This window comes from Oncorhynchus masou, chromosome 17 (assembly GCF_036934945.1).
Source record: "Oncorhynchus masou masou isolate Uvic2021 chromosome 17, UVic_Omas_1.1, whole genome shotgun sequence".
Lineage (NCBI taxonomy): Eukaryota > Metazoa > Chordata > Actinopteri > Salmoniformes > Salmonidae > Oncorhynchus > Oncorhynchus masou.
In genome coordinates this window covers 15981393-16103288 of record NC_088228.1, presented here as the reverse complement: position 1 = coordinate 16103288, position 121896 = coordinate 15981393, and the positions used below count along the sequence as shown (strand labels likewise).

At 42.0% G+C, this 121896-nt stretch overlaps 5 protein-coding genes and 1 long non-coding RNA gene across 13 annotated transcripts in view; 1 reads left to right on the top strand and 5 right to left on the bottom strand.

Moving 5' to 3' along the window:
* Positions 1-2198: 2198 nt before the first annotated feature.
* Positions 2199-31181, bottom strand: LOC135558603 (aspartyl/asparaginyl beta-hydroxylase-like). Of its 6 annotated transcripts, XM_064992531.1 has the most exons (12): positions 22668-22752; positions 21387-21542; positions 20997-21041; positions 20208-20276; positions 12409-12486; positions 11251-11313; positions 10824-10994; positions 10281-10781; positions 9795-9899; positions 6026-6067; positions 5795-5839; positions 2199-4698 (listed from the first exon to the last, which is right to left on the bottom strand). In XM_064992531.1, the coding sequence occupies exons 1-12, from the start codon at positions 22732-22734 to the stop codon at positions 4691-4693; spliced, it is 1350 nt and encodes a 449-aa protein (XP_064848603.1). In that variant the 5' UTR covers positions 22735-22752; the 3' UTR covers positions 2199-4690. The 6 variants fall into 6 exon arrangements, with proteins under 6 accessions (XP_064848603.1, XP_064848601.1, XP_064848602.1 ...); XM_064992529.1 differs by lacking the exon at positions 22668-22752 and adding an exon at positions 30983-31181 and having other exon boundaries at positions 10281-10994; XM_064992530.1 differs by lacking the exon at positions 22668-22752 and adding an exon at positions 25102-25260 and having other exon boundaries at positions 10281-10994.
* LOC135558605 (uncharacterized) lies at positions 12965-14705 on the bottom strand. Its single transcript, XM_064992534.1, has one exon. The coding sequence runs from the start codon at positions 13885-13887 to the stop codon at positions 13444-13446; it is 444 nt and encodes a 147-aa protein (XP_064848606.1). The 5' UTR covers positions 13888-14705; the 3' UTR covers positions 12965-13443.
* Positions 19539-22674, top strand: LOC135558606 (uncharacterized). The gene is made up of 3 exons (XR_010458375.1): positions 19539-19646; positions 21376-21472; positions 22439-22674. It is a non-coding gene; the product is annotated as an uncharacterized LOC135558606 (long non-coding RNA).
* An 11400-nt stretch (positions 31182-42581) lies between the features above and the next one.
* On the bottom strand, positions 42582-48217 carry LOC135558602 (alpha-tocopherol transfer protein-like). 3 transcript variants are annotated; one of them, XM_064992524.1, is made up of 5 exons: positions 47763-48189; positions 46254-46407; positions 45543-45736; positions 44932-45042; positions 42582-44728 (listed from the first exon to the last, which is right to left on the bottom strand). In XM_064992524.1, the coding sequence occupies exons 1-5, from the start codon at positions 47976-47978 to the stop codon at positions 44498-44500; spliced, it is 906 nt and encodes a 301-aa protein (XP_064848596.1). In that variant the 5' UTR covers positions 47979-48189; the 3' UTR covers positions 42582-44497. The 3 variants fall into 3 exon arrangements, with proteins under 3 accessions (XP_064848596.1, XP_064848597.1, XP_064848598.1); XM_064992525.1 differs by having other exon boundaries at positions 47775-48151; XM_064992526.1 differs by lacking the exon at positions 44932-45042 and having other exon boundaries at positions 47763-48217.
* Positions 48218-49157: 940 nt separating this feature from the next.
* Positions 49158-92879, bottom strand: LOC135558601 (xenotropic and polytropic retrovirus receptor 1 homolog). The gene is made up of 14 exons (XM_064992523.1): positions 92402-92879; positions 82275-82326; positions 66073-66174; positions 65455-65675; positions 59720-59869; positions 59436-59601; positions 58965-59152; positions 58410-58589; positions 57485-57647; positions 56610-56810; positions 56030-56196; positions 54413-54552; positions 53465-53686; positions 49158-52864 (listed from the first exon to the last, which is right to left on the bottom strand). Exons 1-14 carry the CDS (start codon positions 92468-92470, stop codon positions 52810-52812), a joined length of 2076 nt encoding a protein of 691 aa, XP_064848595.1. The 5' UTR covers positions 92471-92879; the 3' UTR covers positions 49158-52809.
* A 28331-nt stretch (positions 92880-121210) lies between these two features.
* LOC135558600 (cytochrome P450 7A1-like) overlaps positions 121211-121896 on the bottom strand; it is a 4085-nt gene continuing 3399 nt past the window's right edge. The window contains exon 6 of the mRNA XM_064992522.1: positions 121211-121896. This exon is cut by the window's right edge and continues 293 nt beyond it. Within this exon, the coding sequence (XP_064848594.1) occupies positions 121890-121896 (7 nt within the window). The 3' untranslated portion in view covers positions 121211-121889.

The window sequence follows — 121896 nt, the reverse complement described above, 5'->3', positions numbered from 1 at the left end:
GTATTCAGACCCTTTGCTATGAGACTCGAAATTGAGCTCAAGTGCATCCTGTTTCCATTGATCATCAGGGAGATGTTTCAACAACTTGATTTGAGTCCACTTGTGTTAAATTCAATTGATTGGACATGATTTGAAAAGGCACACACCTGACTATACAAGATCCCACAGTTGACAGTGCATGTAAGAGCAAAAACCAAGCCATGTGGTCGAAGGAATGTCCTTAGAGCTACAAGACAGGATTGTTTCAAGACACAGATCTGGGGAAGGGTACCAAAACATTTCTGCAGCATTGAAGGTCCCCAAGAAAAAAGTGGCCTCCATCATTCTTAAATGGAAGAAGTTTGGAACCACCAAGACTCTTCTTAGAACTGCGCAATCGGGGAAGAAGGGCCTTGGTCATTGAGGTGACCAAGAACCCAATGGTCACTCTGAAAGAGCTCCAGAGTTCCTCGGGAGAACCTTCCAGAAGGACAACCATCTCTGCAGCACTCTACCATAAAGCCTGATTGGTGGAGTGGCCAGATGGAAGCCACTCCTCAGTAAAAGGCACATGACAGCCCGCTTGGAGTTTGCCAAAAGGCAGCCAATTGCTCTCAGACCATGAGAAACAAGATTCTCTGGTCTGATGAAACCAAGATTGAACTCTTTTGGCTGAATGCCAAGTGTTACATCTGGAAGAAACATGGTACCATCTCTACAGTGAAGCCTGGTGGTGGCAACATCATGCTGTGGAGATGTTTTTTAATGGCAGGGACTGGGAGACTAGTCAGGATCGAGGGAAGATTAACGGAACAAAGTACAGAGAGATACTTGATGAAAATCTGCTCCAGAACGCTAAGGACCTCAGACTGGGGCAAAGGTTAACCTTTCAACAAGACAACAACCCTAAGACAACATAGGAGTGGCTTCGGGATAAGTCTCTGAATGTCCTTGAGTGGCCCAGCCAGAGCCCAGACTTGAACACGATCGAATATCTCTGGAGAGACCTGAAAATAGCTGTGCAGTAACGCTCGCCATCCAACCTGACAGAGCTTTAGAGGATCTGCAGATAAGAATGGGAGAAACTCCAAATATAGGTGTGCCAAGCTTGTAGCGTCATACCCAAGAACACTTGAAGCTGTAATCGTTTCCAAAGGTGCTTCAACAAAGTACTGAGTAAAGGATCTGAATCCTTATGTAAATATGTTTCCGTTCTTTAAAAATAATAATTGTGCAAACATTTCAAAAACCTGTGTTTGCTTTGTCATTATGGGCTATTGTGTAGATTGGACATTTCTTTAAAAATACATTTTAGAATAAGGCTGTAACATAACAAATTGTGGAAAAAGTCAAGGGGTCTGAATATTTTCCGAATGCACTGTAAGTCCTGTAGGTCAATAAGCATAAGCCTGCCCGAAAAAATAAGATTATGCAACAATTCAATTATTCAAAATGAACTTGCCCAAAGTGAAGCAATAAGGCGCAATAAAAATCACACAATACCCTTTAATACTTACCTATGATCCATGTTAGGCTACTATATAATAAAACGGTAGGCCTGCCTGAACTTTTGGATTGAGGATCTCCACGTGCACCTGTGAACGGATGGACTACAGATGGCAAAAATGGATCAGGTTGAGGATTTCAGAGGTTTTCTGGGCCACATTACGTTGCCAAAGGTTGTCAAACGTTGCAGACAGAAATGTCACGAATAGCGACGACGAGATTCCTTATTGAACATGTCAGGGGCATGTTTGTTCGACATAGCATATTTCTTTCGGGAACTTTACAAAACGTGTAATCTGGTGGTGGAACGAGGAACAAGACATAGAAGTACAGTATATGATCTTTTACCAAGGATGTAGTTTATACTGCACACTAGGTTACACCAAAGTGGGTCAGTGGACTTTCTATTATTCTTGCTGCTTTACCTCTGCATCAAAGCTGCCTTGTATTGTGGTAATATTCTCAGATGATTGTGTAGTGCACTGGGTAACACTTTACTATAAGGTACCCTTTAAGGGGGGTGTAAAGTCGAAGTCATTTCTAGACAGACATTAACAAACAACTTTGGTGCTTGCGAATGACTGGGTTTACATACGGCTGACCCTTTTCAACACTTAAAAAAGGGTACCTTGGTATAAAAAGTGTTACCATGCATGGTTTGGTGGACTACTGTGCCCAGAGAGGGGTAAGCACGAGAATAAATTACACCATGGTGTTGTCCCAAACCTTTATTGCAGCCCCTCAACAGAACATTTACAGAAACTGTGACAGTCATCCGACCCTGCATACAGGATGCATTTTCACAATCATTTAAAAAACCTTTTAGCCTGTATAGCAGGATACTACGTAAACCTGACATGTTTTTCTGTCTGTGTGAACTTCTGTTCATATGTGAACTGCAATTTGAGATTGTAGTGATGTTTTCTGTTATTGCTCGTTGTGCAATGGCTTCCCCCTGGAGTTAATCATGTCTGTTCTGAGCAGCAGGGCCCACCTTTCACGTATGGCTTTCAAAAGAGTTGAACACTTTCTTTAAAATTCAAAAAAAAAAATTGATCCTAGAAAGTGTATTTTTTATTTAAAAATCTAGAACAGATCTCGTAAAGTTTTGTATAATGTAAAATTAACACCACGTTAAAAATTCACATCAACTTCAAAAGTGTTAGGGAATAGAAAAATACCCATTAGTGTTATAGAAAAAAGACAAAATATGTACTAAAACCTATATTGCAACCACTTGACTTGTTTTATATGTCAAAACAAACCGTTTCCCCCCCCAGAAAACATTTGCATTGCAGCATTTTCTACAGTCCATCACATTAAATCAGCATCATATCATCTGGCCCCTTAATACCACAATGCACAGAAAACTGCTACAATGGAAAGATTTAAAAAATAAAACACACCAATTTGAATTCACAGAAACATTACGGAGGAGCTTGAACAGACTAAACACGTAACTCCTTCAAAATAATAAACATGATCTTAAACCCGCCTCAAGTCCAGATCACAAGCTCGCATTGTCCTTGTAGTAAAAACAACAATGACAACCTTAATGACAATAACGTCAATAGTAAATGCTAGCCAAATTCGAGTTGGGTGTGGTTAGGATATTAGTTAACAGGTTACACAGTCCCGTTCCATTCTAGACATACTACAGCATTTCTCTTTGAACAGTTGGTTACAGCTGGTTTTAGGGGCTGCATTGAAATACATGCAGAGGGACAACAACAAGATGTGTTCCTTGTGTCTGCTAAAATCTTCCACAATCCCAGACATTCATAAATCTTTGTTCCAAATGAAGCCCTAACCTGGGCTAGAGCCAGTTAATATACAAGTGAAAGTGGACCTGTACATTTAGAGAGAAATGGAACAAAAGTTTATGAACATTGTTGACGCAGACTTTTTTGTTTAAGTGTATTGAATTATGAATTCTGATTAATCAGATTCCTTTTGGACCAGGTGTGTGTGTGTGTGGCAGACCTATTGGGAGGACCTGGGACACACACTGCACAGCAATCAGGAGTGCCTGTTTCACCAGGAGACTGGGTGGGGTTGTGTCAGACCGTTAGCCCAGAGCAGCTACATCCACACTGAGCTAAACCTACGAGTTACGACCATATACTCTGACACCCTGCCCTTCCCTCATCTCCCTGTGTTGTTTTTGTATCTGTTTTTCCCAGAACAAAATAACATACGCCAACATATCTTCCATTTGGAGAATTTACTTCCAACCGAAATACTGTCCAAAAGTGACAAAAAAAAGTTTCAATAAAATAAAACTCGCATTGCTGGAAAATAAATGTGTTCCCATAGATCCTAAGAAATACAAAAAGATGTTCACTGTTGTGGCTCGAGGTCTGAGTGAGTCAAAAACACTTTCAGTACTTAAGAAATATCAGAGTGAGAGGTACTAGGAGTTGGAACAAACAAAAACTAAATGAGGAAGAGTCTCAAACACATCTTAATGAGAACTACGGCTAATAGGGATTGTTTTTCAAAGCGATATGTCTACAGACACACAGTCGCACACACACACAAAACATCTACACACATTCTCAGTCATACACACTAAAGCTCACACACACTCGCCCAACACGTCACCTGACTTGTCCGAGTTTACCTTCCACGTGTAGTAGACTCACTACATACTGGTAATACAAAACTTAGAGTGAAATTGCCACGAAAGATCAGTGCAGCTTTGCATAATACCTTCACTTTAACAAAAAAAAAAAACATTACAAATGTTGAAGTTCTGACCCACGATTCAATAGGGTGAAAGCACACTGCTGAACTCGGGTCAGACATGTGAAGATCTTTCACTAGCAAAGCAACACGTGCCTCTGCTTGTTATACACAGGAAAGGAAAAACAACCTACAACTCACAAGATCTACCTACATCCAGAAGAGAAATTCATTGATACTTTCCATTACAGGAAATGGGAATTCTTTAAACTAAAAAACGTGGAAACAAAGTAGAACAGAAAAGAAAACAAAAAGGCAAGAGAGAAAAACAACATACTAATCAAACAAGTAATGGAACACGAATGGAAGAAAAACGTCATTCTGAGTGTGTGAGTGACAAAACGGAGACAGTGGCGAAAGTCGTGGCAACGCTACTCTTTCTCTGGAGGTGGGGAAGCACGGCTGCACGTGCTCAGTGGGCTGGTCCTCGCTCCGTCGTACTGCGCTGACACCGCAGGCTCTACGTTTCTATGGGAAGAAGATAGTGAGGTCAGTAAGTAACAGTGACATAAGGACAACAGCAGAATTCAAATCAAAGTTATCATTCAATTTAGTTCATATTTCAATTACAATCTTGTAGAGAAAATATTGAGACAACATAATGTACTAATACAATGTATATGATTACTACATCATTACTACAAAATGACAGCACAATCAATTTAATAAAAACAGAATTGATGCCCTCCATTTCAGTTCTACTCACATCATAAGTAATCTTGCAATAAATTATTTAACAGGATCAAAAAATCCTCTTAAACAATATGAAAATATGCAAATGAGTGGAATTACCCGAGCCATTTTATAAACTGTTTCAATAACCAGCCTCAAGGGGGAGCTACAGCCTACACTACAAATAGCTGCACTGGCATCCATTACACACCACAGGGAAGAGTTAAGGGAAAGCCTAAACGGGATCCTTGGGACATCCCAACTGATGTAAGTAACCCCATTGAAGTTGAAATTTACGAGTTAAGTTTAAGTAAGGGTCAGGGTAAGGATCACGGCTAGCACTAGCTGAGAGTTAAGTCCTTTGAACAAAACCTATCTTGATAGGATTAATCCACTGACCAATAATTGCAGTCAACATTGCTTACACAAAGTCCATATTAAGCTTCAACACAACACAATAAAACCATAACGCCAACTAGTGTGACCAATGGGTCTTCTCTTTGGCAGAACGTGCCATAAGGCCAACACATTATAGACAACACTACCTATTGATCAAGCGTTTCCTACCTGGCATGGGCTTCGAAGTCAGGAAAATCTTATCGTACAATATACACAGACAGGCTATTTTCTGGAAAAGCTATTTTGTGGAAAATACAAAATATTTTCTATTTTGTGGAAACAAGCCCAAAGGTCAAACTCACTGGAAAAGCTGGGTTTCTAGGGACACGTTTTCTTAGATAGCATGATACAATACTGTAAGATACTGTAATGCTGATTAATATCCAAAGGGAAAACTATCTATTAAACAATGATTATGTACTCAGTATAGTAGGGCTACATCCAGCTGGAAAATGTAGATTCTGTGAAATTTTGATTCTTAGTTCAAGTTTACCTGTTGGTGCATCTTCAATCTGTTCTTCTACCTCGGTATGCTCTTCTGTAGGAACAAAACAAACCACAGCTGGAACTAAAAGACAGCTTCAACAGTCTTGAGTACACTACAGAGCAGTACTACTGGCCATGCTTTCAGAGAACAGGATCAATGGCCACTATGAAAGAACACAACACAGAGAGAAGAGCTGTTCCTAATTAGGACACTGGACTGAGTTATCTTAGCACCAACCTGTGAACTCCTCAAATGGCTCATCAAATTCATCTACCTCCTCTGCAACAGAAAAGCAACAGTTGCAGTTAGTTGAAGGAGAGACAGAGACAGAAAGAGAGAGACATACAGACACACAGAGAGAGAGACGCAGAGAGAAAGAGACACGGAGAGAAAGAGACACGGAGAGAAAGAGACACAGAGAGAAAGAGACACAGAGAGAAAGAGACACAGAGAGAGAGAGACACAGAAAGAGAGAGACACAGAGAGAGACACAGAGAGAAAGAGACACAGAGAGAAAGAGACACAGAGAGAGACACAGAGAGAGACACAGAGAGAAAGAGACACAGAGAGAGAGACACAGAGAGAGAGACACAGAGAGAGAGACACAGAGAGAAAGAGACACAGAGAGAAAGAGACACAGAGAGAAAGAGACACAGAGAAAGACGCAGACACAGAGAGAAAGAGACAAGAGAGAGAGACGCAGACACAGAAAGAGACACAGAGAGAAAGAGACACAGAGAGAGACACGGAGAGAAAGAGACACAGAGAGAGAGACAGAGAGAAAGAGACACAGAGAGAAAGAGACACAGAGAGAAAGACGCAGAGACACAGAGAAAAAGAGACAAGAGAGAGAGAGAGAGACACAGACACAGAGAAAGAGACACAGAGAGAAAGAGACACAGAGAAAAGGAGACACAGAGAGATGCAGAGAGAAAGAGACGCAGAAAGAGACACAGAGAGAAAGAGACACAGAGAGAGAGACGCAGAGAGAGAGAGACGCAGAGACACAGAGAAAGAGACACACAGCGAAAGAGAGACACAGAGAGAGGCACAGAGAGAAAGAGACACAGAGAGAAAGAGAGCACTGAAGAAAGAATGAAAGTAAATTACATTCACGGTTGCAACATCTGGAGGTACAGCTGAAGTTGGAAGTTTACATACACTTAGGTTGGAGTCATTAAAACTCGTTTTTCAACCACCTCACAAACTTCTTGTTAACAAACTATAGTTTTGGCAAGTCGGTTAGGACATTACTTTGTGCATGACACAAGTCATTTTTCAAACAATTGTTTACATACAGATTATTTCACTTATAATTCACTGTATCACAATTCCAATGGGTCAGAAGTTTATATATACTAAGTTGACTGTGCCTTTAAACAGCTTGGAAAATTCCAGAAAATTATGTCATGGCTTTAGAAGCTTCTGATGAAGGAGGAAAAAGGGGGATGCTTGCAAGCCGAAGAACACCATCCCAACCGTAAAGCACAGGGGTGGCAGCATCATGTTGTGGGTGTGATTTTCTGCAGGAGGGTCTGGTGCACTTCACAAAATAGATGGCATCATGAAGATGGAAAATTATGTGGGTATATTGAAGCAACATCTCAAGATATTAGTCAGGAAGTTAAAGCTTGGTCGCAAATGGGTCTTCCAAATGGACAATGACCCCAAGCATATTTGCAAAGTTGTTTCGAAATGGCTTAAGGGCGACAAAGTCAAGGTATTGGAGTGGCCATCACAAAGCCCTGGCCTCAATCCTGTAGAAAATTTGTGGGCAGAACTGAAAAAGCGTGTGCAAGCAAGGAGGCCTACAAACCTGTCTCAGTTACACCAGCTCTGTCAGGAGGAATGGGCCAAAATTCACCCAACTTATTGTGGGAAGTTTGTGGAAGGCTACCTGAAATGTTTGACCCAAGTTAAACAATTTAAATGCAATGCTACCAAATACTAATTGAGTGTATGTAAACATCTGACCCACTGGGAATGTGATGTCAGAAATAAAAGCTGAAATAAATCATTCTCTCTACTATTATTCTGACATTTCACATTCTTAAAATAAAATGGTGATCCTAACTGATCTAAGACGGGGAATTTTTTCTAGGATTAAATGTCAGGAATTGTGAAAAACGGAGTTTAAATATATTTGCTTAACCTCTTGAAACTCTGGGGGCGCTATTTCATTTTTGGATGAAAAACGTTCCCGTTTTAAACAAGATATTTTGTCACAAAAAGATGATCGACTATGCATATAATTGGTAGCTTTGGAAAGAAAACACTCTGACGTGTCCAGAACTGCAAAGATATTCTCTGTGCGTGCCCTAGAACGTGAGCTACAGGCAAAACCAAGATGAAATGGCATCCAGGAAATTAGCAGGATTTTTGAGGCTCCGTTTTCCATTGTCTCCTTATATGGCTGTGAATGCGAGAGGAGTGAGTCTGCCCTTTCTGTCGTTTCCCCAAGGTGTCTGCAGCATTGTGACGTATTTGTAGGCATATCATTGGAAGATTGACCATAAGAGACCACATTTACCAGCTAGCTTAGCATACTCTTACACAAATTAGTGAATTGCTATGGTTCAAAAGCATATTTTGAAAATCTGAGATGACAGTGTTGTTAAGAAAAGGCTAAGCTTGAGAGTAGGCGCATTATTTTCATTTTATTATTATTATTCAGAAATCGTTAACCTGTTGAAACTCCCCATCCCGGATCCGGGATCGTGACTAAAGCCTCAGGCTCATTAGCATAACGCAACGTTAACGATTTCTGAAAATCGCAAATAAAATGAAAATAATGTGTCTGCTCTCAAGCTTAGCCTTTTCTTAACAACACTGTCATCTCAGATTTTCAAAATATGCTTTTGAACCATAGAAATGGACTAATTTGTGTAAGAGTATGCAAAGCTAGCATAGCATTTTGAGTAGCATTTAGCACGCAACATTTTCACAAAAACCAGATAACCAAATAAATAAAATCATTTACCTTTGAAGAGCTTCTGATGTTTTCAATGAGGAGACTCTCAGTTACATACCAAATGCGCAGTTTTTCCTGAAAGCGTCTGTGTGTAGGAGAAATCGTTCCGTTTTCTACATCGCATCTGGCTACCGAAACGAACTGAAAATTCAGTCACCTACAACGTCAAACTTTTTCCGAATTAACTACATAATATCGACCGAAACATGGCAAACGTTGTTTGGAATCAATCCTCAAGGTGTTTTTTCACATATCTCTTCATTGATATATCGTTCGTGGAAGCTTGCTTTCCTCTCTGAATCCCATGGAAAAATACTGGCAGCTGACTTTTGCGCACCAATTTCGGCGCAGGACACCGGGCGGACACCTGGTAAATGTGGTCTCTTATGGTCAATCTTCCAATGATCTGCCTACAAATACGTCACAATGCTGCAGACACCTTGGGGAAACGACAGAAAGGGCAGACTTACTCCTCTCGCATTCACAGCCATATAAGGAGACAATGGAAAACAGAGCCTCAAAAATCCTGCTCATTTCCTGGATGCCGTCTCATCTTGGTTTTGCCTGAAGCTCACGTTCTAGGGCACGCACAGAAAATATCTTGGTAGTTCTGGACACGTCAGAGTGTTTTCTTTCGAAAGCTACCAATTATATGCATAGTCGACCATCTTTTTGTGACAAAATATCTTGTTTAAAACGGGAACGTTTTTCACCCAAAAATGAAATAGCGCCCCCAGAGCATCAAGAGGTTAACGTTGCGTTATGCTAATGAGCCTGAGGCTTTATTCACGATGCCGGATCCGGGATGGGGAGTTTCAAGAGTTAAGGTGTATGTAAACTTCTGACTTCAACTGTATATGCTTGCATGTGCTCATACGTAGTCACACCCACCCACACACACACACACACACACACACACACACACACACACACACACACACACACACACACACACACACACACACACACACACACACACACACACACACACACACACACACACACACACACACACACACACACACACACACCTACCTGGAAGCTCTTCCTGAAGAGGTTCCTCCTCTTGAGTTTCTTCTGATTCAGCTTCTACTTCCTGTTCAGACTCTTCTTCTTCTGCTGCTTCTTCTTCTACCTCTTCTTTGGGGCAAAGCAACAATGGATATAAGAAAACACCATTATTTTCCAAAACACTGATTGAATCTATTATTTTCCAAAAGGTGATATAAGCAATGAAAAATGGACAGGAGACGTTGAGTGCCCTTTTCACTACCCCAAGATGAGATGTGAGAAGGGCCTGTGCATGATCTCTCTACATACATGTAGCTATTCTCAGCAGTGCAGTGTCATACACTTCAGCAATGCAGCACCTGGCGTTCAACAGTGCTCGTTCTGAGAGCAGTGTGAAGAAAAATGACTCGTCATCACTCAAAATTATTTTTGGTTCAATAATTTTTAGACCCAGATTAAGCATACCTGGAATAAAAGCCTATTGTTCTGTTCTGGATTATCTTTCCTTACCCTCTTCTGCTAGTGCTGCCTCCTCATCCAATGTCTCCTCTGCTGCTGGCTCCTTCTCCACAGCTTCCTCATCAACTGGTGCAGCCTCTTCTTCTGCGGGGTTGGCCTCTTCCTCAACAGCCTGTTCCACGGCAGCGACTTCCCAATCAACTGGGACGGCTTCCTCTTCAAAGGGTGCATCCTCTTCCTCCTCAGGTGTGGCCTCTTCATCAACCACCTCCTCAACAGGTTCATCCTCTTCATCCTCAGGTGCGGCTTCCTCCTTGACTGGGGCGGCTTCCTCTACAACCTCTTCCTCAATGGGGGCAGCCTCTTCCTCGAAGGTCTCTTCTACAGTGGCAACTACCTCCTCCACAGGGATAGCCTCTTCTTCAACTGGTACGGCCTCCTCAATAACCTCCACCTCCTCCTCCTCCTCTGGCTCATCCTCCAGTACTTCGGGCTCTTCCTCGATTTGAGGCTCATCCTCCTCGATTTGAGGCTCATCCTCCTCGATTTGAGGCTCATCCTCCTCGATTTGAGGCTCATCCTCCTCGATTTGAGGCTCATCCTCCTCGAATTGAGCAGAATCCTCCTCGAAGGGAGAAGAATGCTCCTCGAAGGGAGAAGAATGCTCCTCAAAGGGAGAAGAATCATCCTCCAGAACTTCGGGCTCTTCCTCAAAGATTTCAGGCACATCCACCTCAGGCTCTTCCTCCTCAACAACCTCAGGCTCTGGAGGGAAAAGACAGTGTTAAGCAATTTAGCTGATAACGTGGATTTCCTGACAGAGCCAACTAAAGCAAGTTTGAACATGACACTAAGTTATACGAGTCTATGATATTGGTTGACATTTTTTTCATTTTAAACTTGGCAATTTCAAGCCACAATCCATTCAAACATCTTAGAAAATGTTGTCAGGCTCACACACACATTCAAGCCACAATCCATTCAAACATCTTAGAAGATGTTGTCAGGCTCACACACACACCTGGTGGGAAAGCAGCAGCTTCCTCTGCTTTGGCGGCCTCGATCACTTCTTCAACAACGTGTTCTGGTGTGGATGAATGAGGCAGCGGGGAGAGATAAGGGGGCAGAGGGGAACCGTTAAGACCATCCACCTGGTCCTTAACTTGAACTAAGGCATTACCTGGCATACTTCATAGTCTTCCTCTAGTACAGAACATTTCAAATGTCTTCCTTGAGACACATTTAAGAAACAGCTAAGTTTGTGTGTCAATAAAGAATAAGAAAGGCAAAAAAGTGTATGCTCCTTTATTAAAAGCTCAAATAAATCATGAACCTCTAGACCTACAGTACAGAAACTGCTGACTAAAACCATGGTAGGTATAGCTCTGGTACATTAGCTTATATTATGTCACAACAGGTATAGGTGTCTAATAGTCTAGTAGGTGAAAGCATGTCGTGTACACAGCAGTGCCAGGTATTTGGGAAAAACAGATTATCAGAGCCAATGGATAAATGGTAGACGAGGCCTATGTCCCCTCAACCAATGACAGCCCCTCTGGGGAAACATGTGTAGACTGGACAGGTGGCAGACATATGGAATAAATAGAGTCTACATGTTTGTACAATGATTTTACTGATTAACTCTTGACATAGATAGCTACAGCAACACCATGTGGGTGTTTGGTGGTGAACACAGTCCTACTGAGGCTAAAGGGTTCATAAAGACCCTTAAGAGCGAGTCAGCCTTAAGAGCGCTCGTGAGATTCTAGTTCTAATTTTGTCTAGTCCAGCCCACAGTTCAAATTCAATAAACATAGTGAGGAATAACTTGCATGTTTAAGCAATTAGGATACTGCATAAACGTCTGACAAGGGAAAGTAATATCATTGTAATATGAGGAAATGAGGTAGTAGGCTATGTTTGGGTATGGCCACATTCTTAATGTACAGAAGGTATACAACAGTGTGGTAGAGTGTCTGCTAAATGATTCAAATGTGAATGTGTTTGTGGCATCTGTATGGTGTTCAAGGGATTTGCCCACCACCGATGCTACTGGAGTATTCTCCTTTGGGTGGGATTCATTGGGAGAGCATAAGCATAAGCTACCTCTTATGAGCTTTACCATCTACTACAATTAAATGCTGCTGTGTGTGTTTGTGTAGACCCACAGGGGATGTACCTTCTTCCACAGGTGCTGCAGGAGCCTCCTCTGGTGCTCCCTCTCTGCTAACGTCGACAGTAGCCTTCTCTTTCAGTCCTGGGGGTTTTACATGTGATGCAGGGGGATGAGGATGACATGGCAACATGTTCAGAAGTGCCTTTGCGAAGGCCACAACTCCATATCATGTATACTGTATTTGGTTACGTGGCTTAGTAATATTCATGGCTAGTAATAATATAGTGACATTAGGATTGAGATTTAGGAGGTCTTACGTATCAACTTTTAGAAAACAAACATCATTCAAAAAGACAAAAAAAAAGGATAACATTTAAAGGCTGATTTGGGTTGACTTTTGCGCTTCAACACTGAATTTGTATTGTGTTCCAATATGCTGTGAAAAAGCGAGGCCTATAGTGCTAAGAGAGAGAGATCAGGAGAACAAAAGAAGAGTGTTCCGGTTGAACAGGAGAAAGTTCCTTTTCGGCACCTTGTATATACATGTGATGCCCATTTGTGTAACACCAAAGCATCTTATTGAACCGTGTGAGACAAGTGCACTTGAAGACAGGAAACCTTCAAGTATCCAGCAACTTTATTAACACGGAACACACACAGCTGATCCTTTCAAATCTATCATTTCTCTCTGGATAAAAGCACGAGTTTCATCTCCACTAAATGCAAAATAAATGACTGCGTCCTTGTCCAATTCTACTACTGTATTCTAGAGTGCCTCTAAAGAAAGTCACCTTTCTGATGTAAGATTATAGCACCTTGTGGTCCTCTGGGCACCGTTCATTTAACAGTTCATACTTCTATAGAGGACAGCATTGTGATTCTCACAAGCAGGGAGTAGCTAAAACAATATGCACTATACATTGTGGAAATGGCACCCTGCACACTAGGGGGTTTCCTACTCCCATTCGCAGAGGTTTGTAACTGGAGTGAGACCTCTCACAGGAGGGGTTTCTCATTGATCTTGTAACATCCTGTGTCACTGTCATCGGGGGCGGTTGAATGATCACCGACATCAGTGCAGGTGTGAAGAGTCTCGCATCATTTCCTCACCCCCCTATCAGACACCTTGAGTTTTTTAGCAGAAGCTTTGGGGGCCTCTTTACTTTTGGCCTCTGCCTTCTGCCCCAATGCCTCTGCCCCTTTCCCTGAATTCTTCTCTGCCTTCTGCCCCAATGCCTCTGCCCCTTTCCCTGAATTCTTCTCTGCCTTCTGCCCCACTGCCTCTGCCCCTTTCCCTGAATTCTTCTCTGGCTTCTTCTCCTTCTTATCTTTCTTGCCCTTCTCTTCCTCCTGCTCTTTGTCTCTCCTAATCTTCTCCAAGGCCTTCTCAAACTCCTCCTTCTCTATCTTCTCCTCCTCCTCCTCCTTCATCCTAGCTGCCACCGCCACCTTGGCCTTCTTTGCCGACTCATCCCTCGTCAGCCCCAGGACCTTCTCTTCCTCCTCCCTGGCCAGGATGTTCCTCACCTCGGCCAGCGCCATCTTGGCAATCTTTTTAGCCTCCACTCGCTCATGGATGATGACTAGCTGCTGTTTCAGGGCCTCCCTCAGCTTCCAGCCCACATCTTTGGTCAGAGGGTGTTCTGGGATACGAGAATACCATTTAGCTGTTTTGAAAAAAGATTCGCCGCCAGGCTGCTAGGATCACACTGCAAGCATTTGTCGGACCGCACTCCAAGCGTTTAGTAGGTTGCAAAGCACCCTGGGTATTTGTATTTGCTGACTGGGAGTGTTAGGATAACAGCAAGTGGCATCTTTTTGCACTTTAGAAAGGTGTCACTAGAATTGACCCTGTCAAAATATAAGGTATATAGGGGCTTGGTCTGACACCTCTTACTACACGGATGGGAATCAGTTAGTCCAACAGTTATATGATGCTGTCCAATATAACACCTAGCACAACACTGACAAGGTGAATTTCAATGATTTCATACCAAATACCCTATTACTACAAAAGCGGTAGTCAAATAGAGCATGCGACGAGAAACCAATTCACGTGTTTATGCCAAGAAGCATAATCGTCATTTTCATCAATTCAATATCAATTCAAACTTCATTCTACTAGTAAATAGACATTCTAAAGACCACAATGTGGTTATTAGAACGAAAGCAAGATCTTTTTAGCTACTGTACACTGGAACACACACGGTTCCTCATGCAAGACCTTTTTAGCTACTGTACACTGGAACACACACGGTTCTTCATGCAAGACCTTTTTAGCTACTGTACACTGGAACACACACGGTTCCTCATGCAAGACCTTTTTAGCTACTGTACACGGGAACACACACGGTTCCTCATTCAATACCTTTTTGGGCTTCTCTCTTGGCAGCATGTCTTGGCTTTTCATCTGAGGTTTAGGAAAACAACAAGTTAAATACGGTTATAGTCTCAGACGGGTGTATCTGCTTGGTACTCAACCACCAATAGGAACAGCCGAATCGAAAAGCCTACCAATAGTAGGGGAGAGCAACTATTACAACAGAACAAAACCAAGCTCAACCAATAACAGATGGAAGTATTGTACCCCGCTCAGCTTTCACTGACACCACTGGCAAGCTTTACACACAGGCAAACATTTAGCATCCAGCGGGGCTAAGCTTTTCTTTCACAATCTAATAGTAAAGCCTTTGACATACAGCTTTTGGCGTATTAAGAGTCATTTGTACCATAGCAGCTGGGGTATAGTCACAATTTAGGGGCAAATTCAGTATGAATTCAAAAACAAAATGAGCCAGACCTCAATCATAGAGTCTGAGTTATAGGCAAAACACGGAAAAGCTGCCAACATTCTACAACTAGGCAACATACAAAGCAATCTGGACGTTGATCCACAGAAAAGCTGACAACATTCTACAACTAGGCAACCTACAAAGCAATCTGGACGTTGATCCACGGTAAAGCTGAAAACATCCTACAACTAGGCAACCTACAAAGCAATCTGGACGTTGATCCACGGTAAAGCTGACAACATTCTACAACTAGGCAACCTACAAAGCAATCTGGACGTTGATCCACAGAAAAGCTGACAACATTCTACAACTAGGCAACCTACAAAGCAATCTGGACGTTGATCCACGGTAAAGCTGACAACATCCTACAACTAGGCAACCTACAAAGCAATCTGGACGTTGATCCACGGTAAAGCTGAAAACATCCTACAACTAGGCAACCTACAAAGCAATCTGGACGTTGATCCACGGTAAAGCTGACAACATTCTACAACTAGGCAACCTACAAAGCAATCTGGACGTTGATCCACAGAAAAGCTGACAACATTCTACAACTAGGCAACCTACAAAGCAATCTGGACGTTGATCCACGGTAAAGCTGACAACATCCTACAACTAGGCAACCTACAAAGCAATCTGGACGTTGATCCACGGTAAAGCTGACAACATTCTACAACTAGGCAACCTACAAAGCAATCTGGACGTTGATCCATGGTAAAGCTGACAACATTCTACAACTAGGCAACCTACAAAGCAATCTGGACGTTGATCCACGGTAAAGTACCTTCTGTCACCTTATTTTTCTTGAACTTAGTTTTTGGAGATTCTGTTTCAACTAAGTCAGTAGGGAAAAGAAAAAACAATGACTACTGAAAGAAATCATCACTAACTTAGTCATGTTAAGTTTTCAACATTTTAGCAGGATATACAGGTTCTCTAACTAGCAGAGCAGCTTTCCATGAATGTGATGCCATCCATTCACACATCGAAAAAGTAGACATTTGGCTGAGTCGGCTACTCAGAGCTTCTTGACGTTTTACTCTCAGCAGAGATAATTGGGGTGGGGTACCTCTGTGTCTCGCTCTTTTCCGATCGCGTCGAGGTTCATCTGATATTTTTCAAAAGGAACATGGCATTAGTAGCTAACAATCAGATGACCATTAAACAAATGATCTGAATATTTGACAACTCAAAACATGCCCATGCTACACCTCATAGACAACACATGCTAACACACTCACGACTGCATAGCGCTTACCCATATGTCCTATTCTGATGGTTTCATTACATTACTTGTAGGAGTGTGTACAACTCGGACATGACAACTATGTGAGTGTAACATGACTGCATAAGGAATTTTACACCCAACCAATACATTTGGATTCATATTCATTCAATTTGAGGATCATTGACCCTTCTGTCAATGGTGCCAAAGACCAAATAAAACAATAGACGGTAGTCCCCCATTAACCTCACCAGTTGAACCTGTCATGAAGCTATACTGTCGTTGTTTAGTCATTGGACTTGAGCACCAAGTCAATTCTAAATTATTGAAGCCAATATGAAATCTGAATGGGCTCCACCCAGAAGCTTGTTCAGCAGGTTTCTTGCATCTTCAACGGTGCTATTCCTTGTACCGTTTGTGTTTGCTAATAATGTTTTTTACAAAAAAAACTTTCAATGTTGTCATAGATTACACATTTATTTTACCATGCAATTACAAATGACTGGAACTTCCCTCTCCAGCTGCTGAGTTCCACCTATAGGCTACAATGTTTAGCATTTAAAGACTAAGCTAGCTGGGCGAGTCTCTTTAGGGTGTGAGTGTGAGTCAGCACTGATCTGTTTCAGAGATCTGGGGTTGAGGTTCTGACGTTGGGGTTGATATGAGGATAATGCCATATCTTCTGTGTCTCAAATCAGGTAAAATGTTCATGAGGTGTGGAATTTGGTAAAAGTCCTTGAACTCATTTTAGCCATTGAGTCAGGCTCCAAATGCATGGAATCCTCAACAGGGAGCACGCTTTCCCAAAACGACCTCATATTTCATAACCCTGTTTTAGGATTTCTAGACAATTGGTTTAAGGAACAGCCAAAAGCCAGTTTTTCGGGGGGTTTGCTTTAACAAAAGAAATGATTAACACCTGTGTAATGGGTCCTTCATCCAGCCGGTCTCTGAATATCTAACAGTACACGACCATATGTGCAGTCTCTTGGCCAATACATCAAAATGCACTACTTATCCAGACACAAATGCACACTATTTGTATTGTGTTTAACAAATTGATGATGAAGACAAAAATGGAAAGACGGGGACAAACAGCTCCCGAAGACATTTAAAAACCAACAAACATGGAAAATGAATAGTAATCCTAGAGACAAAGAAATACCATAATGAGGAAATACACTTCCAACAAGCTTCAATAAACTAACACAGACAAGAGACAAAGAAATACCATAATGAGGAAATACACTTCCAACAAGCTTCAATAAACTAACACAGACAAGAGACAAAGAAATACCATAATGAGGAAATACACTTCCAACAAGCTTCAATAAACTAACACAGACAAGAGACAAAGAAATACCATAATGAGGAAATACACTTCCAACAAACTTCAATAAACTAACACAGACAAGAGACAAAGAAATACCATAATGAGGAAATACACTTCCAACAAGCTTCAATAAACTAACACAGACAAGAGACAAAGAAATACCATAATGAGGAAATACATTCCAACAAGCTTCAATAAACTAACACAGACAAGAGACAAAGAAATACCATAATGAGGAAATACACTTCCAACAAGCTTCAATAAACTAACACAGACAAGAGACAAAGAAATACCATAATGAGGAAATACACTTCCAACAAGCTTCAATAAACTAACACAGACAAGAGACAAAGAAATACCATAATGAGGAAATACACTTCCAACAAGCTTCAATAAACTAACACAGACAAGAGACAAAGAAATACCATAATGAGGAAATACACTTCCAACAAGCTTCAATAAACTAACACAGACAAGAGACAAAGAAATACCATAATGAGGAAATACACTTCCAACAAGCTTCAATAAACTAACACAGACAAGAGACAAAGAAATATCATGAGGAAATACACTTCCAACAAGCTTCAATAAACTAACACAGACAAGAGACAAAGAAATACCATAATGAGGAAATACACTTCAACAAGCTTCAATAAACTAACACAGACAAGAGACAAAGAAATACCATAATGAGGAAATACACTTCAACAAGCTTCAATAAACTAACACAGACAAGAGACAAAGAAATACCATAATGAGGAAATACACTTCCAACAAGCTTCAATAAACTAACACAGACAAGAGACAAAGAAATACCATAATGAGGAAATACACTTCCAACAAGCTTCAATAAACTAACACGGAATGATGAACAACTCATGTAAATAGAAATAGAATTCCTGTAAAGTGGATAATATGTGCTGTGGTTAGGACCCTAGGGCATGCAGTACTGTGGTTGGGAAAAGGAGACAACCATCTGTTGTCAAAGTGCAACTGTTCATTGCATAAGTTCGTAGTTTGCTGGGTATTGCAAGCAGTCTTCTCAGTGGAAATGCACATATCATAGAAAAGCATTATTCAGTCTGGAAAGTGCTCCAAAAATCTTGAAGGCATAGTCTTCGCCCCTCTATAGGAAATCTTCAAAAAGAGGCTTGAGGGGTTGACTGTGCCATGATAAAACCCTTTAAAAAGTACTCTACTAGGGATTGGTGATTTTAAGGAGTGGTATTCCACAAACGCTTGCTCCTCAAGCAATGGAAAAAAGTCTAAAGGAGCAACAAGTTGGGACCTCATACCAAGAGGGATATGGCTACTGGTTACTGGTTGTGGAGACCTAAGATCACACAACCCTTTCGCAGAACCTCGTCAGTCTGAGAAGTGCCAGCACTTTCTTCCTCCTCCTCCGCTGTTCCCTCCTCATCCTCAAATGGTTCAAACGGGTTTATGAGGCCATAGAGGAAGGTGAAGAAGCCTTGAAACCAATCAGAGCCCTCCTCCGCTAACATATCCAGGACCTCCTCGAGGGAGTCCGAGCTTTCCTGACTGCCGTCTTTGGTCAGGCCTACGCAAAGAGGGGAAAACAAGGAAAGAGAGGAAGGAAGGGAGAAACGGGAATAGAGGAGAAAGATGTGGTAGAGCAGGGAAAAAGGAGGAAAGGAGAGGGTGGAAAGTTTTAAGCGAGGTTAGGCAGCAAGGGAAACTATATGTAGGTCTATGGTCGCATGAAGCAGAATTAGAAACTAAAGAGAGGAGAGGATAGCAATAGAAGAGCCGAGAGAGGGGCATGCAGAGGGACTCTACAGAATCTATCACTAGCAGCAGGGGGACAACAGCTGTGCCAGACAGGCAGTGGTCTGGGCGACAAAGCAGAGCAGGAGTCTTTATGGCAGAGAGCGGCAGAGGAGACAATATCAGAACACGGGACCACCTCTTTGGAGAAAACACTCCTGAAGTAAGTTCTCTCCCTGTTGTTTATAAAGAAAATAGCAACTTTAAGATATGACAAGCGACTTTGAGATGAGAGAACACCACATCTTCGTCCTTCTTAAGTTATTCTTAAAGCATGCAGCAGTTTGGCCCTGTGCTATTTGCTGCGCATGTCTATTGATAAATGGATGTCATGTCAGTGGTGTGGGCCTGAAACACAATGGTCAGCATGGAATCCATTTCCAGACACCATTTCACACCATGCACATGCAGACCTCGTGGATTCATTGTTCAGTTCATTTGGTACAATTGACTAAAATAGTCTCGTGGTAGAGATCTGATAAACCAAAGTCAGTCATGCAAAACAAAACCCAAATCAGTTGGTGGGTGGAGCTGCTCATTGGAATGGGCTCATTGTAATGACTGGAATGGAATCAAACACAAACGATATGGAAATCACATTTGACTCCGTTCCATTTCTGCTATTACAATAAGCCAATCCTCCTATAGCACAGCCCACCAACCTCCCCTGATTATCACACAAACACGTGAATAAATAACATTCCAGTAAAATCGATGAACTTGCCTAGTAATACTTTAGCATCCTCCACATCGAAGTCACCATCTCCATCGGCGTCATAGGACGAAAGTTTCCCTAGCAAAGGGACAGGAGCCTTTAGCCACGGGGCAGTGGGGGTTGGGTATGAATGGTGAAATGAGGTGGGATAATACATTATGCAATTCAAACGAAAGCGGGATTTGGAAACAATAGCATTTAAGTTCTAATAATATGTTCATGGCCACTATTCTTACATGATTATTAGTATAATCATTAACATTCATGTCTGCATTTCCAGAAGTTACATCGTTAAATTGCTATTAATTATCATTAGCAATGTTATCATGAGCAATTATTTAAATGATCAAGTAGTGTTTCTGGTAAAATCACATTAGCATTATAGTGTCATGTTAGCGTTTCAATATTTATTTACTTTTAATTATGAGGTATAATCACAACATAGCAGGGCTAAGTATTATTTTTATAAATTGTCTAGCTCAGCATTAAAAAGCAAGGAAAATATTATTTTGCCAGTTTTGCATTACATTTGTTCATTTACATTGCATTGTATCTATGGCAGTGGGAACGTATTTAATTGATATTAATAATTAGAAATACAGTGTGAAGGTAGTCTTTCCTATGATGTTAATTTAAGACTAATGTAAAACTTAACATGAGTTATCTTTTCTTCGATAAGAATTGAGTCAAAAGCAAGTGATTAGATGACATGTATGGGAAACAAATGGATTATTTCAATTAGGACAGGAAGTGAGTGAAATGGTTGAGGGGGCATGATCATAGGCACAAATATCATACCTTGCAGTGTCTCAGAGAGGGTACTGTGCATGTCCTTTGCCTTGGCTGCATGCAAGATTAAGTCCAGACGAAAACATTCACATTGGAGAAAGGACATTATTTAAACACGAATCCAAACATGATTAGTGTACAGGCATATTGCGAGCCACACACTGAGCATGTGCACACATGCACCAAAGGTAAAACAACGTCAAGGTTGAAAAGTTTAAAGTTCAATGTTAAAATGCATCAAAGCACTCAGTATCACTTTGGGTTATTACTCAATGACGTTGTGACTGGCGAAGGCTGAAAGTTCTGTCAACAGACTGTGACAGGCTGCTTGCTGTAGCTAGTAGGAAATGTAGCCTTCCTACAGTTAACAGTTGTTTTTCGTGTCAAGGTGTCACTTACCGATGGTGCCTTGGTAGTCGACCAGGTCGAAGTAGACGACGGCCACGGAGGTCCAGACCCCCAGGAGGGCCAACACCATGAACCAGGTGAAGAAGGAGCTTCCACCCGCTCCCTCAGGCTTCTTGCCATTCTTACTGGCTAGCTGTGCTTTGCCCTCTGTAACGGTGGGCGAGAGAGAAAAGAGTCAGACCTGAAGCCAATACTGTACAGGATAATGGCTACACACAAATTCACACAAACACAATTTGTTCCATTTGAGTTGTGAGATGGTCAAAATACAGGCCTAAATGTCATCCCAATCAGAAAGCCTTTGTAGTTAAAAGAAGCTGACAGCTGAGAGAGATACTGCATCATAATACTTCGGATTATATGTTGTTTTGTTATTGCATTCATATACAAAAAAAAGAAGTAAATGGGTAAGAATAGAGAAAACCCATGCCGCTGACTACTTTTTTGCCACTTACAAGAGCAAATGGTATATAAATTATTGCCTAAAAAGAGCGCGAAAACTAAATGAATGTCACAAACCCCACGAGGATTAAACATAGGCCGAGAGTTTTCAACTAACTGAATTATAATTCAGTGTGTGAATGTTCAAGCAAAAGCCCAATAAATCTATGATTGTCCTTAGTGAGGCAACAAGACAAAATCAGTAGAGTAGCTAGTTATTCTGGGTGCATTTGACACTGTCCACAGAGCACTATGGGTAAAAATATCAATGTATTCGAAGAGATGGCAATGGAAGAATGAACAGGTGCCGAGTCCCCTACCCTCAAGCTAGGTCAAACCATTCACACATAGGCAGATGCACCATATTCAGATACACAGCACCTGCTCATGTCAATGTCGTGACAGTTATAAAAATATGTCTCGGTAAGTCCCAACAAAATATCCCACTGCCCTCTGTCATAATTAATGCACCTATTAGTCAACTTCACTTTTTTGCACATCCATCCACACACTACAGTTTCTGATGTTTCATTCTAAAAGTTAAATAAAGTTGTTCCACATCTGCACCAAAACCAACCCAAACACTCAATCCTTTTCCACAGAGCGGTGTCCTTTGTTCTACTCGTCCCTAAGCTGAGCAGAACAAAAGCCAAAGTATATTACCCCAAGGTCTGGACCCCTCAGAAAAAAAACGGTTTCTCAAGGTCTGGACCCCTCGGTTTCTCTACCATCACCAAAACAGATGCCACGGGTCGAATCAACATATATGTATACATCTATATATTCCTTATTCCGGATGAAGTTGTTATGTGACAGAGTCGCTCCATCTACCTTCGGTCTGTTCGACAACCACCGCGGGTTCAAGCACCCGGGTGGGTTCGAATATCGGCTCTTCCATGTGTGCAGACTGCCCTGACAAGTCCGATTGGGAAAAGGCTCCGTGCGTCTCTTATCACCCTTATACTTCCTTCCCCCAAACCTCTGTGCCCTCCTCCTCTTTTTGTTCCTGGCAAACTCAGCCGGAACCTGATATGGGACCTGAACCAGCAAATAGGACTATTTTTAGAGCTGTCCTCTTGTCCAGCCAGAAGACATTCAGGCACTCATATGGAGAGGCTCTGTTAACGCCATGCCAATGGGACATTACCCAGCATCCCTCTTGGCTGTCATTATAGTGCTGCCTCTCGGGCTGGGAATTGCCAGGGACCTCACGATATGATATCTCGATACTTAGGTGCCAATATGATTTTTACATTGCGATTCTCACAATTCAATACGTATTGGGGCGGCAGGGTAGCCTAGTAGAGCGTTGGACTAGTAACCGGAAGGTTGCAAGTTCAAATCCCCGAGCTGACAAGGTACAAATCTGTCGTTCTGCCCTTGAACAGGCAGTTAACCCACTGTTCCTAGGCCATCATTGAAAATAAGAATTTGTTCTTATCTGACTTACCTAGTTAAATAAAGGTAAAATAAAAAAATTAAAATGGTGTATTGTGATTTGATAATGTGACGTTATTGCGATTTGATAATGTGATGTTATTACGATTTGATAATGTGATGTTATTGCGATTTGATAATGTGATGTTATTGCGATTTGATAATGTGATGTTATTGCGATTTGATAATGTGATGTTACTGCGATTTGATAATGTGATGTTATTGCGATTTGATAATGTGATGTTATTGCGATTTGATAATGTGATGTTACTGCGATTTGATAATGTGATGTTACTGCGATTTGATAATGTGATGTTATTGCGATTTGATAATGTGATGTTATTGCGATTTGATAATGTGATGTTATTGCGATTTGATGTTCCAAACGTATTGCTCACTATATGCCTCTGCTGTAGAGAGAAGAGACAGCATGAAAAAAAGTAGTTTTTGATCAGTCAAGGAAATAAAAGTGCTGAAAAAAAGTTTGGCTCACTATTTAAAAATGGATGATCAAACTAGCCTTCGCTAATGCTACTTTGCAAAATAATTCTGAATAAAATTGATACTTTATAGATTCGCCCCCCTTCCCCCATCACCAGCTGCCCCCTGCTCCGGTAACAATAGAACAGCATCAGGTTGAGAGGGGGAGATCTTTACTAGGAGAACTGGCTGACACCTAATCACACACACATACTGCCGTGTGATTGAGCGGACTGAGGGAGAGGGATTTAAAGGCTACAGGCCACAGGCCATGCAAATCCTGGCTTTCAGTGACTTTGCCAGGTTGTCAGGGGGATACTCGTTAGCCCTACATGGGCGGTTTAAGCAGGCTCAGAGAGTGGAGGCATTTCAAAACTGCCGACTACTCTGCCTACTCAGGAAATGAGGGACAACGCCTTTCACAAATGTACCTTACCTGTGACAAATGCACCTTACCTGTGACATAGGACAATCTGCTGAAAAACAGTGTGCAAGTTGGGGGAAGGGGTTGGGTTATTTTTTGTGTTAAATGTTGCTCATCCAGAACATCCCTAGCATGACCACAAGTCATAGCAAGGAACAGCAAGCAAACACATGAATGCACAATGAGCCACACATTGCCAAGCACACATGAAAATCACATTCAAATACTTGGGAGGCCGTACAAACTGTAGAAACAATCAACCACTAGGCAGGCTAATCTGTCCAAACCCTGGTCACTGTCCAAACCTTGGTCAGAAAGTTGTTGGTCATGTTAAAACCAGAATCTTTCGCACTATTTTCATCTGTTTGGTTTAAAGTATTTGCTACTGGATGTAGGCATACAGTTCTGAACACTAAGCCTACACAATATTACAACAGAATGAAAAAAGCCTAAGTAGGCAGACAAACTTTCTAAACAGTTTGCAATCCTCATGAGAACATTGGTACTGACAATCCTGAAAAGGGTGCTGCCCTAATCTAGCAGACCTGGTTCTAATGTCCCCTGAGCCATTTGTGCAGGCGTTTACTGCACACAATTCCCTACCAACTCTCTGGAGAGCCTCATAACCAACTCCCCCCGACATTTACATTGTAGTCAGTTAGCAGATGCTCCTATCTAGAGCATTCACCTTAATATAGCTGGGTGGGATGACCACATGTATCAGTCATAGTAAGTTCATTTTTCCTCAAAGTAGCTATCAGCAAAGTCAGTGCTCGTAGGAGGGAAAAGTAAAGATTACCAACTGAATGCGGCTGCCATTGTGTACTAACTATCACAGACACGTATCAACACACACACATCCTCTGATGCAAAAATAACACTTACAGTGTGAATGTATTCAACACACAAGCACAACACACGCACCGTGTCTTTTGGCTGAATGCTCCATGACCACAACACCCCAGTAGTTCCACTCTAACCTCTTTTCAAATGTTTAGTAAGTTAGTTGGAGGAAACGGACTCCTTCTCCCTGTTCTCGGTCGCTGCTTGTCGTTTGTGAGTACATATTGTTCAGTCTGAGCTTACATAAGGATCCTGTGGAATGTCTGCTTTGACACACTCCCCCTCTTTTCTCTCTTTCAAACATACAAACACACCCTCAAAACACACACCATGACATTTTGGGACAGAAATTGGTGGCTATTGTCAAGGTGACAAGTTAATGTTACTCCCGTCCTCGAACCCCCCCCACCCCCAGACTCTCCCAAGGCCAGTTTGATCTAATCATGATGTGTTCAGTTTTCCAGAGAATGCCCTCAGGTTATAACCATAAAACCTGCTTGGTATCCATCCCACACATGATGCCCCACCCTCATACACCTATACACTGTAATAGTTTGGTTAAAAGGGTCAGTCCCAAGTCACCAAGTCCACAGATAGTAGAGTTAAAAGATCCTCCAGACCAGATACAGGGTTACCATATTGCTGAAAACTCCTTCTAAACACATGGAGCCAACACACTAGTTTGCATGTATAACCAAAGTGACCTTTAGTGATACTACTCACATTACCAGTAACGTAACAGCATTGTGATAGCATTATATAGGCTATGTGGGAACATCAGGAAATTAGCCTAACAATGGTGCTTAGTTGAAATCTAAAATGAATAGTGTTGCACGGTATACCCGAAACGTCTGTACTTTTTCGACACTAGAACACAAAAAAACAGTTAAGTACTACAAATATTTAAAACTTTCAGTACGTCTGTCAAATTTGTCTCGTTATATACGGAATACAGATTACTAGACAGATTCCATCCTCTCAATTTGTCTGAATCTTCTCAAGTGGGAAGCAGTAAGCTAGCTAGGCTACTTGTCTTCTCATGGAGGCAGTAGTAAGCTAGCCAGGCTACTTGTCTTCTCATGGGGGCAGTAGTAAGCTAGCCAGGCTACTTGTCTTCTCATGGGGGTAGTAGTAAGCTAGCCAGGCTACTTGTCTTCTCAAGGGGGCAGTAGTAAGCTAGCCAGGCTACTTGTCTTCTCAAGGGGGCAGTAGTAAGCTAGCCAGGCTACGTGTCTTCTCATGGGGGCAGTAGTAAGCTAGCCAGGTTACTTGTCTTCTCATGGGGGTAGTAGTAAGCTAGCCAGGCTACTTGTCTTCTCAAGGGGGCAGTAGTAAGCTAGCCAGGCTACTTGTCTTCTCAAGGGGGCAGTAGTAAGCTAGCCAGGCTACTTGTCTTCTCAAGGGGGCAGTAGTAAGCTAGCCAGGCTACTTGTCTTCTCATGGGGGCAGTAGTAAGCTAGCCAGGCTACTTGTCTTCTCAAGGGGGCAGTAGTAAGCTAGCCAGGCTACTTGTCTTCTCATGGGGGCAGTAGTAAGCTAGCCAGGCTACTTGTCTTCTCATGGGGGCAGTAGTAAGCTAGCCAGGCTACTTGTCTTCTCAAGGGGGCAGTAATAAGATAGCCAGGCTACTTGTCTTCTCAAGGGGGCAGTAATAAGATAGCCAGGCTACTTGTCTTCTCAAGGGGGCAGCAGTAAGATAGCCAGGCTACTTGTCTTCTCATGGGGGCAGTAGTAAGCTATCCAGGCTTCTTGCGCATGATGCTGAAACCACTTTTGAGAAGCAAGCCAAACTTCTGGCTTCAGAAGCTAATTATATAAATACGTTGCTTAGCGAGCAGATGAGGGCCAGCCCACCAAAACAACTAAGCAAAATATGTTACAAAGCAGTGCAGTGCAAGGGAGGTTGAGTTCCAAAACAACATAAAACAAAACGATTTCACACATGACATTTGCATTGTAACGTTATTCTACTAGCAACTGAATTCAAATGATTTTTGAGTGACATTGTCATGAAAATATCTTTAGTATGAAATTCATGTGAGCATTTTAAATATGATTACAACCCAAAAGTCATGTGAAACACTTCACATTTGTCTGGGCTTGCTAACGCCTAGGTATAATAAGAACTAGAGACTGTGTCCAAGATGTCAGATCTTGTTTTAAACGTAATCTACTCACGTTCACATACGCCGATTCATGGACCATCTATATCCGGGTTGCATTTTAGGTAACTTTTACAAATAACCCAAAAAATATATATAGTTATTTTATTAATTTAATTAACAAAGTTATGCAACACCCAGTTCCCCCGTGTGAAAAAGTAATTGCACCCTTACACTCAATAACTGGTTGTTGTGCCACCTTTAGCTGCAATGACTGCAACCAAATGCTTCCTGTAGTTGTTGATCAGTCTCTCAAATCACTGTGGAGGAATGCAGAACTGCTTTAACTCAAAGACATTTGTGGGATTTCAAGCATGAACTGCTCGTTTCAAGTCCCGTCACAACATTTCAATTGGGATTAGGTCTGGACTTTGAATCGGTCATTCTAAAACTGAATGTTTGTTGCTTTTTAACCATTTTCATGTAGACTTGATTGTGTGTTTTGGATCATTGTCTTACTGCATGACCCAGCTGCGCTTCAGCTCACAGACGGATGGCGTGACATTCTCCTGTAGAATTCTCTGATACAGAGCAGAATTCATGGTTCCTCCTGTTAATGGAAGTCCTCCAGGTCCTGAGGCAGCAAAGCATCCCCAAACCATCACACTACCATCACCATGCTGGACCCCAAACCATCACACTACCATCACCTTGCTTGACCGTTGGTATGAGGTTCTTACTGTGAAAGGCAGTGTTTGGTTTTTGTCAGACTGGGGCGAAGGTTCACCTTCCAACAGAACAACGACCCTAAGCACACAGCCAAGACAACACAGGAATGGCTTTACGACAAGTCTCAATGTCCTTGAGTGGCCCAGTCAGAGCCCAGATTTGAACCCGATCGAACATCCCTGTAGAGACCTGAAAATAGCTGTGCAGCGGCACTCCCCATCCAACTTGAGAGGATCTGCAGAGAAGAATAGGAGAAACTCCCCAAATACAGGTTTGCCAAGCTTGTAGAGTCATACCCAAGAACACTCGAGGCTGTAATCGCTGCCAAAGGTGCTTCAACAAAGTACTGAGTAAAGGGTCGGAATACTTATGCAAATGTGATATTTCTGTTTTATTTTAAATAAATGCACAAAAAAACAAACTGTTTTTTCTTTGTCATTATTGGGTATTGTGTGTAGAACTGTGGTGTGTAAAAACTATGCATTCCAAAAGTCAAGGGGTCGGAATACGTTCCGAATGCATTGTGTGTGTATCTATCTATCTCACGGTGGTAAGGGATATTAACTAACAGGTTATAAACAACGCTATTACCACATCACATAGGTTGTAATATGGCTTTTCTTCCTGAACTGGCATCCTCCGTGACTTCATCCACGCACCTCTACTGTCGAAATACTATCAAGGTATCAAGGTCAAAATTCTAGTATCGTGACAACACTAAAAATGAATATTTTAAAAGGCAAATAGCTAAAATCATCTCAAAACCATATTACTGACTCTCCATAAAGACTAACTTGTCTCTTCTTCAATAGTTGTAGAACCCCGAAATGCATAACCATAGTTCAAACTGAACCAACCGTGTCCAGGCTCTGAGATGCAGCAGGCCTACATACTGTACGCAGGACTCTAGCAATAAATTGGGCAGATTAACTCGAATCCAAATATTGATACTTCTGTGTTATCAATTCAATAGCAGTAAAATTAACATCAGTGAGGGCAAAACAAACAACTTCAGCATTGCTGAAGAGCATGTGCAAAGTTTATACAACATTTTCCAATCCTGCCACTCTTGTACAAGCAAGCTAAAACAAAACATCCCATACAAACAAGCTCACACCACACATGCAAGATTATTCCTCAAGAATAGCATTTAGTTTGGGGTAAAGACACTGCAAAGAAATAACATGTTCACACAGGTCAGGGCAAGCAGTTGTTGCCTTTACCATTTCATTGGCCTTCGTCCAATTAAACCAAGCATCTGAGAGATGAAGAAGCCTGGGATGGGGCAATTTCATTTTTTAGAAATATCAATTTGATAATACATAATAAAATGTCCATAGAAAACCATTGTAGAATATCATTGACAATCAAACCTCTAAACAAACAATATGGTGAAAGAACGCACATTCAAAAGAAAACATTTGAAAATATTTGGTTACATACATTTTTAGATTGGTCATAAAGAACAGCATTTGACTTGGCATATACTTTTACCTGCTTATTACATAATCATAAATGCAGAATCGAAAACAGCTTTCACTTTCATGTATCAATAAGTCACATCCCTATAGCTACAGGCAGGCAGTTCATTGTGAGACTTGGGCAGTGAGTATGAGGCCTGTTCAGGGCGGTGCAACGTAACCAATGTTAACTCATAAATGTATGACAGACGCGTCTCGGTCGTGTAGAATAGAAAATTATGTCACCTCGACATATTACACTACATTTCTTTCTGCAACTTCCTGATCAACGGTCAACATACATGAAGGAGGAGGCGGCTGTCTTGTGAAATGCTCTGATAACTGTACATAATGTTCCAAAGTTTAAAAAACAACATCATTCTACCTTTATCACTGGACATACGACGTGTGTTGACCCATCTTCAACTCATTTGCAACCACTAAATTGATATAACGTTTGTAATTAATTTTGTGATTAGTTTTCTAAACGTTTTACTATTGCAGCTCAGTCAAAAGTCTGGCCCGTAACATTCACACTGATATGATCGATATGAATAGTGGCCTGATGATTATCATATGTATTTAAAGAGTACAAAACAGTGGACATCAGGCGTTCTGTATCGGATGAATGAAGTCATTGGATTTAGAAATACATTTCTAGAAGTAGCCTAGCCTATTGTAGGAAGGGCACTGAAACTGATGTTATGAGATTATGCCAATATTTTACTATGTGCAACACATTATACGACTACGTCATATGCCAACACACATTTCGGGTACACTTTTCTAAGGCCACGTGTCACAATGCAACTGGAGTTTTGCAAAGGGGACATACATTTAGCATGACTCGAAGGCTACATGTAAAGCCCGCGCCCCCTTGCAGTCAGGCTGCCCTTAAACCACTAGTTAACGTTTAAAGTATGGGGCTCAGACCACGTCATTGTAACTTATTATCTTGATAACTTGGGGAACGGCGCCATATTATTAAAACGTCTCCATAGGGGTCCTGGTTTGAAACCCCGACGACGATAGAAGCCACGTGTAACCCCTCCCACGTTCTTCCATTATTGACACGTGAACACTTGGAGAAATGACCGAAAACGAAAAAAGGGGACGATACCCTCGTCTACTGATGTAGTTTCAGTTGTAGTCTACGAGGGAGATATTTAATTGGCCTTCCTGCGTACAATGGCACGTACAATGGCACAATTGGAAATGATAGGACTCAAAGTCGTCATTAGTGCACGGGCCACTCAATTTTAATCAAAAATGGACCTGGTACCCTCTCAAGCTATGCTTCTCTGTAACTTGACGAATTGCAACAATGCTTCAAATCGAACGAATGCCTCGTCCGTTATACAATGTAGCAGAGAGGCAAAGCGCCTATCATCTGGATACAAAGACACTTGTGATGTTTACTATAACTCGACAAATGTATAGTTGGTGGTGACTCCATAAAAAGGGACACAATTGTTTGGGAACTTTTTGGGTATATTGTGGACGTTGTGCTACATCTTGTCCGGTTATGAGTCTATAGTATTGTAGGCTAACTTGCATTTGCCTAAATGAAAAGATAAATCTTGCCGGCCGATTAACTTTCTAAGGCCTTCTGTAGCCAAGTGAAGGTTGGTTGCATGCACCACTGCCATTACTGAAATTGAAATTACGAACCTTTCAGTTTCTGTCCTCGTGGGTTTTTCTTCGTGACCATGGCTATTCGAAGTTGCTTGAATTCAAGTGGAAATTCAAAATTAGCGAGCGTCACTGTCAATTTCTTGCAATAAAGGTGGCCCAGTGGAAATCAAATCTCTCTGCCCTCATAAACCGAAGCCCATAGCAACCCCGTCGACTTTTGAGTGACTTCACCCTCAGCCAGTGAGGGTTTTACGAAGACAAGATGGGCGGAGAAAGGGAAAATGTCGTCCAATTCGCTTTCAGAGGATGTTGTCTTATTCAATCGTGTGGATACCCGCAGGTTAGAACCACCTCGTCCATGGTCATGTCTAGATGGGATACAGTTTTTCTCGAATTTGACCTCAAAAGGAGGTTTTCGCTAACCCTAACCTTAACTATTTTCCTAACCTTGACCTAATTCTCCTGACCTGATACGTTAATTATCCTAATCTGCTGCGTAAATTCTCGTAAACCTGATACATAAAGTCAATTTTGACAAAAGTTGTATCCCTTCTAGAGAAAGCCTTCGTTCATGCCCGTTTTTTTCTGTACTGGAACGTGGCAAGATAGAAGATAAATCCATCGCGAGACCAGACGGTGTTCTTCACAGTACTGTAATAGCTCTTTATTACGTAACCTATGTAATCACGGAGTCATAGTGCAGTTGTAAACCGTTTTTAACAAATATGTCGCTTAAAGCCACGTTGCCTTGTGATGGAATTTTATTAATGGCGCATGTTAGATGTGCATTTGATAGAAAGGCCTACTAAAAGTGAGTTATCATCACAAACAAGATGAGAGACCGTGTGTAGAGAATGGCCGTGTTCGAGAGGATCAAAACCGTAATGTGTCATGGGTAAATTGTGACTGACTGATCTACAAATGATAATGAGTAGTTATTATTGATGCAAGGTTTTTTGTAGATCAGTCATTGCCTGCACGGTCGCTGCAATTTCGAACAAGCCCAATTAATTGCATAGCCTAGTAGCTTCCATGAGCTCATTCGTGTTTGCACACTTAAATCCAGTGTCAGCACAATGCTGATTCTGCTCTAATTCTTCAGAAACGGATATCTATAATTATCAAAGTAAAGTACTCCCTTCATGCACTGCAAGTATGCGGCAGTATACAAATAATGACTTTCCAGTTGAATATTAAATTATGTGACGTACACTTGTGCTAAACTTGCGCTCACGTGCCCAGTCATGCAGGAGTCCACATCATCCTTAAATGGGTTCGTGGCAGGCAGAGAATTCTAGACATGCTTTGCCGGAATACAACTGCACAACTGGACAATTGTTGATTGAAGTAGGGAAATGTGTGTGTGTATATATATATTTACAGTACCAGTCAAAGGTTTGGACACACCTACTCATTCCAGAGTTTGTCTTTATTTTTATTTTTTTTCCCCACATTGTAGAATAATAGTGAAGACATCGAAACCATGAAATAACACATATGGAATCATGTAGTAACCAAGAAAGTGTTGAACAAATCAAAATATATGTTATATTTCAGATTCTTCAAAGTAACCACCTTTTGCTTCGATGACAGCTTTGCACACTCTTAGCATCCTCTCAACCAGCTTCATGAGGTAGTCACCTGGAATGCATTTCAACTAAATGGTGTGCCTTGTTAAAAGTTATTTAGTGGAATTTATTTTCTTCTTAATGTGTTTGAGCCAATCAGTTGTGTTATGACAAGGTAGAGGTGGTATACAGAAGATAGCCCTATTTGGCAAAAGACAAAGCCCATATTATGGCAAAAACAGCTCAAATAAGCAAAAAGAAACAACACTCCATCATTACTTTAAGACATGAAGGTCGGTCAATCCGGAATATTTCAAGAAATTTGACAATTTCTTCAAGTGCAGTCGCAAAAACCATCAAGCACTATGATGAAACTGCCTCTAATGAGGACCTCCACAGGAAAGGAAGACCCAGAGTTACCTCTGTTGTAGAGGATAAGTTCATTAGAGTTAACTGCACCTCTGATTGCAGCCCAAATAAATTCTTCACAGAGTTCAAGTAACAGACACATCTCAACATCAAAACTGTTCAGAGGAGACTGCGTGAATCAGGACTTCGTGGCCACATTTTTGCAAAGAAACCACTACTACAGGACACCAATAATACGAAGAGACTTGCTTGGGCCAAGAAATCTGTCCTTTGGTCTGATGAGTCCAAATTTGAGATTTTTGGTTCCAACTGCCGTGTCTTTGTGAGACACAGAGTAGGTGAACGTATGATCTCCGCATGTGTGGTTCCCACAGTGAAGCATTGAGGAGGTCTGATGGTGTGTGGGTGCTTTGCTGGTGACACTGTCGGTGATTTATTTAGAATTCACGCACACTTAACCCGCATGGCTACCACAGCATTCTGCAGCGATTCGCCATCCCATCTGGTTTGCACTTAGTGGGACTGTCATTTGTTTTTCAACAGGACAACGACCCAACAAACCTTCAGGCTGTGTAAGGGCTATTTGACCAAGAAGGAGAGTGATGGAGTGCTGAATCAGATGAACTGGCCTCCATCCAATTGAGATGGTTTGGGATGAGTTGGACAGCAGAGTGAGAGAGAATGCCAACAGTGTGCAGAGCTGTCATCAAGGCAAAGAGTGGTTACTTTGAAAAATCAAAATATATTTAGATTTGTTTAACACTTGTTTGGTTACTACATGATTCCATATGTGTTATTTCATAGTTTTGATGTCTTCACTATTATTCTAAAATATAGAAAATAATACAAATGAAGAAAAACCCTTGAATGAGTAGGTGTGTCCAAACTTTTGACTGTGTAATATATGTAGTAATATCTTATGTATGTGTAATTACTTGCTACATTATATTCAGTTGTGTAAAGTACTTGAAAAAGTGCAGTGAAAAGGTATTTGCCCCTTTTACATTTTTGCATATTTTCTATATTGAATGTTATCAGATGTTGTACCAAAACCTAATATTAGATAAAGGGAACCTATAAACATATAGAGTTGAAGTTGGAAGTTTACATACACTTAGTTTGGGCTCCTTAAAATCTCGTTTTTCAACCATTCCACAAATTTCTTGTTAACAAACTATAGTTTTGGCAAGTCGGTTAGGACATCTACTTGATGCATGACACAAGTAATTTTTCCAACAATTGTTTACAGACAGATTATTTCACTTATAATTCACTGTATCACAATTCCAGTGGGTCAGAAGTTTACATACACTAAGATAACTGTGCCTTAAAACAGCTTGGAAAATTCCAGAAAATAATGTCATGGCTTTAGAAGCTTCTGATAGGCTAATTGACATAATTTGAGTCAATTGAAGGTGTCGTCTCCTAGAGATGAACATACTTTGTTGCGAAAAGTAAAAATCAATCCCAGAACAACAGCAAAGGACCTTGTGAAGATGCTGGAGGAAACAGGTTCAAAATTATCTATATCCACAGTAAAACGAGTCGTATATCGACATCACCTGAAAGGCCGCTCAGCAAGGAAGCAACTGCTCCAAAACCTCCATAAAAAAAGCCAGACTACGGTTTACAACTGCACAACAAAAATAGAACTGTTTGGCCATAATGTCCATCGTTATGTTTGGAGGAAAAAGGGGGATGTTTGCAAGCTGAAGAACACCATCCCACCCGTGAAGCACGGGGGTGGCAGCATCATGTTGTGGGGGTGCTTTGCTGTAGGAGGGACTGGTGCACTTCACAAAATAGATGGCATCATGAGGATGGACAATTATGTGGATATATTGAAGCAACATCTCAAGATATCAGTCAGGAAGTTAAAGCTTGGTCGCAAATGGGTCTTCCAAATGGACAATGACCCCAAGCATACTTCAAAAGTTGTTTCGAAATGGCTTAAGGACAACAAAGTCAAGGTATTGGAGTGGCCATCACAAAGCTCTGACCTCAATCCTATAGAAAATGTGTGGGTAGAACTGAAAAAGCGTGTGCGAGCAAGGAGGCCTACAAACCTGACTCAGTTACACCAGCTCTGTCATGAGGAATGGGCCAAAATTCACCCAACTTATTGTGGGCAGCTTGTTGAAGGCTTCCCAAAATGTTTGACCCAAATTAAACAATTTAAAGTCAATGCTACTAAATACCACTGGGAATGTGATGAAAGAATAAAAGCTGAAATAAATAATTCTCTCTACTATTATACTGACATTTCACATTCTTAAAACAAAGTGGTGATTTTAACAGACCTAAGACAGGTAATTTTTACTTGGATTAAATCTCAGGAATTGTGAAAAACTGAGTTTAAATGTATTTGGCTAAAGTGTATGTAAACTTCCGACTTCAACTGTATATACTTATTTTATTTATTTAATTAACAAAGTTATGCAACAACCAATTCCCCCGTGTGAAAAAGTAATTGCACCATGACACTCAATAACTGGTTGTTGTGGCACCTTCAGCTGCAATGACTGCAACCAAATGCTTCCTGTAGTTGTTGATCAGTCTCTCAAATCACTGTGGAGGAATGCAGAACTGCTTTAACTCAGGGACATTTGTGGGTTTTCAAGCATGAACTGCTCGTTTCAAGTCCTGTCACAACATTTCAATTGGGATTAGGTCTGGACTTTGAATTGACCATTCTAAAACTTAATATTTGTTGCTTTTTTAACCATTTTCATGTAGACTTGATTGTGTGTTTTGGATCATTGTCTTACTGCATGACCCAGCTGCGCTTCAGCTCACGGACGGATGATCTGACATTCTCCTGTAGAATTCTCTGATACAGAGCAGAATTCATGGTTCCTTCTATTAAGGCAAGTCCTCCGGGTCCTGAGGCAGCAAAGCATCCCCAAACCATCACACTACCACCACCATGCTTGACCGTTGGTATGAAGTTCTTACTGTGAAAGCAGTGTTTGGTTTTTGTCAGACATAATGGGACCCATCTCATCCAAAAAGTTGATTCAAGTTTGCCAGAAAATAACCTGGAAGCACCTGAATGATCATCAAGACTCCTGGAAGAATGTTCTATGGACGGATGAGTCAAAAGTGTAACTGTTTAGACGACGTGGGTCCCATTATGCCTGGCGAAAACCAAATACTGCATTTCACAGTAAGAACCTTATACCAACAGTCAAGCATGGTGGTGGTGGTGTGATGGTTTGGGGATGCTTTGCCCCCCATCTATCTTCAGAGCTCGTGCTGTTAGGTGACCTAAACTGGGACATGCTTAACACCCTGGCCATCCTACAATCTAAGCTTGATGCCCTCAATCCCACACAAATTATCATGGAATTTACCAGGTACAACCCCAAATCCGTAAACATGGGCACCCTCATAGATATCATCCTAACCAACCTGCCCTCCAAATACACCTCTGCTGTGTTCAACCAGGATCTCAGCGATCACTGCATCATTGCCTGCACCTGAAATGGGTCTGCGGTCAAACAACCACCCATCATCTCTGTCAAACGCTCCCTAAAAGACTTCAGCGAGCCTGCCCAGGTATCCTGGAAGGATATTGACCTCATTCCATCAGTAAATGATGCCTTGGTTATTCATTAAATGTGCTTTCCTCACCATCTTTAATAAACATGCCCCATTCAAAAATGTTTTAACCAGGAACAGATATCGCCCTTGGTTCACTCCAGACCTGACAGCCCTTGACCAGCACAAAACATCCTGTGGCGTACTGCATTAGCATCGAATAGCCCTGCAATATGCAACTTTTCAGGGAAGTTAGGAACCAATCTACACAGGCAGTTAGGAAAGGAAAGGCTATCTTTATTAAACAGAAATTTGCATCCTGTAGCACAAACTCCAAAACGTTCTGTGACACTGTAAAGTCCATGGAGAATAAGAGCACCCCCTCCCAGCTGCCCACTGCACTGAGGTTAGAAACACTGTCACCCCCGATAAATCTGCGATAATTGAGAATTTCAATAAGCATTTTCTACGGCTGGCCATGCTTTCCACCTGGCTACCTCTACCCCGGTCAACAGCCCTGTACACCCCACAGCAACTTGCCCAAGCCTCCCCCATTTCTCCTTCACTCAAATCCAGATAGCTGATGTTCTGAAAGAGCTGCAAAATCTGGACACCTACAAATCAGCCGGGCTAGACAATCTGGACCCTCTCTTTCTAAAATTATTTGTTGAAATTGTTGCAAACCCTATTTCTATCCTGTTCAACCTCTCTTTTTGAAATCCCCAAAGATTGGACAGCTGCCGCGATCATCCTCTTTTCAAAGGGGGAGACACTCTAGACCCAAACTGCTACAGACCTATATCTATCCTAATAAGGTCTTCGAAAGCCAAGTTAACAAACAGATCACCGACCATTTCGAATCCCACCGTATTTTCTCCGCTATGCAATCTGGTTTCCGAGCTGGCCATCAGTGCACCTCAGCCACACTCAAGGTCCTAAACGATATCATAACCGCCATCGATAAGAGACAATACTGTGCAGCTGTATTCATCGACCTGGCCAAGGCTTTCGACTCTGTCAATCACCACAATCTTTTTTAAATAAAAAAAATACCCCCCTTTTTCTCCCCAATTTCATGGTATCCAATTTTTAGTATCTCGTCTCATCGCTACAACTCCCATACAGGCTCGGGAGAGACGAAGGTCGAGAGCCATGCGTCCTCCGAGACACAACCCAACCGCACTGCTTCTTAACACAGCGCGCATCCAACCTGGAAGCCAGCCACACCAATGTGTCGGAGGAAACACCATACCCCTAGCGACCTGGCCAGCGTGCACTGAGCCCGGCCCGCCACAGGAGTCGCTGGTGCGCGATGAGACAAGGATATCCCTACCGGCCAAGCTCTCCCTAACCCGGACGACGCTAGGCCAATTGTGCGTCGCCCCAATGACCTCCCGGTCGCGGCCAGCTGCGACAGAGCTTGGGCTCGAACCCAGAGTCTCTGATGGCACACCCAGGAGGCTCCCAATCACCACATTCTTATCGGCAGACTCAACAGCCTTGGTTTCTCAAATGACTGCCTCGCCTGGTTCACCAACTACTTCTCAGACAGAGTTCAGTGTGTCAAATTGGAGGGCCTGCTGTCCGGACCTCTGGGAGTCTCTATGGGGATGCCACAGGGTTCAATCTTCGGGCCGACTCTCTTCTCTGTATACATCAATGATGTCGCTCTTGCTGCGGGTGATTCTCTGATCCACCTCGACACAGAAGACACCATTCTGTATACTTCTGGGCCTTCTTTGGATACTGTGTTAACTAACCTCCAGACGAGTTTCAATGCCATACAACTCTCCTTCCGTGGCCTCCAACTGCAAGTAAAACAAAATGCATGCTCTTCAACCGATCACTGCCCACACCTGCCCATCTGACTTAGAATATGTGGACAACTACAAATACCTAGGTGTCTGGTTAGACTGTAAACTCTCCTTCCAGACTCACATTAAGCATCTCCAATCCAAAATGAAATCTAGAATCGGCTTCCTGTTTTCGCAACAAAGCATCCTTCACTCATGGTGCCAAACATACACTTGTAAAACTGACTATCCTACCGATCCTTGACTTCGGTGATGTCATTTACCCAACAGCCTCAAACACTCTACTCATAAAATTGGATGCAGTCTATCACAGTACCATTCGTTTTGTCACCAAATCCCCATATACTATCCACCACTGCAACCTGTATGCTCTCATTGGCTGGCCCACGCTTCATATTCATCGTCAAACTCACTGGCTGCAGGTCATCTATAAGTCTTTGCTAGGTAAAGCCCCGCCTTATCTCAGCTCACTGGTCACCATAGCAGCACCCACCCGTGGCACGCTCTCCAGCAGGTATATTTCACTGGTCATCCCTAAGCCAATTCCTCTTTCGGCCGCCTTTCCTTCCAGTTCTCTGCTGCCAATGACTGGAACAAATTGCAAAAATCACTGAAGCTGGAGACTCATATCTCCCTCACTAACTTCAAGCACCAGGTATCAGAGCAGCTCACAGATCATTGCACCTGTACATAGCCCATCCAACTACCTCATCCCCGTACTGTTATTTATTATATTTATTTCGCTCCTTTGCACCCCAATATCTCTACTTGCACACTCATCTTCTGCACATCTATCATTCCAGTGTTAATGCTAAATTGTAATTTAGTGTTTATTTGCTATATTGTTATTATTTTGTCACTCTGGCCTATTTATTGCCTTACCTCCCTTATCCTACCTCATTTGCACACCCTGTATATAGACTTTTTCTATTGTATTATTGATAGTATGTTTGTTTATTCCATGTGTAACTCTGTGTTGTTGTTTTTGCTTTATCTTGGCCAGAACTTGTTCTCAACTAGCCTACCTGGTTAAATAAAATTGAATATATATATATATATATATAATTGCTGCCAAAGGTGCTTCAGGAAAGTACTGAGTAATGGGTCTGAATACTTCTGTAAATATGGTATTGCAGTTAAATATGTTTTTTTAGCAAAACTATATATGTTTTCATTGTCATAGGGTATTTTGTGTAGATTGATGAGGGGAAAACCCGATTTAATCAGTTAATCAATATGGCTGTAAGAAAACAAAATGTGAAGAAAGTCAATGGGTCTGTGAAACATAGTATTTCCATTGACAGGATCCTACTGAAGAGGACTCACCATCCCTCAGAGCCTGGTTCCTCTCCAGGTTTATTCCTTGGTTCCTTCCTTTCCATGGAGTTTTTCCTAGCCACCGTGCTTCTACATTGCTTGCTGTTTGGGGTTTTAGGCTGAGTTTCTGTATAGCACATTCTGACATCTGCTGATAATACATTTGATTGACTGATCCTGACTACTAGGTGTTGTCCAGAACCAGTCAGATGTTTGGACACATCTACTCGTTCAATTTTTTAATTTTACTTTTTTTTAAACTATTTTCTACATTTTAGAAAAGTAGTGAAGACGTCAAAACTATTAAATAACACATATGGAATCATGTAAGTAACCAAAAAAAGTGTTAAACAAATCAAAATATATTTTAAATTCTTCAATGTAGCCACCCTTTGCCTTGATGACAGCTTTGCACACTTGGCATTCTCTCAACGAGCTTCAAATTCCCACATATGCTGAGACCTTGTTGGCTGCTTTTCCTTCACTCTACGGCCCAATTCATCCCAAACCATCTCAATTTGGTTGGAGTCGGGTGATTGTGATTGTGGAGGCCAGGTCATCTGATGCAGCACCATCCCTCTCCTTCTTGGTCTAATAGCCCTTACACAGCCTAGATGTGTGTTTTGGGTCATTGTCCTGTTGAAAAACAAATAACAGTCCCACTAAGCGCAAACCAGATGGGATGGTGTATGGCTGCAGAATGCTGTGATAGCCATGCTGGTTAAGTGTGCCTTGAATTCTAAATAAATCACTGACAGTGTCACCAGCAAAGCACCCACACATCATCACACCTCCTCCATGCTTCACGATGGGAACTACACATGCGGAGATCATCCGCTCACCTACTCTGTGTCTCACAAAGACACGGCAGTTGGAATAAAAAATCTCAAATTTGGACTCAGACCAAAGGACAGATTTCCACCGATCTAATGTCCATTGCTCATGTTTCTTGGCCCAAGCAAGTCTCTTCTTCTTATTGGTGTCCTTTAGTAGTGGTTTCTTTGCAGAAATTTGACCATGAAGGCCTGATTCACACAGTCTCCTCTGAACAGTTGATGTTGAGATGTGTCTGTTACTTGAACTCTGTGAAGAATTTATTTGGGCTGCAATTTCTGAGGCTGGTAACTCTAATGAACTTATCCACTGCAGCAGAGGTAACTCTGGGTCTTCCTTTCCTGTGGCGGTCCTCATGAGAGCCAGTTTCATCATAGTGCTTGATGGTTTTTGCGACTGCACTTGAAGAAACGTTCAAAGTTCTTGAAATGTTTCAGATTGACCTTCCTTCATGTCTTAAAGTAATGATCGACTGTCATTTATCTTTGCTTATTTGAGCGGTTCTTGCCATAATATGGACTTTGTCTTTTTTCAAATAGGGCTACCTTCTGTATACCACCCCTACCTTGTCACAGCACAACGAATTGGCTCAAACGCATTAGAAGGAAATAAATTCCACTGAATAACTTTTAACAAGGCCTGTTAATTGAAATGCATTCCAGGCGACTACCTCATGAAGCTGGTTGAGAGAATGCTAAGAGTGTGCAAAGCTGTTTTCAAGACATAGGGTGGCTACTTTGAAAATATATATAAAATATATTTTGATTTGTTCAACACTTTCTTGGTTACAACATGATTCCATGTGTTATTTCATAGTTTTGATGTCTTCAGTATTATTCTACAATGTAGAATTGTTTTTAAAAAGAAAAAACCTGGAATGAGTAGATGTATCCAAACTTTTGACTGGTACTGTATGTGAACTTAATAGTATGTGAATCTGTCACATTCGTCTCTTCTAGTCCGTCTGGCTGTCTGGGCCTCAATGCCAAGAACAAGACAGATTTCTCTTTATCCTCCAGAGGATTCAATTGGTAATTTTAATAATCATTTTGTTCTGTAAAATAGTCAATTTAATAAAGATTATATTATCTTGACAGTGGGTTTATGGAGTTGTGTACAGCTCATGGCATCAGGTCTAATAGTAGGCATGCTTACGAGTAATTTGACAATGAGAATTGATAGTCATAAATATTTTACGGCATAGTAAAGAGAATTCAGGATGTGGAGATACTAACTCAAAAGCGTTTGGACTTTGGACTCATATTTTCCCCACTAGATGGCAACACTAGACCAGTTAAATATCCAGTAATTACTGTTCTGTGACTGATTATTTTTCTATGCTTTTGAGCCTAGTCATTTTATGAAATGTCATGGAAAACATTGTCTGTGGACACTCAAATTCTTCCCACTGAAAGTTCTTCGTCCTCCATACTCATTCACCAGGGAAGTAAGGGAATTCCATAGGAGGAAAAACGGTTGCACTCCCCTCTACAGGGCAATTTTCATAAAGGAACTAGATAAATACATGGTAATAGACTGATGTGTTGCTTTCCCTCCCTCCCACTTCTATGCATTTCTTTCGATTAGAGCAGAGGGCATAGACTGAAATTCAGAAAACCTGGAAGTTAAAATGTAATTGGTAAGAATAAGCTGTGGTGGAAAAAGTACTCAATTGTCATACTTGAGTAAAGATACTTTAACAGAAAATAATTCAAGTAAAAGTCACCCAGTAAAATAGTACTTGAGTAAAAGTTTAAAAGTATTTGGTTTTAAATATACTTAAGTATCAAAAGTAAAAATAATTTCAACTTCTTTATATTAAGCAAACTACACAGCACCCTTTTCTTGTTTTTTTTTAATTTACAGATAGCCAGAGATACACTCCAACACCCAGACATAATTTACAAACTAAAAATGTGTTTTTAGTGAGTCCACCATATCACAGGCAGTAGGGATGACCGGAGATGTTCTCCTGGTAAGAGTGTGAATTAGACAATTTCCCTGTCCTGCTAAGCATTCAAAATGTAACAAGTGCTTTTGGGTTTTAGGGGAAATGTGTGGAGTAAAAAGTAGATTATTTTCTTTAGGAATGTAGTGAAGTAAAAGTTGTAAAGTACAGATACTCCCAAAAACTACTTAAGTAGTACTTTAAGGTATTTTAAACATATTTACAAAATGTCAGGACAATGAGGGTAATATTAATTTGATATTTTAATAAAATATTCACCTTCTATAGCAGTTTAATAAACTTTCAATAGTGCAAGTTGTTTAATTACAGTACTATTCCAATAGCTAATAATAGTAGGAAAAGTAAACCTTTGCCATGAGGAAGCAAGATGACGGTCTATCAGGAACCACTGAATGACGCAAAGCTTACAAAAGTTATTTTAAATTACTGGTATGTTCACATTTCCTCAATGCAATGATATTGGTCATAAAGATGTAGCAAGCAATGTGTTCCAACAAGCCTCAAGTAGAATATCAATAGAGAAACACAGAGGCACTTCATCAAAAATCATTTTGCTCGTCTTGCTCCTAAACTCCAAACAAACGGACACAAATAAAGCATAACTGAACATTATTAAATCAAGCCATCCAAATGTGATGAAATCTCCTCATACATGGACAGAGGGCTTGTTTACTGAGTTTACTGAGGGCCTAAGGTCAGGAGGGGAGAGAGCCCAGCCAAACTCAACACAGTAGACTGAGAAAGATCCCAGCCAGGCTCAACACAATGTTGTGAGAGAACCTAACTAAGCTCAACACACTGCCCCTTTGGACGGCTTTTAGACCTTTGGACTGTTTCACATGAAGACGGGGAATGGACTAGAGCAGTGAATGCTGCTGAAGGGAGGGCAGCTCATAACAATGGCTGGAATGGAGTCAATGGAATGGTATCAACCACATGCAAACCACGCGTTTGATGTGTTTGGAACCATTCCATTGACTCCATTCCAGCCACCATGCACCGTCCTCCCCTCAGCAGCCTTCACTGGACTAGAGCTTCTGTAATAATAAACAGAGACGTATTTAGCACTTCTCTCATCTGAGTGAGAGAGATGTTGAAAACATTGTCTTTCTTTAAAAAAAAATGTGAACAAAATGTGAGGACATTTCTTTCATAATTGTCTGTGAGAAAAAGACAAAACAGCAAAGAACTGAATCAATTTCCTCTGAGTTTGCTACTACAGACTGGGCAAAGGATATTCAGGGATTTTTGCTATCTTGTATTATCAATCTGGATTAACGGATCTTTCCAAGAACAGGCTGGCTCAGCTTATACTAATTTGAGTAAAGAACTAAGCACTTAATCTTCGTAATTAATTAAAACACCAATCATTGTATAAAAATACACTTCACCACTACACTAGACATTCACAGAACTGTACAAATAGCTAAAATATGTATTTAACCTTGTCTTTTGTTTTAACACATTATGGAAGCACATTTCTTTCTTTTGGTTGAGTAAAGGGGGATACCTAGTCAGTCTTACAACTGAACGCATTCAACTGAAATGTGTCTTCTGCATTTAACCCAACCCCTCTGAATCAGAGAGCCACGGAGGGCTGCCTTAATCAACACTTTTGCACCCAGGGAACAGTGTGTTAACTGCCTTGCTCAGGGGCAGAATGAAATGTTTTACCTTGTCAGCTCTGGGATTCGATCTAGCAACCTTTCGGTTACTGGCTCATCGCTCCCACCCGCTAGGCTACCTGCCGTCCCAATAATATAAATGTTTGCAAACCCCATAAAACAGATGAGATGGAGAAAAGTTGTCTAGGCCCAATTCCAATGTGTTATTACTGAAACACAATGTGTTATGATACTATTTTGAGCACTAGCTCCTACCGAGCATCCCTCGTCATCATCCTATCGTTTCATCAACTACTGATAAAAACTTGAAATAAATAAACAGGATGCTCATATAAACTCAAAACTAGCAGACAATCTTGGACCGAGAGCTCAAGTTGTGCACCCCAACCATATCGATTGGACTTCCCTTAAAAAAGAAGGTGAAGGAAGGAATAAGAAATTGGACTTCAGAAGGATGCTACGAGTTGTGTGGTTGGTCAGTGAGATACACTCTGGGATGTGTAGTCTATGGGGAGTCAGGAGCTGTAGGCAGACTGGCTGTCAGGTTCTGGGTCAGAGGTGACCTCATCTACTGCAGGGTAGATGGAAAGCTGGGTGAGGAGTTCCTCAGACTGCAGGATGTGGGAGGTCCACTCCTGACACACCTCTTCCAGGGAGGGTCCGCTGCCCCCGTACTCCTGGGGGAGGATGTCTTCGGAGAAAAAATCCCTCAGAGTCTCTTTGAAGGTGCTGCCATGCATATGGATCTAGGAGTAAGACAGGAGAGCATTGACATTAATTAGTATCACTGCCGTCATGATCAACATTGTTGTCACCATCATCACGGGTTAGAAGAACCTGCTCTAAACAACATCATCTCCATCACTCCCGTTAAACGTATGAAAGAGATGTATCCAGGTGAAAACAAGAGTCAGTGCAAGAACGTGAATGATGAAGCCTGGCGACTGACCCGCTGTTTGATCTTATCGGGCAGAAATGGGCGGAGCATGGCGAAGACGGGTCTGAAGAATATGGGCTCGTTGATCAGATGGATCCCTCGCACCTTCAGAGGGAACGAGTCCTGAGGGGATCACATTCAAATAGAGGCTTAAAGCTAGACTCAGCTAGATGATGTTGCAACGAGCAGCACCGCAGATATTGAGATGAGCGGGGTGCAACACTTTGCTCTCACACAGTCACACAAAGTATCTGTGCATGTGCACCGTTGTGCTTCCCATTACAACAGAGGAGAAGTTCAGCCTCACACTACAACGCTCTTAGTTGTTGCGGATATTGGCTAATTACTGTTGTTTGCTTTGTGCATCTACATCATCTTGCTCATTCTACCTTTAGTACAGTAGTATTACAGACTTACAGTATATTCTGTAAGAGTAACATATGAGATTTCGGCAACTCTGGATCCAGAACTAACCATATCCTTAGACCTTTACAATTACTGATCATGTTATTCTAACACATATCATACAAAGATTATTTCTCAAACCAGCGGACGGGCCCATTAAAACAGTAGTTGAAAATGAGTGTCCTAATGAACATGACCCAGTTCAACAGATAACCTACCGTGAGCACAGAGGAGATCCTTTTGGCCAGGGAGGGGTTGATCTGGAGGGCATGAGCGAAGCACCATCCCTGCATGTCAAAAATGGCTTTTAGTCCATTCCTCTGAGTCTCCGTCTCCTGGACGATCAGCTCAGATGTGATCAGACTGACACGGAACACCTCGTACACTGTGAAGTCTTTGGGGTTCCACTGGCCTGAGGAGAAAAGCCAACACATCTCAAATGACACCCTATAGATAGCCCTCAAATTCAAACCTTGACCTCGAAGCCAGTTCCACTGCTTTAAAAAAAAATGTATCTGGGACACCAGGTGGGTACAATTCATTATCAGGTAGAACAGAAAACCAGCAGTTCTCCAGACCTTGTATGTGAAGAGTTCAATACCCCTACTATAGAGTAACCTATATTGAAGAGTATTCCATCTCCTTACACAGCCATGGGCAGATTATTCCTTTTGATTTATGCCTTGCCTGACACCCAGACCACACCCTATGTATTTTAACCTTTATTTAACTAGGCAAGTCAGTTAAGAACAAATTCTTATTTTCTTATTGACGGCCTAGGTGGGTTAACTGCCTGTTCAGGGGAAGAACGACAGATTTGTACCTTGTCAGTTCGGGGGTTTGAACTTGCAACCTTCCGGTTACTAGTCCAACGCTCTAACCACTAGGCTACCCTGCCACCCCAAGAGACCATAGAGGTGAGAACTAACCGATCCTATAGATGAGCACTCTGCTGCCGCTGAGGTCCCGGTCCCTCAGCACTCCATGGTAGTTATTCTGGAGGAGTCCCAGGACAGAGGACGGCTGCAGGTTGGCACTGATCTCTGGGCACTCTCTCCTCCAACGCTGGTAATTAAAGAGTAGCTATAGATAGAAAGAGAAAGAAAATACATATTTTGGGGATTGCAACAGAGGACCCACAGCCAGCTGTCATCCTGTCAAATCATGTCAGGCTGTGTGGACACTGTTAAGCGCCAAGCTGGGAAATGTTTTACAAACCTATGTGCACTGACTGACATTTGTAGGCTATGAACAGGATACAGGGCTACAGACATGAACTATGCCACACATTTTGTTGAATGCAGTTAAGACACATATAAACATGAACTTACAAGTGTTTAAACCATGAATGATACAATAGAATTCACACTCCTATGCCAGCATTGCCTATCCTACAGTGAATGTTTAGTTTTGGAGAGGTCCAAAACGTCCAACTATTGCAAAGCAAAATGTCTTTTTTGACATTATCCATGCATGTGATGCAATCTGGTCGTTTAAAACTTCCTCACATAGCAACAACCTGTAGCCCAAATAGTTTATTTTCCCCGTTAGTCCAGTTGGCATGGACCCAACATTCTTTCAGTGACAAACAGTCTTTGAGTCCAAGTTCTAAACAAGTGCGATAGGCATCGAAACCCAGCTAGCACATAAACGTTCTGAGAACCATGTTTCTTTGAGCTTAGTCTTATGGTTATTTTGCATACAACCTTCCCACAATTTTCTGGAAATGGTGCAGGATAACCAGCTCGCACATAATGTTCTGAGAACTATGTTTCTTAGGTGGGAATTTTAGTACTTCAGCATGTTTCCTCCAGGTTTCTACCTTATGGTTTTATTTAAAGTAATTCTCAAATTGTTTTCTGAGAACATTATAAAACAGCATTCTTCTTTGAGAATTTCAGTACTTCAGCTTAACATTTCCTACAGACTATCATGGTTCTATTTAAAGTCATTTAAAGTCATGTTTTTTAAACACACATGCCACAAAAAAAATGGTTGTAGGATTAATTCCTTGGGAATTAATTACCATGTGTCCTATCTGTGCTTGGAGTTCAAAATAGTTAAACTAGGCTATCAGTTTTATTGAGTTATTGAAAAGGTTATCAGAACGTTAATCATCTTCAAATAACCTATAATTTCCATTCTCAGAAAGTTCATAAAACCTCATAGGAAAATGTTCAGGGAACCATAGTAAAACATTCTCAGAACCTCGCTGCAATTTAAAAAAATATATAAACAGGCGAAATTTTAACTTTTGTTCTCAGAACATTTAAAACGTTTTCAGTTTTACCAGTCAAAACAGTTACGGCTTCGTAAGTGTTTTGACCAATGGGATACCAAACACGTACGTTCCCACAACTTCGAAGGAACCAATGTGCTAGCTGGGCAACATGCGGCATAGCCTAAACAGTTTCAATTTCTCAATACCTTTAACCCACCGAGATACCAACCTTCAGTGACAGATCAACATTAAAGTCTCTCGCTCGCAGAAACTTTATTAGAAAACTGTCTGACCAATTCAAGCTTTGCTGCGGGTCGATGATGTCTTTCTGTGCCCTCTGTCTCAGTTCTAATAAATAAGGTTTGACAAAGTTGGAGTCGTCGGGCAAACTATTTAGGTCTCCCTCGTAATCCGTCTCCTCTCCGGACTTCATGTCGGTACTGTATCACATTTCACGCCCATCACATACAAAAGTAAGTTACTCTTATTTACACAACAGAGAATGAAGAAACTTCCTTCGGCGCAATCAGAATAGGCTACTGAAATAGTCTCGCTCGTCAACGCGCACGCGGCTTACTTACTCACCTCTGTACAACAAGGCACATACTTTATGCGACGAAATCAAGGCTGTACAGCATTTTACTGGTCAGGGGTAAAACTATGTTTTCAAGTACTTGTCGACCTACAGTCCACTGCCATGATACGTGGCAGTAGGGCAAGACAGTGGAAAAACTAGTCCAGCGACTTGAGCAATGTTTGAGCTATTAGACTAAATACATTTTCCATTATGCTACAATTCAAACACTCAAATAAGGCAGGCTAGTGTTGTCTATTTTATACATTTTATTTAACTAGGCAAGTCAGTTACTAGGAACAAATTATTTACATTTACGGCCTATACCGGACGAAACTGGGCAAATTGTGCGCCGCACTATGGGACTCCCAATCACGGCCGGTTGTGATACAGCCTGGAATCGAACCTGGGTATCAGTAGTGACGCCTCAAGCACTGAGATGCAGTGCCTTAGAACGCATGCATCGATCCCTAAACGAAATTAAATACTTCCAGTGAAGAATGATCAGGAATAGATTGTAACGCTACAAACTGTCTGTAAAATGTATTTTTTTCTAGACTAAGTGTATCCGTTGTTATAAAGTGTTTCAACCTTCTTCCACGAAAGGGCGGTGTCGTATTGACCACATTTAATAGCTGGCGTCTAGGCTTGGGCATATTTTTTGGTGCCAAATCAAATTTGTGGCTTGCCCTTGCCTAAACCTGGTGAACAGTATTCAAGTATTACAATATTTAATCGAATTTCTCTTACACCTAATAAAAAGGTTTCAGCCTGCCAAGCATGGGCAAGAAACGTTGTCTATTACTTTGTTTAAGCTACAATAATACATTTCTTTGACACCTCCCTATGCAAAAGAAACCAAAATATAGAGCAAAATGTTCTCACCATTAGGCCAGCCACATTCAAACATTATGGAATAGAATGCCCTCTAAAAGTTATAAAACAGCGCCACCCGCAGGACAAAGAAATAGTGGAAGAGAATGTATAAAGTGGAAATAAATGGGTACAGAAGGATGGAAATAAACAGCTACAAGTACAGAAATTTTTAGACCTTTTTTTAAACTCAAAAACCATGTAACAGTGACAGAGAGTCAATCCAGGCACCTCAGTTAGCAGAGAATGCCAAATGCATGAGGAGTACTCGAAAGGTAGTAGTTACAGTGACCAGGGTATGATGACAGTACATAGGGCGAGCATATTAAAAAAACTGGAACATAAAAACACAACACTGGCGGGACATATTGGACATGGGAAACAGTCCGTTTCATATAGTTCATACAGGGCCCTTCCTTCACTTGGGGTTTTTCCGTCTTTATAGCGTTCTAGGTAGAAGGGAAACAAGGTAACTTTCTAAAGAGCTTTGTTTTGGTCCAGGCTTTTGGTACAGTAGGTTCCACTCTTCTTCCATAGGAGGATCTATTTGAGTGACAGCTTAGTGATCCAATGAGAAGCTACAGGGAGACAGGTCCAGTGCAACTCCACCCTTAGCATTCATAGCTGGAACATACTCCAAGCAAGGTGTTTGAGTGTGTGTACAGGGTATAATTGTAAGCAGGGTGTGTGTAAGCACTTCAGCGAGAGTGTGTATTAATATTTACAAGGCTTTGTATGTGTGTGTGGGCCCTCCAGCTCACTCTCTCAAGGGTGAGATGTTACTTTAGGAATGTAACAAAAATATAGAGATATTCTCTATTTCCCCACTAGGTTCATTGGTTGACCTAGGTGGTACAGTCTCCAGACCGGTAGAGACCACAATATTTGAAAAAGTAACAACAGGTGACCATCACAATCTTTTCAAGGGGCGGGGGACCCAAGGTGCACAGGGTGTTGAATTGTTACTAGTTGTCATTGGGCCCCAGCTTCTGCGTTTCTGTTTATTCTGTGTCTACTATGGTTCTTTTTAGCAGCTAAAGTGCATTTCTGGCAAATCATTCAGATGAGGTGACTCTAGTTAAATAGGAACTATTTGATCTACAACACACTGAGGCCCAATGAAAACCAACAGTTTGCCCTGAGGCACTGGGATCCCTCCTCCCTCTGCTGCAAACATCACTTTATACTTATGACTTATTACAGGGATAATGCATGGCTGTTATTGCTAACCAGCTCCATTCAAGTCTAAGAGCCTCCAAAGTCGGCTCCCTTTGAGCTGGTCATGACATGGTCGACAAGAAAGCTCAAGCATCACAGGGACATATCTGAAATGGCACCCTATTGCCTATATAGTACCCTAAGTTAAAAATAAGTTCCCTATATTGAGCATAGGATGTCATTTCGGATGGAGCCACAAATCGAACACCGTGTTGTCTTTATGTGGTTATCTTCTTCATCACATTATTTAAGTTTCCCCAGACATTTAAGCTCCATCAGGCTTTCCACAATCACTATTGTGGTTGACCTCTACACTACAAATGCAGCTTGAACTTCAAGAAGTATGGGCCAAATCCTAACCTGAGATACACCTGGGTTAACTCAAACCTTTGAATATTGTGCATTAATGTCAATGGGAGACGAGTTATCCGGGCATATCAGGTTGGGATTCTGGCCTAAATGATTGCTTATATCTTTACAGGGTTAGTACATCTACCAGGGCACACAATGGGGGTTAAAACCCTCAGGTGGCTTATGGGAGAGGCAGGAATTCTAGGAAATTGTGTTGACTCAGTAAGAGTAGAACATTTAATGCTTTTGCCTTCATTAGAACTGAGAATATGCATTGAATGCATTCTAATATTAAAGACTCCTTAAGTGAGTCAACACAGACACTTCTCTTCGGGACTAAATGTGAGAACGCACACACATCGTGTTTGTTGGCTGGAATTACTAACAGAATGATACATTCAACAAATGACCCAAAGTGAGAAGCGTTCAAGCTAGGAACAAATAAAAACTATTGAATGGATGGAATGACTTAGATTTCTACTACAGAGGAATATAATGATGTTTTATAATTTAATTCAACTGAAAATATTCATTTCAGTTATCTAGTAAAAAAAATAAAAAAGACGCTAGACACACCCAGGAAGTGGACATCAGAATGAACAGGATGGATGGATCAGAATGGAGATGATTGGTTGGTGAAGAGGCCAATCCCTGCACACCCCCAGACACATGCGACACCGGACTCCTAACTGGCATTGGGTGTGCTGCCCTGAGATCTAATGGAATGGACCGGGAACAACACAGGGCCAATAAAGATGGCTAAACTGAAGTTGACAACAGAGATCTGCGTTATGCTGTATGGGTTCACAAGGCTGCGAAGCAACGCAGATAGAACTCAGATGTCTAGAACAGAAGGTATATATTAAAAAGTGAGTAGGGCTCTGATTTTCTCCTGACCATGTGACCTGACAACTCATGTCACATGACCAAGAAAAAGTGAGGGCTGTTAATAGTGAAATATCTTCTATAGATTCTATTTATATCTGCTGTGCTATGTGACTTACGGAGGCATTGTGCCGTGGAAGCACAGTCCAGCTCTCAATGGAATGTTGCAGATATTTGGCTAGCTCTGAGAAGAGCAAGCGATATAACGATAGTAGAAAATCCTGCCATTCTCACACAGCTTACTGAGAGATTGCATTAGCTCACACTGGTATCTAAAAAGACAAAAGACTAGATTTGGCATGAAAGTAAACAATGTTATAGTTAACCCAGATTGGAAGGTTCTGAAGACAGGGAAGGGGGTGGCTTGTTTTGAGAGAATTGTCTACATCGGAGCCTCCTGAGGGTTTTTGAACATACAAAGTCCTTTTATAGGATGAGATGCCCAAAAAACATTGGTCTCTGATCAGACTTATATTCAGGCCGACCCACTTAACCATTAGAATGAATCCCATTCTCCAACAGGTCCTGGAACAGTTCTTATGGGCAACGACAGGCAGAGACTTTAGAAGCCATTTCAAATCAGAAACACCCATTTTGTTTTTAATTTAAAATAATTCACTCCCAAAATGTTTTAGGCATCTCTCCCCTCGCATAAATAACAATTAAATGTACATTCAACAAAATAAAATAAGAACCAAGGTATTCGTGGAAGAACTTATAGTACATGGAAAGAACAGCCACATTAATATAGTCATCTTCATCGTCATGTTCATCAAAACATGGCATGAGGAAGTCAAAGAACCAGACTGGTCAGACACTCCTCTGCAATCACTGGTCAGAGTCCAACGCTCTCGGTCTTTTTTAAAATATTCAATCATTTCTGATTAGCCATCTTGAAATCAACAGTTAGTCCACCCGTTTGTTCTTCCTGATATCTACATCAACATGTACAGTCTTGTTGTTTCGTCTCTTTCCCATGAATCTGAAGAATAATGGGTGACGTCAACTCAGTCCTAAATGGTCCATGAATGTAACAAAAAGAAAGTGTCTTAAAAGTAGCTGTTCCAAGGTGTGTGTAATATTTTGTTCCTCTACCTACTCCTATATTCATGTCTTTGTACTCCCTCTCTCTCTCTGTGTGTGTGTGTGTGTGTGTGTATTTATGTCAATACATGTAAGGTGCAGATAGGCAGCTCTGTGATGGACTGATTGGAGAAGCTGACGAGGGGGCAGGTCAATCAAATGATCGATCGACTGATTGATGGGGGGAGGAAGGGGGTCAGGGGGCGTGCCTCTAGGAGGGGCGTGGTCCTTTAAAGAGGTTCTGAACCCATGCTATGGATGCAATGGGTCTGGCCTGATGTCAGGTGTCCTCGTCAGTGTCCTCGATGAGAACTTTGGTGTCTCGGGTCTTGGTCCTGAGAGGGAGAGAGAGAAAGTTTAGTAGAGGGCAACACAGCCATACGTTTTATATAAGGTGTGTATGTTATTACCGTACTGGGAAGCAAGGCGAGGCCGTCTTAGGGACACGCTGTAGCTTTGTGTGGGTGTGTATGCATGCCAATGTGTGTGTGTAGCTCTTCTATAACCGTTCTGGGAAGCGAGGCGAGGCCGTCTCAGAGACATGCTGTAGCTTTGTGTGGGTGTGTAAGCATGCCAATGTGTGTGTAGCTCTTCTATAACCGTACTGGGAGCATGCCAATGTGTGTGTAGCTCTTCTATAACCGTACTGGGAAGCGAGGCGAGGCCGTCTTAGGGACACGCTGTAGCTTTGTGTGGGTGTGTATGCATGCCAATGTGTGTGTGTAGCTCTTCTATAACCGTACTGGGAAGCGAGGAGAGGCCGTCTCAGAGACATGCTGTAGCTTTGTGTGGGTGTGTATGCATGCCAATGTGTGTGTGTAGCTCTTCTATAACCGTACTGGGAAGCGAGGAGAGGCCGTCTCAGAGACATGCTGTAGCTTTGTGTGGGTGTGTATGCATGCCAATGTGTGTGTGTAGCTCTTCTATAACCGTACTGGGAAGCGAGGCGAGGCCGTCTCAGAGACATGCTGTAGGAGCGTTTCCAGTTCTTCTTGCCCAGGCGGTTCCGGACTCCGTCCTCCTGGTCCATCATCTGCTCCAGCAGCGTCTGGTCGTCAGCGTTCAGTGGAGCCACTGAGATGTCCCTCACGGCTCGGAACTCGCCACAGTTATTCAGGTGCTCGTTCTCCAGACGGAAGAAGTTCCAGACAAAACGCCTGCAGTGGAGAGGGGGAGGAAGAGAATAGCAAGTGAAATATTGTTGAGGTGTTTCAATGTTCGTATGGGAAGAGAGAATTATGTATGAAATGTCCTTGAGGTATTTAGTGGCTAAATGTTTGCCTTTTAAAATCTTCAGGAACGAGCTCTACCTAGAGGTCAACACAATAGTTGTTAGCCCTGAAATGTCCATTTACAGGAAATAAGATATTGGCATAGAAAAATGATGTTTGAGAGACAGAGGGTAGGGAGAAATAAAGTGAAAGGAAGAGAGAATGCAAAGAAAATATAGAACACAAGAGACAGAGAGAGAACGACAGAGAGAGGAATGCTATTTGGCCCTAAACAGAGAGTGCACAGTAGCAGAACACCTGACCACTGTGACTGACCCAAGATTAAGGAAAGCTTTGACAATGTACAGACTCAGTGAGCATGGCCTTGCTATTGAGAGGCCGCCGTAGGCAGACCTGGCGCTCAAGAGAGGACAGGGTATGTGCACACTGCCCACAAAATGAGAATGTGGAAACAGATGCACTTCCTAACCAAATGTTTGACCATATTAGAGACACATATTTCCCTCAGATTACACAGACCCACAAATAATTCCAAGGTAGAGAGATGTAGAGCGAGGTAGAGCGAGGTAGAGAGATGTAGAGCGAGGTGGAGAGATGTAGAGAGATGTAGAGAGATATAGAGCGAGGTAGAGAGATGTACTCTGTTCTCACCTGAAGACCTCCAGAGGGGCTAGGATGGTGGCCAGGATGTCTGCAGCGGAGGGTATCCCACTGACTGTGCTCAGGAAGAGGGGTATCGTCCAGGCAAAACGTAGCAACACATCCTCCAGTATGGCACAGTAGTAGTAGGCCTGAACACACACATCAAATAATCACATACAAACCTTCTGAAATAATAGACCTGAGCACGCACGCACGCACGCACACACACACACACACACACACACATCAAATAATCACATACAAACCTTCTGAAATAATAGGCCTGAAAATATTTTTATGGTGATTTACTACATTATCAGACACTTCTCTGTTCCTCTTTGAGGCATAATCTTTCCCCAACAATACACACACACACATTCAAAAGTTTGGGGTCACGTAGAAAAGTCCTTGTTTTTTTAAATACATTTTTTGTCCATTAAAATAACATAAAATTGATCAGAAATAATGTAGACATTGTTAATGTTGTAAATTACTATTGTAGCTGGAAACGGTTGACTTTTTAGGGAATATCTACAGAGGCCATTATCAGCAACCATCACTCCTGTGTTCTACACTATATTTCTTATCAATTTGATGTTATTAAAATGGGGGGAAAAAATAGCTTTTCTTTCAAAAACAAGGACATTTCTAAGTGACCCCAAACTTTTGAACGGTAGTGTATATATATTGAACAAGATATAAACGCAACATGTAAAGCGTTGGTCCCATGTTTCATGAGCTGAAACAAAAGATCCCAGACATTTTCCATTTGCACAAAAAACATATTTCTATCAATTTATTTGAAAAATAATTTGGCAGAATGTCCAACCATCCTCACAACCACAGACCACGTGTATGGCGTCTTGTGGGCCATACAGCAGTGTGCTGATGTCAACATTGTGAACAGCATAGCCCATGGTGCGGTGGGGTTATGATATGGGCAGGAAAAAGCTACGGACAACGAACACAATTGCATTTTATTGGTGTCAATTTGAATGCAGAGATATTGTGACGAGATCCTGGAGGCCCATCGTCGTGCCATTCATCTGCTGCCATCACCTCATGTTTCAGAATGATAACCCACGGCCCCATGTCCCACGGATCTGTACACAATTCCTGGAAGCTGAACATTTTCCAGTTCTTCCATGACCTGCATACTCACCACATGTCACCCATTGAGCATGTTTGAGATGCTCTGGATTGACGTGTGTGATAGCGTGTTCCAGTTCACGACAATATCCAGCATCTTCGCACAGCCATTGAAGAAGAGTGGAACAATATTCCCCAGACCACAATCAACAGCCTGATCAACTCTATGCAAAGGAGAGGTGTCACGCTGTATGAGGCAAATGGTGGTCAAACCAGATACTGACTTGGTTTTCTGATCCACACCCCTACTTTGTTTTTTTTTATGTATCTGTGACCAACAGATGCATATCTGTATTCCCAGTCATGTGAAATCCATAGATTAGGGCCTAATTCAATTATTTCCTTATATATGAACTGTAACCCAGTAAAATATTTGAAATTGTTGCATGTTGCATTTATATTTTTGTTCATAGATGATTAAATCAATATTCAACATTTTGGTTGGTATAGCTTTTTTCCCCAAAGGTGCATACTAACTTTCTGGGGGTAGACGATCTCCTCTCTGAGTAAGGTGTTATCGCCTGCGTTTCGGTCAAACAGGCCCCAGTCCATCTTCAGGTCCCACACCAGGGTGTAACAGGAACTGACTATGGAACAGCCAATCAGCAGGTAGAAGAAGATCTTAGCTTCGTTGTGACTCGCAGCTAGGAGAGAGGCAGTTTGACACCAAAATATTAAAAACACAAACACATTGACAAGGTCAAATGAATAAGTGTGTAAACATAGTTTCATCCTCATTAAACACCAATGTTATTCACTATTTGATGGCTTATATTTAGGATAATGTTTTTCAGCTTTGTCATTACATTTTTCTAAAAAGTTTATAATCTTATTCAATTATTTGACATGTGATAAGGTCACACAGAGGGCCAAAGATTATTAAATAAACCAGTGATAATCTGAGGTACCCAAAAGAGCCACTTGATATATTGTGCTAGGTTATATCAAGTCCTTGAAAGAAACCAAAATTCTGGTAAGTTTCCAGTAATATACCCTCCCTTTGTAACTACTAATGTTTGAGGAGTACACTAGTACAATACAGTATCACGACACTCACAATTCTCTTTGTGAGTGCTGTACAGGGCAGCGAAGGTGACCACGAAGAAAGTGGTAGAGTATTTCCCGGCGTTGACCAGGTGAGGGAAAGCCCGTTTGGAGTCACGGTAACGGCGCAGGCACTGCACGAAGCGGAACCACGCCGGTAGACACTGGATCACGGCCCGCACACCGTACGAGTAGGAGTGACACACGCCTCCACCTATCAGAATACACATGGATTAGAAATTAACAGATCAAATCACGAGCACGTTATATGAGTAGGAGTGACACATGCCTCCACCTATCAGAATGATTATCAATCAAACAATAAAATCCACCAAATATGTTCCATTGAAATTCCCCCCTGTTGGATGGATTAGACATTTTCTTTATAGGAATGCAATTCAATATACACAAATGATTTGAGTTTAAAATGGAGTTGACTCCAACACTTCTCACCTGCAATCAATAACATAAAGGTGATAAAACATGTGTTGGAACAGGGTTAGGTGGTGTGTATGTTTGTTTGGACTGGATAATGTTTGTTGTGTTTGCATTGTGTGTGTGGACTAGGCTATGTTTGTTTGGACGAATGTCTTGAGGGTATGTTTAGTGTGGGCTAGATCAGGCTGTAGGCTTGTTTTGGCTGAGCTTTGTGTGTTTGGATAAGGCTGCGTTGAGTTGTGTTGTGTTTAGTTGTGTGTGAGAAAGATATATATACAGAGAGAGAGGAGAGAGGGACAAAGGAGAGGAGAGAAAAATAAAAGTAGCCATCTTAAATAAGAAAAGTCCAAATTGAAGGTCTGAAACTATCAAGCTTATTTTCAATGGAGCTTGGAGTGTGTATTTGTGTCTCAGTGCTTGTATGTTGGCATGTGTATATCCATTGCTTACTGTCCTGCAGTAGCCCGTCCTGTTGCTTCCAGTCGAGCTCGAAGCTGTAGAAACAGATGAGGTACTCCAGGTCCATCAGAACCACCCCTAGAGAGTTGAGCTGGTCAGCCAGCCAGAAGTCTGCAAACTCTACCCTGTGGAACGGGGCTGTCACCACACGGAACTGGAGGAGAGGGAGGGGGAGGGGCAGAGAGAGAGAGAGAAGAAGGAGAGAGAAACCGAGAGAGAGAGAGAGAGAGAGAAACCGAGAGAGAGAGAGAGAGAGAGAAACCGAGAGAGAGAGAGAGAGAGAGAGAGAGAGAGAGAGAGAGAGAGAGAGAAACCGAGAGAGAGAGAGAGAGAAACCGAGAGAGAGAAACCGAGAGAGAAAAAGAGAGAGAGAGAGAGAGAAACCGAGAGAGAGAGAAACCGAGAGAAACCGAGAGAGAGAGAGAGAAACCGAGAGAGAGAGAGAGAAACCGAGAGAGATAGAGAGAGAGAAACCGAGAGAGATAGAGAGAGAGAAACCGAGAGAGAGAGAGAAACCGAGAGAGAGAGAGAGAAACCGAGAGAGAGAGAGAGAAACCGAGAGAGAAAAAGAGAGAGAGAAACCGAGAGAGAAAAAGAGAGAGAGAAACCGAGAGAGAAAAAAAGAGAGAGAGAGAGAGAGAAACCGAGAGAGAGAGAGAGAGAGAGAAACCGAGAGAGAGAGAGAGAGAGAGAGAGAGAGAGAGAGAGAGAGAGAGAGAGAGAGAGAGAGAGAGAGAGAGAAACCGAGAGAGAGAGAAAGGTAGAGAGAGAGAGGCAGAGAGAAAGACAGGGGAAAAGAGATAACTATATATTACTGCTCAGGATACACCACTTGTCAACATCAAATGTCAATATTTTTCCCCATCATGATGCCAAGCACATTGAGACATGTTCAGCAGCTTTCTGAGTGTCTCACCAGCAGTTTGAGGAGCCAGAAGCGTGACTTGTAGTAGAGGGTCTTGAAGGGGTTGATGAGGAAGAGTAAGAAGAAGCCGTAGAGGACCAGCGGGTTGGCCTGCATGGGCACCAGGATGGATTTGGAGAACAGACAGGAAAGGATGCTCACACACCACAGCACCCCCAGGAAACCAGCAATCTATGTGGAGGCGAGAGGATAGCTGGTGTTGGAATTTGATTGCATTTTCAATCTATTACTGTGTCATTCCATTCTACTGCTTATTGCTTTGGCAACAATTGATGGCTAATTTCACATCAATAAAGTTAGTTCAAATTTGAGACAAAGAAAGTGAGAGAGATAGGGGTAGAGAGATGCGGGAGAGAGAGAGCGAGAGATAAGGGGAGAGAGAAAGATAATTCAAGCAAATTACTTGATACTAACGTGAAAAGATAGATTCAGTAACATGACAGTAAATGTGAACACAAACAACCACATAGGTACAACTAATATCCAGAGCTGTATGATTAAAACACAATCAGTATCCAACCACTGTATAGAGCCCCAAACTCCTACCTCAAAGAGGTGCTGGTGGGAGAGGTTGTTGCGTGGGTTGAGCTCGAAGATAAGCACGTGGTTAACCCCTGCCTGGCGCCAGCCGTACGTGTTGATGCCCAACAGGAAGAGGAACTCGATCAGCAGGAAGCCGCCGCGGTAGATCCTCACCAGTGGCCACACGTTGGCATTCTCTATCACAACCGCAGCTAGCGGGCAGGACGGTTAATAACACATTCACAACATATTAATAACACAATAATGGTAACTGTCGATAACTGAGCTATCAAACCCTGAACTAGAGGACTAGGGCCTGTATGAAATAATGAGAATTGGGAAATGTGAAAAATCGACATAGAAAATCTCACTATCAAGCCAATCTTTTCACATGGTATAGCGCTTCACACCACCATGGTTTAAAACCTGTGTTAGAGCTTCAGTAAGACAGAGGGTAGGAGGAGAATAGGGGAAAGGCAGGGAAGACAGGTATACCTGTGATGACGACGGTGACCATGAGGACTAGGAAGACTCCACAGTACAACCCAACCCTAAAGGTGGTCCACGCCGGAGCAGGCTGTGCAGCACCCAGTGGTGGCACTCGTAGCCTCTTCATGGCTCGCTGTCGGTCTCCTCCTTCCAACTCTTGTGTTACCAGGGCCTGCGAGGAGAGAGATTGTGTCACAGCTAAAAGACAAAAACTGAAATGATTATAGTACATTGCTACGAGCTAATACTTCTCATTGATAAGAGGGGAAAACAAAATGGCTGTCCAGTACCTCAGTCTCAGAGATGAGCTGGGTGATCTTCTTGCAGGTGTAGAAGGGGGCAACCTCCACATGGGCCACGCGCCAGTCGGCCCCCCGCGACGTCTCCAGGATCTTATCATGCTTCTTCAGGATTTTACGGAAACCTGTGAAGTTCAGATTCTGGGGAGACGAGAGGAGAAACAGTTGAATGGTTATAAGTAGGAGTCTCTCAGATTATTTTTTTCGGATCCCTCAGATATATTTTTTGCTCGTACAGATATGACAAAACCTGTTGCAATTGATCAGGTGACACAAAACAACAAGGTTAGGCTTAGCGGTAGGGTGTCTAGGGTTGGTGTTTAGGAGCTTGTAACTAACGCTGGTAGTTCTGCAGCAGGATGAGGTAGTAACCAGGAACAGTGTATAGGGGGTAATAACTAAGGGAAGTATCCAGGTTTGGAAATGAACACCCGCCAAATGCAGGTAGATCGTCATTGGCGGGTAAGAATGTCTATTTCACCAGCCAGATTGGAGGGTGGTCACAACATTTAGGATTATAATTTTTTTTTTATCCGAAGCCCATATGTGGAAGTTGGCTAAATTGACAAGGCAGGCTACTAAAACGTGACTTTGTCGTGACTTTTTCTTTGGCAAGTTACATTGTTTTGGTCACATGCTAGGTTGCTTTTCAACGTTAGAGTTTGCTGCAACTTTCTGCTGCTAGGAAGACATCACAGTCTGATATTTTTTTCATCACAGACAAGCAAGTGTGAAAGTTACCATGGTTACGGCCCTTAAAGGAGGCAGCTGAACATTTGTCTCACCTAATGATTGTGCTCGATTAATAATGAATCACTCCCAAAAAACGTTTATCCATTAACTTTGTCATTAATCTCATAGATTTACTTGTGTGCTTCTACACTGAACAAAAATATAAACTCAACATGTAAAGTGTTGGTCCCATGTTTCATTGAGCTGAAATAAAAAATCCCAGATATGTTTCATAAGCACAAAAAGCTGATTTCTCTCAAATTTTGTGCACAAAGTTATCTTGGCAAAGGAGAAATGCCAAGATAATCCATCGACCTGACAAGTGTGGCACATCAAGAAGCTGGTTAAACAGCACGGTCATTACTACGGTTGCACATTTTGGGGAATATTCAGAGGTGGAAACTTTCCGTGTGAAATAACGGGAATATATGGGAATTAATGGAAATATGCTAATTAATATTAACACCATTTAAATGTAGATGTTTTTTGCATTGGATATATTTACCATTTCATATGGAGACAAACATACATACCTTATCATAAGTAGACATATTTGCAAATAATTAAATCCTCCCAATAGAAATTTTAAAAACAATTTAGTTACGAATTGAACTTTAATTAAATGAGTTGACTCTTCACATGGGATAATTTCACTGAACAACAAAAGAAAGGGGATATTGAATGATCCCCAATGATCCATCGCATCTCCCAAAAATGTTTTCAACATACATCTGTAAAATGATAGTCTAGAAACTAAAGCTTAGGTTGTTTTCCTCTCAGGCTTCCATGTCTTCTCCCTGGACCTCCTCAATGTCCACCTTTTATTTTTTTTATTACACCTTTAGTTAACCAGGTAGGCCAGTTGAGAACAAGTTCTCATTTATAACTGCAATCTGGCCAAGATCAAGCTAAGCAGTGCGCCACAAACACAGAGTTAACATAGGATAAACAAACGAACAGTCAATAACACAATAGAAAAAAATCTGTATACAGTATGTGCAAATTAAGTAAGGAGGTAAGGCAATAAATAGGCCAATAGTGGCAAAGTAATTACAATTTAGCAATTTATACTAGAGTGATCGATGTGCAGATGAGGGTGTGCAAGTAGAAATAGTGGTGTGCAAAAGAGCAGAAAAATAAATATGGGGATGAGGTAGGTAGTTGGTTGGATGGGCTATTTACAGATGGGCTGTGTACAGCTGCAGCAATCGGTAAGCTGCTCTGACAGCTGACGCTTAAAGTTATTGAGGGAGGTACAAGTCTCCAACTTCAGCAATTTTTGCATTTCATTACAGTCATTGGCAGCGGAGAACTGGAAGGAAAGGTGGCCAAAGAAGTGTTGACTTTGGGGATGAACAGTGAAATATACCTGCTGGAGCGTGTGCTACGGGTGTGGCTATGGTGACCAGTGAGCTGAGATAAGGCAGGGCTTTACCTAGCAAAGACTTACAGATGACCTGGAGCCAGTGGATTTGGCGACGAATATGTATCGAGGACCAGCCAACGAGAGCATACAGGTCGCAGTTGTGCGTAGAATATGGGACTTTGTGACAAAACGGATGGCACTGTGATAGACTGCATCCAATTTGCTGAGTAAAGTGTTGGAGGCTGTTTTGTAAATGACATCACTGAAGTCAAGGATCGGTAGGATAGTCAGTTTTACGAGGGTATGTTTGGCAACATGAGTGAAGGAGGCTTTGTTGCGAAATAAGAAGCAGATTCTAGATTTAACTTTGGATTGGAGATGCTTAATTTGAGTCTGGAAGGAGAGTTTACAGTCTAGCCAGACACCTAGGTATTTTTAGTTGTCCACATATTCTAAGTCAGAACCGTCCACAGTAGTGATGCTGGATGGGCGGGCAGGTGCGGGCAGCGGTCGGTTGAAGAGCATGCATTTAGATTTACTAGCATTTAAGAGCAGTTGGAGGCCACGGAAGGAGTGTTGTATGGCGTTGCTGCTCGTTTGGAGGTTTGTTAACACAGTGTCCAAAGAGGGGCCAGATGTATACAGAATGGTGTCTTGAACATCAGACTCTGAAGCCTCATCTTCACTCTCACTTTCCAACCTTGTTGAGAATGGCTCGTTGTCAGGCTCAAAAAGCCTCAAATTTGCCCGGATGGCCACTCATTTTTGAACCCTTGTATTGGTCAGCCTGTTGCGTGCTTTGGTGTGTGTGTTCCCAAACAAGGACCAGTTGTGCTCTGAGGCAGCTGATGTTGGTGGGATCTGGAGGATAATGAAGGCAACAGGGGAAAGAGCCTCAGATCCACAAAGTCCCTTCCACCAGGTGGCTGATGAGATATGTTGGCACGACGGTCATATTGCATCTCCATCCCAAAGCCCTTGCTTGGAAGTGTATTTCGCCAGACTGCCAAGAACCTTGCCCTCATCCAGGCCAAGGTGGCGAGACACAGTAGTGATGACACCATAGACCTTGTTGATCTCTGCATCAGACAGGATGCTCTTGCCAGCATACTTGGGGTCCAACTTGTACACTGCGGTGTGTATGGGCTTCAGGCAGAAGTCTTCATGCTTTTTGATGTATTTCAGAACTGCAGTTTCCTCTGCTTGGAGCAACAGTGAAGAGGGCAGGGTAGTATGGATTTCTTGTCTTTTATCTGCAAGCAGAGTCTGAACATCAGACAGGATGGCATTGTCTCCCTCAATCCGTGCAATGGCTACTGCTATATGTTTCAGGAGTTTCAGGCTGCTTACCACTCTTTCCCAAAATACATCATCCTGGAGGATCCTCTTGATGGGGCTGTCCATATCGGCAGACTGTGATATGGCCGTTTATTGGAGAGACTATATCCCCTCCAGGAGACTGTCAAACATGATGATAACACCACCCCAAGGGGTGTTGCTGGGCACATTCAATGTGGTGCTCTTATTCTTCTCACTTTGCTTGGTGAGGTAGATTGCTGCTATAACTTGATGACCCGTCACATACCGAACCATTTCTTTAGCTCTCTTGTAGAGTGTAACCATTGTTTTCAGTGCCATGATGTCCTTGAGGAGCAGATTCAATGCATGAGCAGCACAGCCAATGGGTGGGATGTGAGGGTAGGACTCCTCCACTTTAGACCAAGCAGCCTTCATGTTCGCAGCATGGTCTGTCACCAGTGCAAATTCCTTATGTGGTCCAAGGTCATTGATGACTGCCTTCAGCTCATCTGCAATGTAGAGACCCGTGTGTCTGTTGTCCCTTGTGTCTGTGCTCTTGTAGAATACTGGTTGAGATGTAGTTAATTATTCCTTGCCCAGGAACATTCGACCACTCATTAGAGATGATTGCAATACAGTCTGCTTCCTCTAGGATTTGCTTGACCTTCACTTGAAGGTGAGTATGCTGGTCAAAGAACATTCAGTAATCTCTTCCAATACACATTGCCTGTGAGCATCAGAGGTGAACCAGTTGCATACACACCTTAAGCAAGACATTCATCAGCATTTCTCTGACTACGTTCCTCCATTGAGTCAAAAAACCTTCTGATTCCAGGAGGACCATGAGCTGTTGCTATCGATAAGGTGTCCGATACATCATTTTCACCTCGAATACAAGTAGAGGGACTTTTGTGAGCGATGAGGGAACTTGATGCACTTAGCCAGATGTTTCTGCATCATTGTTGCATTCTTCACATATGATTTGGCACAAATGTACACAGCTTTTCCTTTTCATTAGCTGCAGTGAAATGTTTCCACACACCAGACAGTGCCCATGGCATTTTCCTGTGAAGATTAGGGGGAAAAATTGGGGGATAAAAACCCAAATACAATTCCATGTACAGATAAATAGTTAAGCAGTTAGATCAAACAACTCCTTTGTAAGATACATGTTTTAAAATGAAACATGTATTGAAACCGGTGAATGAACACTCCTCAGTTAGCAGGTTCAAGCAAGCTAAAGCCCACATGGTAGCAAAACCGAACTAGCAGAAATTGTTAACAAGTTAGAAATTATTTAAAAACACCATGCTGTAGGCTACTATTTACTAGTAAACAAAAATTAATGTATGTCATATAAAATAGCCACCCCACCCAGTACTGTAATCAAAACAGTACTACACTTGTCTCATACAGTGTAGTAGTGTGGGCTCAATAGCATCTCATTAGTGTGCAAGATCTTGAGAATCAGCTGTACATGCCAAAGAAGAGTGCACTGCACAGGTGATGGAAGAATGCACTGTGCAAGCAGAGGGTTGCAATTCCATTGAATTGGGGATATTTTAATAATAACTTGGTAATTCTGCAGCAGGATGAGGCTGAGGTAGTATCTAGTGATAGTGTCTAGGGCACAGGAGGTTGGTGGCAACTTATTTGGGGAGGACAGGCTCATAGTAAAGGCTGGAATCGAATAAATGGAATCGAACTAATAATTTGATACCATTCCAGTCACTTCATTCCAGTCACTATTATGAGCCTTCCTCCCCTCAGCAGCCTCCTGTGGTCTAGGGGTAGTGTGTCGGGTTTAGGGTACTAACCTGGTAGTTCTGCAGCAGGATGAGGTAGTACCTAGGGGTAGTGTGTCGGGTTTAGGGTACTAACCTGGTAGTTCTGCAGCAGGATGAGGTAGTACCTAGGGGTAGTGTGTCGGGTTTAGGGTACTAACCTGGTAGTTCTGCAGCAGGATGAGGTAGTACCTAGGGGTAGTGTGTAGGGTTTAGGGTACTAACCTGGTAGTTCTGCAGCAGGATGAGGTAGTACCTAGGGGTAGTGTGTCGGGTTTAGGGTACTAACCTGGTAGTTCTGCAGCAGGATGAGGTAGTACCTAGGGGTAGTGTGTAGGGTTTAGGGTACTAACCTGGTAGTTCTGCAGCAGGATGAGGTAGTACCTAGGGGTAGTGTGTCGGGTTTAGGGTACTAACCTGGTAGTTCTGCAGCAGGATGAGGTAGTACCTAGGGGTAGTGTGTCGGGTTTAGGGTACTAACCTGGTAGTTCTGCAGTAGGATAAGGTAGTACCTAGGGGTAGTGTGTCGGGTTTAGGGTACTAACCTGGTAGTTCTGCAGCAGAATGAGGCTGAGGTAGAACTCGGAGAAGGCCAGCTGCAGGTCCTTGATGTTGCGGTGTTTGCAGCGCTCCTGCTGGGACAGGTGGAACACGGCCTTGCGGCGGCGACGCAGGCCCTGCATGCTGCTCTCCCTCTGGGCGTCCAGCGACGACTGCAGCTCATTTTGGAGAGTGGCGAAACGACGCTGGGCCTCGGCTAGCTTTTCTGGAGAGGGGGAGAAAATAGGGGGGGAGAAGAGCAAGAGAAAGGAGGAAGGGTCATGGGAAGGAGAAAGATGGAGATTGAGTAAGAGAGAGGCAGTCTGATTCGGTCTCTGTTGCCTAACTGTTGGTTTCTGGCAGGGAGATTCACTCCCTAAGGGTTTAAATGTTTGTTTTCTGAACAGATGGGCCTTTAGTGGCCTAGGCCAGTAGTGGACAGTAGAGGAGCGTGTAACTTTTTGCTAATCACGCAATGTGAATGTGCTGTAGTTTTTTTGTACAATCATAGAAACGGCTAGCTAACTAGAGAGACACACGGTGGTTTGGTTATATGAGGTGCAGGATGACATAAATGAACAACATAAATGACAACACATTGTTATACACAATTGTACAGTTACCGGAGTAGAATGTGTTGATTTTGGCCAGCTCCTTCTCGCACGCCTGAAAGAACTTCTCCTCAAACTTGGCATAGTATCTCTTGACTGTGTCCTCGTCTGTGACTGGAAAGAACGAGGTGTTATTAATCTTATCTCTCACTGACAAATTTTCAAGGGGTTTGCAAATGTCTTTGAGAGCTTGCTATTTTTGCCACTTGTGATATCCCATTCATTTCACATTTGATGTATTTCAACACAAGCACCCCTGGTTCAACCATCTAGTCAACTAAATCAGCAAGCCCTTGTTTAGTGGGAATCCATCAAACATGTTTAAAACGACTGGATCCCTAAGACTGTGTTGAGAGAGGCCGTCTGAAAAAGATGTGGTTAGTTATTTTGGAGACTCAGCTTTGAGCAAGGCTTCTGTACATACATGACACAGTTATTATTTAACCTCTCTTGGCTTATTCAGCACATTCAGGTGGCACAACATTGTGAAGAAAATCTATAATGAACAATGTGTCCAGCCCAGCACCAAAACACTGGATTCAACTAATCAGTCTTGTGGATTAGTTGAATTGGGTGTTTAAAAAGAGTGACGCATGTGAGACCAAACCCTGCACACATTGCAGTTCTCTAGGAACGCCTAAAATAATTGAGAAAGTGCATTATGTGCCTTGATACACTGCTACCTCACTCCTGTAATACCCCAAAGGGCCACCAGGAGGAGCCACGTCAGAGGGCAGGAGCCCGCAGGTTGGTTCCCGGTAATTCCCAATGTAACAGAAGTAGGTTAACTTACTGTAGGGCTATGGGTAGTCCAGACAGGCACCTCTGACTCAGTGTCTGACGACTATCCGTGAGTCAGAACAGCCAGACTCTGTAGTCAGAAAAAAACTGGGTGGGTGTCTGGGATAATTCAAGGAGTCACTTTCATTACCCCTTACAAGCTCATGTTTTATCTGGAGCATTTGAGTAAGGATAAAACAAAAGGACTGGAGTTGTGGAGAATGCTGACCCATGTATGGTACATTCGGAAAGTATTCAGACCCCTTGACCTTTTCCACATTTTGTTGCTTTATTCTAAAACTGATTAAATAGTTTTTTTTTACCGAATCAATCTACACACAATACCCCATAATGACAAAGTAAAAACCGACTTTTAGACAATTTGCCAATGTGTTAAAACATTTTTGTTGTTGTTGAAATATCACATTTACATAAGTATACACCTTTGCCAGTGATTACAGCCTCGAGTCTTCTTGGGTATGACACTACAAGCTTGCCACACCTGTATTTGGGGAGTTTCTCCCATTCTTCTCTGCAGATCCTCTCAAGCTCTGTCAGGTTGGATGGAGAGTGTCGCTGCACAGCTATTTTCAGATCTCTCCAGAGATGTTTGATCAGGTTCAAGTCCAGGCTCTGGCTGGGCCACTCAAGGACATTCAGAGAATAGTACAGAAGCCACTCCTGCGTTGTCATTGCTGTGTGCTTAGGGTCATTGTCATGTTGGAAGTTGAACGTTTTCCCCAATCTGAGGTACTGAGAGCTCTGTCGCAAGTTTTTATCAAGGATAGATTTGTACTTTGCTCCATTCATCTTTGCCTCGATCCTGACCAGTCTCCCAGTCCCTGCCATTAAAAAACATCTCCACAGCATGATGTTGCCACCACCGTGCTTCACTGTAGAGATGGTGCCAGGTTTCTTCCAGATGTGATGCTTGGCATTCAGACCAAAGAGTTCAATCTTGGTTTCATCAGACCAGAGAATCTTGTTTCTCATGGTCAGAGTCCTTTAGGTGTCCTTTGGCAAACTCCAAGCGGGCTGGTCATGTGCCTTTTACTGGGGAGTGGCTTCCGCCTGTCCACTCTACCATAAAGGCCTGATTGGTGGAGTGCTGCAGAGATGGGAAAACTTTCCAGAAGGACAACCATCTCCACAGAGGAACTCTGTCAGACTGACTATCGGGTTCTTGGTCACCTCCCTGACCAAGGCCCTTCTCCCCTGATTGCTCAGTTTTGCCGAGCGCCCAGCTCTAGGAAGAGTCTTGGTTCCAAACTTCTTCCATTTAAGAATGATGGAGGCTGTGTTCTTGGGGACCTTCAATGCTGCAGAAATGTTTTAGTATCCTTCCCTAGATCTGTGATTCGACACAATCCTGTCTCTGAGCTCTACGGACAATTCCTTTGACCTTATTGTTTGGTTTTTATATAGACAGGTGTGTGCCTTTCCAAATCATGTCCAATCAATTGAAGTTACCACAGGTGGACTCCAATCAAGTTATAGAAGCATTTCAAAGATGATCATTGGAAACAAGATGCACCTGAGCTCAATTTCAAGTCCCATAGCAAAGGGTCTGAATACTTATGTAAATAAGGTCTGTTTTGAATTTTTTATACATTTGCTAAAAAAGAGCCTGGACTTGAACCCGATCGAACATCTCTGGAGAGACCTGAAAATAGCTGTGCAGCGATGCATGTGTGCCAAGCTTGTAGCGTCATACCCAAGAAGACTTGAGGCTGTAATCACTGCCAAAGTGCTTCAACAAAATACTGAGTGAAAGGTCTGAATACTTATGTAAATGTGATTTTTCAGTTGTATATTTTATTTTATAAATTTGCCTAAATTTCCACAAACCTGTTTTTGCTTTGTCATTATGGGGTATTGTGTAGATTGGTAAAGAAAACAATGAATTTAATCCATTTTGGAATAAGGCTGTAACTTAACAAAATGTGGAAAAAGTCAAGGGGTCTGAATACTTCGGAATACTCCGAATGCACTGTATTAAAGTAAGATTTATGTCGTTAGTCCACTGTTGATACGGTCACACATTTTTGTTGCATGTCAGCAAATCAAATTTTCAAGATATAGGACTTTCAACAAGCAAATTGTAACTTGCCATATCATGAAAGTGTTCTTCTGATAACTCCAGATGTATTCCGGTATCAGTTTCTAAACTACTGCACGTAATCCCATGTAGGACCAAAGATGCTGAACTGAACTTGAAATGGGAGAGGCTGGCCTCTTTATACGGGTCTATGACTGGGACCAAATCCACAGAATCTCATAATAGGCAAGAGGACAAGGATTCATCATCCTAATAGCCTTGCATCAGATGAGAAACTCTAGATTCTTAACAAAAACTGCCCATCCTGCTTTCTGCAGAATGAGCCAATCATGAATACATTACACATGCGAGCACTCATGTGTTCAGACATTTGCAGCAAAAGTTCATCACTGGTCTGCAAAGTTTTGGGACCAGAAATGCTATCCGGAGTTACGCGGTGAGCGAGTGAGAAAGAGAGGCCATCGTTAGAGCCTGAAACCAATGGAGGAGGAAGAGAGAATGGGTAGAATGATGGATGGGTCCAGATGAATATTAATAGCCAAAAAATACCACTCAGAACGCTCCTTCTGGAACGGTACGCCTGAACAGGATGTTAAGTCTGTGTTAGTGCCGTTGGTAAGTCTCCAAATATCCCTTTACTGGCCTTTCAGACTGTTTTGCACAGTGTCTTTCCCTCAGTGAAAAGGTCAGAGAAATGGAAAAGGTCTGAATGTAAACATTTTCACAGACTCCATAAAGGATTTTGACAAAGTGTTTTTCCCTGACTGTTCTCCAAGCTTTGGTGAAGTCTTTAGTCCATTGGGCTTGATTGAAATCCGAAGAGAGACAAAACAAGTTCAAAATAGGGAGAAATGATACCTCACATTGATGGATAATGCCATGATTTTATCATTTTTATTCACATAAATGTATATGTTATGACTCCGTTTTCAATATACAGTGACATGCTGACCAAATGTGAGAGGGGACTCTCCAAACGAGTTGTTGTGTGTCTGCAGATTAAATACAGCTCATTTTATTAAAATAGATGCTATTTTATAGCAGACAGAGTGATCCTGACACAGGCTGAATCATGGACAAAATTATTACGGTTTTCCTCAAAATGTTCCTTTAGCAACTGGACAAGGGGGCAGATGATATTGTCACAATACCAACAATCTTAATAGGCTATAGGCCGTCCCTGCTATACCCACTCAATAAAACACTTATCCGGTGTGATGTTGTTTATCAAGTTGAACTCCGGATTTGATCAAGGTTGTCAACTGCCCCAGGGAATGGCAACAGCACTAGTAATGCATCCCAGCTGTTAGTGTAGTACTGGATTGACTGAGTCAATCCCTATATAAAACTACAACTGGTTTAGGTAACTCTATATAGCTGTATAGAACTGGGTCACTGGGGCCGACTGGGCCCTGAGGAGAGCTGACTAGATTAGAGAGATACCCTGTAACCAATCTATGCACAGCTGGATGACACACTGACAAATCACAGAGGGGAAACATTGGTCTATTTTTTGATGTTTCCAGCGAAAGATTAGCCTCATGACAATTTCTGTATTTCAACATTTGCCTATCAGGCTAGAGTTGAAGAAAGCAATTCTGCACCATTTCTATGCACACAGAAAGGTTTATAAAAACATTAAAACAGTTTCGACAGAGTGGGCAGACTATGATGATGGTGCCAGTGAAGTCAGACTTGTGAGAATGCTGGTAAGGTAAGTGACATCATGGCGTCCGTGTGAAAATGAACGGGTGAAACCGACCTCACAGGTCCGCAAACATCAGCCGTTTCGGAGGACCATCATTAACTTTTCAATTACATTCAATTTGGCCTAAAATGGCCCTGTGATTATCATCAGTCTGCCATGGCAAATAACAGGTATGGACCAACCATTGAGGAAGTCGACTAAACCATTATAACGTTTCTGCAACTACCTCCCCCGAAAAAGCAACGTTTGAAATATTTTCTATCCTTTTGTGGCTTTGAGTCAGTGACTCTTATCGCGCATGCACACACGCAGAGCTACGTTATGGCACAAAAGAGATAATCAACACATACATATTTATAAACCACAGCCATTCAATTCAGTAATTAACCACACATGGGTAGGCCACATCCTCGCTCCCGTTCTCGCTGACTCTGAGAGACACACATACACACAGAGACCACACCAATCAATAGAAAAAGTGCATGACTTCAGATATGAAGTTATTGTTTAAGCCACAGAGATCCTATTAAATTACTAGAGGGGCTATGTCATAAACCCTCAAAAATCACAGAATGGGGTGAAAATGGCAGACTTATTGGTATTGAATTAGAAGTTGACCAATTAAATCGGAATGGCCGATTAATTAGGGCCGATTTCAAGTTTTTGGACACCAATGGCCAATTACATTGACTACCTGTTATGCGAGTGCAGCAAGGAGCCAAGGTAAGGTGCTAGCTAGCATTAAACGTATCTTATAAAAAACAATCAAACATAATCACTAGTTAAACTAGTAATATCATCAACCATGTGTAGTTATCTAGCTTGTCCTGCGTTGCATGTAATCGATGCGGTGCCTGTGAAATGTATTATTGAATCATAGCCTACTTTGCCAAACGGGTGATTTAACAAGCGCATTCGCGAAAAAAAGCACCGTCGTTACACCAATGTACCTAACCATAAAGACAGCCAACTTCGCCAAACGGGGGATGATTTAACAAAAGCGCATTTGTGACAAAAGCACAATCGTTGCACGAATGTACCTAACCATAAACATCAATGACTTTCTTAAAATCAATACACAGAAGTATATATTTTTAAACCTGCATATTTAGATAAAAGAAATCCAGGTTAGCAGGCAATATTAAACTAGGGAAATTGTGTCACTTCTCTTGCGTTCATTGCACGCAGTCAGGGTACATGCAACAGTTTGGGCCGCCTGGCTCGCTTCAAACTAATTTGCCAGAATTTCAATATTATGACATAACATTGAAGGTTGTGCAATGTAACAGGAATATTTAGACTTATGGATGCCACCCGTTAGATTAAATACGGATCGGTTCCGTATTTCACTTAAAGAATAAACATTTTGTTTTCGAAATGATAGTTTCCGGATTTGACCATATTAACATGAATCTCCAATATTCCCAGGTAAGAAGTTTTAGGTGGTAGTTATTATAGGACTATTTCTCTCTATACCATTTGTATTTCATATTCCTTTGACTAGTGGATGTTCTTATAGGCACTATAGTATTGCCAGTGTAACAGTACAGCTTCCGTCCCTCTCCTCACCCCAACCTGGGCTCAAACCAGGGACACGTCGACAACAGCCACCCACGAAGCATCATTACCCATCTCTCCACAAAAGCCGACGGCCCTTGCAGAGCATGGGGAACAACTACATCAAGGTCTCCGAGCGAGTGACGTCACCGATTGAAACGCGCGCACCCTGCTAACTAGCTAGCCATTTCACATCGGTTACACCAGCCTAATCTCGGGAATTGATAGGCTTGAAGTCATAAACAGCTCAATGCTTGAAGCACAGCGAAGAGCTGTTGGCAAACGCACAAAAGTGCTGTTTGAATGAATGCTTACGAGCCTGCTGCTGCCTACCACCGCTTAGTCAGACTGCTCTATCAAATCATGGACTTAATTATAACATAATAACACAAAGAAATACGAGCCTTTTGTTAAAAGGAACCATATGTTATGTTAAAAGGAACCAACAGCTTTCATATGTTCTCATGTTCTGAGCAAGGAACTTAAATGTTAGCTTTTTTACATGGCACATATTGCACTTTTACTTCTCCAAAACTTTGTTTTTGCATTATTTAAACCAAATTGAACATGTTTCATTATTTATTTGAGGCTAAATTGATTTTATTGATGTATTATATTAAGTTAAAATAAAAGTGTTCATTCAGTATTGTTGTAATTGTCATTTATTACAAATAGATAAATACATTTAAAAATCGGCCGATTAATCGGTATCGGCATATGCTGGTCCTCCAATAATCGGTATCGGCGTTGAAAAAAAATTATAATCAGTCGACCGCTATATTAAATCATCAACATGTATTGATCACATTTGTATTAATGCTGCAGATATTTGCTTTAAAGCAGTATCCAAAGTTCCAAAGGCTGGGACTAATACACTGCAGAAATGTATTAGTAGAATAATAGTAGGGAGAATTATTTATTTCAGCTTTTATTCTTTCATCACATTCCCAGTGGATCAGAAGTTTACATACACTCAATTAGTATTTGGTAGCATTGCCTTTATATTGTTTAACTTGGGTCAAACGTTTTGGGTAGCCTTCCACAAGCTTCCCACAATAAATTGGGTGAATTTTGACCCATTCCTCCTGACAGAGCTGGTGTAACTGAGTCAGGTTTGTAGGCCTCATTGCTCGCACACGCTTTTTCAGTTCTGCCCACACATTTTCTATGGGATTGAGGTCAGGGCTTGTGATGGCTACTCCAATACCTTGACTTTGTTGTCCTTAAGCCATTTTGCCACAACCTTGGAAGTATGCTTGGGGTCATTGTCCATTTGGAAGACCCATTTGAGACCAAGCTTTAACGTCCTGACTGATGTCTTGAGATGTTGCTTCAATATATCTACATAATTTTCCACCCTCATGATGCCATCTATTTTGTGAAGTGCACCAGTCTCTCCTGCAGCAAAGCACCCCCACAACATGATGCTGCCACCCCCGTGCTTTACGGTTGGAATGGTGTTCAGGACATTTCTCCAAAAAGTACAAATCTTTGTCTCCATGTGCAGTTGCAAACCATATGCTGGCTTTTTTATGGCGGTTTTGGAGCAGTGGCTTCTTCTTTGCTGAGCAGCCTTTCAGGTTTGTCGATATAGGACTCGTTTTACTGTGGACATAGATACTTTTGTACCTGTTTCCTCCAGCATCTTCACAAAGTCCTTTGCTGTTCTGGGATTGCGTTGCACTTTTCACACCAATGTACGTTCATTCACACGTCTCCTTACTGAGCGGTATGACGGCTGTGTGGTCCCATGGCGTTTATACTTGCGTACTATTGTTTGTACAGATGAACGTGGTACCTTCAGCTCCCAAGGATGAACCAGACTTTGAGGTCTACAATTATTTTTCTGAGGTCTTGGCTGATTTCTTTTGATTTTCCCATGACGTCAAACAAAGAGGCACTGAGTTTGAAGGTAGGCCTTGAAATACATCCACAGGTACACCTCCAATTGACTCAAATGATGTCAATAGCCTATCAGAAGCGTCTAAAGCCATGACATCATTTTCTGGAATTTTCCAAGCTGTTTAAAAAGGCACAGTTAACTTATCTGTAAACAATTGTTGGAAAAATGACTTGTCATGCACAAAGTAGATGTCCTAACCGACTTGCCAAAATCATAGTTTGTTAACAAGAAATTTGTGGAGAGGTTAAAAAACGAGTTTTAAATGACTCCAACCTAAGTGTATGTAAACTTCTGACTTCAACTGTATTTGCTGGTCTGTGGTGTGTAATGAGGAGCAACCAGACACTGCACTTGAAACATTTAGGAAACTACTTATTCCAGTTACTAATAAGCACACACTCATTAAGAAAATGACTGTAAAAACTGTTAAATCCAATTGGATTGATGATGAATTGAAAAATTGTATGGTTGAGAGGGATGATGTAAAAGGTATGGCAATTAAGTCTGGCAGCCCAACTGACTGGCAAATATACTGCAAATTAAGAAATCATGTGACTAAACTAAATAAAAAGAAACGACACTGAATGAAAGATAAATTATATAAAGAATGATAGTAAAAAGCTTTGGGGAACCTTAAATTAATTTTGGGGGAAAAAAGACAAATCTGCATTTATTGAATTAGATGGCTCATTCATCACAAAGCCCACTGATATTGCAAACTACTTTGACTTTTTCATTGGTAAGATAAGCAAACTTAGGGATGACATGCCAGCAACAAAACACTGACACTACACACTGCACATATCGGACCAAATTATGAAAAACAAGAATTTTACTTTTGAATTCCGTAAAGTCAGTGTGGAAGAGGTGAAACGATGTTGACATGCAAAATAGCATTGTATCTGGTCAAACGCATTTTTTGGTAACAGGCTGATTGGTCGGCTATTTGAGCCAGTAAAGGGGGCTTTACTATTCTTGGGTAGTGGAATGACTTTAGCTTCCCTCCAGGCCTGAGGGAACACCCTCTATAGTGTGCTTAAATTGAAGATATTGCCACTTCTATTTGCCACATTGTTTGCACATTGTTTCACCTGGCGACCATGTCAGTGTGCACTGCACCCGGCCCGCCACAGGAGTTGCTAGTGCGCAATGGGACAAGGATATCCCTGCCGGCCAAACCCTCCTCTAAACCGGACGACGTTGAGCCAATTGTGCGCCGCCCCATGGATCTCCCAGTCGTGGCCGACTGCGACAGAGCCTGGACTCGAACCCAGAATCTCTAGTGGCACAGCTAGCACTGCGATGCGGTGCCTTAGACCACTGCGCCACTCGGGAGGTAATGCCTACACTACGTTGTAGGCACATGTCGCGAATAAATCTGAGCTGAAACATCAGGCTATTCCGTTAAAACAACTCTAATATTAATTGGCACATTTCAAACTGTCCTTTTGTGAGGGGCAGCAGGGAACTAGTACTGTACGATGGCATGTGGTAGGGTCGATAAACCGGAATTGGAGGATCCTCCATTTAAATCTCCAGTTTGGTAACATTTTGACAATGGGCAGAGAGTTGTGGAGAAAACAACAGTATGTCGCCACTCAACGAGAATAGCATACGCAGCTGCCAACACCTAAAATATGTGGACACATTTACGCCGACATCACTCCAGTATACAGGAGCAAGATGGAAACACAAATAAACAAACACACCATTGTTTACCTTTTACATTCAAGCAGCCCTTGGCAGCTGATTCTGACTGGCCAAAGAAATTACAAGAGCGATAGGTAGGCTATTTTGTTTACCTTTTTTAAGAGTCTTTGGTTTATAGCCGTGGATATGCGCCCTTTCTCGGTAGTTGAGAATAGGGAGTTTCAGACCCCCCTGAAAGTGCTTGAGCCATGTTACGAACTTCCCAATTGCACCCATTTTAGCAAACATGTAGTATACACTTTATATAAGCAAACCAAAGCTAAAGTTTTCAAAGAATTGGCCAAAATTATTGCTTGAGAAATTACACTTTGTTAAGAAGCTTTTTTTGTTTCTGTTTGACCATTTTAATTGAAAACAGTCACAGTAAGTTACATAATTGTTACCCAGAAAGTATTTGAAATTGAGATAAAAAAAGAGCTGCATCGGACCTTTAACAGTGAAAGCCCATCACATTACCCCTGAGTGGGAGATGTAGAGCTACAGACATGCCTGCGTTATGAGAGTCACAAGTACGCATCTGGCACTGAAGGAGGCAGCGGCACGGTGCGTTCCTAACCAAATAGGAAGTGGGAATTTACCAGGACTCTGAAAAATCCACTTGAACAGCCCTCAAACTGGTAATTACTAGTGGGAAACTCGTGGATGCTCAGGATGATAGACTTCTCCCACATGGTGTCCTCTGACGTCACCTACTTAGGAAATAGCCTCTATAACAACATTTTTGGCAGTTAAATGCAACAACAAAACATTACTTATAAAAATAAACCTATTAACACTATAAATTTGTTTACAAGCATGATAGCTGTATTTTAATGTTATGGTTGACAGCTTTTTGGCCATTACCCAATCGGCATTTTTTAACTGGTATTTATGACTTCACAACTGGTAAATTCCCACCTCATCAGAGCGGAAACTTGAGAGGCACAACATAACAATCTGGTCAAAACAGTCAAGTAAGGAACATTGTGAATGGCATTTTAAATTTTGGCTCTGTACCAAAACCGAACCGTGACCCAAAAACCACAATAGGCACCGAACAGTGGGTTTGGTGAACCATTAAAACCCTACATTCTTTTTTAAATGAAATGTATCTATGGTGTATTAAAGCAACTTAAACAAGGATAATTGCAGGTAGGCCTACTGAACAAAGAGCTAAGGCTATTAACAAAAAACAAACACTTGGTTGGGAGTTCGTGTTTCACGGTGTGCTGACTGCGGCGTTCTCTTGGTTATATAACACTGGTTGGTTACAACGTTGTTATATTAAAACCCACTGGGAGCACAACAGTGTCCGGAGATCGTTTTACTGATACACTGATGAGTTGACTTCTAACATTGGCAACACTCCAGGCCGAGTGTCCAATGTCCAGCAATAGCAACAGCACACACAGACCCAAAGGTAGGCTAGATATGTTTATTGCCAATCCTATCAATGATAGTGCTGGTTGAACTATGACCTCAGATGACCACAGGAATCTGTGTTTGTTGTTGCTCAGAAGAAATGGCCTCCGAGGCATGGAATTTTCTACAAGTATACTAAAACTAAATGTACTAGTGACCCTCATTGAGTTTAAAACTCGGGTACAAAACTCTGTTCAGGAGTAGAGTAAATGTTTCCTGAATGCTGGATTGTATTGTTGTGCTGATTGAATTAATAAAATGTTGTATTGATTGCTGCTGCCATCTTAGCCAGGTCTCCCTTGCAAAAAACGACTGTCTCAATGTGATTTTTATGATTAAATAAAAAATAAACCCAGAGGGATATTATTAGAGCCCGACCGATAAATCGATAGACCGATATTAAAATCGTCATTATTAAAAAAAGGTAATGATTGCCTGAAGAGAGCGCTCTACGAGCTGCTCATTTAACATCATTCAGCTTGTAAATCACCACGTGAGAGTCAGAGTGAGCATGGTGGTTTGACATTGAGTAGCTTGCCAGGGACAGCGTATTTGGATAAGTAAATCAAAAGTACACTTCATCAAGCAAGTAGTCTTGTCCTCATCACATGCTCATTTGGTTAACGTTCACTGGCTAACCAGCAATGTATTTAGCCTAGCTAGCTAGCAAGCAATCTGTGCTATTTATGCATGAACACAGGACTGACGACATAGTCAACACTGACTCATTCTTCACACAAAAATAACACTGTTACTGTCTGGGCTTATTGTGTTAGTGGGATTTTTTTAGTTAGTTGGAGCAGATCTAGAATTCAGTCTGTCTGCTTAATTCACAATGAGAGAAGATTGTTAGCTAGCCAGCTAGTTCAATTAGTCATGTGTGACTAAAACCAGCGCGGCAAGCATCTTCCTGCATTAATGTTTCAGTCATCAGCACAAGCCAGTTGCAGTTGAAATATATAGCAGACACGTTTTGTACTGAATAACAGTGTAAGAAAACATTTTCGGAATGAATGTGTGGACCCCAGGAAGAGTAGATGCTGCTTTTGCAGCAGCTAATTGGGATCCTAATAAAATGAAATACAAAAAAATTAAATAACAGCTAGAATGTGCTTGTCATAATACACAATACATTACGCAACAACAAGCTAAAGACAGAAAAGAAGAGCTAGGAATCCCATTGGGCAATGAATGGAGGAACATATAACGCCTCACACAGCAGACAGTCGGCCAATTGCATTCAGGTTGTCATGGTGCCTCACGCGGTTGCTCATCATCATGCAACCCCTTCTCAAAGTCAGGGTATGCGTCGAGAAACCTGCCTATTTTCCTCTAAAGTATGTAATGTTACAATTTCAAAGCTAAACGATATCACAGATAAGTTAAATGTTTGTAATGTTGTACTTCTTGTTGGTGAAATTCATGCTAATGTTGAGTTTTTGAGCTAGTGCCCAATTGACCCCTGCACTCCTTGAAGGAGAGCCCTTCTTGTCCCGGGAATCGCCCAGAATGCACAGCACAGTCCATTGACGATGCATGGAAAACATACACAACCTGCCGTTGATACTTTTAAGGAGATGGGGAAACTCCATTGGAATTGTATCTCTGAACAAGCTCTCATTGCAGGTTGCCAAAGTGTTTCTTTACATGACCTTTGACTGTTGTAAAGCACCGTAGTGAATCTACTCAATGCTAAAGTGGTGACATTATGAACTGCATGTTACATGATTTCACTGCATAGTTTGTGATCTTGTGAACAGTGCAGATTCAGATTTAATATCAGATTAACGTTGAGACAAAGCTTAATTCATTCAGCCCTTCTTGTTTATTAGTGTACTTGTGGTGCTTCCGCACAAACACTTCTGCCTTCTTATCCACATCCATAGACAGACACACCTTTAAGTTGTAACTAAGAAGGTAAACTGAACAAGTGTTAAACTGACTTTGTATTTATAGAGGATATACAGTGCCTTCGGAAAGTATTCAGCCCCTTGACTTTTTCAACTTTGTTACGTTGCAGCCTTGTTCTAAAATGGCTTTTTTATTTTATCTACACACAATATCCCATAATAACAAAGCAAAAACAGTTCGATTTTTTTGCAAATGTATTAAAAATAAAAACAGAAATACCTTATTTTCACAAGTATTCTTGCCTCACATCATTTGGAAACGGTATATTGATGATATTTTTGTTCTATGGAGGGGTGATTCAAAACAGCTCCAGGCGTTCCATGTTTTTCTTCACTCTTGTTCTGAGCATCTGAGATACACTATGCATTCTTGATCTTCTGATCTTGTGTGAAGATAATGTTCTATACACTGATCTTTACAGGAAGCCTACTGATCGTAACAGTTTGTTGAGGGCTGATAGTTGTCACCCACTTCCCTTGAAAAATAGGTTGCCCTACAGCCAATTCTGTCGAATCAAAAGAATTTGCAAAAAACAATTGACAAAAATATGGCTGAGACGCAAAGAAAGTTCAAGGAGAGGGGCTACAAGAATGATCAGATTAATATTGCCATTGAGAAAATTCAAAACAAAACATGACCTTTTTCAAGGTCAGTCTCGCAAAAAGACGCATTCTTGCGTTCTAACTACCCGCTATTCAAAGTCCTCTGAACAAATTAAGGGAATTGTTCACAAACATTGGCACATCCTAAAATCCGATGATAAACACATTATCGAGTCTTCGGACCTTCCCTTGGTCGTATTCTCGCGGGGCAGAAATCTCAGAGACCAATTGGTAAACTCTGATTTACCACCCCAAGATATTCCTGAGCAACGTCTATTTGCGCCCCTACTGGATGGAAATTACAAATGTAATGGCTGTGCTCAATGCAATGGCACTTATAAATGTAGATCCTTCAAACACCCACAAACAGGGAAATCGATCCCAATAAAAGGTGTTATTACGTGCTCCACTAAGGCAGTTATTTATCTTATAACTTGTCCTTGTGGTAAAGATTATGTAGGTAAAACAAAGCTCGAATTAAAAGTACGTATCTCAGAGCATCGTAGCACCATTAGGTGTAAAAACTTTACTTATCCACTTGCGGCCCACTTCTTGGAGGCAGGCCACTCGATTTTGTCTCTGCGTTATATTGGCATCGAACATGTCACCCTCCCTAGGAGAGGGGGTGACCTTGATCATTTATTGTTAAAACGAGAGGCTGCCTGGATCTTTAATTTAAAGATCCTTGCGCCCTTCGGTCTCAACGTAGACTTTGATCTGAAGCCATTCTTGTGATTGTGACTTTGCCATTGTAATTGTTTGTAAACTTGTGTAGTCAAATTAATCTATGATCGTATGCTATCCATTTGTTGTTTGTATGCTGTTCTTTGTATGACAATTTAATATTTGATTATTAACCAATGATATTAGGCCACTCTTGGCCATGATTACAGACACCTGTGTCTTTTGACACTATGTAAACGAGTCATTCCGCAGTGTTTGTGATTATACCCTGATGAAGACAGCTTGGCTGTCGAAACGTTGGTAATTACATTTTTTGCATCTGAGCTCCGAGAGTGTGCGGCTCTCTTATTTTCAAGTAACTAAGAAGGTAAACTGAACAAGTGTTATACTGACTTTGTATTTATAGAGGATATACAGTGCCTTCGGAAAGTATTCAGCCCCTTGACTTTTTCAACTTTGTTACGTTGCAGCCTTATTCTAAAATGGCTTTTTAAAGTATTATCTACTCACCATATCCCATAATAACACAGCAAAAAAAGTTTGATTTTTTTGCAAATGTATTAAAAATAAAAACAGAAATACCTTATTTTCATAAGTATTCAGACCCTTTGCTATGAGACTCGAAATTGAGCTCAGGTGCATCCTGTTTCCATCAATCATCCTTGAGATGTTTCTACAACTTGATTGGAGTCCACCTGTGGTAAAGTCAATTGATTTGACATGATTTGGAAAGGCACACCTGTCAAAGGTCCCACAGTTGACAGTGCATGTCAGAGCAAAAACCAAGGCTTTTTGGTGGTTATCATGTAAACCAATTTAAGAACAAATGTTCTTAAATAATGTACATTTTTAGATTTAGTTACGAAATCATAATTTATAGTATCTGTTAATCCTTCGGAGAACAATTTGTGAAAAAAAAGGTCTGCTTTTCGTTCCACCTGTTAAAAACCATGTATCGGCAGATATATCGTTAGCTCCCTAAAATCAGTATCCGACTCAAAAATCCCATATCAGTCAGGCTCATATCTATCTATCTATCTATCTATCTATCTATCGCACACACACACACACACACACAATATTTGAACCGTTTCAAATACTTTGAGCGTTTGCTTTCGCCTGCCTGGAGTGCCAGGTAGGTGACTAACATATTTGAAATGTTTTAAAATTGTATTTGAACCCAGGTCTGATACAGAAACATACACAGGTTTAGTAAACCCATTCTCTTTTGAGAGAAGCTACCCTGTACAATCCTCCACCTACATGTCTGCTTGAGATCCTTCCAACTTTGCCTAGCCTAACGCCTATGTCTAACTTCAGGCTCATCTGAGGGTTGCTACCCTAATGAGCATTGCTACACTATACAATCCTCCACCTATATATGTCTATACTGCAGTTCCCACCAGTGGTTCAGAGTAGCCTCTGTTGCTAGTCAAACGTAACAAGTTGGATTAAGTCTCCAAGCACACAATGCCAGGCAGAAACACCACAGGGAACTCTTAAAAAGGGACACGAGGTGTTTCACTGAGAATCTCGCTGTAGAAACAGATCAGCCTTCCAATGAAACTGAAAGCGGCTATGACGTAGCCAGCGACACTAGAAAAAGGCATGAGCAATGCATTGTCATTCTCCTCGCTGTTAGACCAAAGACTGATGGCCAGAAGCTTCATTTAGAGGGAGGGGTATTTGATGAGATGTGATTATTGTTCACGTCGCTTTCTCTCCCAGGCTCAACACTCTTTTCCTCCTCTTTCTCAGTTTTTTTCACTTGCTCATCTCTCCTAGAGGATTGACTTTGTTCTTGCATTGATTTCTGCAGAATTAGTTTGATACTGAAAGGCTAAGGGTTAGCTAATAGTAGTGTGCAGAATGCACGTACGTACACACATCTTATTTTACCTTCAATAGAGGGAGCCTGGTCCTGGGCAGAATACAGCATATCCTTGAAAGCCTGCAGAGCAGAGAGAGAAAAACAAGAGAAAGGGGTAAAAAATAAAGTCACTGACCTAACTAATGGGATGACACATTTAGAAAATGAACTGCAGACATTGTGTTGTGTTTGACGCAACATCACTTGTGTTTCGACACTTGGACTCTTTCAATAATGCAGCACTACACCAAGGATTCACACACATGTAAGCCAACAGCTCAAAGTGGTAGAGCAGCACATGATGTAGTGTAGTGTATGAGTCAGCAGCTGCCACTGCTTAAAAGGGATATACTTCCAGTATTAGCTCTAATCTAGCACTAATGTTAGCTAGGCCTGGGTTTAAGGTTAGGGGTTGGGTAACATGCTAGCTAAGTAGTAAGTAGTTGCAAAGTTACTAATTAGCTAAAATGCTAAAGTTCTCCATGATGTGATTCGAACACTCAACATTTGGGTTGCTGGACCTTTATATGCTAGGGATGGGAATTGCCAGAGACCTCAGGATATGATATTATCATGATACTTAGGTGCTGATACGACATGTATTGCAATTCTCACGATTCTATATGTATTGAGAAGCGATACTGCGATTTCATAGCGATTCGATGTTCCAAACATATATTCGTCACCATGGATGCTGCTGAGAGACTAGAGGGAAAAAAGTTGTTTTGATCAGTCATGGAAATAAAAGTGGTAAAAACATGTTGGCTCACCACATAAAAGCAGATGGAGAACAAGTTATAGAAGGACAATTACTGGAGTTTTGGCACAGGTACAGACAGCTAGCACAAACATGATATTCCAATATTGTCAAAAATAATATTAATATACAGTATATTGTCAAAAATAGTATCCTGACATGTAACTATTGATTTCACCCATTAGTACTATACATGGCTTCTTGCATTTCTTAATAGACAAGCTAAAAAGCCAGGCCAAATCAGTGAGTTCAGCCCTTCTAACATGGGCACCCAGATTATTGTACCACTGACTAGCTAAAACAGCCAGGGAATTTCTGCCCAGGAGCAAGCAGGCGGCCAGGCAGACGTTTCATAGTAAACCCTTTCCAACCTATAATGGAAGCTACACTGTACAATACTCTTTCAGCATGTTGGTATACAGACAGACAGAAGGCCAGAGGAAGCAGCAGAAAGTTGAGGGATAAAACAGGTCATGATATTCGGGGGTGTGTGTAAATATAACAATAGATATAACAATAGAGAAGAAGGGTGAAAAGGGGTAAGTGTTCCATCCTGGCTGTCCCTGAGAGAATGCCAAGAGTGTGCAAAGCTGCCATCATGGCAAAGGGTGGCTACTTTAAAGAATACAAAATATATTTTGATTTGTTTAACACCTTTTTGGTTACTACATGATGACAAATTACCATGAATTCTGCTCAAATGTATTAGTTTAGGAAATCTGTTGTCAAGCATTCCCACAATGTGATCATCTCAATGGAAGCAAGGAATGAAATTATTTTTATTTTCAAATACAACTCATTGGGATTAGTTGTGGTTAATTTGCACTGCACAAATAATAATTTTCCAGCCCCCCGACCATCCAGCCTATGCTGAATTTAGTTGCCTACCCCTGCTATACAGTCGCTCTCTGTGCCCTAGAGTAGAGAACAAGAAGTCACTTATTATTGTGTAAAAGCAAGCGAGTCTGAGGACAATGAAAGTCCTCAGTGCCAATAGAGCTGCATGGTCAAGGTCACTCATGCTCTGATGAATGAGTGGATTCAGTAGATCTACAAACATGAGCAACGAATGAAGAGAAATTAACAAATGATTGGGAAAGAAGTCTAGTGTCCTGGAAGATAACACATTGGTAATAGGGATGCATGATATATCGGTGAGAATATCAGAATCTGACAATATTAGCCAAAAATTACGACATTGACAACGGCCCGATGTCGAGTTTAACGCCGATGTCAAAAACCGATGTCAAAGCTGAAGTGTATACCTATATAATGTAGGTAGGTGACGTAATGACGCCACGAAAAATACAGAGCTACATGTACAACACAGCATTCCTAACCTGGCCCACAATGTCTGCTGTGTGGATCTATTTTGACGTTTCAAAGGAAGATAACAGAAAGGCCATATGCAACGTTTGTGCTGCTATTATTTCCCGAGGACGGGAGAAAGTGAAATCTTTCAATACCACAAACCGAATTACTCATTTGAAAGTGCATCACCCCCAGACGTTCAGCAACTACTTGGAACTACTTGGATGATGTTGGCTTTCGCCGACTGGTCAAGCACCTCGAGCCCCAGTACACACTACCAAGTAGGTGCTATTTTTCAGATTTTGTGCTACCGGAGTTACATAGTATTGTTGAAATGCACATCCACGAGTTACTTGCTATGGGCGTCACTGCTATTAGCTTCACGACTGACATTTGGACCAGCGACGTGAGCCCCATGAACATGCGGAGTCTGACAGCACAGTGGGTCGACAAGGATTTCGTATTGAGGAAAGCAATATTGCATGCTCAAGAATGTGCTGGTTCTCATACCGCTTCTGCCATTTCAATGGCATTTGAGAAAATGTTTGAAACTTGGAAAATCCCAAAGAACAAAGTGCACGCTGTGCTACGTGATAATGCACGTAACATGACAAAGGCTTTGGAAGAATGCGGAGTCGCTAGTTTGCCATGCATGGCACACACGCTTGAACTGGCTGTGAACAAAGATGTTTTGGCCCAACGCAGCATATCTGAGACAGTGGCAACAGGTAAGAAGATAGTGGGTTATGTTAAACACTCACAGCTAGCATACAGCCACCTGCAAGCAATACAAGCAGCTTGGAGTGAAAACAGAAAGGCTTAACCAAGACGTTTCCACCAGATGAAACAGTACTTTTTACATGATGGAGAGCCTGCTGGAACAAAAATGAGTGCTTGGCGTGTATGCAGCTGACTATGAGTTACCTGCAACAATCAGTACAAACCAGTGGACTCATGAACATGAACACACTCCTAGCTCCATTTGAACAACTGACTCGAGAAATAAGCTCATCAACTGAGTCTGCAGCAGACGTGATACTCTCTGCTCAACAAAACGTCCGACACAGACCATGGGGTCAAAACTTGCAAAAGTACTCTACTAGACGCTGTGAACAAGTGATTCGGTGGCATTCTCTCTGAGCCTCTTTACTGTGTCGCCACCATGCTTGATGCTAGGAACAAGACCTGCTACTTCGATGCAGACAAGAAACAGGGTTTATGTGAAATGTTACAGACACAGCTGGACAAGATGGAAATGGACAGAGTGACAGTGCACACCAAAGAGGACCCACGACAGAAGAGGCCACAGACAGGCAGGGCTGAAACTTCACTGCTTGACATGTATGAAACGACTGACCAAATTAACAAAACAGCATAGCAAGTAAGTGAAAATAGGTTTTGATTATGTTTTACTGGTAATGGGGATATATGCAAATGCCAACAAAATAACTTTTTGGTCAGTGTGTGTGAGAGTGACACTTACTTACATTTTCTGTTACTACGTCGGCCAACATTTGCCAATGTTGATCTATGACTAATGAACGTTTGGAATGCAAGAATAATAGAGGACCCCCCCTTCCCATTATTTGCAGACACTACTATTCCCCTCCACTTGGATACTGGAGAAGTAACAAGCACCGTTTCCCCATCCTAGCTAGAGCTGTGCACAAGTATCTTGGTGCTCCCTGTACTAGTGTGGCCAGTGAGCACCTTTTCAGTGCAGCTTCACACATTGTAGACAAAAAAAGACAGACTCTCGTGACAAAGCCGAGCTGGTCCTCTTTGTGAAGAAAAACCTCCACCAAATGTTAAAGTTGTAAATGGGCAGTCATATTTTAACCCAGCCATCTACAGTCACTGGAAAAATGTTTACTAAGCCCAATGGCTTTTCTGTTGTTCATTCATGGCTTGTATAGGTCAAGATTTTTTATTTAATTTAAAACATAGTAGTTTGTTTTTTTATTTCCTAAATGAAAGATGTGCTGTAAATTTGCTCTCATTTTACTAGTCAAGTCAGTTGAGCACATTTTAAAAGTTGGTTGGCATGCTTGTGTGTGTATTATCTTACAGCGGGAATCCCAAATCAATCATTACCGATCAATCGGTAATGATTGCTGGCCGTTTATCAGGGTTCCATACTTACTGTATCCTTATCCAACGTGTGTGTCCAACACCATAAACCCCCACTGTTCCCAACAAAGATGTAGGTAGATCCATTCTCATATGCTTGTTTCCTTCTCTCATCACGTGACACCTTGGAACAACAGCTTCAACATCAGGCTACAATAACAAGCGTCCTCAGTTCTCCAGCCCAAAACATGCCCCTAGAGTGTCCAAATAAATGTTACTCCTAGGCAAAGGCCTAGGGTCAGCTTTCACTGCCTTAATCCAAGCCTTTGGGGGCTATTAGAAATACTGTTCCTAGAGTCTAGACAAGAGATTGGGGGTAAAGTCTAGCCAACCTATCTATCTATGAGGGGAAAATTACCTACACTAGAAATGTATGCCCAAAAGGCCCCTAGCATCTATCCCCTTGGAACTTGTCTATATAGAATCTCATAAATAGTGCGAGAGTAAGAACCAACAGACAAGGGGCCAGTCTATGGTCCTCCATTTTACAGTCTGCTACATTAGATCTATCGGAGCACGGCATTGCCATCAGTCATTTAGGGAATGATTCCTTTGAAATCAATGAAAGCTGCTATGTTGCCCGCATTGTGTCACATCCAATGGCAGCTTCAAAGTGCAAGAATTGCTGAGGTTCAATTCTCTATGCCTGACGCGCACATTCATTCTATCTTGTGAATGGAAATAAATGAGAAAATAGTTGATTTTGGTTGGTTTCTGGTGTAGCAGGTAGAACTTCACATTGACACAATACTGATGGCAATGTGTGTAGTGCGGGCCCTCAGTGTCCGGTCTGGAATGTCAAGTCACGAGCTCTGCTGTGTAGAAACCTAGCGGTGCCAAAATCCCATTGTCTTCCCTCGAAAGCCTATGTAAAAATAGACATTTTTTTCTGTATGGCGTTTTGAGCTCTAAAATCAGATGAGGCTTGCGCCCTCATGCACGCTCTTTGTGCATAACTCAGGCTGGATGAAAATGACTACATCAACCATGATCCTTTGCTAGTTACGGCCACTTTCAATATGATCCTTAGCAATTGTTTTGTGCCATTCAGCCTCAAATCATCTTCCAATTCAAATCTTCCAGCTTCATGTGCCATTGGGACATTTCCATAGGAATATGTGGATGACGTCAGCGCTACTATCTTCTGGTTTTAATGTCTATGGTGTAGCGTAGCTGGCTTGTTAGCTAAGGTCTTCTGTGAGGCGCTGGTTGCGTTCCAGCCCATCTTTACACAGTTGGACTGTGCATATCATAAGACTGCTATATCATTAATGTGGTTCTTGAGATGTTAAAACACTACTCCAGGCATTGTGAGAATTTGCACAGTGCGACGGACTGGAACGCGACCAGTATCTTACTCTTCCCTGGAACTGAGCCAGTCAAGCAGCCAGCCAGGAGGAGAAGACACTGATATGATCGTGGGACTGTCACTGTGAGAGCTAGCTAATATAAATGGGACAATCCTGTTTAAATGCTCCAGTAGTTTAATTAGAAGCGTTTTTTGTTTTTAACCACTGAGAAGGCCTGACGAAGACTCTTTGCGGTCAAATCTTTGCTAGTAAGTAAAACCACGGGAGAATTTAGCCCTTAGGTTAAACCGTGAGCAGGTGTTTTATTGTTTTTAATTTAAAAATCAACCCTTTTTTGCACTACTTTCAAACTAGCAGCAGTGTTTCCCTAGCCTAGCTCTGTTTTAAAATGGTGAATGTGAGGAACAGATAGTGTTTTTACGGAGCAGAAAACCGTTTGTGGCAGAGATCGTAGGAATGATAACAGCAACAGAGACAGGAATGGCATGGTGTGGTGTGCTTACAAAGATCACCAACTGTCACGCAATACTCAGCACAGAGCCTACACAGCAGGGCGCAGTGCTACTAGTGTAGCCAAAGCCTTGTTTCCCCACACTACCAACTGTGTATGTTTGTGTGTGTGTATGGTGTTTGTACTTGACAGAAAGGGCAACTTCCCATGCTTGAGCCTGTGTGAGTGTACACTAAGTTCATCAGCAGGTTCTAAAGCGTAAGTTTCCTAAACAAAGCAGACCACTACAGGCAAGCAATTATCCCTTCAGCCCCCCTCCCTCCTCTATCGTTGTACTCCTGTTCGCCCTTTACAGGTCTGTGGTATCTTGCTAGGGGTGTTACACATTTAGGGCCGTAATACAGGCCAAACTACAACACAAGGCCAGACAAAATCAAGGCAGTGTGGACTGTGGAGATATGGTGTCTGTTAGCCTACGAGACAGAGTCGGGTTAGAATGAACGTTGAGTGACTTCTCTGACCACAACTGGCTACACATTCTCTGCCTCCAATCTCACTGCAGTCAACTGCCAAATAGGCTAATAAGCTAAAAGAAAACTGCCATATACACACACATATATAAGTATTTGAGTGTCATGTCACGCGTATAATAGGATTAAATATATGACGCACAAGCCTAGATGAAGGAGTAGGTGGTTATTAGGCTATTAACTACTGGTGAGTTAGCCACTGCACGTCTCCAATCTGAGCTCAGAAAACAGTAAGCCATAATCAGGCACCGAACTGAAAAAAACTTACTGAAACAGGAAGGGACTACCAGAATGTATCCAATAAGAAACACTTTACAGAAGCAAACTGTTTTGCCATAATGAATATGACCCAGAAAAATCGGCTCCACAAGAGTAAAAGATACAAAAACAACAGGAGGTCACTTAGACAGGCAGTGGTAATTATTCTCAACAAGAACCGTAACCACAGACACGCAGACATGAACATGGTACACAAACACACATGTACGTGCACTGCATGAATTCAGACACGAATAAACAGTACAATGACAGACATGAAATGTCTGCTGCCTGCAAATGAATACAATAAGCCTCAGCCTGTTTCCCTGATGAATCTAATTTAGGCAGTACAGTGCTCTGCTCATACAGAATGTTGAGTGCAGAATCCAGCTATCCTCTTGACCTGAGAGAGAGAGAGCAGTGACCAAATACAACACCTTTACAAGGAATTAGAATATATTCTCAGAGCGGCATGTGCATGCATTCACACACATGCATATATGTGTATGGGCGGACACATTCAAACACATACAGATAAACGCACACACACCTAGGCAGAATCTCACAAACAAGTTGTCATGAACAGGCTTAGGTCGATGTTCTCACAAACATTTTGAAAACCACTACATGAAGAGACTACACTTCCGAAAACCAATACACGAGTGATACTTCGTCCCAATGTGTTGTGCAACTCTAGCCAACTGGCAGGAGTCTGGAAAGACAAATTGTGTAATCATTGTGTGGAGAACTGACCCCGCAAGAGCCACCATTCACTCTCTGTTCTAGCCCTGACCATCTCTAATCAGTAGGCTAATCCAACGGAAAAAACCTCAGCAGCACTGATGTGAAATGATTCAATTATGTGTACTGCAGTCAGAGGGAGTACTGATGTGGGGGGGGGGGGTACTGTTGGGGAGAGTAGGGGGGCGGTGCCATTTTAGAGTGCTGAGTAGGAAAGGGGCGGTGATTTTAGAGTGCTGATGTGGGGGAGTAGGAAAGGGCGGTGCCATTTTAGAGTGCTGATGTGGGGGAGTAGGAAAGGGGCGGTGCCGTTTTAGAGTGCTGATGTGGGGGGAGTAGGAAAGGGGCGGTGCCGTTTTAGAGTGCTGATGTGGGGGAGTAGGAAAGGGGCGGTGCCGTTTTAGAGTGCTGATGTGGGGGGGGGGAAAGGGGCGCTGCCGTTTTAGAGTGCTGATGTGGGGGAGTAGGAAAGGGGCGCTGCCGTTTTAGAGTGCTGATGTGGGGGGAGTAGGAAAGGGGCGCTGCCGTTTTAGAGTGCTGAGTGCTGACGTGGGGGGGGAGTAGCTGATGTGGGGGGAGTAGGAAAGGCGCTGCCGTTTTAGAGTGCTGATGTAGGAAAGGGGCGTTTTAGAGTGCTGCCGTTTTAGAGTGCTGATGTGGGGGAGTAGAAAAGGGCGCTGCCGTTTTAGAGTGCTGATGTGGGGGAGTAGGAAAGGGGCGCTAGAGTGCGTTTTAGAGTGCTGATGTGGGGGGAGTAGAAAAGGGCGCTGCCGTTTTAGAGTGCTGATGTGGGGGGAGTAGAAAAGGGGCGCTGCCGTTTTAGAGTGCTGATGTGGGGGGTAGAAAAGGGCGCTGCCGTTTTAGAGTGCTGATGTGGGGGAGTAGGAAAGGGGCGCTGCCGTTTTAGAGTGCTGATGTGGGGGAGTAGAAAAGGGCGCTGCCGTTTTAGAGTGCTGATGTGGGGGGAGTAGAAAAGGGCGCTGCCGTTTTAGAGTGCTGATGTGGGGGGAGTAGAAAAGGGGCGCTGCCGTTTTAGAGTGCTGATGTGGGGGGAGTAGAAAAGGGGCGCTGCCGTTTTAGAGTGCTGATGTGGGGGGTAGAAAAGGGCGCTGCCGTTTTAGAGTGCTGATGTGTGGGGGGGTAGAAAAGGGCGCTGCCGTTTTAGAGTGCTGATGTGGGGGGGTAGAAAAGGGCGCTGCCGTTTTAGAGTGCTGATGTGGGGGGTAGAAAAGGGGCGCTGCCGTTTTAGAGTGCTGATGTGGGGGGTAGAAAAGGGCGCTGCCGTTTTAGAGTGCTGATGTGGGGGGTAGAAAAGGGGCGCTGCCGTTTTAGAGTGCTGATGTGGGGGGGGGGTAGAAAAGGGGCGCTGCCGTTTTAGAGTGCTGATGTGGGGGAGTAGGAAAGGGGTGGTGCCGTTTTAGAGTGCTGATGTGTGGGGGGAGTAGGAAAGGGGTGGTGCCGTTTTAGAGTGCTGATGTGGGGGGAGTAGGAAAGGGGTGGTGCCGTTTTAGAGTGCTGATGTGGGGGGAGTAGGAAAGGCGCACTGCTGTTTTAGAGTGCTGATATGGTGGACAAAACTAGACAATATTTCACACACTTGCATGATCATAATTCAAAAAGACAATGTTTATCATTGAGGAATGCAAGTTCAACAACAATTATTTTGGATCTATATGCCATAAATGTATTTGGCATGCTTACTTCATAACAAAGAAATGCTCTAGTGACCACTGGTCTGGACCCATTTTGCGCACATATTTTCCAGCAGACTGGAAGAGAGCAAGCTGACCCTTTCCAGAGCTTTTTAATTAAAAGACAGTGTCCTTGAATTTGACTTTGTTGGTGTTGATACATGAGAGGATGGTTGCCAGCAAATATTTTCAAGGTAGCCATTTGTCCTGCGGTCTGAATTGGACCCAGCCCAGGGACTGTGTCAGTAAACATGACAGTGCTGGTGTAAGCAGCAGCAATGCGTAGAACTGAGGACTGCAGCAGTGATCACCTCCAAATGCAGGTGTTCATTGCAGAGCTATGTTGCTGCAATCCACACCAGTTCCATAGATTGCAGGTATATTCAATCATCTCCATCAAACAGGGGCATTGGGTTTTGTAGTTGATCCGTGCTGAAGAATGTTAGGGGATCAGTGTAAGTGTGCACTGTATTACAGGTACTGTAACGTTATAACGCTACTAAACAAGCTAGCTATTTGGTTGGAATTGTAGCATTTAATTGCAAGAGAGTTTTCTATCTAGGTAATGTTGGCAAAATAAGGTAGAGAATAAGAATTATGAACCATACATCTAATGTAACGTCTAGTATGGCTCGCTGAGTTACATTAGGTCAAGCAATACTTGTAAAATACGCTAAATAGCTCAAACGCTTGACATTCAATGTCTCAAAAAAAAACTGTTCATTCACTGTCACACACTGCAAACCCCATTAGATGCAACCCCCCCCCCAGCAATATTAGCAGACTGTCGGCTAACCGCTAACATTAGGAGTTCATGCTACGTTATTTGTTATACTCGCTAGCTGCTTTATCTGGCTAGCCAGATAAACTGACATGACTTAGTAATGATTACTAGCTGTGTGTGTTATAAAAACGGAGCTCTATCAAGAGTATCCCTCTCTTGGCAGTTTGCTAGCTAACGCGAGCTAGCCGTTTACCTCATACTGGATGTATTGTTTTCTCCATTCAGGGGTGATGTGCGCCGAAAGGTGCTCCGTGAATTTCATCCTTCCTCAGTGGTTCCCCTCTGGGGTTTCGACGTTGAAATACTTGCTGTCAGATGACTTTCTTTGCGATGGAGGATATCATACAGCTAGCCAGCCAGCTAAAATAAAACCAGCGAGTCCGGTTTGATAGAGAATCACCACTTAGCAATGTTTGTCATCCAGATTATGACTGTGCTGCTCGGTCGAAGATCCCCTTTTCTCCGTCTCGCATTATGGTCGGAGAACGTGAGTGACAGCCACGAAACATTACTTCAAGAAAATGCTCCTCTCCGCCTTTATCTTACCTAGCTACGTTGTCACTATAATAACATGTTTTTTCGCCTTTGATTATTACTTGGACTACATTGTTTCTGAGGTAACAGCCCCTAGCCTCTTGTGCTGTGAGGTCGTTGAGTCGCCATCGTTGGGCAGAAAGTGACGTGGTTGTGGCGTCACTCTTCATAGAAAACACAACAGCAAGTGTATTTTAAATTCTCACCGCCCCCTTCATTTGGAAAACGGCAAGAGCATGTGCCTTCCCCACAATTTCTACTCTAAACCACTAGTTTCACAAACTAAAGTCCAAACCCTTGCCAGACAGTTAGACCTATCATACATTTGCGTTGTGGACATCAGTGTCTCCTAGAGTGCATATTTATCAACAGACTATGAGTCAGAGCTTGATTGGCCCGAAGAAGGTCTGGCACCAAGGTGAACAGAGCTTAGCCTATTCATTGGTTTTGCAACTAACATAAAAAGGCACAAATCGTTATGTGATGTAGTCACTAGATGGCCATGTTAAAATAAGGACCAATTATGTGATTGAGGGGAAAGAGTCAGAGTAGGACTTGAACCAAAAATCCTGCACAGGGCAAATGCACTACCACCTGTGCTAATAAGGTACAGAGAAGGCTATGCTTAGTACTTGATTTGGGCAGGAGCTCACAAGAGGCGAGGAGGCCTACAGGCACCTCAGATGTTCTATTATTTGAGCTACTGAACAAAAAAATGATTTAATGTGTCGCTCAGTTAAGTATAGAGTCAAGTCATCATGGAATTTTGTTAAATATATATATTTTTAAATGTAACTTTTATTTAACTAGGCAAGTCAGTTAAAAACAACATCTGCCAAAAGAGGTTGCTCAGGCAGGTTTAACTTCAAATAAATAGATGTGCCTCCTCCTCTTTCTAAAAATAAATGTAATTTAACTGTATACAAGAATATTCATATGTATGAATAGTGTGTAAATTGTATTTTTGTTGTCTTTTGATGTCTTTCCAATATATAACTCTTATTTATTTATTTTATTATAATTTGTTTAATGTTTAATTTATATATACTTTTTTTTCTATACAGTGCCAGTCAAAAGTTTGGACACACCTACTCATTCAAAGAGTTTTCTTTATTTTTTACAATTTCTACTTTGTACAATAATAGTGAAGACATCACAACTATGAAATAACACATATGGAATCATGTAGTAACCAAAAAAGTGTTAAACAAATCTAAATATATTCTATATTTGAGATTCTTCAAAGTAGTCACCCATTGCCTTGATGACAGCTTTGCTCACTCTTAGCATTCTCTCAACCAGCTTCATGAGGTAGTCACCTGGAATGTATTTCAATTAACAGGTGTGCCTTGTTATTAAAAGTTCATTTGTGGAATTTCTTTCCTTCTTAATGCGTTTGAGCCAATCAGTTGTGTTGTGACAAGGTAGGGGTGGTATACAAAAGATGGTCTTTTACCAAATAGGGCTAAGTCCATATTATGACAAGAACAGCTAAAATAAGCATAGAGAAACGACAGGCCATCATTACTTTAAGATTTGAAGCTCAGTCAATCCAAAACATTTCAAGATTCTCCAAGTGCAATCACAAAAACCATCAAGCACTATGATGACACTAGCTCTCATGAGGACCGCCACAGGGAAGAAAAACCCAGAGTTACCTCTGCTGCAGAGGATAAGTTCATTCGAGTTACCAGCCTTAGAAATTGCAGCCCAAATAAATGCTTCACAGAGTTCAAGTCACAGACACATCTCAACATCAACTGTTCAGGGGAGACTGTGTGAATCAGGCCTTCATGGTCAAAATGCTGCAAAGGAACCACTACTAAAGAACACCAATATTAAGAAGAGACTATTAGAAATCTGTCCTTTGGTCTGATGAGTCCAAATTTGAGATTTTTAGTTCCAACCACCATGTCTTTGTGAGATGCAGAGTAGGTGAATGGATGATCTCCGCATGTATAGATCCCACCGTGAAGAATGGAGCAGGTGTGATTGTGTGGTGGTGCTTTGCTGTTGACACTGTCTGTGATTTATTTAGAATTCAAGGCACGCTTAACCAGCCTGGCTACCACAGCACTCTGCAGCAATACACTATCCCATCTGGTTTGTGCTTAGTGGGACTATCATTTGCTTTTCAACAGGACAACGACCCAACAAACCTTCAAGCTATGTAAGGGCTATTTGACCAAGAAGGAGAGTGATGGCGTGCTGAATCAGATGACCTGGCCTCCACCCAATTGAGATGGTTTGTGATGAGTTGGACCGCAGAGTGAAAGAAAAGCAGCCAACAAGTGCTCAGCATATGTGGGAACTGTTTCAACACTGTTGGAAAAACATTCCAGGTGAAGCTGGTTGAGAGAATGCCAAGAGTGTGCAAAGCTGTCAACAAGGCAAAGGGTGGCTATTTTGAAGAATCTCAAATAAAATATATATTTAGATTTGTTTCACACTTTTTTGGTTACTACATGATTCCATATGTGTTATTTCATAGTTGTGATGTCTTCACTATTATTCTACAATGTAGAAAATAGTAAAAATAAAGAAAACCCTTTAATGAGTAGGTGTGTCCAAACCTTTGACTGGTACTGTACACATAAAAAATAAAATAATAATGTCCTTGTCTATAACTGTTCTGTACTTTGTCATATGTTTGTACGTTTTATGTGGACCCCAGGAAGAGTAGCTGCTGTATGTGCAGGTGCTAATGTAGATCCTAATTAACTAAACTCCTCTTCTTCTTTCAGAAAATTAACCAAAGAATTTGTGGAGCTCCTGCACCTAAATATAAACAGTACTGGGCTGGCACCCACAATGAGTACCGGAAGCTATTTCAGTCCAAGTCAAGTACTGGCTATGCATACATATAGGGAGGCTACACTATTCCCACTCTCTCAAGACACGGCCCGCACACAGCCCCAATGAGATACAAACAAAATGAGAGACCACAGGGATGATCTCAGTGCTGCCAGTAACATAGAGATTGAGGGGGTAAGAGCTAGAGTAGGACCTCAACCAATAACTTTGAATATACAGTCTCTTCATTTTGGGTTTCGGGTTAGGTTACCATTATATGGTGAACTACTCTATCATGAGCAACGTACATCAGGATACATGTGTTACTGTAAGGTGGTAACCTAATGTGAAATGGTACTAACCATAGTTTCAGTCTCTGTTCCCAGGGGACCGTAAATATTGGGGAACAATTAAATGGTATAAAATCACTCCTCAGACATGTTCAGGTCAGAACATTTTGTACCTGAAGGTCATGTGTAGTATGTGCAGTGTTGTTGCTGTGTAAGCTTATTTCTGTGAGAGGAACTACTGTGAAGATTTGTTTGGGGTGTGGACACAGATTTGTTTTTATATTTTGGCTTAAAGAAACACACTCCAGGCTACACTTGAATGTCTTAAACTAGATAGAAAGTATGTATAAATCAGTGGAAGCTGGTGGGAGGAGCTATAGGAGAATGGGCTCATTGTAATGGCTGGAATGGAATTATTAGAACGGAGTCAAATGTGATTTCCATATCTTTTGTGTGTTTGATACTGTTCCATTTATTCCATTCCAGTTTTTACAACAAGCCCGTCCTCCTATAGCTCCTCTTACCAGCCTCCACTGGTAGAAATGATAATGGACCTATGTATTTAAGTAACAAGGCCCGAGGGGATGTGGTATATGGCCAATATACCATGGCTACGGGCTATTCTTATTCACGACACAACTCGGAGTGCCTGGGTAAAGCCCTTAGCCGTGGTATATTGGCAATATACCACAAACCCCAGAGGTGCCTTATTGCTATTATAAACTGGTTACCAACGTAGAGCAGTAAAAATAAATGTTTTGTCATACCCGTGGTATACGGTCTGATATACCACAGCTTTCAGCCAATCAGCATTCAGGGCTCGTACCACCCAGTTTATCATTTCAAATAACTGCCCTTTTCCTGGCCCGCAAATCGATTTTGAGAAACAAATCATTCATAAAATAATCTTTGCAGCCCTCTGTTGAAAGTGCAGTTAATTTTCTTGTGTTTTATATGTATTTCCACACTATGAGATAGGAATAATACTGTAAAATTGTGAAAATGATGATAATTCCCTTTTAGTGTAAGAGCTGTTTGAAAAGACCACCTGAATTTTCAGCCTGTTTTGGTGGGATAGGGTTTTGGCCTGCCTGGTGACATCGCCAGGTGGTAAATTAGTTAATAGAAAAATAAGAAAGAGTGTTCCAAACCTCTTTGCCAATAACAGCTAGTTTTCAGTTTTCACCACTCAAACCACTCCCAGACAAATCTAGCAAAATTCTTGCTTGAGAAATTGCTCTTTGCTAAGAAGCTATTTTTGTTTCTTTTTGACTATTTTAATTGAATCAATCACAGCAAGGTACTTAATTGTTACCCATAAATGATTTGATATTGAGATGAAAACAGCTGCATTGGACCTTTATTAACCCCTGGGTGTGGGCCAGTGTCCTGAGAAGGTTTGTTTACATCTTACACTAACACCGGGTCAGGCCTGTTTTCTGTCTTCCAGCACATACAAAATCTAAATTCAACCCCAGGTCATACTCCATGCTACATTGTTTCATTGACTGAGTTGCAGTAATCTCCAGTCTTTACTGTTTCAGGCTGAACAACATGAATTAGACTGTAACTCTTATTTGTCAACCCATTTAGATACTTCTTTGGCATGACAATGAACACAGAGAGGGCTTGGTTAAAGCACACAGACGAATCCAGCAGGCTTTTTGAGAGGCTCTTTAATCTGTCATATTTACCATTGAAATGTCCAAATAACTCTTTATATAAGTGACCTGAACACAAAACAGGAACTTCAAGTTTTTCTTGTGACAACAGCGCCCTCAAGTGTGAATATCAGATAAAGGCCTAGAGCATAATTTCTCCAAACGGTGCCCATAGGTACAGGCAGCTACCATCATGGTGACTTGGTCCTATAGTTTATTACAACAAGGTCTGGTGTTTGAATGAAAGTGAATAATGGGATGAAATAACGTATCATTGAAGTATATGGCACTGGTTGTATCATGTATTGAAAGTAGATGTTAATGGGAAATTATGCCTGTCTCCCTGGGCTCGGCTCTGGCTGCAAGCAAAGAAGATTACTACATGTCTAAATGACAAGAAAAAGACGTTCGGTGCGGGCAGCATCATTCTCTGTAATTCTCTTAAATCATACTTTTTTGGTAAATGTTTAGATTTCCTTGTAAGGATTCAAAGTGCTGTTATCAATAGGACATCTAGTACTGACTCCCTAAGAGGTTGGTTTGCATGCTAACCCTATATGAAAGAGTGACAAGATCTCACAAAGCTACAGAGCCTTCAGAAAGCATTCACACCCCTTGACTTTTTCTACATTTTGTAGTGTTACAGTCTGAATTTAAAATGGTTTGAATTGGGATTTTGTGTCACTGGCAGAAACTCAAAACCCCATAATGTCAAAGTGGAATTAGGTTTTTAGACATTTTTACAAGGTGAAATATCTTGAGTCAATAAGAGTTCAACCTGTTTGTTATGGCAAGCATAAATACGTTTAGGAATAAACATTTGCTTAACTAGTCACATAATATGGTGCATAGACTGTGTGAAATAATAGTGTTTAACATGATTTTTGAATGACTGCCTCATCTCTGCACCCCACACATACAAGTATCTGTAAAGTCCCTCAGTCAAGCATTGAATTTCAAACACATATTCCACCACAAAGACCATGGCGGTTTTCCAATGCCTTGCAAAGAAAGGCACCTATTGGTAGATGGGTAAAAATAAAATAAAAAGTAAACATTGGATATCCCTTTGAGCATGGTGAAGTTATTAATTACACTTTGGATGGTGCATCAATACACCCAGTTGCCAGAGAGTAAGGAAACCGATCAGGGATTTCACCATGAGGCCAATGGGGACTTCAAAAGAAACCGAACGGAAAACAGGCAAAATCCTAGAGGAAAACCTGGTTCAGTCTGCTTTCCAACAGACACTGGGAGACAAATGTATCTTTCAGCAGGACAATAACCTAAAACACAAGACTAAATATACACTGGAGTTGCTTACCAAGATGACATTGAATATTCCTGACTTGAAAATGACTTTCTAGCTATGATCAACAACTAACTTGACAGAGCTTGAAGAATTCAAAAAATTATAATATGCAAATATGTGTACAATCCAGGTGTGCATAGCTCTTAGGGACTTCTCCAGAGAGACTAATCGCTGCCAAAGGTGATTCTAACATGCATTGACTCAGGGTATATATCCTGTTGGCCATGAAAATGAGTGAATATGCTGCAGAAGTCAGCTCCACTCCTGTTGTGTAAAACTGGTACTGTTATATAACTGTTTGGTGCTGCATGTAATAATGTGGGTGCTTAATAATCCTATTTCACACATGTATTATACTCATGTTGAATTGAAATGTGATTTTCTGCAGTTGGGTCATAGTTTTCCGTTATCAACAGCAACTCTGAAGCAATTAGAGTTAAGTGCCTTGCGCAAGGGCACATCAACAGATTTTTCACCTTGACATCTCAGGATTTGAACTGCCAACCTTTTGTTTACTGGCCCAACGCTCTAACCGCTAGGCTACCTGCCTGCCTGCCTTCAATGTGTGTGTGTGTATGTGTGTGTGTGCGTGCATGCGTGCCTGTGTGCCTGTGAATACAGTGCCTTTGAAAAGTATTCAGACCCCTTTACTTTTTTTAAACATTTTGATAGCTTATTCTAAAATGTATTAAATTGTTGTTGTTTTCTCATCAATCTACACACAATAATAACAAAGAAAGCAAAAACAGGACTTTAGAAATGGTTGCTAATATATAAAAAACACAAAACTGAAATATCACATTTAAATAAGTATTCAGACCCTTTACTCAGTACTTTGTTGAAGCACCTTTGGCAGCAATTACAGCCTTGAGTCTTCTTGGGCATGAAGCTACAAGCTTGGCACACTTGTATTTGGGTAGTTTCCTCCATTCTTCTCTGTAGATCCTCTCAAGCTCTGTCAGGTTGGATGGGGAACGTTGCTGCACAGCTATTTTCGGGTCTCTCCGGAGATGTTCAATCGGGTTCAAGTCCGGGATCTGGCTGGGACACTCAAAAACATTCATAGACTTGTCTCGAAGCCACTCCTGTGCTGTCTTGGCTGTGTGGTTAAGGTCATTATCCTGTTGTAAGGTGAACCTTCGCCCCAATCTGAGGTCCTGAGCACTCTGGAGCAGGTTTACATCAAGGATTTCTCTGTACTGTGCTCCGTTCATCTTTGCTTCGATTCTGACTAGTCTCCCAGTCCCTGCCGCTGAAAAACATCCCCACAGCATGGTGCTGCCACCCCCATGCTTCACTATAGGGATGGTGTCAGGTTTCCTCCAGAAGTGACGCTTTGCATTCAGGCCAAAGAGTTCAGTCTTGGTATCATCAGACCAGAGAATCTTGTTTCTCTTACTGAGGAGTGGCTTCTGTCTGGCCACTCTACCATAAAGGCCCGATTGATTGAGTACTGCAGAGATGGTTGTCCTTCTGGATGGTTCTCCCATCTCTACAGACGAACTCTAGAGCTCTGTCAAAGTGACCATCAGGTTCTTGGTCCCCTCCCCGGCGAAGGCTCTTCTCCCCCGATTGCTCAATCTGGCGGGCAGCCAGCTCTAGGAAGAGTCTTGGTGGTTCCAAACTTCTTCTATTCAAGAATGATGGAGGCCACTGTGTTCTTTGGGACCTTCAATGCTGCAGAAATGTTTTGGTACCCTTCCCAAGACGTGTGCCTAGACATAATTTTGTCTCTGTGCTCTACAGACAATTCTTTCGACCTCATGGTTTTGTTTTTGCTCTTACATGCACTGTCGTTTGTGGGACCTTATACAGACAGGTGTGTGACTTTCCAAATCATGTCCAATCAATTTAATTTACCATAGGTGGACTCCAATCAAGTTGTAGAAACATTTCAAGGATGATCAATGGAAACAGGATGCACCTAAGCTCAATTTCGAGTCTCATAGCAAAGGGTCTGAAGCAAAGGTCTCATAGCAAAGGGTCTGAATACTTATGTCAATAAGGCATCTGTTTTTTTTTTACATTTCCAAAAATGTTTTTAAAAATCTATTTTCCCTTTGTCATTAAGGGGTATTGTGTGTAGATTAAAAATATATATTTTAGAATAAGCCTGTAATGTAACAAAATGTGGAAAAAGTCAATGGGTCTGAATACTTTCCGAAGGCACTGTATATTTGTGTGTGTGTGTGTGTGTGTGTGTGTGTGTGTGTGTGTGTGTGTGTGTGTGTGTGTGTGTGTGTGTGTGTGTGTGTGTGTGTGTGTGAGTGAGAGAGTGAGAGAGTGAGAGAGAGAGAGATCTTAAATAACTCAACACAACTTTTTTTCAATAAATATTTATTAGGCATGAGGTTAAACAACTGTGATTCTCAAAAAACAGTGGGCCTAACACACCATGCACAACGTAGGACAGCATTTTAGATTACTCTTGCCTTTCAATTACAAAAGAGTTGAGTTTGTTTTGTTTTGATGTAAACATCCACCCAGAGTCGCTCTAAGCAGCCAAAGGGAGACTTGCTAACACCATGATGACGACACTATGGCCGCTCATTCCGCTGCTGGTCAAATTCAGCACCACGCGTCGTGGACAGCTCCTCTGTGCCACACCAAATAACGTTGGCGTGAAATCACAAATCGTACGTCTCTCTGCAACGACAACGAACCAGAGTGAAATCTCCATGGGCAATTATATTTATTATGATGACCCAAACGACATTAATTTGGCTACAGATGCAATGCTATAAAATACAACAACAACAAAACAACATCGCGCAAAATAATGGATTATCCGCGTCCATTTGGTGCTGTATGGGCTCGGCTCTTGGCATTCACCGCGTGCCTTAATTGAATGACTTTAAATCAAGGTCCGCCGTGAACACGAGGAGCCGGAGTCTAAATCATGGACAGAGAGAAAAAGGCGTCGTCGGTCTCGATAGGCAAGCCTATCCATAATATTCCATATAACCTATTTTCCATATAAGGTGTTACAGCCAATTAGGGCGATCAAACGGTCAAGAAGTATTCCATTGTCTATTCCTGAAACCCCCGTCTCCAATTCGAATTAGGATAATGTTTTGCTCCTGAAAAATAGTTAATTCAGCCTAGACTATCCATAAGGAAAGGACCAATACGCATACGAGATAATCCACGGCAGCCATTATAGGAGAATCAAATTGGTCAGGGAAGGCCTTGCATTTTAGTCCTTGCTCTGATTTTGGAGGTTGTACAACAATGAAAACGCCTGACGGTGAAAATCGGCAGCACATTTGATGTCCTTGCGCACCTGTAATGTAACTTAAACAAAATTGTTAACCACCATAATATGATGATTACAATAACCCCATAAAAAGACCAAGTAAAGGCCGTTATTCCTCAATCATTCATTCAGAGATGGGAAGGGGGATCATCTAGGCCAAACAACAACAACAACCACCATAGCCTACAACACCACTATTCCGATATCGAATGCAAATATTTCACAATTCTGCAACGCCCCAATACACAGAAAAACCCAAAGAAAAGAAATACACCAATTACCTACAGGAGTACAAATGTAACCCGTGTTTTGTTGAAGGGTAACAATGCTAGGCTGTATAAAATAATGTACAAATGCTGTCAAATACCGACCGTGCACAGGTTGTCTATTCTGGAAAGAGAAATAACATCATTTTATTCAAACGCAACCCACAAAAAATAAAACTGCATCGGTTTTTAACTGCATATAGGCTATTCTTGTCCATGGCGCATTCTTTCCTCGGGAATGATCCCCTGTCACATAGCTCTTATCACGTCTGAGTTCCTTTTCAGAATTCAAGGAATTCTGATTCTATTGCGGAATTTTAAAAATGTAAATCTGATCTAATAGGCTCCGTCCTCGTTCAGCATTCTTCTTCGGTGATTTGTTTTACTATATTATGTTGGACCAGACGACAGAATAAGGTGGCAATTTCAGCATCCTTTCAGCGCGAGAGGATTACGCGCAGGGCCGGTGACGTCACTATGCAGCCAGACGCTCCAAAATCCCTCTCGTTCTCATCCTGTGCCCTTGAGACTGGTGCACTTGCAATTTTACCAGCCTTTTCTCAAATAGCTATTTGCAAATACGTCCATCTATATTTCTTTGCACAAGTCAGCAATATTTTCATATGCAGAGTGTGAACATTTGTGTCTATGCTTGGCGTGCACATAACTGCGCATGATGACACATGAAAAAACACCACGAATCAATTACGTAGGCCTAATTCCACTAGGCCTACTCTCGACAAATACCCATCCAGCACACACTTTGGGGCCGTTTGCATTAGCCCTATCAGAAATTGTACAAACCCTTAACAGGATATATATAGGAGCCATTCAAATAAACTGTGTGCATAATTCAGTGATGGACGTACAGATCTGAGTTTGCCACTAGAGAGCAGTATAACCACACAAAGCACGTTGATACAAAGTTCACAGAAATCCAGCCACACTGAGAAGGAAGGTTAGATTTGTATTGATTAGGATGAACTGATTAGCTCGGTTTTTGTAATTGCCTTTGGCCAGCCATGGATGTGCTCGTGTCCACTCTAAACACATAATTTGTTTCTCTTCAGATTCTGCAAGTCATGCCATAATGAACCTCTCACAATATTCTGTACATTGTGAGTACAATGTGTGATAGGACCAGGGATTGACCATATAACTGGACAGTACTCTAAGTGTGATAGGACCAGGGATTGACCATATAACTGGAGAGTACTCTAAGTGTGATAGGACCAGGGATTGACCATATAACCGGACAGTACTCTAAGTGTGATAGGACCAGGGATTGACCATATAACTGGGCAGCACTTTAAGTGTGATAGGACCAGGGATTGACCATATAACTGGGCAGCACTCTAAGTGTGATAGGACCAGGGATTGAATCACCTGATTCAGTGTGCTAGATGTTACATACTCTGAACATTTTCTGTAACAGTAATTCCCTTACCCATCTTAATAACAATATTATCTATGTGTTCTGACGTTGATAAAGCTGTGTCCAACATGATGCCTAGTAGTTTGTTTTTTTAACTTGTTCTACATGCGTTCTATTCATTGACAAATTCAATTGGGGGTCATCAGCAAGCATATATCTTGGACCAAATACAATACATTTAGTTTTAGAAATGTTCAACACCAATTTGTTCATATCAACCCACTCAAGACACCATCCTCAGTTCACTGCTCAGTAAATCTGTTAGCTCATTACATTCTGATGCTGCACTATACATTGTAGAGTCATCAGCATACATGACCACTTGCTTTGTTCATTACTGAAGGTAAATCATGAGTAAAAATAGAGTAGAGCAGTGGGCCTCTGCAGCTTTCTTGAGGAACACCACAATGTATATCTTTACTATTTGAAAAGCTACCATTAAAGAACACTTTTTGCCTTCTCCTGGATAGATAGCTTTCCATCCAGGACAGAGCTGCAGACTTAAACTATAACATTTGAGTTTTCCTATAACAGTTCATGATCAATTACATCAAAAGCAGCACTGAAATCTAGCAACACAGCACCAACTAACTTCCTGCCATCCATACTCTTTATCCAATCATCTGTCATTTGTGCAAAGGCTGTATTCGTAGAATGCCCTTCTTTGTATGCATGCTGGATTTTTTTCCAATAATTTACTTAACACAGGCAACAAGCTTATAGGATGACTATTACGACCAGTGAATGCAGATTTCTTATCCTTAGGTAGTGGAATAACCTTTGACTCTTTCCAGACTTCTTGGCACATCAAGCACTTATTAAAAATATGAGAGATTGGTGTAGATATTTGTTTAGCTGTAACTCTAAGCAATTTGGCATCTAGATTATCTGGACCAGGTGACCTGTCATCCGAAAGAGACAACAGCATCCTTTCTACTTCTTCCCTTTCTACTTGATGAAATTTGAACCTGCATTGCCTCTCCTTCATGATACAATATTTTATAAGGGTATATGACATGGAGCTATCAGTTGGAATCATAACATTCCTCAACTTGTCCACTTTGCCTGTAAAATATGAATTAAAGTAGTTTGCGATGTCATGTGGTATACTCTAAGACTCAACAAAAGAGGCATGAATGTTTGAATCCCTACCCATAATAGTGTTCAACATTCTCCATATTTTTCCCCATCACCCTTTACTTCATACATTTTGTGCTGATAGAATCCCTTCTTTCCTTTGTTTAGCTTGGTCACAAGATTTCTTAATTTACAATAACTTTGCTTATCAAACAAAGTGCTAGATTTATCTGCTACTTTTTTGGCATCATAACGTTGAATCATTAAATTTCTCAGCTCATCATCAATTCACTGGACACTATTTGACCTCACAGTGCATTTTCTTAAAGGGGCGTGCTTATCAGCTATAGAAATAATTTCATAAACAAATTTAGTGACCTGGGTCTGTGGTGATGCCTCTAGCACTGGGATGCAGTGCCATAGACCGGTGCACCACTCGGGAAGCCTGACATTCAGAGACTTGTCCTGAAGCCACTCCATTATTGTCTTGGCTGTGTGCTTAGGGTCGTTGTCCTGTTGGACGGTGAACCTTGGCCCAGTCTCAGGCCCTGAGTCCTCTGGAGAAGGTTTTCATCAAGGATCTTTCTGTACACCATGCTTCGCCATAGGGATGGTGCCAGGTTTCCTCAAGACGTGACACTTGACATTCAGGCCAAAGAGTTAAATCTTAGGTGGAGGAGTGCAAGGTCTCTAACATCCACCAGCTCTGTGATGTTGTCATGGAGAAGTGGAAGAGGACTCCAGTGACAACCTGTGAAGCTCTGGTGAACTCCATGCCCAAGAGGGTTAAGGCAGTGCTGGATAATGATGGTGGCCACACAAAATATTGACAGTTTGGGCCCAATTTGGACATTTTCACTTAGGGGTGTACTCACTTTTGTTGCCAGTGATTTAGACATTAATGGCTGTGTGTTGAGTTATTTTGAGGGGAGAGCAAATTTACACTGTTATACAAGCTGTACACTCACTACTTTACATTGTAGCAAAGTGTCATTTCTTCAGTGTTGTCACATGAAAAGATATACTCAAATATTTACAAAAATGTGAGGGGTGTACTCACTTTTGTGATATACTGTAGCATGCTAGCTAACCTTTTCCCTAACCCTAACACTAATCTTAACCCTTTTAGCTAACTCTTCTCCCAACCTTAATCCTAACCTTAACTCTTTAACCTAACTCCTAACCCTAACCTTAATCCTAACCCCTAACCCCTTAGCCAAGCTAACGTTAGCCAGATAGCTAACTTTAGCTCTAGCCACCTAGCTAACTGTAACCACAAAAAAATGGAATTCGTAACAAATCATATGTTTTTTCACATTTGTAAAATATTGTTGCAGGCCACTTTTGGAAGCGAACCACTCGATTTCGTCCCTACGTTATATCGGCATTGAATATGTCACCGTCCCTAAGAGAGGGGGTGACCTCGACAATTTATTGTTAAAATGAGAGGCTGCCTGGATCTTTAATTTAAAGACACTTGCTCCCTTCGGTCTCAATGTAGACTTTGAGCTGAAGCCATTCTTGTGATTATTGTGATTTTGCTATTCATTGTAAATGTGTGTAGGCCTATGTATCAAACTTGTATCTAATTATGGTATGCTATCTATTCATGTTTTTGTATGTTCTTATATCTGAGAATTAATCCATGATATCAGGCCACATCCGGCCATGATTACAGACACCTGTGTGTGTTCTGTGACACTTTATAAACTAGTGACCCACAGTGTTTGTCATTATACCCTGATGAAGACAGCTTGTCTGTTGAAATGTTGGTTATTAGGTTATTCAATTATTGCATCTGAGCTCCTAGAATGTGCGGCTCTCCTTTTCTTTTCCAAGTGTTCTACTCCGCTAGCCAGCACCTCACCTAAATTGGTGTGTGTTTCTTTCGCCTCTACATTTATCTACTTCCCCATACTATTTTAATGTATCTGTGTCTAGTAAGAAGGAAGTAAGTTATAGGTAGTTTCGTGAGCCAATGCCAACTAGCTTTAGCACATTGACTGGAAGTCTATGGGTGTCTACTAGTGTGCTTACAGATACCCACAGACTTCCAGTCATTGCGCTAACGCTAGTTAGCAATTGCGCTAGCACTAGTTAGCAACTAAAAAAAGTAAATAAAATAAATGGATAATAAATAAAATGGATATAGGTCTGTAACAGTTTGGGTCTAGAGTGTCACCCCCTTTGATTAGGAGGATGACCGCAGCAGCTTTCCAATCTTTAGGAATCTCAGACGATACAAAAGAGAGGTTGAACAGACTGGTAATAGGGGTTGCAACAATGGCGGCGGATCATTTTAGAAAGAGAGGGTCCAGATTGTCTAGCCCAGCTGATCTGTACGGGTCCAGGTTTTGCAGCTCTTTTAGAACATCTGCTATCTGGATTTGGGTGAAAGAGAAGCTGGGGAGGCTTGGGCAAGTAGTTGCTGGGGGTGCGGAGCTGTTGGCCGGGGTTGGGGTAGCCAGGAGGAAAGCATAACCAGCTGTAGAGAAATGCTTATTGAAATTCTCGACCTTGACCCCCTAACTAGGGGAATTCCATAATGTTTGAACTTTATTCACCCAACAACAAAAGGAGGAAATTACTAGCTATACAGAATTTATTCATAGCGTTTCAAATTTTGCCCCAGAGAAACCTCAAGTTCTAGCTAAATGAGCTCACATTGACACTCTCTCAGCTTGTGCTTGTGTCTCAGACCTCAACTCAATGACTGCATCTCTGCTCAACGGGCACACTGTCTAGTGTTACTAAATAGCCCTCGTCTTAGGTTTAATTTAGACTGGAATGGTGGGAATGGTTAGCCTTGTCTCAGATCTGTAGGCAGCCCCCAATATATATTTTTTTAAATAAATATGATTACTGTTATTATTTTGGGGGTTGGGGGCACCCTGGAGGTAGGGGCCCTGCCTCAAATAGCAAAATATCTAGAATTACAGGAAATTACTTTTGAAACTGCAACAATTTCTCTCAGCCTCATTGCAAAATGTGTACTGCTGGCAGTGACAGGTTTGAATCTGGACTGTTGTGAACTCAACTGTCCTATTTCATAACCTTCGCTAACAACTCCTGCATCAGCTAGAGATAAGGAAACTTTTGCTCTCTGAAAAGCAAACATGGAATTCAACAGTAAGACTAGGGGCCTCATTTATCAACAGAGACCTACATTTCTCAGTAAATTGTGTTGTGCTTTGAGATTGTAGGATTTGCTTGCGCAACTAATTATTGGGATTTATCAAACTATCACATGCAACATGTACATGCTTCATTGATAAAGCAGAGCCATACTATATTTCTGCGCTTGTGAACGAGCGTTACAACCCTGCCTGAAAAATGTCCTCCATTCACCTTTTATGGTAAAACAAAGCCCTGGATGATTTGGAGATGTTGAAACTGGGACATGGTAGTTTCTAAAAGAAAGCGCAATGGCAAATTTGATCACATGTATGAGGTGTGGGCAGAACGTTTTACTCTTTTTCAGTGACTTTTTCAAAAAATGCACACCACCTATAACGAGCGCCAAACACTGGCAGCACATTCTGCATGTTCGATTGTCTTTTTGAACAATTTGACAGTAAATGCTACAGCACATTTCTATGGAAATATTTTGTTTATCAATAGATTATTGTTACGAGATGTTGCCAAGCCAATAGATGGCTCTGCTGTTAAGCAGCAAGTAGGAGTCAGAGGCCGAGCCTTCTCTGGTCTCTACTCCTCCCGTTACGGGGTCTGAGACGCCGAATCCTCCCACCATTAGCTCTGACAAATTGAAAACCCTAGTCATTGGCGACTCCATTACCTGCAGTATTAGACTTAAAACGAATCATCCAGCGACCATACACTGTTTACCAGGGTGCAGGGCTACTGACGTAAAGGCTGATCTGAAGATGGTGCTGGCTGAGGCTAAAACTGGCGAGAGTAGAGAGTATAGGGATATTGTTATCCACGTCGGCACCAACGATGTTAGGATGAAACAGTCAGAGGTCACCAAGTGCAACATCGCTTCAGCGTGTAAATCAGCTAGAAAGATGTCGCCAATGAGTAATTGTCTCTGGCCCTCTCCCAGTTAGGGGGAGTGATGAGCTCTACAGCAGAGTCTCACAACTCAATCGCTGGTTGAAAACTGTATTCTGCCCCTCCCAAAAGATAGAATTTGGAGATAACTGGCCCTCTTTCTGGGACTCACCCACAAACAGGACCAAGCCTGGCCTGTTGAGGAAGTGATGGACTCCATCCTAGCTGGAGGGGTGCTCTCATCTTATCTACGAACATAGACAGGGCTCTAGCTCCACAATGAAATAGGGTGCAGGCCAGGCAGCAGACTGTTAGCCAGCCTGCCAGCTTAGTGGAGTCTGCCACTAGCACAGTCAGTGTAGTCAGCTCAGCTATCCCCATTGAGACCATGTCTGTGCCTCGACCTAGGTTGGGCAAAACTAAACATGGCGGTGTTCGCCTTAGCAATCTCAATGGAATAAACACCTCCTCCATTCCTGCCATTATTGAAAGAGATTGTGATACCTCACATCTCAAAATAGGGCTGATTAATGTTAGATCCCTGACTTCCAAGGCAGCTATAGTCAAAGATCTAATCACTGATCATAATATTGATGTGATTGGCCTGACTGAAACATGGCTTAAGCCTGATGAATTTACTGTGCTTAAATGAGGCCTCACCTCCTGGTTACACTAGTGACCATATCCCCAGCGCATCCCGCAAAGGCGGAGGTGTTGCTAACATTTACGATAGCAAATTTCAATTTACCAACAAAAAAAACACATTTTCGTTTTTTGAGTCATGAAATCTACGCAGCCCACTCAATCATTTTTTATAGCTACTGTTTACAGGCCTCCTGGGTCATATAAAGCATTCCTCACTGAGTTCCCTGAATTCCTATCGGACCTTGTAGTCAAAGCAGATATTATTCACATTTTTGGTGACTTTAATATTCACATAGAAAAGTCCACAGACCCACTCCAAAAGGCTTTTGGAGCCATCACCGACTCAGTGGGTTTTGTCCAACATGTCTCCGGACCTACTCACTGCCACAGTCATACTCTGGACCTAGTTTTGTCCCATGGAATAAATGTTGTGGATCTTAATTTTAATTTTATATTAATTTTTTTTAAATTTTTCACCTTTATTTAACCAGGTAGGCTAGTTGAGAACAAGTTCTCATTTGCAACTGCGACCTGGCCAAGATAAAGCGTAGCAATTCGACACATACAACAACACAGTGTTACACATGGAATAAACAAAACGTACAGTCAATAATATAGTAGAACAAAAGAAAACAAAAAGTCTATATACAGTGAGTGCAAATAAGGTATGTTAGGCCACGGTGGCGAAGTAATTACAATATAGCAATTAAACACTGGAATGGTAGATCGGCAGAAGGTGAATGTGCAGGTAGAGATACTGGGGTGCAAAGGAGCAAAATAAATAAATAAATACCAGTATGGGGATGAGGTAGGTAGATAGATGGGCTGTTTACAGATGGGCTATGTACAGGTGCAGTGATCTGTAACCTGCTCTGACAGCTGGTGCTTAAAGCTAGTGAGGGAGATGTGAGTCTCCTGCTTCAGAGATTTTTGCAATTCGTTCCAGTCATGGGCAGCAGAGAACTGGAAGGAAAGATGACCAAAGTAGGAATTGGCTTTGGGGGTGACCAGTGAGACATACCTGCTGGAGCGTGTGCTACAAGTGGGTGCTGCTATGGTGACCAGTGAGCTGAAATAAGGCGGGGCTTTACCTAGCAGAGACTTGTAGATAACCTGTAGCCAGTGGGTTTGGCGACGAGTATGAAGCGAGGGTCAACCAACGAGAGCATACAGGTCGCAATGGTGGGTAGTGTATGGGGCTTTGGTGACAAAACGGATGGCACTGTAAAAGACTGCATCCAGTTCGTTGAGTAGAGTGTTGGAGGCTATTTTATAGATGACATCACTGAAGTCGAGTATCGGTAGGATGGTCAGTTTTACCAGGGTATGTTTGGCAGCATGAGTGAAGGATGCTTTGTTGCGATATAGGAAGCTGATTCTAGATTTAATTTTGGATTGGAAATGCTTAATGTGAGTCTGGAAGGAGAGTTTACAGTCTAACCAGACACCCAGGTATTTGTAGTTGTCCACGTATTCTAAGTCAGAGCCGTCCAGAGTAGTGATGATGGACAGGCGAGCAGGTGCGGGCAGTGATCGATTGAATAGCATGCATTTAGTTTTACTTGCATTTAAGAGCAGTTGGAGGCCACGGAATGAGAGTTACAAGCTCGTCTGGAGGTTAGTTAACACAGTGTCCAAGGAGGGGCCAGAAGTATACAGAATGGTGTCGTCTGCGTAGGGGTGGATCAGAGAATCACCAGCAGCAAGAGCAACATCATTGATGTATACAGAAAAGAGAGTCGGTCCTCACAATCCTGAATATCAGACCACCATTTTATTACATTTGCAATCACAACAAATAATCTGCTCAGACCCCAACCAAGGATCATCAGAAGTCATGTTATTAATTCTCAGACAACCCAAAGATTCATTGATGCCCTTCCAGACTCCCTCCGCCTACCCAAGGACTTCAGAGTACAAAAATCTGTTAACTACCTAACTGAGGAACTCAATTTATCCTTGCGCAATACCCTAGATGCAGTCGCACCCCTAAAAATAAAAAACATTTGTCTTCCGACTAGCTTGGAAAGACGGTACCGTGCAGTATCGAAGAGCCCTCACTGCTGCTCAATCATCCTATTTTTCCAACTTAATTGAGGAAAATAAGAACAATCCAACATTTATTTTTGATACTGTCGCAAAGCTAACTAAAAAGCAGCATTCCCCAAGAGAGGATGGCTTTCACTTCAGCAGTGATAAATTCATGAACTACTTTGAGGAAAAGATCATGATCATTAGAAAGCAAATTACGGACTCCTCTTTAAATCTGCGTATTCCTCCAAAGCTCAGTTGTCCTGAGTCTGCATAACTCTACCTAGGATCAAGGGAGACACTAAAGTGTTTTACTACTATATCTATTGACACAATGATGAAAATAATCATGGCCTCTAAACCTTTAAGCTGCATACTGGACCCTATTCCAACTAAGCTACTGAATGAGCTGCTTCCTGTGCTTGGCCCTCCTATGTTGAACATAACAGACGGCTCTCTATCCACCGGATGTGTACCAAACTCACTAAAAGTGGCAGTAATAAAGCCTCTCTTGAAAAAGCCAAACCTTGACCCAGAAAATATAAAAAAACTATCGGCCTATATCGAATATCCCATTCCTCTCAAAAGTTTTAGAAAAAGCTGTTTAGCAGCAACTCACTGCCTTCCTGAAGACAAACAATGTATACGAAATGCTTCAGTCTGGTTTAGACCCCATCATAGCAAAGACTGCACTTGTAAAGGTGGTAAATTATCTTTTAATGGTGTTAGACCGAGGCTCTGCATCTGACCTCGCTCCTAGATCTTAGTGCTGCTTTTGATACCATCGATCACCACATTCTTTTGGAAAGATTGGAAACCCAAATTGGTACTAGAGATACTGGTGTGCAAAAGAGCAGAAAAGTAAATAAATAAAAACAGTATGGGGATGAGGTAGGTGAAAATGGGTGGGCTATTTACCAATAGACTATGTACAGCTGCAGCGATCGGTTAGCTGCTCAGATAGCACATGTTTGAAGTTGGTGAGGGAGATAAAAGTCTCCAACTTCAGGGATTTTTGCATTTCGTTCCAGTCACAGGCAGCAGAGTACTGGAACGAAAGGCGGCCAAATGAGGTGTTGGCTTTAGGGATGATCAGTGAGATACACCTGCTGGGGCGCGTGCTACGGATGGGTGTTGCCATCGTGACCAGTGAACTGAGATAAGGCGGAGCTTTACCTAGCATGGACTTGTAGATGACCTGGAGCCAGTGGGTCTGGCGACGAATATGTAGCGAGGGCCAGCCGACTAGAGCATACAAGTCGCAGTGGTGGGTGGTATAAGGTGCTTTAGTGACAAAACGGATGGCACTGTGATAAACTGCATCCAGTTTGCTGAGTAGAGTGTTGGAGGCAATTTTGTAGATGACATCGCCGAAGTCGAGGATCGGTAGGATAGTCAGTTTTACTAGGGTAAGTTTGGCGGCGTGAGTGAAGGAGGCTTTGTTGCGGAATAGAAAGCCGACTCTTGATTTGATTTTCGATTGGAGATGTTTGATATGAGTCTGGAAGGAGAGTTTACAGTCTTGCCAGACACCTAGGTACTTATAGGTGTCCACATATTCAAGGTCGGAACCATCCAGGGTGGTGATGCTCGTCGGGCATGCGGGTGCAGGCAGCGAACGGTTGAAAAGCATGCATTTGGTTTTACTAGCGTTTAAGAGCAGTTGGAGGCCACGGAAGGAGTGTTGTATGGCATTGAAGCTCGTTTGGAGGTTAGATAGCACAGTGTCCAAGGACGGGCTGGAAGTATATAGAATGGTGTCGTCTGCGTAGAGGTGGATCAGGGAACCGCCCGCAGCAAGAGCAACATCATTAATATACACAGAGAAAAGAGTCGGCCCGAGAATTGAACCCTGTGGCACCCCCATAGAGACTGCCAGAGGACCGGACAGCATGCCCTCTGATTTGACACACTGAACTCTGTCTGCAAAGTAATTGGTGAACCAGGCAAGGCAGTCATCCGAAAAACCGAAAAACATATCAAGACTGTTTCAAGGACAGCTTTTTTCCATCTACGTAACATTGCAAATCAGACATTTTTGTGACAAAAATGATGCAGAAAAATGAATCCATGCTTTTGTAACTTCTAGGTTAGACTACTGCAATGCTCAACTTTCCGGATACCCGGATAAAACACAAAATAAACTTCAGTTAGTGCTAAATACGCCTGCTAGAATCCTGACTAGAACCAAAATATTTGATCATATTACTCCAGTGCTATCCTCCCTACAATGGCTTCCTGTTAAGGCAAGGGCTGAGTTCAAGGTTTTACTGCTAACCTACAAAGCATTACATGGGCTTGCTCCTACCTATCTTTCCGATTTGGTCCTGCCGTACATACCTACACGTACGCTATGGTCTCAAGACACCATTCTTTCTCCTATAGAGCTTTCTCCTATAGAGCTCCATTTTTATGGAATGGTCTGCGTACCCATGTGAGAGACGCAGACTTGGTCTCAACCTTTAAGCCTTTATTGAAGACTCATCTCTTCAGTAGGTCCTATGATTGAGTGTAGTCTGGCCCAGTAGTGTGAAGGTGACAGCCCTTACTGTCTCTGCCTGGCCGGTTCCCCTCTCTAACCCTATTACGGGGGTTGAGTCATTGGCTTACTGGTGCTCTTCCATGCCGTCCCTAAGAGGGGTGCGTCACTTGAGTGGGTTGAGTCACTGACGTGGTCTTCCTGTCTGGGTTGGCGCCCCCCCTTGAGTTGTGCCGTGGCGGAGATCTTTGTGGGCAATACTCGGCCTTGTCTTAAGATGGTAAGTTGGTGGTTGAAGATATCCCTCTAGTGGTGTGGGGGCTGTGCTTTGGCAAAGTGGTAGGGGTTATATCCTGCCTGTTTGGCCCTGTCTGGGGGTATCATCAGATGGGGCCACAGTGTCTCCTGACCCCTCCTGTCTCAGCCTCCAGTATTTATGCTGCAGTAGTTTATGTGTCGGGGGCTAGGGTCAGTCTGTTATATCTGGAGTATTTCTCCTGTCTTATCCGGTGTCCTGTGTGAATTTAACCTGTAGTGACACCCCATCCCGTGAACGGGACCGTTATCATCATCTGACACTAATTAGCATAACGCAACAGACATAAATCTTCCTAGAAAATATTCCTATTCATGAAAATAGTGAAATATATTGGAACACAGCTTAGCCTTTTGTTAATCACCCTGTCATCTCAGATTTTCAAAATATGCTTTACAGCCAACGCTAGACAAGCATTTGTGTAAGTTTATCATAGCCTAGCATAGCATTATGCCTTGCTAGCAGCAGGCAAACTTGTCACGGAAATCAGAAAAGCAATCAAATTAAATCGCTTACCTTTGATAAACTTCGGATGTTTTCACTCACAGGTAGACAGCCAAAGTTCATTTTTTCCCAAAAGATAATTTTTGTAGGCGAAATAGCTCAGTTTGTTTTTCACGTTTGGCTGAGAAATCGCAAGGAAATTGCGGTCACCACAACGCCAAAAAATATTCCTAATTAGCTCCATAATATCGACAGAAACATGGCAAACATTGTTTAGAATCCACCCTCAAGGTGTTTTTCTAATACCTATTCGATAATATATCCGTCGGGACAATTTGTTTTTCACTAGGACGATTGGAATAATGGCTACCTCTGTATTTTACTCGAGAATCTCTCTCGGAGCCACTTACACAATGTGGCCGCCTATGGCTATTCATCAACAGAAATGCGTAAAACTACGTCACAATGCTGTAGACACCTTGGGGATTACGTAGTAAGCTTGTTGATGGTACATTCACAGCTGAATAGGGAGTCATTGGAATGCAGCGCTTTCAAAACCTGGGGCACTTCCGGATTGGATTTTTCAGGATTTCGCCTGCAACATCAGTTCTGTTATACTCAAGGATTATATCTTTACAGTTTTGGAAACGTTAGAGTGTTTTCTATCCAAAGCTGTCAATTATATGAATATTCTACCATCTTTTCCTGACAAAATATCCCGTTTAAAAGAGGAACGTTTTTTTTCCAAAAATGAAAATACTGCCCCCTAACACCAAGAGGTTAGTTAAGTATGCTCTCTCTAATTCTCTCTCTCTTTCTCTCTCTCTCTCTCTCTTTCTTTCTTTCTTTCTTTCTTTCTTACTTTCTTTCTTTCTTTCTCTCTCTCGGACCTGAGCCCTAGGACCATTCCTCTACCTGGCATGATGACTCCTTGCTGTCCACAGTCCACCTGTCCATGCTGCTGCTCCAGTTTCAACTGTTCTGCCTGCAGCTATGGGACCCTGACCTGTCCCAGACCTGCTGTTTTCAGCTCTCTAGAGACAGCAGGAGCGGTAGAGATACTCTCAATGATTGGCTATGAAAAGCCAACTGACATTTACTCCTGAGGTGCTGACCTGTTGCACCCTCGACAACCACTGTGATTATTATTATTTGACCATGTTGGTCATTTATGAACATTTGAACATCTTGGCCATGTTCTGTTATAATCTCCACCCGGCACAGGCCATGTTCTGTTATAATCTCCACCCGGCACAGCCAGAAGAGGACTGGCCACCCCTCATAGCCTGGTTCGGCCTGTTTTGGCCTTTCTATGGAGTTTTTCCTAGCCACCGTGCTTCTACACCTGCATTGCTTGCTGTTTGGGGTTTTAGGCTGGGTTTCTGTACAGCACTTTGAGATATCAGCTGATGTAAGAAGGGCTAAATAAATACATTTGATTTGATTTGATTTGATATACCTACCTACAATTGTTAGAAAGATGCTCACTTCATCAGGTTTGACTTTCCATTTTCCATCTTTGGCATTGAGTACTGAGAATACCTTTGCGTTGGATATCTCTGGTAAAATCTCTTCTATTGTTGGCATCTGGAAGTACGATCTCAGTAAAGCTTTGTTGAGTGCACTGGGGTCCATGTATATTCTAAGTTTATCAGGTTTTTCAATGACAACCATGTTGCTGATCCACGTTGTTGGCTTTGTGACTTTCGTGATGATGTCTGCATTGTCCATTGAATGTATGGCCTTTGTGATCCTTCCCTTCATTGGAATAGGTATGTTGATTCGAATGTATTTTCTTCAGCATCATTGAGTAGCATGCATACAGCTCCCTTCAGTGCATAGTAATGCCTTACTTGGCTCGCTCGTACTAAACTCAGCAAAAAAAGAAACGTCCTCTCACTGTCAACTGCGTATATTTTCAGCAAACTAAACATGTGTAAATATTTGTATGAACATATCAAGATTCAACAACTGAAACATAAACTGAAGTTCCACAGACATGTGACTAACAGAAATGGAATAATGTGTCCCTGAACAAAGGGAGGGAACAAAACCAAAAGCAACAGTCAGTATCTGGTGTGGCCACCAGCTGCATTAAGTACAGCAGTGCATCTCCTTTGCCAGTTCTTGCTGTGAGATGTTACCCCACTCTTCCACCAAGGCACCTGCAAGTTCCGGACATTTCTGGGGGGAATGGCCCTAGCACTCACCCTTCGATCCAACAGGTCCCAGAGGTGCTCAATGGGATTGAGATCCGGGCTCTACACTGGCCATAGCAGAACACTGACATTCCTGACTTGTAGGAAATCACGCACAGTATGGCTGGTGGCATTGTCATGCTGGAGGGTCATGTTAGGATGAGCCTGCAGGAAGGGTACCAAATGAGGTAGGAGGATGTCTTCCCTGTAATGCACAGCGTTGAGATTGCCTGCAATGACAACAAGCTCAGTCCAATGATGCTGTGACACACTGCCCCAGACCATGACGGACCCTCCACCTCCAAATCTATCCCGCTCCAGAGTACAGGCCTCGGTGTAACGCTCATTCCTTCAACGATAAACGCGAATCCGACAATCACCCCTGGTGAAACAAAACCGCGACTTGTCAGTGAAGAACACTTTTTGCCAGTCCTGTCTGGTCCAGCGATGGTGAGTTTGTGCCCATAGACAACTTTGTTGCTGGTGATGTCTGCTTTACAACAGGCCTACAAGCCCTCAGTCCAGCCTCTCTCAGCCGATTGCGGACAGTCTGAGCACTGATGGAGGGATTGTGGATTCCTGGTGTAACTCGGGCAGTTGTTGTTGCCATCCTGTACCTGTCCTGCAGGTGTGTTGTTCGGATGTAATGATCCTGTGCAGGTGGTGTTACACGTGGTCTGCCATTGCGAGGACGATCAGCTCCCTGTAGCGCTGTCTTAGGCGTCTCACAGTACGTACATTGGAATTTATTGCCCTGGCCACATCTGCAGGCCTCATGCCTCCTTGCAGCATGCCTAAGGCACGTTCATGCAGATGAGCAGGGACCCTGGGCATCTTCTTTTGGTGTTTTTCAGAGTCAGTAGAAAGGCCTCTTTAGTATCCTAAGTTTTCATAACTGTGACCTTACTTGTAAGCTGTTAGTGTCTTAACGACCGTTCCACAGGTGCATGTCAATTAATTGTTTATGGTTCATTGAACAAGCGTGGTAAACAGTGTTAAAAACCTTTACAATGATAATCTGTGAAGTTATTTGGATTTTTACGCATTTTCTTTGAAAGACAGGGTCCTGAAAAAGGGATGTTTCTTTTTTTGCTGAGTTTATATTGTATCACACTCAGATACACTTAATGGGGAGAACCGGTTGAAAGTTTCTGTCAGCTGAATGAGTGCAACCGGTTGAGCATTCCTACAGCATTTCCCTACAGAAGCCATGAGAAAGTTATCCGGCTGCGGGGACTGCGCGAGGGGATTTATACTACTATCCGTACTTACTGGTGGCACAGACGCTGTTTCATCCTTTCCTACACTGAAATTACCCTTGCCTAACGATTGCGTCTGAAGCTGAGCTTGTAGCACAGCTATCCTCGCCGTAAGGCGACCGTTCTCCTGTATATTATGAGTACAGCGACAGCAATTAGAAGGCATCATGTTAATGTTACTACTTAGCTTGCTGGTGGAGGGCCTGACGAACCACGTCCAGATATAGCGTCCGGAGTGAAAAAGTTAAATTTAAAAAAAAGTTGAGTGAGGGAAAAACTAAAAATATAAACGGCAATTAAAAAGTAAAAACCGTAAAGTTGTCAGGTAGCAAAGTAAAGTTAGCAACAAAACGCACAGCAGCACGTAAACAAGTCTGCAAGTTGTGACCGGAAATGACAGACGAAAAAACGTGATGTGATGAAGATGGCTGACAATGCCATTTGGAATCAAGCCAGCAGCTGAATACCAGCACAGACAGTGTGATGACAAACACTCACACGGAAACAAACACCCACAAACCAACAGTAAAACCCAGGCTACCTAAGTATGATTTTCAATCAGAGACAACTAATGACACCTGCCTCTGATTGAGAACCATACTAGGCTGAACACAAAAACCAACATAGAAAGACAAACATAGACTGCCCACCCCAACTTATGCCCTGACCATACTAAAACAAAGAATAAAATAACAGAACTATGGTCAGAACGTGACATGCGCCTGTCTCCCGATCCTTTTATACCAAAATGACACATCTAGATGGCCGGGCGGCGTAGATGTGGAGCCAGAGACAGCAGGGGTTCAAACTGTAGAACCCAGTTCCTACATTTGAATACTGTATATCAAACAAAACTATGCTACATTTGATCCCTGTGACCCTCAGGATGACAAATCAATACAAGATTACTGAATGTAAGTACATTATTTACCTTTTTGAGGTGAATGTATCAAACCAGTTGCCGTCATAAAAGTGTTTTGTTGTTGTGCACTCTCCTCCTTTCACTGTAATAGCTAGTGTAAATTGAACAGTGCAGTTAGATTAACAAGAATTTAAGCTTTTTACACATATGAGACATGTCTATGTCCTGGAAAGTTTGCTGTTACTTACAGCATCATGCTAGACACATTAGCGCACGTTAGTTCAACTGTCCCGGTATAGGGACACCGATCCCATAGAGGATACCACAGAGAGAGCATCATATATATTATGTGATCAAATCAAGCTGAGATTATTATTATTTTTTAAACAAACAGATAAAAAAGGATCAAACGTATTAATTGTGCTGCATCCATCCTTAAGCCAGCTCAGCTCAGCTCAGCTGTACCAACAGTAAGGCATGAATAATCATTCAATAACTACATTCCAGCTGTGAAAGACAATAGCTCACAAATGAACCCGTTGGCCTGTTGTAATGTTGGCGAGACAGCTGTGCTGACGGTTGCAGCTGGGGTTACAATGTGTCAATGACAGTGTTCTCTTATCATCCTGGGGTTGATCTCTTGCACAGCTGGCACACATACACTGCCAGGATGGCACAGACGACAGCTGGCCTTGGATGGTTATGGCTAGTGGACTGTGTCCTTGTTGTAGACACCACCTCTGATAGCTAGATATGGATCCATAAATCAATATGTGAATCCATTGATCCATAAATCTATGTAAAACTGTATGTTTTATGATCTGATGACTGGACAAGTTACTTCAGGGCACTTTGAGCCAGGAGAGATTGACATGCATATTATTAATATTAGCTCTGTGTACATCCAAGGGACAGCTGTGCTGACCTGTTCTGAGCCAATTGCAATTTTCCTAAGTCTTTTTTTGTGGCACTTGACCACACGACTGAACAGTAGTCAAGTTGTGACAAAACTAGGGCCTGTAGGACCTGCCTTGTTGATACTGTAAGAAGGCAGAGCATTGCTTTATTATAGACAGACTTCTCCCCATTTAGCTACTACTGTATCAATATGTTTTGACCATGACAGTTTACAATCTAGGGTTACTCCAAGCAATTTAGTCATCTCAACTTGCTCAATTTCCACATTATTTATTACAAGATGTAGCTGAGGTTTAGGGTTTAGTGAATGCTTTGTCCCAAATATTATGCTTTTAGTTTTAGAAATATTTTGGGCTAACTTATTCCTTGCCACCCAGCTCTTTGTTGAGTGTTGCAGTCATTTCAGTCACTGTAGTAGCTGATGTGTATAGTGTGGAGTCATCCGCATACATAAACACTCTGGCTTTACTCAAAGTCAGTGGCATGTCGTTAGTAAAAATTGAAAAAAGCAAGGGGCCTAAACAGCTACCCTGGGGAATTCCTGATTCTACCTTGATTATATTTGAGAGGCTTCCATTAAAGAACACCCTATGTGTTCTGTTAGACAAGTAACTCTTTATCCACATTATAGCAGGTGGTGTGAAGCCATAACACATACGTTTTTTTCCAGAAGCAGACTATGATCGATAACGTCAAAAGATGCACTGAAGTCTAACAAGACAGTCCCCACAATCATTTGATCATCAATTTCTCTCAGCCAATCATCAGTCATTTGTATAAGTGCTGTGCTTATTGAGTGTCCTTCCCTATAAGCGTGCTGAAAGTCTGTTGTCAATTTGTTTACTGTGAAAGAGCATTGTATCTGGTCAAACACAATTTTTTCCAGAAGTTTACTAAGGGTTGGTAACAGGCTGATTGGTCGGCTATTTGAGCCAGTTAAAGGGGCTTTACTATTCTTGGGTAGCGGAATGACTTCAGCTTCCCTCCAGGCAATATCGCCTGCTATTATTCTCAGTAATTTTCCATCCAGATTGTCAGACCCCGAGGGAGAGAGAGAGAGCGAGAGCGAGAGAAAGAGAGAGAGAGACTTTATTAGAGGTTTATTGAATGACCTATACCATGAGTGTGGCTTTTCTTTGTGTATGTTTGCGTGAGTAGTGATCAAAGTGATGACTGAATGGTAAATTAAGAAATTAGTGGCACAATACACCATTGTAGAAATGTATTGCATTTATACTGGTTTTGTAAAGTAAACATCACATGCATTTTTATACTTGTTTTGTACGGTATATCACAGTAAACATTAATACAGATAATACAATTATTTTATCCCAGCATAGGGAATACTAGAATGTACATTACACTATTCAATCAGCGCAAAAAGAGTCATTCAACAGCACAGTAAATAGGGGGCAATTACCAACTACTGATTGTGAAGGTCACAAACAGAAGCACAACTGAAAAGTTGAATGATTTCACAGTTCAAAGATTGCGGTCGGCAATAGTGATACAGTAATAATGCTTATGTGGAAGATTCAGTAAATATTACTGATAACATTTATACGGAGTTCCATCAAAGTCACTTTTGAAACAGGACTCTTCCTAAAATGGCCTTTTCGCCAATGCTACCTTTCTGAGGCTAACAAAAACCTCTCTGTATCAACTTTAAAAATACATTATAACAATACATCGCAGTGTATTTAAATCCCACTGAGTGCGGACGTCAATTCAATGTCTATTCCAAGTTGGTTCCACGTAATTTCATTGAAATGATGTGGAAACAATGTTGATTCAACCAGTGTGTGCCCAGTGGGATCATTGTGGCTTAAATTATTAAATATACAATATATGCAATTCACATTATGGAGAAAGTAGATCAGTGGAGTCTGTCTTACTGA

Bases quoted from the DNA above. Each gene is read 5' to 3' on its own strand.
- LOC135558605 (XM_064992534.1), bottom strand. From the start codon at position 13,887: ATGGCGCTGGCCGAGGTGAGGAACATCCTGGCCAGGGAGGAGGAAGAG.
- LOC135558603 (XM_064992527.1), bottom strand. From the start codon at position 22,734: ATGGAAGAGCCGATATTCGAACCCACCCGGGTGCTTGAACCCGCGGTG. The intron at 10,995-11,250 runs GTGTGTGTGTGA...TTTTCCCTCCAG, and splicing joins AGCTGCTGCTTTCCCACCAG to AGCCTGAGGTTGTTGAGGAG. The intron at 9,900-10,280 runs GTAAGGAAAGAT...TTTGCCCCAAAG, and splicing joins GGCAGCACTAGCAGAAGAGG to AAGAGGTAGAAGAAGAAGCA.
- LOC135558602 (XM_064992524.1), bottom strand. From the start codon at position 47,978: ATGAAGTCCGGAGAGGAGACGGATTACGAGGGAGACCTAAATAGTTTG. The intron at 46,408-47,762 runs GTGGGTTAAAGG...TTCTATCTATAG, and splicing joins CACTGAAGGTTGGTATCTCG to CTACTCTTTAATTACCAGCG. The intron at 44,729-44,931 runs GTCAGTCGCCAG...TCTTACTCCTAG, and splicing joins CCGATAAGATCAAACAGCGG to ATCCATATGCATGGCAGCAC.
- LOC135558601 (XM_064992523.1), bottom strand. From the start codon at position 92,470: ATGAAATTCACGGAGCACCTTTCGGCGCACATCACCCCTGAATGGAGA. The intron at 82,327-92,401 runs GTAAACGGCTAG...TCTGCTCTGCAG, and splicing joins AACAATACATCCAGTATGAG to GCTTTCAAGGATATGCTGTA. The intron at 59,870-65,454 runs GTTAGTACCCTA...TCGTCTCCCCAG, and splicing joins TTCTGCTGCAGAACTACCAG to AATCTGAACTTCACAGGTTT.